The 117597-nt window shown below is 48.2% G+C and overlaps 5 protein-coding genes across 6 annotated transcripts; all 5 read right to left on the reverse strand.

Moving 5' to 3' along the window:
- Window positions 1-17977: 17977 nt before the first annotated feature.
- LOC148157545 (uncharacterized) lies at window positions 17978-21065 on the reverse strand. Its single transcript, XM_088008432.1, has 8 exons — window positions 20768-21065; window positions 20463-20683; window positions 19985-20233; window positions 19641-19904; window positions 19392-19526; window positions 19163-19210; window positions 18929-18976; window positions 17978-18592 (listed from the first exon to the last, which is right to left on the reverse strand). The coding sequence occupies exons 1-8, from the start codon at window positions 20994-20996 to the stop codon at window positions 17978-17980; spliced, it is 1809 nt and encodes a 602-aa protein (XP_087864558.1). The 5' UTR covers window positions 20997-21065.
- Window positions 21066-50275: 29210 nt separating this feature from the next.
- Window positions 50276-72739, reverse strand: LOC106910143 (noelin-like). The gene is made up of 6 exons (XM_014976720.2): window positions 72299-72739; window positions 69726-69875; window positions 58361-58516; window positions 56307-56526; window positions 52729-52835; window positions 50276-52323 (listed from the first exon to the last, which is right to left on the reverse strand). The coding sequence occupies exons 1-6, from the start codon at window positions 72365-72367 to the stop codon at window positions 51661-51663; spliced, it is 1365 nt and encodes a 454-aa protein (XP_014832206.1). The 5' UTR covers window positions 72368-72739; the 3' UTR covers window positions 50276-51660.
- A 5348-nt stretch (window positions 72740-78087) lies between these two features.
- On the reverse strand, window positions 78088-82953 carry pierce1 (piercer of microtubule wall 1). Of its 2 annotated transcripts, XM_014976719.2 has the most exons (4): window positions 82409-82953; window positions 79061-79157; window positions 78675-78753; window positions 78088-78552 (listed from the first exon to the last, which is right to left on the reverse strand). In XM_014976719.2, exons 2-4 carry the CDS (start codon window positions 79153-79155, stop codon window positions 78361-78363), a joined length of 366 nt encoding a protein of 121 aa, XP_014832205.2. In that variant the 5' UTR covers window positions 79156-79157; window positions 82409-82953; the 3' UTR covers window positions 78088-78360. The 2 variants fall into 2 exon arrangements, with proteins under 2 accessions (XP_014832205.2, XP_014832204.2); XM_014976718.2 differs by lacking the exon at window positions 82409-82953 and having other exon boundaries at window positions 79061-79203.
- Window positions 82954-84490: 1537 nt separating this feature from the next.
- Window positions 84491-107370, reverse strand: LOC106905800 (formin-binding protein 1-like). The gene is made up of 17 exons (XM_088008507.1): window positions 107070-107370; window positions 105441-105556; window positions 105313-105363; window positions 104595-104742; window positions 104390-104452; window positions 103318-103413; window positions 103212-103226; window positions 102991-103119; window positions 99171-99317; window positions 98916-99092; window positions 98529-98720; window positions 96193-96207; window positions 96002-96111; window positions 87281-87413; window positions 87028-87173; window positions 86812-86948; window positions 84491-85679 (listed from the first exon to the last, which is right to left on the reverse strand). The coding sequence occupies exons 1-17, from the start codon at window positions 107364-107366 to the stop codon at window positions 85510-85512; spliced, it is 2142 nt and encodes a 713-aa protein (XP_087864633.1). The 5' UTR covers window positions 107367-107370; the 3' UTR covers window positions 84491-85509.
- A 2173-nt stretch (window positions 107371-109543) lies between these two features.
- On the reverse strand, window positions 109544-113529 carry med27 (mediator complex subunit 27). The gene is made up of 8 exons (XM_014970798.2): window positions 113282-113529; window positions 112344-112488; window positions 112065-112195; window positions 110656-110749; window positions 110479-110586; window positions 110337-110378; window positions 110182-110259; window positions 109544-109728 (listed from the first exon to the last, which is right to left on the reverse strand). Exons 1-8 carry the CDS (start codon window positions 113482-113484, stop codon window positions 109594-109596), a joined length of 936 nt encoding a protein of 311 aa, XP_014826284.1. The 5' UTR covers window positions 113485-113529; the 3' UTR covers window positions 109544-109593.
- Window positions 113530-117597: the final 4068 nt, after the last annotated feature.

Here is a 117597-nt window from a genome sequence, read left to right on the forward strand (position 1 = left end):
GACTTTCAAATGGCACAAGTCCCGTTCCACCAAATGGCTGGACCCTTCCAGCGGATGGCTGAACCCCTACCGGGGACGGGGCAGAGGCCCAGACATTCGGCGGAGCCCCTGGGCGTCTCCTTATGTCTCGTGCCTCTGGTAAGGCAGGAATTTGGCAGCAGCACCTCCTGCTTCCGCATGTCCAGACCCGGACGATGATCCCAGACGTCTACATCACTTGCTATGAGGTCATAAGCGCTATGAGCCAAGGAAACCCGTATGGCTCGAGTAGTCTTGTGGTGGATCTGCTGCGGCGCCCCCCCAGCGACCGGGGTACGATTCCCACAAGCTGCTCAGGCCTTTTCTATCTTTTTGGCCGACCGCAGACATAAGGAGGCGCTTCGGACATAGGGAAGCCTCGACATCCGGACATCCTTTTCAATGGGGCCTCCTTATGTCTCGTGCATCTGGTAAGGCAGCAGCCATTTGGGAGCACCACCCCGTGATTCCGTAGGTCAAGGCCATGTGGCAGCACCACCTCCTGCTTCCGCACGTCCGGACGCTGATGATCCCCTATGTCTACATCACTTGCTATGAGGTCATAAGCGCTATGAGCCAAGGAAACCCACATGGCTCCTGTAGTTTAGCGGTTTAGCCGCCCGGTCTCCGCCCCAGAGACCAGGGTTCGCTTCCCGCTGGCTGCAGAAAGCCTCTTGTTTTTTTATTGTGTTTTAGTTTTTTTTTAATCTTTAGATGAGGTTACAAGTCCTATGAACGTGGTAGACAAACCTGCCTTGATAGCCAGGTGTACAGGAACACCGGCCCCCAGCTGGGAGACCCGGGTTCGATAACGGTCTTGGCTACCGAGGCTTTTGTTTTTGTTTTTTCGGGGGGGGGGGGGATTTAGCTCAAAATGTTGCCAATCACGTGGCTCCGATAGTTTAGGGGTTGATTTTGAGCTCCATTTCAATGATTGTGGTACAGCGAAGAGCGTAACTGCTCCTGTCCTCTTCTTTTTCCGTTCCTGACAGAAAGAGGCACCACGTGGTGCTGCTCAATGGCCGAAATAAGGCAGCACCACGTGGTGCTACTATGTGTCTAAATTACTTGCTACGACGTCATAAGCGCTATGAGCAAAAGGTCACCCGCATGGATCGAGGAGTCTTGTGGTTGAAGGTGCCACGCTTACAATGGATTGGGGCTGCGAAAGGGAGGGAGTATGTGAGAACGTCCGTCTCCGTAGCTCGCTCTGCTTCTCCTTCTCCCCCTCCCTTGTCTTGAGCCGCTAAAGTACAGGATCCACCGAGTCCACCCTTTTCCCGAACCGCTAAATTACAGGATGCAACGAGTGCCTGCGAGAAGCGAAGGGCGCCTTTGGCACCTCTTCCCTCCTGTTGGGGTCGAGAGAAAAATCATGCTCTGCTTCGGGTGATGCGACCGCAAGACTAACCGAGCCCAGAGCACCCGTGGAGGTTCGGGCGGGCGCCCGATAAACCCTAGCCCCGAAAAAGGGGCTCAGACATTCGGTGGAACCCCGGGACGTCTCCTCATGGATGGCTCGTGCCTCTGGTAAGGTAGCCATTTGGGATCATCACCCTATGATTCCGTATGTCCAGATCCGGTTCTACGGAACCGGGACCGCTCAAGGAGGTTCCGTACCCGGGGTTCCGTTACCGGGACCCCGCCTTACCCTGGCCAAAAAACCCCGTGGCTCTGGGACCTCCAGGGAGCTCAACCCTAACCCCACCCCTGATAACCCTAGGTCAAGTCCCCGTTCCACCAAACGGCTGGACCGTTCCAGCAAATGGCCGGAAGCCCTCCCCGGACCCCGGCAGGGGCTCAGACATTCGGTGGGAACCATGGGCGTCTCCTTATGGCCGGGCACTTTAAAATGGCACAAGTCCCGTTCCACCGAATGGCTGGACCCTTCCAGCAAATGGCTGGACCCTCCCCGGGATTCGGACACTCTCAGCCCCGCTACAAGTTGTCAAAAATACCCCTGCACGGTTCTCCGGAACCGGGGGCCGGTCCCAGGACCTCCGCCGGGCCGGCCCCTGTCCTGGAGGACCGGGGGGGGAATTATGGAGCTTCTTTACCCGGGATCGGGGCACCGGAACCCGGGCAGGGGCTCAGACATTCGGTGGAACCCCTGGACGTCTCCTTATGGCTGGGAGATTTAATATGGCACAAGACCCGTTCCACCAAATGGCTGAACCCTTCCAGCAAATGGCTGGACCCTCCCCGGGATTCGGACACTCTCAGCCCCGCTACAAGTTGTCAAAAATACCCCTGCACGGTTCTCCGGAACCGGGGGCCGGTCCCAGGACCTCCGCCGGGCCGTCCCCTGTCCTGGAGGACCGGGGGGGGGAGTTATGGAGCTTCTTTACCCGGGATCGGGGCACCGGAACCCGGGCAGGGGCTCAGACATTCGGTGGAACCCCTGGACGTCTCCTTATGGCTCGTGCCTCTGGTAAGGCAGCCATTTGGGATCATCACCCTATGATTCCGAATGTCAAAAGGCCCTCACACCCAAGACAGACCGCACCGCGGCTCGACAGGTCGAGGCCATTTGGCAGCATGACCTCGTGCTTCCGTATGACTCGCAGACATCCAGCAGCACCCCCTTCTGATCCCTCGTGGCGGGCCTATAGCTCCTCGACCGAAGGCTTCCGGATGGCAAAAGCGCTCCCCTTTTATTCCCGGGACCCTCCCCCACCGGCCCGAACGCCACCCGCCCCCGACCTGAGCTCCAAAACAGTTTTGAGGGGCCCGACACACTCCCAGACATAGGGCAGCACCAACCCATGTCGACTTATGGCAGGGCTCAGACATTCGGTGGGAACCCTGGGCATCTCCTTATGGCCAGGGACTTTAAAATGGCACAAGTCCCGTTCCACCGAATGGCTGAACCCTTCCAGCAAATGGCTGGACCCTCCCCGGGATTCGGACACTCTCAGCCCCGCTACAAGTTGTCAAAAATACCCCTGCACGGTTCTCCGGAACCGGGGGACGGTCCCAGGACCTCCGCCGGGCCGGCCCCCGTCCTGGAGGACCGGGGGGGGGAATTATGGAGCTTCTTTACCCGGGATCGGGGCACCGGAACCCGGGCAGGGGCTCAGACATTCGGTGGAACCCCTGGACGTCTCCTTATGGCTCGTGCCTCTGGTAAGGCAGCCATTTGGGATCATCACCCTATGATTCCGTAGGTCAAAAGGCCCTCACACCCAAGGCAGACCGCACCGCGGCTCGACAGGTCGAGGCCATTTGGCAGCATGACCTCGTGCTTCCGTATGACTCGCAGACATCCGGCAGCACCACCGTAGGGTCCCTCGTGGCAGGCCTACAGCTCCTCGACCGAAGGCTTCCGGATGGCAAAAGCGCTCCCCTTTTATTCCCGGGACCCTCCCCCACCGGCCCAAAGGCCACCCGCCCCCGACCTGAGCTCCAAAAGAGTTTGGAGGGGCCCAAAACACTCCCAGACATAGGGCAGCACCAACCCATGTCGACTTATGGCAGGGCTCAGACATTCGGTGGGAACAATGGGCATCTCCTTATGGCCAGGGACTTTAAAATGGCACAAGACCCGTTCCACCAAATGGCTGAACCCTTCCAGCAAATGGCTGGACCCTCCCCGGGATTCGGACACTCTCAGCCCCGCTACAAGTTGTCAAAAATACCCCTGCACGGTTCTCCGGAACCGGGGGACGGTCCCCGCACCTCCGCCGGGCCGGCCCCCGTCCTGGAACGCCGGGGGGGGGAGTTATGGAGCTTCTTTACCCGGGATCGGGGCACCGGAACCCGGGCAGGGGCTCAGACATTCGGTGGAACACCTGGACGTCTCCTTATGGCTGGGCACTTTGTAGAGAGGGCACAAGTCCCGTTCCACCGAATGGCTGAACCCTTCCAGCAAATGGCTGGAACCCGCCCCCAGCTCGGTGAACCCGGACCCGGGCAGAGGCTCAGACATTCGGTGGAACCCCTGGACGTCTCCTTATGGCTCGTGCCTCTGGTAAGGCAGCCATTTGGGATCATCACCCTATGATTCCGTAGGTCAAAAGGCCCTCACACCCAAGGCAGACCGCACCGCGGCTCGACAGGTCGAGGCCATTTGGCAGCATGACCTCGTGCTTCCGTATGACTCGCAGACATCCGGCAGCACCACCGTAGGGTCCCTCGTGGCAGGCCTACAGCTCCTCGACCGAAGGGTTCCTGATGGCAACAGCGATCCCCTTTTATTCCCGGGACCCTCCCCCACCGGCCCGAACGCAACCCGCCCCGGACCTGAGCTCCAAGAGATTTTTTCAGGGCCCGACACACTCCCAGACATAGGGCAGCACCGACCCATGTCGACTTATGGCGAACCGGTTCTACAGAACCGGGCCGCTCCAGGCGCCGACGGACCCCGGGCTTTCGTAACCGGGAACCCGCCCGACCTACGCTCCGAACCCCGCGTCTCTGGGACCTCCGGGGACCCCGAACCCGACCCTACCGTCCCTTGGGGTTCCCTGTAGTTCTCGCCGCGGTCTGTCTTCAGAGTAACGCCTCCCGCTGGGTCCCTACCTCGGGGGAACCGTCGCCCGACCGCCCGGAGGGCGGCCGGGCGGCGGGACGCCCGCCTGGGCCCCTCCTAGCCGCCCGTGACCTCTGGAGCTTGACCTTTCGGGCCTGCAGGCCCACGACATCCGGCAGCACCACCTTCGGCTCCCTTGTGGCGGCCCTATAGCTCCTCAACCAAAGGCTTCCGGATGGCAAAAGCGCTCCCCTTTTATTCCCGGGACACTCCCCCACCGGCCCATACGCCACCCGCCCCGGACCTGAGCTCCAAGAGATTTTTTCAGGGCCCAAAACACTTGCAGACATAGGGCAGCACCGACCCATGTCGACTTATGGCAAACCGGTTCTACAGAACCGGGCCGCTCCAGGCGCCGACGGACCCCGGGCTTTTGTAACCGGGAACCCGCCCGACCTACGCTCCGAACCCCGCGTCTCTGGGACCTCCGGGGACCCTGAACCCGACCCTACCATCCCTTGGGGTTCCCTGTAGTTCTCGCCGCGGTCTGTCTTCAGAGTAACGCCTCCCGCTGGGTCCCCACCAAAGGGGAACCGTCGCCCGACCGCCCGGAGGGCGGCCGGGCGGCGGGACGCCCGCCTGGGCCCCTCCTAGCCGCCCGTGACCTCTGGAGCTTGACCTTTCGGGCCTGCAGGCCCGCGACATCCGGCAGCACCACCTTCGGCTCCCTCGTGGCGGCCCTATAGCTCCTTAACCAAAGTCTTCCGGATGGCAAAAGCGCTCCCCTTTTATTCCCGGGACCCTCCCCCACCGGCCCAAAGGCCACCCGCCCCGGACCCGAGCTCCAAAAGATTTTTTCAGGGCCCGACACACTCCCAGACATAGGGCAGCACCGACCCATGTCGACTTATGGCTGCAACCGTCAACCCACGAGGTCACGGATCGACCCCCCAACCCGTGCTTCTTCAAATAACCAAATGTCACCCACACCTCCATCCCGTCGCCCGGTCAAAGGGCCGACGGAAACAAGTCAAGGCAGAGTTAAAAACAAAACTTCAGCTAGAGGAACTCGTACACAATTCCTGTGAAAATGAGAGCCGGACTGAAAGCGCTGTTGTACCCTGCCCCCGTCCCTCGCAGACATAGGGCAGCACCACACCATGTCGACTTATGGCTGAAACCACACACCCACGGGGTCACGGATCGACCCCAAACACGTATTTCTTCAAATAACCAAATGTCCCCATGTGGCTAAAGTGCTTCCTCAGGGCAAAGGTGACCCCCCCGCATCGCTTCCGACCCCCCCAGACCTCCATCCCGCATTTGGAAACGCTTTCCCCATTCGCCTGACTCCACGTGTCAGGAATGAGCCCAAACGGCATCACCCCCGAACTCAGAGAAACCCTCTCCACAGTGGAACACAAGGACCCTTCCAAAACCAATACAAGAGCTCCCCCGAGTGTGTCTGCGAGGACACTGCGGGTCCGCCCGAATGGCTAAAACTGATCCCCAAATCCCCATTCATGTGCTGCACCGTGGCCAGGGGGATCGTCATAGACTCTAGGCAGCAGAAACCGCCATGGCGCAGCATATTCAATGACAGGTTAGGCCATCGGGGATCCATTCCTCTAACCCTAACCCTAACCCTAACCCTAACCCTAACCCTAACCCTAACCCTAACCCTAACCCTAACCCTAACCCTAACCCTAACCCTAACCCTAACCCTAACCCTACTTAGAGGAACGGCCCCAAAACCAGCCATCCGGGAGCATTTCGGGCCCACTTTGAAAAATCGTAGCGGCCGAACCGGACCTCGTGGGACCGCGGGACCCGGGGCGCCCGAAAGAGCACGACCTGGAGAACTCCGTTCCAACTAGACCCGATTTTTAGCGAGCAAGGCGGCCGCGCGGCGGCCGCCCGAAAATCGCAAAGTAGCTCGAAAACACTTTGAACTTTTTCCGAGTGCTGCCTTATGGCGGCTCAAACGGCACTTGCGGGCAACAGACACCAGGTGGCGCAGGACGGTTGGGCGCATGGCTCCCTGCTGCACGGTGGCTAACGTCCCCGAACGGCAGGGATGCCTCCCGGTGGCGAATGCTGCCAAAAAGCGCGGGCACGCTCCCCGGTGTCACCCCCGACGCCATCTGGCAGCAGCACCTCATGCCTTCGAGTGTCTGTCGGCTCCCCCCGCACTCATAACCCCTCCTTTGCCCAGCCTGTCTTTATCTCGGTTCGCAAAGTGGTCCAATAGCCGCGCTCCCACCCGGGACGCCCGGGTTCGCGGCCCGCTTGCACCGGGAACCCTCTTTTGTCTTTTTGGGTGACATAAAGGATCGCTCACTCATGATCCCCAATGGCAACCATCCACCCTATTTCTATTAGTCTACAAAAAGACTTTTCGTATGGGGACTTTAAAATGGCACAAGACCCGTTCCGCCGAATGGCTGGACCCTTCCAGCAAATGGCTGGACCCTCCCCGGGATTCGGACACTCTCAGCCCCGCTACAACTTGTCAAAAATACCCCTGCACGGTTCTCCGGAACCGGGGTACGGTCCCAGGACCTCCGCTGGGCCGGAACTGGTCCTGGAGGACCAGGGGGGAGATATGGAGCTACTTTACCCGGGATCGGGGCACTGGATCCCGGGCGGGGGCTCAGACATTCGGTGGGACCCCTGGGCGTCTCCTTATGGCCAGGGACTTTCAAATGGCACAAGTCCCGTTCCACCAAATGGCTGGACCCTTCCAGCGGATGGCTGAACCCCTACCGGGGACGGGGCAGAGGCCCAGACATTCGGCGGAGCCCCTGGGCGTCTCCTTATGTCTCGTGCCTCTGGTAAGGCAGGAATTTGGCAGCAGCACCTCCTGCTTCCGCATGTCCAGACCCGGACGATGATCCCAGACGTCTACATCACTTGCTATGAGGTCATAAGCGCTATGAGCCAAGGAAACCCGTATGGCTCGAGTAGTCTTGTGGTGGATCTGCTGCGGCGCCCCCCCAGCGACCGGGGTACGATTCCCACAAGCTGCTCAGGCCTTTTCTATCTTTTTGGCCGACCGCAGACATAAGGAGGCGCTTCGGACATAGGGAAGCCTCGACATCCGGACATCCTTTTCAATGGGGCCTCCTTATGTCTCGTGCATCTGGTAAGGCAGCAGCCATTTGGGAGCACCACCCCGTGATTCCGTAGGTCAAGGCCATGTGGCAGCACCACCTCCTGCTTCCGCACGTCCGGACGCTGATGATCCCCTATGTCTACATCACTTGCTATGAGGTCATAAGCGCTATGAGCCAAGGAAACCCACATGGCTCCTGTAGTTTAGCGGTTTAGCCGCCCGGTCTCCGCCCCAGAGACCAGGGTTCGCTTCCCGCTGGCTGCAGAAAGCCTCTTGTTTTTTTATTGTGTTTTAGTTTTTTTTTAATCTTTAGATGAGGTTACAAGTCCTATGAACGTGGTAGACAAACCTGCCTTGATAGCCAGGTGTACAGGAACACCGGCCCCCAGCTGGGAGACCCGGGTTCGATAACGGTCTTGGCTACCGAGGCTTTTGTTTTTGTTTTTTCGGGGGGGGGGGGGATTTAGCTCAAAATGTTGCCAATCACGTGGCTCCGATAGTTTAGGGGTTGATTTTGAGCTCCATTTCAATGATTGTGGTACAGCGAAGAGCGTAACTGCTCCTGTCCTCTTCTTTTTCCGTTCCTGACAGAAAGAGGCACCACGTGGTGCTGCTCAATGGCCGAAATAAGGCAGCACCACGTGGTGCTACTATGTGTCTAAATTACTTGCTACGACGTCATAAGCGCTATGAGCAAAAGGTCACCCGCATGGATCGAGGAGTCTTGTGGTTGAAGGTGCCACGCTTACAATGGATTGGGGCTGCGAAAGGGAGGGAGTATGTGAGAACGTCCGTCTCCGTAGCTCGCTCTGCTTCTCCTTCTCCCCCTCCCTTGTCTTGAGCCGCTAAAGTACAGGATCCACCGAGTCCACCCTTTTCCCGAACCGCTAAATTACAGGATGCAACGAGTGCCTGCGAGAAGCGAAGGGCGCCTTTGGCACCTCTTCCCTCCTGTTGGGGTCGAGAGAAAAATCATGCTCTGCTTCGGGTGATGCGACCGCAAGACTAACCGAGCCCAGAGCACCCGTGGAGGTTCGGGCGGGCGCCCGATAAACCCTAGCCCCGAAAAAGGGGCTCAGACATTCGGTGGAACCCCGGGACGTCTCCTCATGGATGGCTCGTGCCTCTGGTAAGGTAGCCATTTGGGATCATCACCCTATGATTCCGTATGTCCAGATCCGGTTCTACGGAACCGGGACCGCTCAAGGAGGTTCCGTACCCGGGGTTCCGTTACCGGGACCCCGCCTTACCCTGGCCAAAAAACCCCGTGGCTCTGGGACCTCCAGGGAGCTCAACCCTAACCCCACCCCTGATAACCCTAGGTCAAGTCCCCGTTCCACCAAACGGCTGGACCGTTCCAGCAAATGGCCGGAAGCCCTCCCCGGACCCCGGCAGGGGCTCAGACATTCGGTGGGAACCATGGGCGTCTCCTTATGGCCGGGCACTTTAAAATGGCACAAGTCCCGTTCCACCGAATGGCTGGACCCTTCCAGCAAATGGCTGGACCCTCCCCGGGATTCGGACACTCTCAGCCCCGCTACAAGTTGTCAAAAATACCCCTGCACGGTTCTCCGGAACCGGGGGCCGGTCCCAGGACCTCCGCCGGGCCGGCCCCTGTCCTGGAGGACCGGGGGGGGAATTATGGAGCTTCTTTACCCGGGATCGGGGCACCGGAACCCGGGCAGGGGCTCAGACATTCGGTGGAACCCCTGGACGTCTCCTTATGGCTGGGAGATTTAATATGGCACAAGACCCGTTCCACCAAATGGCTGAACCCTTCCAGCAAATGGCTGGACCCTCCCCGGGATTCGGACACTCTCAGCCCCGCTACAAGTTGTCAAAAATACCCCTGCACGGTTCTCCGGAACCGGGGGCCGGTCCCAGGACCTCCGCCGGGCCGTCCCCTGTCCTGGAGGACCGGGGGGGGGAGTTATGGAGCTTCTTTACCCGGGATCGGGGCACCGGAACCCGGGCAGGGGCTCAGACATTCGGTGGAACCCCTGGACGTCTCCTTATGGCTCGTGCCTCTGGTAAGGCAGCCATTTGGGATCATCACCCTATGATTCCGAATGTCAAAAGGCCCTCACACCCAAGACAGACCGCACCGCGGCTCGACAGGTCGAGGCCATTTGGCAGCATGACCTCGTGCTTCCGTATGACTCGCAGACATCCAGCAGCACCCCCTTCTGATCCCTCGTGGCGGGCCTATAGCTCCTCGACCGAAGGCTTCCGGATGGCAAAAGCGCTCCCCTTTTATTCCCGGGACCCTCCCCCACCGGCCCGAACGCCACCCGCCCCCGACCTGAGCTCCAAAACAGTTTTGAGGGGCCCGACACACTCCCAGACATAGGGCAGCACCAACCCATGTCGACTTATGGCAGGGCTCAGACATTCGGTGGGAACCCTGGGCATCTCCTTATGGCCAGGGACTTTAAAATGGCACAAGTCCCGTTCCACCGAATGGCTGAACCCTTCCAGCAAATGGCTGGACCCTCCCCGGGATTCGGACACTCTCAGCCCCGCTACAAGTTGTCAAAAATACCCCTGCACGGTTCTCCGGAACCGGGGGACGGTCCCAGGACCTCCGCCGGGCCGGCCCCCGTCCTGGAGGACCGGGGGGGGGAATTATGGAGCTTCTTTACCCGGGATCGGGGCACCGGAACCCGGGCAGGGGCTCAGACATTCGGTGGAACCCCTGGACGTCTCCTTATGGCTCGTGCCTCTGGTAAGGCAGCCATTTGGGATCATCACCCTATGATTCCGTAGGTCAAAAGGCCCTCACACCCAAGGCAGACCGCACCGCGGCTCGACAGGTCGAGGCCATTTGGCAGCATGACCTCGTGCTTCCGTATGACTCGCAGACATCCGGCAGCACCACCGTAGGGTCCCTCGTGGCAGGCCTACAGCTCCTCGACCGAAGGGTTCCTGATGGCAACAGCGATCCCCTTTTATTCCCGGGACCCTCCCCCACCGGCCCGAACGCAACCCGCCCCGGACCTGAGCTCCAAGAGATTTTTTCAGGGCCCGACACACTCCCAGACATAGGGCAGCACCGACCCATGTCGACTTATGGCGAACCGGTTCTACAGAACCGGGCCGCTCCAGGCGCCGACGGACCCCGGGCTTTCGTAACCGGGAACCCGCCCGACCTACGCTCCGAACCCCGCGTCTCTGGGACCTCCGGGGACCCCGAACCCGACCCTACCGTCCCTTGGGGTTCCCTGTAGTTCTCGCCGCGGTCTGTCTTCAGAGTAACGCCTCCCGCTGGGTCCCTACCTCGGGGGAACCGTCGCCCGACCGCCCGGAGGGCGGCCGGGCGGCGGGACGCCCGCCTGGGCCCCTCCTAGCCGCCCGTGACCTCTGGAGCTTGACCTTTCGGGCCTGCAGGCCCACGACATCCGGCAGCACCACCTTCGGCTCCCTTGTGGCGGCCCTATAGCTCCTCAACCAAAGGCTTCCGGATGGCAAAAGCGCTCCCCTTTTATTCCCGGGACACTCCCCCACCGGCCCATACGCCACCCGCCCCGGACCTGAGCTCCAAGAGATTTTTTCAGGGCCCAAAACACTTGCAGACATAGGGCAGCACCGACCCATGTCGACTTATGGCAAACCGGTTCTACAGAACCGGGCCGCTCCAGGCGCCGACGGACCCCGGGCTTTTGTAACCGGGAACCCGCCCGACCTACGCTCCGAACCCCGCGTCTCTGGGACCTCCGGGGACCCTGAACCCGACCCTACCATCCCTTGGGGTTCCCTGTAGTTCTCGCCGCGGTCTGTCTTCAGAGTAACGCCTCCCGCTGGGTCCCCACCAAAGGGGAACCGTCGCCCGACCGCCCGGAGGGCGGCCGGGCGGCGGGACGCCCGCCTGGGCCCCTCCTAGCCGCCCGTGACCTCTGGAGCTTGACCTTTCGGGCCTGCAGGCCCGCGACATCCGGCAGCACCACCTTCGGCTCCCTCGTGGCGGCCCTATAGCTCCTTAACCAAAGTCTTCCGGATGGCAAAAGCGCTCCCCTTTTATTCCCGGGACCCTCCCCCACCGGCCCAAAGGCCACCCGCCCCGGACCCGAGCTCCAAAAGATTTTTTCAGGGCCCGACACACTCCCAGACATAGGGCAGCACCGACCCATGTCGACTTATGGCTGCAACCGTCAACCCACGAGGTCACGGATCGACCCCCCAACCCGTGCTTCTTCAAATAACCAAATGTCACCCACACCTCCATCCCGTCGCCCGGTCAAAGGGCCGACGGAAACAAGTCAAGGCAGAGTTAAAAACAAAACTTCAGCTAGAGGAACTCGTACACAATTCCTGTGAAAATGAGAGCCGGACTGAAAGCGCTGTTGTACCCTGCCCCCGTCCCTCGCAGACATAGGGCAGCACCACACCATGTCGACTTATGGCTGAAACCACACACCCACGGGGTCACGGATCGACCCCAAACACGTATTTCTTCAAATAACCAAATGTCCCCATGTGGCTAAAGTGCTTCCTCAGGGCAAAGGTGACCCCCCCGCATCGCTTCCGACCCCCCCAGACCTCCATCCCGCATTTGGAAACGCTTTCCCCATTCGCCTGACTCCACGTGTCAGGAATGAGCCCAAACGGCATCACCCCCGAACTCAGAGAAACCCTCTCCACAGTGGAACACAAGGACCCTTCCAAAACCAATACAAGAGCTCCCCCGAGTGTGTCTGCGAGGACACTGCGGGTCCGCCCGAATGGCTAAAACTGATCCCCAAATCCCCATTCATGTGCTGCACCGTGGCCAGGGGGATCGTCATAGACTCTAGGCAGCAGAAACCGCCATGGCGCAGCATATTCAATGACAGGTTAGGCCATCGGGGATCCATTCCTCTAACCCTATTTATGCCCGAGGTCCGAAAATCAGCCATCCGGGAGCATTTTGGGCCCACTTTGAAAAATCGTAGCGGCCGAACCGGACCTCGTGGGACCGCGGGACCCGGGGCGCCCGAAAGAGCCCGACCTCGAGTATTCCGTTCCAACTAGACCCGATTTTTAGCGAGCCAGGCGGCCGCGCGGCGGCCGTCCAAAAAACGCAAAGTAGCTCAAAAACACTTTGAAAATTTTCCGAGTGCTGCCTTATGGCGGCTCAAACGGCACTTACGGGCAACAGACACCAGGTGGCGCAGGACGGTTGGGCGCATGGCTCCCTGCTGCACGGTGGCTAACCTTCCCGAACGGCAGGGATGCCTCCCGGTGGCGAATGCTACCAAAAAGCGCGGGCACGCTCCCCGGTGTCACCCCCGACGCCATCTGGCAGCAGCACCTCATGCCTCAGAGTGTCTGTCGGTTCCCCCCGCACTCATAAACCCTCCTAAGCGCTACCGTATTTATCTCTGTTCGCAAAGTGGTCCAGTAGCCGCGCTCCCACCCGGGATGCCCGGGTTCGCGGCCCGCTTGCGCAGGGAACCCTTTATGTACACAATCTTGGAACGGCTCGATGGCTGACATAAGGCAGCACCACCTGGTGCTTTTGCATGTCTACATTACTTGCTATGAGGTCATAAGCGCTATGAGCAAAGACAACCCACATGGCTCCTGTAGTTTAGCGGTTCAGCCGCCCGCTCTCCGCCCCAGAGAGCCGGGTACGCTTCCCGCTGGCTGCAGAAGCCTTTTATTTTTTTTAATTTGTTTTAGCTCAAAATTTTGCCAATCATGTGGCTCCGATAGTTTAGGGGTTATTTTGGACCTCTCCGCATCAATGATTGTGGAACAGCGAAGAGCATAAGGGCTCCTGTCCTCTTCTTTTTCATTCCTGACACACAGTGGCACCACCTGCTGCTGCTCAATGGCGGAAATAAGGCAGCACCACCCGGTGCTGCTCCGTGTCTACATTACTTGCTATGAGGTCATAAGCACTATGAGCCAAGGAAACCCGTATGGCTCGAGTAGTCTTGTGGTTAATCTACTGCGGCGCCCCCCCCCAGCGAACTTGGTACGATTCCCACAAGCTGCTCAGGCCTTTTCTATCTTTTTGGCAGAAGACAGACATTAGGAGGCGCTTCGGACATAGGGAAGCCTCTAGACATCCGGACATCCTTTTCAATGGGGCCTTTGCCGTTCGGGACCCCCGTCTTCTCGAGGGCTTCACGGGGGCTCCCGGGCTCCGTTCGGAACGCCGCCGGGCTCGGCGCCTCCGGCGTGCCCCGGGGAATAAACGAAACCGGCCGGAACCTTCTCCGAAGCCCGCGTGGGTCGGGAGGCCCTGCGCCATAAAGGACCGTACACTCGTGATCCCCAATGGCAACGAGCCTATTTCCATTGTGGCTTCATAGGGGACTTTGTTGAAACGGCAAAGTCCCGTTCGTTCCGCGAAATGGCTGAAACGTTCCAGCGGATGGCTCAACCCCTACCCGGCTCGGAGCAGTGGACCCGGGCGGACGCTCAGCCGTTCTGTGGAGCCCCTGGACGTCTCCTTATGTCTCGTGCCTCTGGTAAGGCAGACATGTGGCAGCACCACCTGGTGCTGCCACATGTCCACATTACGTCCTATGAAGTCATAAGCACTATGAGCAAAGGAAACACGTATGGCTCCTGTAGCTTAGCGGTTTAGCTGCCCACTCTCCGGCCAGAGACCTGGGTTCGCTTCCCGCTGGCTGCAGAAAGCCTCTTGTTTTTTTATTTTGTTTTAGTTTTTTTTTTATCTTTAGATGAGGTTACAAGTCCTATGAACGTGGTAGACAAACCTGCCTTGATAGCCAGGTGTACAGGAACACCGGCCCCCAGCTGGGAGACCCGGGTTCGATAACGGTCTTGGCTACCAAGGCTTTTGTTTTTGTTTTTTCGGGGGGAGGGGGGAGATTTAGCTCAAAATGTTGCCAATCACGTGGCTCCGATAGTTTAGAGGTTAATTTTGAGCTCCATTTCAATGATTGTGGAACTGCAAAGAGCGAAACGGCTCCTGTCCTCTTCGTTTTCATTCATGACATACAGTGGCACCACCTGATGCTGCTCCATGGCTGGCATGGTGCAGCACCACCCGGTGCTGCTCCGTGTCTACATTACTTGCTATAAGGTCATAAGCACTATGAGCCAAGGAAACCCGTATGGCTCGAGTAGTCTTGTGGTTAATCTACTGCGGCGCCCCCCCCAGCGACCTTGGTACGATTCCCACAAGCTGCTCAGGCCTTTTCTATCTTTTTGGCAGAAGACAGACATTAGGAGGCGCTTCGGACATAGGGAAGCCTCTAGACATCCGGACATCCTTTTCAATGGGGCCTTTGCCGTTCGGGACCCCCGTATTCTCGAGGGCTTCACGGGGGCTCCCGGGCTCCGTTCGGAACGCCGCCGGGCTCGGCGCCTCCGGCGTGCCCCGAGGAATAAACGAAACCGGCCGGAACCTTCTCCGAAGCCCGCCTTGGCTCGGGAGGCCCTGCGCCATAAAGGACCGTGCACTCGTGATCCCCAATGGCAGTATACCTATTACAAGTGCGACACACTTAAGTGGACATGGCTCAAATAGTTTGGTGATTTATTTTTGCTCTTTTAGAAGCACAGATGCAAGCAGAACTGTTGTACAGCCGAGTAAAACGTGCATGGCTCCGGCAGTCGAATGGTTAAAGGTGCCCCCACTTGCAGTGAATGGCAGCCACGTGATCGTCTGGGTTCGAATCCCAGGACGACATGGGCGAAAACCGCTAAAGCACAGGAGGCACGTGTACGTATACGGCAAAAAGGGGAGTTATTGCTGCTGCAGGAAGCGGGCCTTGACATCACAAGACTAATCGAGCGACTGCTGGAACCACTTTTTGCATTTTAATACAAACACCTTGATTTTCGGGTTGCGGCCATCCCGCTGAAGCCAGTCCTGCTGCGGGATGGCCGCAATTTGGAAACCTTATCCTTGACAAAATCACCATTTGCCACTCATGGCTGTAGTGGTCGAGTGGTCTAAGGTTCCGCGCTTACAGTGTATGACAGCCACGTGATTGTCGGGGTTCAAATCCCAGGGCAGCGTGGGCAATGTGCTCAGAATAAAAACCGCTAATCTACATGAGTCACTCACAATGTAAGAAACCACGATCCTGCAGCGAGATCCCTTTCGTCCGTGCGAGATTCTGAGCATATTGTACAATGTGCCGAATCTAACTACAAGACTAACTGAGCCACTTTTTACAGATTTAAATGATAATAATAAAAATATCTGGCTTGCTTTTGACCTGACATTCCCCGGCAGCCAGTCATGCTGAGGAATGGCTGACATTCCCAGGCAGCAGATCATGCTGCAGGATGGTGGCCATTCCCCGGCAGCCAGTCATGCTGAGGAATGGCCGCCATCCTGCAGCACGACCAGCTGCTGAGGAATGGCTGACATTCCCAGGCAGCCGGTCGTGATGCACGATGGCGGCCATTACCCGGCAGCCAGTCATGCTGAGGAATGGCTGACATTCCCAGGCAGCCGATCATGCTGCAGGATGGTGGCCATTCCCCAGCAGCCAGTCATGCTGAGGAATGGCCGCCATCCTGCAGCACGACCAGCTGCTGAGGAATGGCTGACATTCCCAGGCAGCCGGTCGTGATGCACGATGGCGGCCATTACCCGGCAGCCAGTCATGCTGAGGAATGGCTGACATTCCCAGGCAGCCGATCATGCTGCAGGATGGTGGCCATTCCCCAGCAGCCAGTCATGCTGAGGAATGGCCGCCATCCTGCAGCACGACCAGCTGCTGAGGAATGGCTGACATTCCCCAGCAGACCGTCATGCTACCGGATGGCTTCGAGAGGTAACACAGGTAGGTGACTGCCATTCCCAGGCAGTCGGTCATGCTGCACGATGGCGGCCATTCCCCAGCAGCCAGTCATGCTGAGGAATGGCCGCCATCCTGCAGCACGACCAGCTGCTGAGGAATGGCTGACATTCCCCAGCAGACCGTCATGCTACCGGATGGCTTCGAGAGGTAACACAGGTAGGTGACTGCCATTCCCAGGCAGTCGGTCATGCTGCACGATGGCGGCCATTCCCCAGCAGCCAGTCATGCTGAGGAATGGCCGCCATCCTGCAGCACGACCAGCTGCTGAGGAATGGCTGACATTCCCCAGCAGACCGTCATGCTACCGGATGGCTTCGAGAGGTAACACAGGTAGGTGACTGCCATTCCCAGGCAGTCGGTCATGCTGCACGATGGCGGCCATTCCCCAGCAGCCAGTCATGCTGAGGAATGGCCGCCATCCTGCAGCACGACCAGCTGCTGAGGAATGGCTGACATTCCCCAGCAGACCGTCATGCTACCGGATGGCTTCGAGAGGTAACACAGGTAGGTGACTGCCATTCCCAGGCAGTCGGTCATGCTGCACGATGGCGGCCATTCCCCAGCAGCCAGTCATGCTGGGGAATGGCCGCCATCCTGCAGCACGATCAGCTGCTGAGGAATGGCTGACATTCCCCAGCAGCCAGTCATGCTGAGGAATGGCCGCCATCCTGCAGCACGACCAGCTGCTGAGGAATGGCTGACATTCCCAGGCAGCCGGTCGTGATGCACGATGGCGGACATTCCCAAGCAGCCAGTCATGCTGAGGAATGGCCGCCATCCTGCAGCACGACCAGCTGCTGAGGAATGGCTGACATTCCCAGGCAGCCGGTCGTGATGCACGATGGCGGCCATTACCCGGCAGCCAGTCATGCTGAGGAATGGCTGACATTCCCAGGCAGCCGATCATGCTGCAGGATGGTGGCCATTCCCCAGCAGCCAGTCATGCTGAGGAATGGCCGCCATCCTGCAGCACGATCAGCTGCTGAGGAATGGCTGACATTCCCCAGCAGACCGTCATGCTACCGGATGGCTTCGAGAGGTAACACAGGTAGGTGACTGCCATTCCCAGGCAGCCGGTCGTGATGCACGATGGCGGCCATTCCCCAGCAGCCAGTCATGCTGAGGAATGGCCGCCATCCTGCAGCAGCAAGTGATGTTTTGAAATGGCTGACATATTCAATAACAGAATAAAGAACAACAAAGTCCAATAAAACAACATGATGAACTTTATGAACACACAAACACAAACACACACTGAAAATGTATAAGCTATGTACAAAAAATAAATATAAAATGCTAACAAATCTACTATAAAACACACACTAAAACCCTAAAAGCTATTTACAATTGAACCAAATTAACTATTAAAAACACACACTGAAAATATATAAACTATGTACAAAAAATAAATATAAAATGCTAACAAATCTACTATAAAAGACACACTAAAACCCTAAAAACTATTTACAATTGAACCAAATTAAATATTAAAAACACACACTGAAAATATATAAACTATGTACAAAAAATAAATATAAAGTGCTAAAAAATCACACAAACACGCCAAACTATTTACATATGAAGAAGGGGGTGGGGGGGGGTCTAGTCCTTCTTACGACTGACGTTGCGGGAGCGCAACGTCAGCGGGACGGGGCTGGTCCTGCTCCTCCTGGTGGTGGTGGAGGTGGACAGGGGAAAGAAGGACCTTATGGACCGGAGCCTCCGTGTGGGTGCTCCGACCTCAGGTCGCTCGGCAGCGGAGGGGCCGGGTGGCCCGGCAGCGGAGGGGCCGGGTGGCCCGGCAGCGGAGGGGCCGGGTGGCCCGGCAGCGGAGGGGCCGGGTGGCCCGGCAGCGGAGGGGCCGGGTGGCCCGGCAGCGGAGGGGCCGGGTGGCTCGGCAGCGGAGGGGCCGGGTCGTTCCTCCTCCTCCTCCTCTCGGGCCTTGGCGGGGGGGTCTCGCTCCGGTGGGGGTGCGGCAGCAGGCTCGGGGAGTCTCTGAGGAGGGCTGGCCGGGACCTCCTGCACGTCGGAGGACTGGCTGCTTTCAGTCTCCGTGTCCGGCAGAGACGACGGGGTTGGCTCGGTAGAGTGAGAACTGTAAGAGCACTCTGTCACCTCCGTCGTCTCGGACGCGCAGGAGGTCTCGGGGGGGTCGCTCCCCAGGGAACGGGCAGTTCCGTCCGATGACTCGGACGCGGGGTGTTCACGTGTCATGCTCTGAAAGGTGAAGAGAAGGTTTCAAACGTGAGCAGATAAGACACAAGTAAGTAAGTTACAATGGGAAGTCGAGGAGAGATGAAAACCCACCCTCGTCCTCTTTTTAGGGGATGTGAAGTCCTCCTCCCCCTCCTGCTCCTCCACCGCTCTCTGAAATGAGAAAAACAACATTTAGTAGGGGGTGCGACGAGGAGGTAGCCATCCGGCAGCATCCGAGCGAGCTCCCGGATGGCGGGCCATCCGGGAGCTCTCTCGGATGCTGCCGGATGGCTTCTTCGAGGCAGGTAAGTAAGGCAGGTAAGTCAAGGAGAGAGAGAGGTGACAAAAAAACCACACCTTCTTGGTGACTTTTCGAGGAGCCGAGGCCTTGTCCCCCACCGCTCTCTGAAATGAGAAAAACAACATTGAGTGCGGGGTGCGACGAGGAGGTAGCCATCCGGCAGCATCCGAGAGAGGTCCCGGATGGCCCGCCATCCGGGAGCTCTCTCGGATGCTGCCGGATGGCTTCTTCGAGGCAGGTAAGTAAGGCAGGTAAGTCAAGGAGAGAGAGAGGTGACAAAAAAACCACACCTTCTTGGTGACTTTTCGAGGAGCCGAGGCCTTGTCCCCCACCGCTCTCTGAAATGAGAAAAACAACATTGAGTGCGGGGTGCGACGAGGAGGTAGCCATCCGGCAGCATCCGAGAGAGGTCCCGGATGCCATCCGGGAGCTCTCTCGGATGCTGCCGGATGGCTTCTTCGAGGCAGGTAAGTAAGGCAGGTAAGTCAAGGAGAGAGAGAGGTGACAAAAAAACCACACCTTCTCGCTGGTCTCGACCTCCTCCTCGTAATGGTCAAGAGCGATGACACGTTGGAATACGTGGTGGGCCTCCTCTCCCTCCTCCTCCTGACCCTGCTGCTCCTCCACTGCGGCTGCTGCTACCGCCACCGCTCCCTGAAACGGAAAAAGGACATTGATTAGGTCGTGCGAGATGGAAGGAGCCATCCGGCAGCAGCCGAGTAAACTGCCGGATGGCAGGCCGCAGGGGCCTGCCATCCGGCAGTTTACTCGGCTGCTGCCGGATGGCTCCTTCGAGGCAGGTAAGTGAGACAGGCAGGTAAGTCGAGGGGAAACGTGAAAACCCACCTTTTGGCCGGAGCGGGAATCCCTCCACCTGTGGCCCGGGTCCGTTAACTTATCAAAAGTGCCACGGATGCTGGCGAGCTGTGAGCAGTTGGGGTCCATGGCGTAATATTTTTCAGCTGTGCTGATGTCATGGCACATCACCGCGCTTATCACCCGCCTCTGGTCAGGCGGGAGGTGATCCCTCGCCTTTTGAAAAAAAGTCAAAGTTGTCAACATTTCCTTATTACGTGCCGTTATTAAATGCAAAACATCAGACGATCACTTACGTAGGTGGCTATGGAGGTCCTGATGTCTGTGACAGAGGGGGTGCCGGGCAAGCCCAGATCGGACCACGCCCTCTGCATGGGCAACAGGAGATTTTTGAAACTCCTGTTGCCCTCTGTGAAGATGACGAGGTCCGTGGGGGGCTGGAGCCTGGCACGGACGACTAGCCACCGCTCGAGCCAGCCGAACTCCTCCGGGGTCAGGAACACCTTCGCCGAGCCGAAGGCTCGGTTGGTCTTGTGTTCCTTCACCTGTTGGGAAGGAGAGAGAGAGAGAGAGAAGTGGGGGTTTGGTTCCTGCCTGCCATTTCAAAACATCACTCGGTGCTGCCGGATGGCACGCCATTCGGAAGCAGGACTGTCTGTTGCCGGATGGCACACCATTCGGAAGCAGGACTGTCTGTTGCCGGATGGCACACCATACGGAAGCAGGACTGTCTGCTGCCGGATGGCAGCAGACAGTCTGCATCCTTCCACTTACGTTAATGAGGAAGCCCTCATCTAGCTCCTCGTCCCGTGACGTCCTGGCCTCGGCGACCTCCAGAACGGTCATGTTCTGGAGGACGCCGATCCTGTGCCCATAGACACACGAGGTGTAGAGGGCGAGGAGCCCGAAGAACTTCCTCATCAGTTCCCCGGAGGAGTCCTTCTCCAGCTGGTCTGCAAAGAGGAGGAGGAGGAGGAAAAAAAATTCAAGGAAAACCATTCAAAGGACTGGAGACAGGAAGGACAAACAGACACACACACACACACACACACACACACGATGAAAAAATTCTCACTCACCGAGCACGCGAGGGATCTCCTCCCGGCACCTGGTCCGGCAAGCCCGGAGGTGTCGCTTGGGCACCAGGTGCCTCAGCTTGGCCCGTTTGACTTGTATTTGGCGGACCGCCACACGTCTCCCGAGCCTGGAGACGGTGGCGGACAGCGCCCTGTGGACCGCGACCAAGGTCCTCTTCGACACCCGGGAGGCTGACGGGGGAGTGTCCTTAAAGTAGGACACGAACTCCATTACGTTCACCAGATAAGCCTTAACTGTGGTGACCGCCTTCCCTTGCCTCCGCAGGATTTCCGGCCATCTGCTCCGAGGAGAAAAAAAAAGGTAAGTGGACACCAGAAAACATTCGTCGGCGTACGTCGGAGAGGGCCTTACTCGTAAATGCGCCGGACGTTGTTGAGGATTTCCCAGGTCGCGGTCCACCTCCCGCCACTTGCCAGGAAGGTTAGGAACTGGTGGATCCTGGCAACCTTTGATTTTTGGTTTTCCACCTGCTTCCTCCCGCCGGTGGAGCCCTTTAAATGGGCCCAATACAAGTCCATGTAGTGGACTGCATAAAAGAGATTTCAGAAGGTAAGATTTTGGCAAGCAGCAGGGACGGACGGATGGACAAACGAACGTGACTAACCGACTGCCGGCGGGAGGAAGCGGAAGGGAGCCAGGACTCCAACAGCCTTTCTTGCTTCCTGGTTGGGCGGGAGCTCCTCCTCATCGTCCTCCTCCAATGAGGACTCGGGGCAAACTGTGGGCGGGGGGACACCAGGCTGTCCCGCGGCGTTCTGCGTCAGCTGCTGAAGACGAGAATAAGAAAGAAAAAAAAATAATAAAGAAAATGAATTCAGTGATTGAAAAAAATGCATTTTTAGGTGCTGCCGTTTGCGAGCAGCAGGTCCTGCTGCGGGATGGCGAACATCCGGCAGCAGGACCTGCTGCTCGCTAATGGCAGACTCCCTGCCTGCCGTTTGCGAGCAGCAGGTCCTGCTGCGGGATGGCGAACATCCGGCAGCAGGACCTGCTGCTCGCTAATGGCAGACTCCCTGCCTGCCGTTTGCGAGCAGCAGGTCCTGCTGCGGGATGGCGAACATCCGGCAGCAGGACCTGCTGCTCGCTAATGGCAGACTCCCTGCCTGCCGTTTGCGAGCAGCAGGCCCTGCTGCGGGATGGTCAACATCCGGCAGCAGTACCTGATGCTCGCTAATGGCAGACTCCCTGCCTGCCGTTTGCGAGCAGCAGGCCCTGCTGCGGGATGGTGTACATCCCGCAGCAGGGCCTGCTGCTCGCAAATGGCAGACTCCCCGCCTGCCCGGCTTCCTGCAGCAGCGGGTCCTGCTGCGAAAGGGCAGCAGGAGACGATCTCGCAGCCGGAAGTCAGTCCTGCTGGAAAGGAAAACACAGGTAGGTCACGTAGGTCGTTGACTGTGGGAATGAATGTTAAATACCTGTTCCAGGTACGCTATCCTGCGTTTTTTCTTTGCCACAGTCCTGGCGCTGATCCGAATTTTTCGCTGGAGCTCCACTACCTGGGCCTGCAGCACATTACAATTGCCACAGGTGGCCGGCGGAGAGCTGCAGGAGGCCCCCTCCCTCCCGTCATCCTCCTCGGGGTCGAGGTCCAGGGAGGAGATGACTGGCGGGTGAGGGTTGGTTGCCCGCAGCTCACGGATCTGTTTTTCAGTTAAGTCCCTCTTCACCTTTTCTATGACTTTTGCGAGCTCACCCGCCTCCATCTCAGGATGGCCCGTCTCCGACAGGTGCGTGTCCAGTCGAGACCGGGCGTACCCGCATCCTGGGATGGGGCAGGTGAGCCCTCTGATGTTGACCCTTCTGGAGCCCAGGTTGATGAGGATCTTCCGCTCATCCAGGTTGCGGATGGAGTGGCGGGCTATTAGATGTTTCCCAAGATACCTGAATTTATAGAGGCAAAGAGGGCACTCTGCTAGCGACTTCGGTGGGGCCATTTTCAAATTCTCTGTGGATAGAAAATTAAATGAAGATAAATAAAACTACAAAATAAATGGTAAGTATCACATGCGGAAACGTATGGGAAAGGGGTGTTAGCTCCAGGCTAGCTAGCTAGCTAGCTAGCTAGCACACGTGGCGGCCATTGTGCAGCAGACAGTCCAGATGCAGGATGCCCAACAGCTTGCTGGGCATCCTGCAGCAGACTGTCGTGCTGCCAGATGGTGGATTTCCGGCAGCACCAGCAACCTGCTGCAGGAAATCCACCATCTGGGAGCAGACTGTCGTGCTGCCAGATGGTGGATTTCCTGCAGCACCAGCAACCTGCTGCAGGAAATCCACCATCTGGGAGCAGACTGTCGTGCTGCCAGATGGTGGATTTCCTGCAGCACCAGCAACCTGCTGCAGGAAATCCACCATCTGGGAGCAGACTGTCGTGCTGCCAGATGGTGGATTTCCGGCAGCACCAGCAACCTGCTGCAGGAAATCCACCATCTGGGAGCAGACTGTCGTGCTGCCAGATGGTGGATTTCCGGCAGCACCAGCAACCTGCTGCAGGAAATCCACCATCTGGGAGCAGACTGTCGTGCTGCCAGATGGTGGATTTCCTGCAGCACCAGCAACCTGCTGCAGGAAATCCACCATCTGGGAGCAGACTGTCGTGCTGCCAGATGGTGGATTTCCGGCAGCACCAGCAACCTGCTGCAGGAAATCCACCATCTGGGAGCAGACTGTCGTGCTGCCAGATGGTGGATTTCCTGCAGCACCAGCAACCTGCTGCAGGAAATCCACCATCTGGGAGCAGACTGTCGTGCTGCCAGATGGTGGATTTCCTGCAGCACCAGCAACCTGCTGCAGGAAATCCACCATCTGGGAGCAGACTGTCGTGCTGCCAGATGGTGGATTTCCGGCAGCACCAGCAACCTGCTGCAGGAAATCCACCATCTGGGAGCAGACTGTCGTGCTGCCAGATGGTGGATTTCCGGCAGCACCAGCAACCTGCTGCAGGAAATCCACCATCTGGGAGCAGACTGTCGTGCTGCCAGATGGTGGATTTCCTGCAGCACCAGCAACCTGCTGCAGGAAATCCACCATCTGGGAGCAGACTGTCGTGCTGCCAGATGGTGGATTTCCTGCAGCACCAGCAACCTGCTGCAGGAAATCCACCATCTGGGAGCAGACTGTCGTGCTGCAAAATGGTGGATTTCCTGCAGCACATGAAACCTGCTGCAGGAAATCCACCATCTGGGAGCAGACTGTCGTGCTGCCAGATGGTAGAAATACGGCAGCACATGCAACCTGCTGCAGGAAATCCACCATCTGGGAGCAGACTGTCGTGCTGCAAAATGGTGGATTTCCTGCAGCACATGAAACCTGCTGCAGGAAATCCACCATCTGGGAGCAGACTGTCGTGCTGCCAGATGGTGGATTTCCTGCAGCACCAGCAACCTGCTGCAGGAAATCCACCATCTGGGAGCAGACTGTCGTGCTGCAAAATGGTGGATTTCCTGCAGCACATGCAACCTGCTGCAGGAAATCCACCATCTGGGAGCAGACTGGTCCTGCAAGATGGTGGATTTCCTGCAGCACATGCAACCTGCTGCAGGAAATCCACCATCTGGGAGCAGACTGGTCCTGCAAGATGGTGGACGTACAGCAGCACATGAAACCTGCTTACAGAGCAGAAACACCTCTTTACTCCAGGATAGCTTGCTACCACCACCACCACCACGTGGCGAGCTAGCTAGCTAGCGCGAGCTAGCGCGAGCTAGCGCGAGCTAGCGCGAGCTAGCTAGCTAGCGCGAGCTAGCGCGAGCTAGCTCGCCACGTGGCGAGCTAGCTAGCTAGCTCGCGCGGGGGTGGTGGTGGGGGAGGTAGAAATCTGCCCTGGAACCTACACCTGGTTAAACACGGTTAAAAATTCGAAGGCTTTATGCTTTAAAAGGTACCTTAGCTTTACATGGTAATAAAGTTGCTTTTTAAACCCGTTTCTATTCTAACTATCCATTACATTTCACATTAAATAAAAACTTACCTTCAGTTTGCTGCCGCTTGCTGCTGTATCCTTCTCTGGCTGTCTCTGGCGAGCACTGAAATGAGCTGCAAATTGCTGCACAGTGGCCACCTGTAATCAATTAGCAGGTAACGCCTTGGGGAGGAGGAAGGGGCGGGACTTTGCCAGCAGCTGCTGCTCACGTGCTCTGTAGCAATTAACCACGTGAACACCACATGCTCACCACGTGAACATCACATGCTCACCTGGTGTAACAATTAACCAATTGGGAATAACGTGACCGGAGTGGTCGAGTGGTTAAGGCTACTGCAGCTCATGCCGGGAGACGTGGGTTCGAATCCAGCCTGGGAGAACACTTTTTTTTTTGCTGTTTTATTTCTTTCTTGCTTTCTTGCTTGCTTACCTGTTACTCTTATTTTTTTACTTACAACTGCAATCCTGTCTCTTATGTCTGCAGAACCGCAGTAACGTTGCACAGCATAGCTGAGCCGTTCCAGCAAACGGCTGGGGGGGCACACGGAGCTGGGCAGAAGCTCAGCAGCCATCCGGAGGAGCCCCCAGACGTCGCCGTATGGCGTGGGAATTTGTTGAAACCAAATGTAACAATTAACTCTGGCCACCTGCAATCAATTAACAGGTGACGCCATGGGGAGGGAGAAGTGGCGGGACTTTGCCAACTGCTCACGTGCTGTAACAATTAACTCTGGCCACCTGCAATAAATTAACACGTGACGCCGCCATGGGGAGGAAGAAGTGGCGGGACTTTGCCAACTGCTCACGTGCTGTAACAATTAACCGTCATTCTGCAGCAGAGGGCTCGTGCTTCCGGATGGCAAAGAGGATTCTCACCATTCTGCAGCAGAACTCTCGTGCTTCGGGATGGCAAACTGGATTCTCACCATTCTGCGCAAAGATAACACACATGGCTTCAGTGGTGCAGCGGTTAAAGGCACCGCAAAGTCATAAAATGGAAGCTCTGGGCTCTGGTTCGATTCCCGCCTGGGCACAGTAACCCTCTGTCTACTCCGCTAAACTACAGGATGCAAGTGTGCGTGGCGGTTGAGACCGCTGGAGCCTCCCTTTTTTAAAGGAAAAAAACGAATGTTTGGTGATTTATTTTTGCTCTTTTGGAAGCACGGATGCAAGCAGAACTGTTGTACAGCCGACTAAAACGCAAAGAAAACGTCCATGGCTCCGGCAGTCGAATGGTTAAAGGTGCCCCCACTTGCAGTGAATGGCAGCCACGTGATCGTATGGGTTCGAATCCCAGGACGATCACATCCTGAGGAATGGCTGACATTCCCAGGCAGCAGATCATGCTGCAGGATGGTGGCCATTCCCCGGCAGCCAGTCATGCTGGGGAATGGCTGACATTCCCAGGCAGACGATCATGCTGCAGGATGGTGGCCATTCCCCAGCAGCCAGTCATGCTAGGGAATGAATGGCAAGCAGCAACATCCTGCAGCATGACTCTAGTGCTTCGGGATGGCAAGCAGCAACATCCTGCAGCAGGACTCTAGTGCTTCGGGATGGCAAGCAGCAACATCCTGCAGCATGACTCTAGTGCTTGGGGATGGCAAGCAGCAACATCCTGCAGCATGACTCTAGTGCTTCGGGATGGCAAGCAGGAACATCCTGCAGCATGACTCTAGTGCTTCGGGATGGCAAGCAGGAACATCCTGCAGCATGACTCTAGTGCTTCGGGATGGCAAGCGGGAACATCCTGCAGCAGGACTCTAGTGCTTCGGGATGGCAAGCAGCAACATCCTGCAGCAGGACTCTAGTGCTTCGGGATGGCAAGCAGCAACATCCTGCAGCAGGACTCTAGTGCTTCGGGATGGCAAGCAGCAACATCCTGCAGCATGACTCTAGTGCTGCAGGATGGCCGCCATTTGGAAACCTCCTTGACACAATCACTATTTAACACTCATGGCTCTAGTGGTCGACTGGTTAAGGCTCTGCGCTTACAGTGTATAACAGCCACGTGATTGTCGGGGTTCAAATCCCAGGGCAGCGTGGGCAGTGCGCTCGGAATGAAAACCGCTAAACTACACGAGTCACTCACAATGTCAGAAACCACGATCCTGCAGCGACATCCCTTTGGTCCGTGCGAGATTCCGAGCATATTGTACAATGTGCCCGATCTAACCACAAGACTAACTGAGCCACTTTTTACAGATTTAAATGATAAGCCGTATGGAAGCACCACCTCGTGCTTCCGAGTGTCCGGAGGAGGGCTCGGTTTCACTCAATTCCAGCTTGGGTTGTCAATCACGTGGCTCCTTTAGCTTGGTGGAACAGCAAAGAGCGTGACCTCATTCGCCAGGCAGCCATTTATTCCACGTGTCTCCTGCAGTCTGGCGATTTAGTTTCTCGGTTCCCGGAAATGAGGAAGAAGAAGCAGGAGAAGGAAAAGGACGAGGAAGAGGAGAGGAGGAAGAGAAGCACTAAATTGTCGACCTCTGAATTACTTGCTACGAGGTGCCGACGGCTACGTGGGGAAAAAGGTTACCCGCGTGGCTCGAGTGCTCTCGTGGTTCGAGGTGCCCTGCTTACAGTGGATGGCGGCCACGTGTTTGTCCCCCGACGGACATCAGAGTCCAACGTCTGACCTCGTACCGCCAGGGAGCGGCGTTGGTACTGCTGCTGCTCTTGGCACGAACTGCCAAACGGCACCGCGGGTACTTCTTCTTCAGCCTCAACCTGTTGCTCTGAGCGGAGCGCAATTCGCCCCACGACTGTTCGGGGATCCCGGTGGGTGGATTGCGGCCGCGTGTTTGTCCCCCGACGGACATCAGAGTCCAACGTCTGACCTCGTACCGCCAGGGAGCGGCGTTGGTACTGCTGCTGCTCTTGGCACGAACTGCCAAACGGCACCGCGGGTACTTCTTCTTCAGCCTCAACCTGTTGCTCTGAGCGGAGCGCAATTCGCCCCACGACTGTTCGGGGATCCCGGTGGGTGGGTGGATTGCGGCCGCGTGGTTGGGGTTCGAATGCCAGGGTGGAATCGGCCAACCGCTCAAAGCACTCCGCCAAGCTACAGGATCCAGTTCGTGGTCGTGTACTGCGCTGAGGAGCTCCAGCTCCCGCTTCAGCTGGTGCCGGATGCGAGTAGCCCGTGAGATTGTTCGGGGACTCCGGCCTCGAGCGTGGCCGCCGCAAGACTGATTGAGCCAATGCCGCCGGAGCCGCTTTTCACGTTTGAAGACGAGCGGAACAAAGGGGAAACCTGAAACCGTCCGTATCCGCCACTTGTGCCGCCCCGTTTTCTCCTTCTCCCTCTCCCTTTTCCCGAGCCGCTAAAGTGCAGGATCCACCAAGTGACTGCGTCGAAGCGAAGGGCGCCGTTACCACTGCCATTTCTGTTGTGTACCAGAAAAAGCGACGCGGGTAATTCCTCGTACCGTGACTGACCCGTGGCTGCTCACGATCTGCTTCGGGTGATGCGACCGCAAGACTAACCGAGTCCACACCCTTTTCCCGAACCGCCAAAGTACAGGATGCAGCGAGTGCCCGCGAGAAGCAAAGGGCGCCTTTGGCACGTCTTCCCTCCTGTTGGGGTCGAGGGAAAGATCACGCTCTGCTTCGGGTGATGCGACCGCAAGACTAACCGAGCCCAGCCAGCGCACCCACGGAGGTTCGGGCGCGTTCGCTTGCTCGCCCGATAACCCCCGGGCAGAGGCTCGGACATCCGGAGGGACCCCCGGACGTGTCCTTGTGCCTCGTGCCTCTGGCAAGGCAGCCGTTAGGGAGCACCACCCCGTGCTTCCTTTTGTTGGGCCCACGGGTACTTCTTCTTCTTCATCAATTATGCTGTCGGGGTGGAATCGGCAGACCGCTCAAACTGCGCCGCCAAGCTACAGGATCCAGGTCGTAGTCGTCTTCCGCGCGCGCTGAGAAGCTCCAGCTCCTGCTTCAGCCGGTGCCGCAATTGGTTGGGGTCTCTGGCGTCGAGCCGCAAGACCAATCGAGCCGTCCGTCGGTCTCCGCCCTCGGGCCTGCTTCTCTTTCTCCCCCTCCCACTTCCCCAAACGCAAAAATTCATGATCCACCGAGTCCCCGCTTTTCCCGGACCGCTAAACCGCAGGATCCATCCACCCGGCGGCTGCAACAGCGAAGGGCGCCGTTGCCGCTGCCGTTTGTCTTGCGTACAGGATAAAGCGCAAGCACCGTTGGCACGTCTTCCCTCCTGTTGGGTCGAGGGATAGGTCACGCTCTGCTTCAGGTGGTGCGACCGCAAGACTAACCGAGTCACCTGCGGAGTTTCGGGCGGGTGGGAAGGTTCGCTCGCCCGAGAACCCCTGGGGAGCCCGAAACCCTAACCCCTGATGATAACCCTACCCCTAGTCCCCGTTCCGCCGAATGGCTGAAACCTTCCAGCAAATGGCTGGGACCCAGACCCGATGCTACCGGGCAGGGGCTCGGACATTCGGTGGGACCCCCGGACGTCTCCTTATGGCCCGTGCCTCTGGGAAGGCAGACATACGGCAGCACCACCTCGTGATGCCGCATGTCCGGCACTTGGATCATCCCCGATGTCTACGTCACTACTTGCTAGGAGGTCATAAGCCCCGTGCGCAAAAAGAACCCACGTGGCTTCGGCGGTGCAGCGGTTTAAGGTGCCCCCACTGGCAGTGAAGAGCTGCAACGTGGTGGCCTGGGTTCGAATCCCAGAGAGATGTAGCCCTCGGCCTACTCTGCTAAACTGATAAACTACAGGGTCCAATGTCGGGTTTCGTACCGTGATTGGTTCCTCCGCTCTGTCTGGCGGTGGGTGACGAAAACCGCCAAACTACAGGGATCCACGGGTGCGACGAAAGCACAACTGGCACACATGCTTCAGGAGGTGGTCGGAGCAGTCCGCCGGAGACTGGTCGTCAGAGATGGCGTAGGCGTACATGTCGCAAGACTGATCGAGCCAGCAAGCAACTGCCGCCGGAGCCAGATGATGGACGGACGCCATCCCGCAGCGGGAGTCGCTGCTGCGGGATGGCAGCCCCGTCTTCTACCCGGGATCGGAGCACCGAACCCGGGCAGAGGCTCAGAGGTTCTGCGGGACCCCCGGACGTCTCCTTATGGCTCTGGGAAGGCGGCCATTTGGGTGCACCACCCCATGATTCCGTATGTCAAAAGGCCCTCACACCCAAGGCAGACGGCGCACCGCGGCTCGACAGGTGGAGGCCATTTGGCAGCATGACCTCGTGCTTCCGTATGTCGAGGAGCCGTCGACATACGGAGGGCCCCTCGACCCTCCGTCTGTCCTCACTCACTGCTAATATCAGTCCATGAATGCTTTTCTTTTCTAATAACGGTGGAAAACATTCACAAATACTAACATCCGTCCCTACTAATGACGTATTTACCTCTTCGTCATCGTTTGGTGTACCATTTTGGCCTCTACCCCCCGCCCCCGCCCCAAAATGGTAGGTGGGTGGAGGCCATTTGGCAGCATGACCTCATGCTTCCGTATGTCAGGGTCCGGTTCTACGGAACCGGGACCGCTCAAGGAGGTTCCGTACCCGGGGTTCCGTTACCGGGACCCCGCCTTACCCTGGACAAAAAACCCCGTGGCTCTGGGACCTCCAGGGAGCTCAAGCCTAACCCCACCCCTGATAACCCTAGGTCAAGTCCCCGTTCCACCAAACGGCTGGACCCTTCCAGCAAATGGCTGGATCCCTACACGGGATCGGGGCGACGGAACCCGGGCAGGGGCTCGGACATTCGGTGGAACACCTGGACGTCTCCTTATGGCCGGGGACTTTCAAATGGCACAAGTCCCGTTCCGCCGAATGGCTGAAACCTTCCAGCAAATGGCTGGAAGCCGTCCCCGGACGCGGGCAGAGGCTCAGACATTCGGTGGAACACCTGGACGTCTCCTTATGGCTCGTGCCTCTGGGAAGGCGGCCATTTGGGATCATCACCCTATGATTCCGTATGTCAAAAGGCCCTCACACCCAAGACAGACCGCACCGCGGCTCGACAGGTCGAGGCCATTTGGCAGCATGACCTCGTGCTTCCGTATGACTCGCAGACATCCCGCAGCACCCCCTTCGGATCCCTCGTGGCGGGCCTATAGCTCCCCGACCGAAGGCTTCCGGATGGCAAAAGCGCTCCCCTTTTATTCCCGGGACACTCCCCCACCGGCCCAAAGGCCACCCGCCCCCGACCCGAGCTCCAAAAGAGTTTGGAGGGGCCCGACACACTCGCAGACATAGGGCAGCACCACCCCATGCCGACTTATGGCGAACCGCTTCGCCGGAACCACAAAGCACAAGCACAAAGTAGTCACCACCAAGCACAACTCCCCCCTTCCACCGAATGGCTGAACCGTTCCGGAGAATGGCTGGACCCCTACACGGGTTCGGTGCACCGAACCCGGGCAGAGGCTCAGCCTTTCGGTGGAACACCTGGACGTCTCCTTATGGCTCGTGCCTCTGGGAAGGCGGCCATTTGGGATCATCACCCTATGATTCCGTATGTCAAAAGGCCCTCACACCCAAGACAGACCGCACCGCGGCTCGACAGGTCGAGGCCATTTGGCAGCATGACTTCGTGCTTCCGTATGACTCGCAGACATCCCGCAGCACCCCCTTCGGATCCCTCGTGGCGGGCCTATAGCTCCCCGACCGAAGGCTTCCGGATGGCAAAAGCGCTCCCCTTTTATTCCCGGGACACTCCCCCACCGGCCCAAAGGCCACCCGCCCCCGACCCGAGCTCCAAAAGAGTTTGGAGGGGCCCGACACACTCGCAGACATAGGGCAGCACCACCCCATGCCGACTTATGGCGAACCGCTTCGCCGGAACCACAAAGCACAAGCACAAAGTAGTCACCACCAAGCACAACTCCCCCCTTCCACCGAATGGCTGAACCGTTCCGGAGAATGGCTGGACCCCTACACGGGTTCGGTGCACCGAACCCGGGCAGAGGCTCAGCCTTTCGGTGGGACCCCTGGACGTCTCCTTATGGCTCGTGCCTCTGGGAAGGCGGCCATTTGGGATCATCACCCTATGATTCCGTATGTCAAAAGGCCCTCACACCCAAGGCAGACCGCACCGCGGCTCGACAGGTCGAGGCCATTTGGCAGCATGACCTCGTGCTTCCGTATGACTCGAAGACATCCCGCAGCACCCCCTTCGGCTCCCTCGTGGCGGGCCTATAGCTCCCCGACCGAAGGCTTCCGGATGGCAAAAGCGCTCCCCTTTTATTCCCGGGACACTCCCCCACCGGCCCAAAGGCCACCCGCCCCCGACCCGAGCTCCAAAAGAGTTTGGAGGGGCCCGACACACTCGCAGACATAGGGCAGCACCACCCCATGCCGACTTATGGCGAACCGCTTCGCGGGAACCACAAAGCACAAGCACAAAGTAGTCACCACCAAGCACAACTCCCCCCTTCCACCGAATGGCTGAACCGTTCCGGCGAATGGCTGGACCCCTACCCGGGTTCGGTGCACCGAACCCGGGCAGGGGCTCAGACATTCGGTGGAACCCCTGGACGTCTCCTTATGGCTCGTGCCTCTGGTAAGGCAGCCATTTGGGATCATCACCCTATGATTCCGTATGTCAAAAGGCCCTCACACCCAAGGCAGACCGCACCGCGGCTCGACAGGTCGAGGCCATTTGGCAGCATGACCTCGTGCTTCCGTATGACTCGCAGACATCCGGCAGCACCACCGTAGGGTCCCTCGTGGCAGGCCTATAGCTCCTCGACCGAAGGGTTCCTGATGGCAACAGCGATCCCCCTTGCTTCCGGGGACCCTCCCCCACCTGCCCGAACGCCACCCGCCCCCGACCTAAGCTCCGACAGATTTTTTCAGGGCCCGACACACTTGCAGACATAGGGCAGCACCGCCCCATGTCGACTTATGGCGACCCGATTCTACAGAACCGGGCCGCTCGAGGTGCTGCCCGACCCTGGGCTTTCGTTACCCGGACCCCGCCCGACCTCCGCCCCGAACCCCGCGTCTCTGCGATCTCGGGGGACCGAGAACCCAACCCCACCCTCATTTGGGGTTCCCGAAAGTTCTCGCCACGCTCTGTCTTCAGAGTAACGCCTCCCGCTGGGTCCCCGCCAAAGGGGAACCGTCGCCCGACCGCCCGGAGGGCGGCCGGGCGGCGGGACGCCCGACTGGGACCCTCCTAGCCACCCGTGACCTCTGGAGCTTGACCTTTCGGGCCTGCAGGCCCACGACATCCGGCAGCACCCCCTTCGCCTCCCTCGTGGCGGGCCTATAGCTCCTCCACCAAAGGCTTCCGGATGGCAAAAGCGCTCCCCTTTTATTCCCGGGACACTCCCCCACCGGCCCATACGCCACCCGCCCCGGACCCGAGCTCCAAGAGATTTTTTCAGGGCCCGACACACTCGCAGACATAGGGCAGCACCACCCCATGCCGACTTATGGCGACCCGATTCTACAGAACCGGGCCGCTCCAGGCGCCTCCGGACCCCGGGCTTTCGTAACCGGGAACCCGCCCGACCTACGCTCCGAACCCCGCGTCTCTGGGACCTCCGGGGACCCCGAACCCGACCCTACCATCCCTTGGGGGGCCTGCAGGCCCACGACATCCGGCAGCACCACCTTCGGCTCCCTCGTGGCGGGCCTATAGCTCCTCGACCGAAGGCTTCCGGATGGCAAAAGCGCTCCCCTTTTATTCCAGGGACACTCCCCCGCCGGCCCAAAGGCCACCCGCCCCCGACCCGAGCTCCAAAAGAGTTTGGAGGGGCCCAAAACACTCCCAGACATAGGGCAGCACCACCCCATGCCGACTTATGGCGAACCGCTTCGCCGGGAAACCAAAAAGCACAACAAGCACAAAGTAGTCACCACCAAGCACAACTCCCCCTTCCGCCGAATGGCTGAACCGTTCCAGCAAATGACTGGACCCCTCTACCCGGGATCGGGGCGACGGAACCCGGGCAGAGGCTCAGACGTTCTGCGGGACCCCTGGACGTCTCCTTATGGCTCGTGCCTCTGGGAAGGCAGCCATTTGGGATCATCACCCTATGATTCCGTATGTCAAAAGGCCCTCACACCCAAGGCAGACCGCACCGCGGCTCGACAGGTGGAGGCCATTTGGCAGCATGACCTCGTGCTTCCGTATGACTCGAAGACATCCGGCAGCACCACCGTAGGGTCCCTCGTGGCGGGCCCATAGCTCTTCAACCAAAGGCTTCCGGATGGCAAAAGCGCACCCCTTTTATTCCCGGGACACTCCCCCACCGGCCCATACGCCACCCGCCCCGGACCTGAGCTCCAAGAGATTTTTTCAGGGCCCAAAACACTTGCAGACATAGGGCAGCACCGACCCATGTCGACTTATGGCGAACCGGTTCTACAGAACCGGGCCGCTCCAGGCGCCGACGGACCCCGGGCTTTTGTAACCGGGAACCCGCCCGACCTACGCTCCGAACCCCGCGTCTCTGGGACCTCCGGGGACCCCGAACCCGATCCTACGATCCCTTGGGGTTCCCTGTAGTTCTCGCCGCGCTCTGTCTTCAGAGTAACGCCTCCCGCTGGGTCCCTACCTCAGGGGAACCGTCGCCCGACCGCCCGGAGGGCGGCCGGGCGGCGGGACGCCCGCCTGGGCCCCTCCTAGCATCCCGTGACCTCTGGAGCTTGACCTTTCGGGCCTGCAGGCCCACGACATCCGGCAGCACACCCTTCGGCTCCCTCGTGGCGGGCCTATAGCTCCTCAACAAAAGGCTTCCGGATGGCAAAACCGCTCCCCTTTTATTCCCGGGAACCTCCCCCACCGGCCCAAAGGCCACCCGCCCCGGACCCGAGCTCCAAAAGAGTTTTGAGGGGCCCAAAACACTAGCAGACATAGGGCAGCACCGACCCATGCCGACTTATGGCGAACCGGTTCTACAGAACCGGGCCGCTCCAGGCGCCGACGGACCCCGGGCTTTCGTAACCGGGAACCCGCCCGACCTACGCTCCGAACCCCGCGTCTCTGGGACCTCCGGGGACCCCGAACCCGACCCTACGATCCCTTGGGGTTCCCTGTAGTTCTCGCCGCGCTCTGTCTTCAGAGTAACGCCTCCCGCTGGGTCCCTACCTCAGGGGAACCGTCGCCCGACCGCCCGGAGGGCGGCCGGGTGGCGGGACGCCCGCCTGGGCCCCTCCTAGCCACCCGTGACCTCTGGAGCTTGACCTTTCGGGCCTGCAGGCCCACGACATCCGGCAGCACACCCTTCGGCTCCCTCGTGGCGGGCCTATAGCTCCTCAACAAAAGGCTTCCGGATGGCAAAACCGCTCCCCTTTTATTCCCGGGAACCTCCCCCACCGGCCCAAAGGCCACCCGCCCCGGACCCGAGCTCCAAAAGAGTTTTGAGGGGCCCAAAACACTCGCAGACATAGGGCAGCACCGACCCATGTCGACTTATGGCGAACCGGTTCTACAGAACCGGGCCGCTCCAGGCGCCGACGGACCCCGGGCTTTCGTAACCGGGAACCCGCCCGACCTACGCTCCGAACCCCGCGTGTCTGGGACCTCCGGGGACCCCGAAACCGACCCTACGATCCCTTGGGGTTCCCTGTAGTTCTCGCCGCGCTCTGTCTTCAGAGTAACGCCTCCCGCTGGGTCCCTACCTCAGGGGAACCGTCGCCCGACCGCCCGGAGGGCGGCCGGGTGGCGGGACGCCCGCCTGGGCCCCTCCTAGCCACCCGTGACCTCTGGAGCTTGACCTTTCGGGCCTGCAGGCCCACGACATCCGGCAGCACACCCTTCGGCTCCCTCGTGGCGGGCCTATAGCTCCTCAACAAAAGGCTTCCGGATGGCAAAACCGCTCCCCTTTTATTCCCGGGAACCTCCCCCACCGGCCCAAAGGCCACCCGCCCCGGACCCGAGCTCCAAAAGAGTTTTGAGGGGCCCAAAACACTCGCAGACATAGGGCAGCACCAACCCATGTCGACTTATGGCTGCAACCATCCACCCACAAGGTCACTCGTACACAATTCCTGTGAAAATGAGAGCCGGACTGAAAGCGCTGTTGTACCCTGCCCCCGTCGCTCCCAGACATAGGGCAGCACCGACCCATGTCGACTTATGGCTGCAACCATCAACCCACGAGGTCACGGATCGACCCCCCAACCTGTGCTTCTTCAAATAACCAAATGTCAACGTATGGCCAAAGTGCTTCCTCAGGGCAAAGGTGACTCCCCCCAGTTCGCCTCCGACCCCCCCACACCTCCATCCCGTCGCCCGGTCAAAGGGCCGACGGAAACAAGTCAAGGCAGAGTTAAAAACAAAACTTCAGCTAGAGGAACTCGTACACAATTCCTGTGAAAATGAGAGCCAGACTGAAAGCGCTGTTGTACCCTGCCCCCGTCACTCGCAGACATAGGGCAGCACCACACCATGTCGACTTATGGCTGCAACCACCCACCCACGGGGTCACGGATCGACCCCAAACACGTATTTCTTCAAATAACCAAATGTCCCCATGTGGCTAAAGTGCTTCCTCAGGGCAAAGGTGACCCCCCCGCATCGCTTCCGACCCCCCCAGACCTCCATCCCGCCTTTGAAAACGCTTTCCCCATTCGCCTGACTCCGCATGTCCGGAATGAGCCCAAACGGCATCACCCCCGAACTCAGAGAAACCCTCTCCACAATGGAACACAAGGACCCTTCCAAAACCAATACAAGAGCTCCCCCAAGTGTGTCTGGGACGACACTGCGCATCCGCCCGAATGGCTCAGACTGATCCCCCGTTCCCCATTCAAATGCCGCAGAATGGCCAACATTTTCATTGCAGACCCTAGGCAGCATTTTCCGCCATGGCGTGGCATTTTCAATTATAACCTCCAGACATATGGGAGCCTCGGGCCTACCCCTAACCCTAACCCTAACCCTAACCCTATTTATGCCCGAGGTCCGAAAATCAGCCATCCGGGAGCATTTTGGGCCCACTTTGAAAAATCGTAGCGGCCGAACCGGACCTCGTGGGACCGCGGGACCCGGGGCGCCCGAAAGAGCCCGACCTCGAGTATTCCGTTCCAACAAGACCCGATTTTTAGCGAGCGAGGCGGCCGCGCGGCGGCCGGCCAAAAATCGCAAAGTAGCTCAAAAACACTTTGAAAATTTTCCGAGTGCTGCCTTATGGCGGCTCAAACGGCACTTACGGGCAACAGACACCAGGTGGCGCAGGACGGTTGGGCGCGTGGCTCCCTGCTGCACGGTGGCTAACCTTCCCGAACGGCAGGGACGCCTCCCGGTGGCGAATGCTGCCCAAACGCGCGGGGACGCTCCCCGGTGTCACCCCCGACGCCATCTGGCAGCAGCACCTCATGCCTTCGAGTGTCTGTCGGCTCCCCCCGCACTCATAAACCCTCCTAAGCGCTACCGTATTTATCTCTGTTCGCAAAGTGGTCCAGTAGCCGCGCTCCCACCCGGTACGCCCGGGTTCGCGGCCCGCTTGCGCAGGGAACCCTCTTTTGTCTTTTTGGCTGACATAAAGGATCGCTCACTCATGATCCCCAATGGCAACCATCCACCCTATTTCTATTAGTCTACAAAAAGACTTTTCGTATGGGGACTTTAAAATGGCACAAGACCCGTTCCACCGAATGGCTGGACCCTTCCAGCAAATGGCTGGACCCTCCCCGGGATTCGGACACTCTCAGCCCCGCTACAAGTTGTCAAAAATACCCCTGCACGGTTCTCCGGAACCGGGGTACGGTCCCAGGACCTCCGCTGGGCCGGAACTGGTCCTGGAGGACCAGGGGGGAGATATGGAGCTACTTTACCCGGGATCGGGGCACTGGATCCCGGGCGGGGGCTCAGACATTCGGTGGGACCCCTGGGCGTCTCCTTATGGCCAGGGACTTTCAAATGGCACAAGTCCCGTTCCACCAAATGGCTGGACCGTTCCAGCGGATGGCTGAACCCCTACCGGGGACGGGGCAGAGGCCCAGACATTCGGCAGAGCCCCTGGGCGTCTCCTTATGTCTCGTGCCTCTGGTAAGGCAGGAATTTGGCAGCAGCACCTCCTGCTTCTGCATGTCCAGACCCGGACGATGATCCCAGACGTCTACATTACTTGCTATGAGGTCATAAGCGCTATGAGCCAAGGAAACCCGTATGGCTCGAGTAGTCTTGTGGTGGATATGCTGCGGCGCCCCCCCAGCGACCGGGGTACGATTCCCACAAGCTGCTCAGGCCTTTTCTATCTTTTTGGCCGACCGCAGACATAAGGAGGCGCTTCGGACATAGGGAAGCCTCGACATCCGGACATCCTTTTCAATGGGGCCTCCTTATGTCTCGTGCATCTGGTAAGGCAGCAGCCATTTGGGAGCACCACCCCGTGATTCCGTAGGTCAAGGCCATGTGGCAGCACCACCTCCTGCTTCCGCACGTCCGGACGCTGATGATCCCCTATGTCTACATCACTTGCTATGAGGTCATAAGCGCTATGAGCCAAGGAAACCCACATGGCTCCTGTAGTTTAGCGGTTTAGCCGCCCGGTCTCCGCCCCAGAGACCAGGGTTCGCTTCCCGCTGGCTGCAGAAAGCCTCTTGTTTTTTTATTTTGTTTTAGTTTTTTTTTTATCTTTAGATGAGGTTACAAGTCCTATGAACGTGGTAGACAAACCTGCCTTGATAGCCAGGTGTACAGGAACACCGGCCCCCAGCTGGGAGACCCGGGTTCGATAACGGTCTTGGCTACCGAGGCTTTTGTTTTTGTTTTTTCGGGGGAGGGAGATTTAGCTCAAAATGTTGCCAATCACGTGGCTCCGATAGTTTAGGGGTTGATTTTGAGCTCCATTTCAATGATTGTGGTACAGCGAAGAGCGTAACTGCTCCTGTCCTCTTCTTTTTCCGTTCCTGACAGAAAGAGGCACCACGTGGTGCTGCTCAATGGCCGAAATAAGGCAGCACCACGTGGTGCTACTATGTGTCTAAATTACTTGCTACGACGTCATAAGCGCTATGAGCAAAAGGTCACCCGCATGGATCGAGGAGTCTTGTGGTTGAAGGTGCCACGCTTACAATGGATTGGGGCTGCGAAAGGGAGGGAGTATGTGAGAACGTCCGTCTCCGTAGCTCGCTCTGCTTCTCCTTCTCCCCCTCCCTTGTCTTGAGCCGCTAAAGTACAGGATCCACCGAGTCCACCCTTTTCCCGAACCGCTAAATTACAGGATGCAACGAGTGCCTGCGAGAAGCGAAGGGCGCCTTTGGCACCTCTTCCCTCCTGTTGGGGTCGAGAGAAAGATCATGCTCTGCTTCGGGTGATGCGACCGCAAGACTAACCGAGCCCAGAGCACCCGTGGAGGTTCGGGCGGGCGCCCGATAAACCCTAGCCCCGAAAAAGGGGCTCAGAAATTCGGTGGAACCCCGGGACGTCTCCTCATGGATGGCTCGTGCCTCTGGTAAGGTAGCCATTTGGGATCATCACCCTATGATTCCGTATGTCCAGATCCGGTTCTACGGAACCGGGACCGCTCAAGGAGGTTCCGTACCCGGGGTTCCGTTACCGGGACCCCGCCTTACCCTGGCCAAAAAACCCCGTGGCTCTGGGACCTCCAGGGAGCTCAACCCTAACCCCACCCCTGATAACCCTAGGTCAAGTCCCCGTTCCACCAAACGGCTGAACCCTTCCAGCAAATGGCTGGACCCTCCCCGGGATTCGGACACTCTCAGCCCCGCTACAAGTTGTCAAAAATACCCCTGCACGGTTCTCCGGAACCGGGGGCCGGTCCCCGCACCTCCGCCGGGCCGGCCCCTGTCCTGGAGGACCGGGGGGGGAGTTATGGAGCTTCTTTACCCGGGATCGGGGCACCGGAACCCGGGCAGAGGCTCAGACATTCGGTGGAACCCCTGGACGTCTCCTTATGGCTCGTGCCTCTGGTAAGGCAGCCATTTGGGATCATCACCCTATGATTCCGAATGTCAAAAGGCCCTCACACCCAAGACAGACCGCACCGCGGCTCGACAGGTCGAGGCCATTTGGCAGCATGACCTCGTGCTTCCGTATGACTCGCAGACATCCAGCAGCACCCCCTTCGGATCCCTCGTGGCGGGCCTATAGCTCCTCGACCGAAGGCTTCCGGATGGCAAAAGCGCTCCCCTTTTATTCCCGGGACCCTCCCCCGCCGGCCCGAACGCCACCCGCCCCCGACCTGAGCTCCAAAACAGTTTTGAGGGGCCCGACACACTCCCAGACATAGGGGAGCACCAACCCATGTCGACTTATGGCAGGGCTCAGACATTCGGTGGGAAACCTGGGCATCTCCTTATGGCCAGGGACTTTAAAATGGCACAAGTCCCGTTCCACCGAATGGCTGGACCCTTCCAGCAAATGGCTGGACCCTCCCCGGGATTCGGACACTCTCAGCCCCGCTACAACTTGTCAAAAATACCCCTGCACGGTTCTCCGGAACCGGGGGACGGTCCCCGCACCTCCGCCGGGCCGGCCCCCGTCCTGGAGGACCGGGGGGGGAGTTATGGAGCTTCTTTACCCGGGATCGGGGCACCGGAACCCGGGCAGAGGCTCAGACATTCGGTGGAACCCCTGGACGTCTCCTTATGGCTGGGAGATTTAATATGGCACAAGACCCGTTCCACCAAATGGCTGAACCCTTCCAGCAAATGGCTGGACCCTCCCCGGGATTCGGACACTCTCAGCCCCGCTACAAGTTGTCAAAAATACCCCTGCACGGTTCTCCGGAACCGGGGGCCGGTCCCAGGACCTCCGCCGGGCCGGCCCCTGTCCTGGAGGACCGGGGGGGGAATTATGGAGCTTCTTTACCCGGGATCGGGGCACCGGAACCCGGGCAGGGGCTCGGACATTCGGTGGAACCCCTGGACGTCTCCTTATGGCTCGTGCCTCTGGTAAGGCAGCCATTTGGGATCATCACCCTATGATTCCGAATGTCAAAAGGCCCTCACACCCAAGACAGACCGCACCGCGGCTCGACAGGTCGAGGCCATTTGGCAGCATGACCTCGTGCTTCCGTATGACTCGCAGACATCCAGCAGCACCCCCTTCGGATCCCTCGTGGCGGGCCTATAGCTCCTCGACCGAAGGCTTCCGGATGGCAAAAGCGCTCCCCTTTTATTCCCGGGACCCTCCCCCGCCGGCCCGAACGCCACCCGCCCCCGACCTGAGCTCCAAAACAGTTTTGAGGGGCCCGACACACTCCCAGACATAGGGGAGCACCAACCCATGTCGACTTATGGCAGGGCTCAGACATTCGGTGGGAAACCTGGGCATCTCCTTATGGCCAGGGACTTTAAAATGGCACAAGTCCCGTTCCACCGAATGGCTGGACCCTTCCAGCAAATGGCTGGACCCTCCCCGGGATTCGGACACTCTCAGCCCCGCTACAACTTGTCAAAAATACCCCTGCACGGTTCTCCGGAACCGGGGGACGGTCCCCGCACCTCCGCCGGGCCGGCCCCCGTCCTGGAACACCGGGGGGGGGAGTTATGGAGCTTCTTTACCCGGGATCGGGGCACCGGAACCCGGGCGGGGGCTCAGACATTCGGTGGAACACCTGGACGTCTCCTTATGGCTGGGCACTTTGTAGAGAGGGCACAAGTCCCGTTCCACCGAATGGCTGAACCCTTCCAGCAAATGGCTGGAACCCGCCCCCAGCTCGGTGAACCCGGACCCGGGCAGGGGCTCAGACATTCGGTGGAACCCCTGGACGTCTCCTTATGGCTCGTGCCTCTGGTAAGGCAGCCATTTGGGATCATCACCCTATGATTCCGTATGTCAAAAGGCCCTCACACCCAAGGCAGACCGCACCGCGGCTCGACAGGTCGAGGCCATTTGGCAGCATGACCTCGTGCTTCCGTATGACTCGCAGACATCCGGCAGCACCACCGTAGGGTCCCTCGTGGCAGGCCTACAGCTCCTCGACCGAAGGGTTCCTGATGGCAACAGCGATCCCCCTTGCTTCCGGGGACCCTCCCCCACCTGCCCGAACGCCACCCGCCCCCGACCTAAGCTCCGACAGATTTTTTCAGGGCCCGACACACTTGCAGACATAGGGCAGCACCGCCCCATGTCGACTTATGGCGACCCGATTCTACAGAACCGGGCCGCTCGAGGTGCTGCCCGACCCTGGGCTTTCGTTACCCGGACCCCGCCCGACCTACGCTCCGAACCCCGCGTCTCTGCGATCTCGGGGGACCGAGAACCCAACCCCACCCTCATTTGGGGTTCCCTGTACTTCTCGCCACGCTCTGTCTTCAGAGTAACGCCTCCCGCTGGGTCCCTACCTAAGGGGTACCGTCGCCCGACCGCCCGGAGGGCGGCCGGGCGGCGGGACGCCCGCCTGGGCCCCTCCTAGCCACCCGTGACCTCTGGAGCTTGACCTTTCGGGCCTGCAGGCCCGCGACATCCGGCAGCACTCCCTTGGGCTCCCTTGTGGCGGGCCCATAGCTCCTTAACCGAAGGCTTCCGGATGGCAAAAGCGCTCCCCTTTTATTCCCGGGACACTCCCCCACCGGCCCATACGCCACCCGCCCCGGACCTGAGCTCCAAGAGATTTTTTCAGGGCCCAAAACACTTGCAGACATAGGGCAGCACCGACCCATGTCGACTTATGGCGAACCGGTTCTACAGAACCGGGCCGCTCCAGGCGCCGACGGACCCCGGGCTTTTGTAACCGGGAACCCGCCCGACCTACGCTCCGAACCCCGCGTCTCTGGGACCTCCGGGGACCCCGAACCCGACCCTACGATCCCTTGGGGTTCCCTGTAGTTCTCGCCGCGCTCTGTCTTCAGAGTAACGCCTCCCGCTGGGTCCCTACCTCAGGGGAACCGTCGCCCGACCGCCCGGAGGGCGGCCGGGCGGCGGGACGCCCGCCTGGGCCCCTCCTAGCCGCCCGTGACCTCTGGAGCTTGACCTTTCGGGCCTGCAGGCCCACGACATCCGGCAGCACACCCTTCGGCTCCCTCGTGGCGGGCCTATAGCTCCTCAACAAAAGGCTTCCGGATGGCAAAACCGCTCCCCTTTTATTCCCGGGAACCTCCCCCACCGGCCCAAAGGCCACCCGCCCCGGACCCGAGCTCCAAAAGATTTTTTCAGGGCCCAAAACACTCCCAGACATAGGGCAGCACCGACCCATGTCGACTTATGGCTGCAACCATCAACCCACAAGGTCACGGATCGACCCCCCAACCCGTGCTTCTTCAAATAACCAAATGTCACCCACACCTCCATCCCGTCGCCCGGTCAAAGGGCCGACGGAAACAAGTCAAGGCAGAGTTAAAAACAAAACTTCAGCTAGAGGAACTCGTACACAATTCCTGTGAAAATGAGAGCCGGACTGAAAGCGCTGTTGTACCCTGCCCCCGTCCCTCGCAGACATAGGGCAGCACCACACCATGTCGACTTATGGCTGAAACCACCCACCCACGGGGTCACGGATCGACCCCAAACACGTATTTCTTCAAATAACCAAATGTCCCCATGTGGCTAAAGTGCTTCCTCAGGGCAAAGGTCACCCCCCCGCATCGCTTCCGACCCCCCCAGACCTCCATCCCGCATTTGGAAACGCTTTCCCCATTCGCCTGACTCCACGTGTCCGGAATGAGCCCAAACGGCCTCACCCCCGAACTCAGAGAAACCCTCTACACAGTGGAACACAAGGACCCTTCCAAAACCAATACAAGAGCTCCCCCAAGTGTGTCTGGGACGACACTGCGCATCCGCCCGAATGGCTCAGACTGATCCCCCGTTCCCCATTCAAATGCCGCAGAATGGCCAACATTTTCATCGCAGACCCTAGGCAGCATTTTCCGCCATGGCGTGGCATTTTCAATTATAACCTCCAGACACATGGGAGCCTCGGGCCTACCCCTATCCCTACCCTAACCCTAACCCCTAACGTTAAACCCCTAACGTTAAACCCCTAACGTTAAACCCCTAACGTTAAACCCCTAACGTTAAACCCCTAACGTTAAACCCCTAACGTTAAACCCCTAACGTTAAACCCCTAACGTTAAACCCCTAACGTTAAACCCCTAACGTTAAACCCCTAACGTTAAACCCCTAACGTTAAACCCCTAACGTTAAACCCCTAACGTTAAACCCCTAACGTTAAACCCCTAACGTTAAACCCCTAACGTTAAACCCCTAACGTTAAACCCCTAACGTTAAACCCCTAACGTTAAACCCCTAACGTTAAACCCCTAACGTTATGTTTTCCCCAGTTGGACTATTCCTTAAAAATATTTAAATGCATTTATAATATCACTATTTTTGCACTTGACTTGTTGAAATGTGTGAACTGATCATGTGAAAATTCAGTCTTATACTATGTGAAGATTTACAACACTAAAAAAGTTGAACTGCCATTTTATTAATTTAAGTTAAAGGGACCAAGTACAAATTTATGTGGAACTTGTCCTATAACTTCACATCCACATTTTTTGGAAATCAGCACCTGAGATAATTTTACTGCCACATGTTAGTGGCAAACAAAATACAGGTTACAGAAAAATATCTTATCTAAATTATACTCTGGTAGAAGTACATTTGCTATTTTTTTAAGATGTAAAAAAGTGTTTAATGTGATAACATCTTACAAAATGTAATTATTTTAATAATCATTTACTATGCTTCTTCAAATTATTTACCAATATGTGGATATAAGTACTTACTTAAACTTTGTTGAAGATGTTTAGAAATTACACATTTTACTACCTGTTTCTTGTTATCTCATCTACCCAGGTCTGATAATGTCATGTGTGTAAAAGTGAAACAGAAAAAAGTAACCATTCAATTTGAAAATAATTAAGAATTTTATTAAGAATAAAGTGCATTTAATAACAGCTCAACATAAGAAACCAAAGCCACAAAATAAATTCTTTGCAAAATAGAAAAATCTGAAGATGCACCTTTAGAAACCACTGCGTGATAGTTAAGAAAGTTCTACCCCAGTGATCTGACTAGCTGTTTAAGCTAAATAACTTTTTATAAAGGCGTTTCTACTTTTTGGTGCGTTCTAACACAAAGTTTAGAGGTGGTCTGAAATGGCCCGTAATGACATGTTGCTGTTTGCACAACAGAGAACATGCAGGTGTTACCAAGGCTAAGGATAAATTCATCGCTGTCTAATCCTTCCTGCATTTTCCCAAGGCAGGAACAATAGATGGGTTCATTTTCATACAGAAACATTTTACTAAAGAAAATGGGACCAAAGTATCAACTATCCATGTTTTTATTTAAAATTGCCTCAAACTGGTTCCCAAATCACACAGAGCTCTCCTGAACGCTGAAATGACCCAGTGCATCTATAAGCAGATTTTGATTATAAAAATAGCACGTTTCATACAATATTTTCTAAATCTTATATGAGCAGTTTCAATACCAAAACAGCTGTTACACAATATTTTCTGATTAGTTTTCTACTTTGGTTTTAATGAAGTAAAACATGTTCAGATGAATATATGAAGTACACTCAAGAATGTGATCTACTGAAAGCTTAATGATCAAACTAAATTTAATGAAATTGGGATCATTATAAGAAAAGTGTTCTGCTGATTAAGTTATACATTGATTAAACTGAGTAAATCTAACCTAAATTGAGGTCTATTTTTTAGAATCAGGATCAGTGTAATATTTTTAAAATGTGCTAAAGTTAAAGCTAGAATTAAAACTAGCATAATTAAACTATTTCCAATAATGTCCAGTTATGATAACTAAGAATTAGTTTAGTAGAAAATGTTAGGGTATTATTAATGTCAAAAAATGAGAATGAAATTAGATTGTGTGATGGTTTTAGTAGTTTACTCTTGTACAACTATAGCATGTTTCATAGATAAATCTACAAAAAAATTTACAGGGAATTTTTTCAGAGCACTACTCTGAAAAGAGATGGGTTACTGGGATTAAATGGGGGTGATTCTCAAAGGTTGAAGATCTAGAATCTGGGTTTGGAAGGTTTGGTGATGGCTGTCTCAGACTCTGCAGCCAAGGTTTATTTACATCTACCAAATGTGGAAAATTGATGTAGGTTACTACTGTAAGAATCAGTTCATCCAAGATGGATGTAGCTGATCTTATGATGAGTTGCAACCACACAAGTGGCAAGAAATGGACTTTGATGGTACCAATTACAGATTTGGCTTTGGCCAATATCTGGCTATTGTACTGTAAAGACCTCTTTGTGGCACACCAAGAAGCATGTCTTGCAGTTTTGCAGGGAAGTAGGAAAAATGTCTCAACTTAGCTTGATGATAACTGACTTAAAAGAGTGGGAATTGGACCTAGACATTTTACTCCAATGGATAAAGCACCAAGTGAAGGCATTGCTCCATGCCTCAGTCCATGGAACGGCTAATGCCCATATGCCAAAGGCAGGAAACTTGAAAAATGCAATGCAGAATAGAAGTGTCATGAATTGGATTGAGGTGCGGTGAGGAAGATGTCGTGGGACCAGGTTGATAGATGAAAAAAATTGATTTTAATGAAAAAGCTATCCATAATGGTTCCAAAACACAGGCAGCACAAATGAGCAGACAGTAAAGTTCTCACACTGGTAGCACTGGCTAATGAACATATGATACATGGACTGACTGGAACTACAACTTAGAAAAGGACACAACAAAGAACAAAGGTGGGTTTAAATAAAGAGAGGATAATCAGGGAATGAGACACACCTGGGAACAATGAAGGGGAAGACAGGACAACATGGAGACTCACTAGAGAAATGAAGCCAATATAAACAAAAAAATCCCAACAAAATGCACATCAGAACAAATTGAGTGCAGTTTTATTTGCAAGGTGCTCTGCTTACAGGCAGATTGCAATTGTTACAAAGCTGTTTACAGATTACTGTAACCATGATCCCATAAGGGGAAAAATAGTTTGAAGTACATTAAGACTGAATTAAATGTTTCAAGTGTCATAACATTCAAAAAATTAAATCAACTGTTTAGAAGAGCTGCAATGCAATTTACTTTGAGGGATTTCACTTTTTAGGGACCCATGTCTTCCCATACCTGTTAGTAGTACTTTGAATGGGCCACATTGCTGAAACACTGACAACTACTGTGTATCATTTTGTTTCTGAACTCAGAAATAATGCTAATGTGAACAGAAATTAAAGAAAGGTTTTGGATTTCATTAATTGTGAGAATGTTGTCTGCAATTTAAATTGAGTGTCCTCATATGTGGAAATAATTTCTCATATACATCATGTAAAACATATTTTATATTTGGGCTGATTGGGACCTAATGATTGCAAACATCAAAGGATTTAATAATACAAGAGCTCAGGTCTTAAGAGGTTGAGGCTGTTTAGCAGACCTTTAAGCTGAAGATTTCCTGAAATTAACATTCATTCCGTTTGCAGTTAGGAGTGGAGCTGTAAGATTGAAGACAGAATACCAGTTGGTGTGCATGTTGTGTGCGAGGTTATTCCTCATAGAAGACTGGACTGCATTTAAGACTCCTGAGTCCTAGAGTCACCTTTCCCACGTGCTGTTCCTATAGACGGAACCTGGGAAGGCTGATACGTACCGCGCCCCTGGTTTCAAAAACACGCTATCCGTTAACACCGCAAGGTGGAACTAGCATGCCCAGGAAGCAGAAGCGTTCTCCGTTGATTCTCTGCTGGTCTTGTGTGCATCAAGTACTGGAAGCCTGCTTGATGGGGAGCTGACTCAGCCTAACAGTTTTGCAGTTTTGGTTAATGCCCTAAGAGCACTGTTTTGCCACAGTGTCCTTAAGAAGGACACTGTGGCAAAACACACTGTGGCACACTATGCAACACTTTGCAAAGGAAGGAAAATCTGGTCCAGCTGCAACAAGCTGCTGCCTTACAGGTCTCCAGATACTTGCTGGGACTCAAACCATGATCCCTGAAATAAAATGAAAGCCATTCTAGTGCCATCATACACCGCAAGACCCCTAGAATGCTCAGTTTTAAGTGGTCCCAAGAAGGGTGCATGACCACATTAATGAAGTGAGAAGACTTACCCAAAGCTACCAGCAGGAGTCTGCTATGATCAAACTTGCAGCAGGCAGCAGTTCAACAATGCACACCCCATTCTGACTCATGGTGCCGACTTTCTCAATGTTTCCAAATTCATTCTAAGCCATCTAGTTTGACAGAGGGGCTCATTCTGATGACAATGGTATATAGTGTGTTAGGTGTTGCAGCAAAAACAGTTGAACTAGAAGCTAAAATATGAAGCCCAAGCATGCAATGCATTCTGGGTAATGTTGACAGACATTTTAAAGTCCATTTTAAAGATACATCGGTATCTGAAACAGAACAGAAACCCACCTGTATCTGTGCATCTGGGGTCTGGACTCACTCAGAGGAAGATTTTAAACATTTCACTCACAAACTGAACACACACAATCCATCCATAACACTCAAGTCTACCACCACAGTTAAAGCTGTAGGCTTTTTAGACATCACCACATACGAAGGCTCACAATTGAAAACCACACATAAATTAGAGTTAGTCTAATTTGAGCCCACTGACTACAAATGCTCTCCTCTATAAAATTAGTTATCACCCAAACACACCTAGGCAGGCCTAATTAAATCACAATTTCTGAGATTCCACTACATTTACTGAGCAGATTTCAGGGAGTCCTCTTCAAGGCCTTTCTTCTGAGGGAAAACTCCAGGATTTCCTGAGGAGATGCAGAGCTTCTTTCCTTGAGTCCAGACCCCCAGAGAGCTCTCCTATTCTCCCTCTTATTACATTTTCATCCTCTGTAGACCAGCTCATTTACAACATCAATCTCAATTTCACAAAGTTCCAATCAGACACTTCACTGTTACCAAATTACAGAATTACTGCAGTCTACAGAAAGAATAAAAACCTAAAAGACTATTTTGTCCAAGCCTGAGTTAAACCGTTAAAAGAACCCAGGGTCAAAGGTCAGGGTGAATTTTTCTAACAACTATCTGGGATTAAAAAGAAATTTAACAGTTTACAAAATTGATGAGTCTGGATACCCCAAAATCAAAACCCATGTTTAGATGAAAAACCTGCCAAACTGAATATGTGGGTGAAACGGGAAACAACATCTGACCCATTTCACCCAATGTAGCAGCTCCCAAGCACTTGAATTACTCAGCAAGTCTCAACAGGTGAATTTCAGCATTTTATTTATTTCATGAAGATCAGCAATGATCATCAGTCACCATAATTACCTCAGTGACTGTGAAAAATAAAACATAAAAATATTATAATACAAAACAAACTTACAATACAAAAAAAACAAAACATACCTCACCGCTTTCACTGGGGAACACCAAGTGTTGATTTCTTTGTGCGAAAAACATCTTGAGAGTTCAAGTCATTCATTGGCACAATGATTCCACTAGCTTTTATAGGGCCTAGCCTCATTAGCTACGGCAGGCCACGAGGTACATCAAAAAACCTCCCAAAACATTACAAAGTGCAAATACCATTAAAACATATAAATATGTATATATAAACCACCAACAATGCTAATCAAAACAGACATCCATAAACAAATGCAACATTCTTAATTTAGAATAATTTACTTTAATCTACAAATTTAAATAATTTAGACATTTTAAATATCTCACTATCCATTACACCCAATAGATAAAAGATTTTGAATCAAAAAGAGAGATACTTTTATTTCAAGATTTTATTGATCGTGGATGGATGAAATCTACTAGTTTTGTTCTTCAACACTGTCCCACCTGGCTCACAGCTCAGTGCAGGAGAGCTGAGTGAGTCTGGATCTCCAGGCTCAGATGTTGTAAGAATCCCCAACCTGAAACCTGATGGAAGGCTGATCCTCATCTTTAAAATGCTAACCAATGTTTTTCAAACTTAAAACATTTACATGTCTGTAACTACAAGCTTGTAAACTACCAAAGAAGCATATTCATAAACTTGAATGGGGCAGTTGCAACTAAATATGCCTAAAGGCATATTTCAAATATGTCAACACCTGCAGGAAAGCTGCTCTTCCTGCAACGTCCTTCAGTCCCTATGTGAAGAAAATATGCATGAATGCTTTGCAGAAAGATTTATCATCCTACAAGTGATTTTGTGCTGACCAAAGAATTTTAAATTTTGAGTGATTACCTGATTATATTTGTGTTCATCTACTTCTTAAAGTCTATGCACTCTGTTTACAGCTCCTTTTGCTCTGAACCTATTTCATAAGAAAACCCCCAGGTGGCATCTGCCTTGACATGACTTGTGTCTCTATGAGAAACAGAGTCCAACAGTGTTGAAAGGCATTGTGAAAAGGAAAGAATATGGAAATGGCTCCCAAAATGGCTGCGCCTCAACAGCTACCACTGCTCCTTGTCCACAATTCAGTTTTTAAACTTCCCTGGAAGATTAACTAGCCCTCTAGCAAAGCTATTCTGAACATTTTTGCGAACCGGTAGTGGGAATAATCTTCATCCATTTCGCTTGGTGGATCACTTGTTAGACCATGTGGAGCTTGTGAAGAATTTTGCAGTTCTTGGTTCAGTTCCAGTCATTTTTTGCAGTTTCTTCCCTTCTTTCTTAGTCATCTTTACCCTCATATCATTTTACAATAAATGCCACAAATTCCAGAAACTCCTCAGTCCACACATCTGCACAGTTCCCACTTTTATTTCCTTAATCTACACAAAAAAAGTGAAAATGTTCATGTTGATTCTTGACTTGTATTAATGCTTACACAAAATCTACACAAAACAATGGAATAAAGAGAGTCAAACAGCTAATCATGTGTATAATTAATTGATCCATTTGGATTTCTTTACATGGCTCCGAACATCAAAATAATCAAAATGATTTCACAATAAATGAATTAAATTTTCTGAATCTATTACAAAATCTGCTTGTATGTCAAAAAAGAGAAACACACCATATAATATTACCATCATTTAAATAAATGTGGGTTTTTGTTATTCAGCAAAAAAAGGGTTTATATTTCAGTAGAAATTATGTTTCACAAACTAAGCTGATATTAGCACAGAAAGTCATACGAAAAGTTACAGACTTTAAAGTTCTGCTTTTCCTACAAAAAGTTCTACCAATACTTTTTTGCAAAAGAGAACAATAGCTATTGCTGTTTGATATGTTACATTTAAAAAAATCATAAAATTCCATTTTGAATTGGCATCCTAAAGTTATACATTCTGAAAAAAATACAAACAATCCCAAAACAATACATATATTTTATTCAAAAACTTTGTTGTAATTTAGAAAGCAATCGACGTCAAGGTTAAAAGGAACTGTTTCGGAGGAGGGGTGGAGGAATCAGTCCGTTTCCTAAAATCTGTAACAATAAAATAACATTTTAACATCTAAAAGTTAACAGTACAGTACTGACTTTGTTCCATATTTTCAGTACCAAGAAAATGTCTGGACTTGGGGAATTACAAAAACCAGGAGTACATGGTTAGTTTCTTAAACTAGAAACACTCATTACGTTTTGGTTCCTTCAATTTTTTTTATAGCAATCTGAGAATAGAAATGTTTTTAACAGCTTGATTAATGATTTCCAGCCCAGCTTTAATGTTTATATGACTTATCAATGAAAAGATAAAGGTCTTTGTAAAATTCACAACATGCATCTTAATCCAATATTTAGTGTTGTGACAATTTTAAAAACTTATAAAATCAGAAATACTTTTGGAGTTTCATAGTTCTAAGAGTGCTGTCTCTTATTTGTTCACGATTGAAACGCCGACATCTTATTGTAGTGCCCCATGCTAAGAAACGCCTCTAAAACTCTGTGTAGTCCAGACAGGGGTTGATCGAGGAACAGTCCGTTTTCTGATTCTCTTCAGCCGTGATTAACAGTTTCAGTCAGTGATCCTGTTTGCCCTGGAAGCACATAAATTATCTGAATAATTGCTTTTGTCTTACAGGTGTCTTGGAGTCATACATTGTGAGAGGAAATGTATAGTCTTATGTGAGAATCATATTATATTAAACTGTGACACAGAGGAACAATGTCTAGTTACTGTATTATATGATAAAGGGTTACATTATACAGAACTTGGTGGCCGTTGTTCCAGGCATAAAGTGCTCTGTCTCTAGGATTGTAATCGAGCATGGACAAGTGGCTGTATTTGTTGGTCAGGGGAATGTCAATGTATTCGTAGGTGGAGGAGTTGGTAGAGAAGGCGTAGTACACCTTAGTTCCTCCTGAGTAGCCATTGGTGACATACAACGTTCCACAGATCATGAAGGCCTCACCGGCACTTCGCTTTGGGTGGTTGGTGGTCCAACTGCGGATGATTTGAAGAGTGTTTGGATTTAATTTGCTCAGCACAATGTTGCCAGCATTTTGATTGGTTGCATAAACAGCCCAGAGCCCACCCTCGTCCACCATGAGGTCGATATCAGAGTGCCCACCCCATGAGTAATGGTACATGTTGTTGTAACCAGCAAAATCAAGCTGTCGGGAGCGGCTGATGAGTGACGTGCTAAAGTCAAATTTGATTATGGTATGACTCTGGAACTTGTTATAGTAAATAGATCCATTATAAACAACTTGGCCAGTACCGGACCACGGATGAGGCAGGCGATGAGACGTGAAGTTATCGGTTGTCATGAAGTCATACATTGACTGGTATTCCCTGACAAAGCGGTTGTTGTGATAACCATCCATGTACCACACCTGTGGGCAGAAAAAGCAATTTAAACTGTTTAGTTTATCTTTAATAGCGTCATTAATTATTGACCAGGGACACCAATTCTGGGTTTGGTGAAGAATAGACTTCAACATGAGTAAAATGCTTTGGTAGGTTGGATAACTGTGTGAACTTCATTTTTTACTCTCACCATATTTACATTTATACCAACTTTATTCAGTGTCTTTCAGATTAGCAACAGGAGATGAAAGTAATACACTCGTCCAATGTATTGTGAACAATAAATTGGACATTAATTGTTCACAACTGGCCTTTGAGATGAAGCTCATTCAGAAATTCAACTCCACATTTCCAATGCTGAAAGATTCAAAGTAAGACAAAATGTCCTTTGTTGTTTTGGTGGTTTCTGTTCTGAAAGTTGTGACACTTACCCTGTTGTCTCCAACTGAAGCCAACGGGTCGGTCATCCACGAACCAAATCTGGACCCAGAAGTTTTCATTGTAATAGGTTCTGATATTCCTGTAAGTTTCCCACAAGCTGTAAAAATACAGAACTATATGAAGACATGGCACAATAAAATGTGGAAGAGATCAAATCAAGTAGAATGTTAACTTTAAAATGATTATATAGGTTTATTTAAATTAGAGGGCTTTTGATGCCACTCAATGAAATCAGTTGTGGTTTTACATTATTGCCTCATTTGCATGTTCACCGTTTCTTTGCAATTATCTTTTAACCTTTAGTCCTGGTCTGACATTCTGGTTAAGATTTAAAAGATCTTTTGATCCTTCAGCTTCCCCTCAAGGTATTGAACCTCTGTGTTATTCTTGACCAGGACATTTACGTCCCATGTCCTTTTTTCTTTTCCAGAATATTGTCAGAATTAGCAATATTCTGTCAGGAGTGATGCTGAAAAGGGAGTTAAGTTCTCCGTTTTTAAAGCCAGACTATACACTTCAAGGATGCTGTTTTCATCTAAGAATGACTTCAGTTGACAATGCACAATTTCTCCAAGATTTTGAAGAGAACAGAGAGCTTAGTGAGTGGCCTAAAATTATCACATATGGAGCAGTCTACACTATGCTTCTTGATCAGTGGTGTCATGACAGTATGATTAAAGCTGCAGGTACAATCCTAATCTCCAAACTGGTATTTAAAATCTCTAACACACACAATGCCAAGGTATTGAAGGTCTTAAAAAAGATGAAGTGGGACTGGATCGATGGGAGATCCAGAAGACTTCATATGTCATCCAAAAAAGATGAACTAACAGACTCAGCAGAACATGCATGTAGTAAAAATGGGAAGGTCAGTGGGTCCTAAGGTGGGCAACATTATTAAGAAAAAAACTCAAAGATTCACACACCTCAGTGGAGTCTTCAAGGCAGACTTTGGTTTGATTAACATTTTCAGATCTTGCATAACATGCAGAGAATACATGTCAGTCATTGAACCAAGCAAAGAATGAACCAAAGCTATTTGACCCCATTAGCTTAAACCATCTCACATAGCATCTACTATGTTTATGTTGTTGATAAAGATCTTTTATTTTGTTCTGCCCACATGACCAACATCCACTACAGTCACTGGGTTCTGTGTCTAAACTATGAGAGAATGGGTCAGAAATGTCTCCAGAAGACAGAAGTTATTTTTGTGGTCCCAAAATGACAATCTTAGAAGGGAACTGTATGGAAGAACTTTTCTGCCATAATTTGACAGCACACATTTTCACTTTGAAAGCAGGACTTCATGTCTTCTCAAAATGTGTAATGCTTATACTGAAAAATTCTGCTTTCTTTCAAGTACTCGCTGTGCTTCTCAAACATTTGTGCTTGTGCTGACACCTTGTCTCTGCTAGGCTCAATTCACTTGCAAACCTCTCGGCTCACTTACAAAACATGGATCCACAGAAGCAACTGTGTTACAATGTAGTCACGACATGATATCTATCATTATATGCATATATATGTAGCTATATCTCTATACATTATTATGTTAAGTTGTAACACGGTTAGTTCTGTGGATCCATTTTCTTTGTTTGGGTGAAAAAATCTCCTGGCCAAGATCAGTAGCTGTTAGCCATCAGTAGCTGTTAGCCATCAGTAGCTGTTAGCCATCAGTAGCTGTTAGCCATCAGTAGCTGTTAGCCATCAGTAGCTGTTAGCCATCAGTAGCTGTTAGCCATCAGTAGCTGTTAGCCATCAGTAGCTGTTAGCCATCAGTAGCTGTTAGCCATCAGTAGCTGTTAGCCATCAGTAGCTGTTAGCCATCAGTAGCTGTGCTGGCAGATGTTTATTGTAACAAGGAGTAGAGAGCTGAGGTTGAATTCCCTAAGCCCAAATGTTTGTGAATGAAAAGAAATTCATGGCAAAACTAAAGGGATAAAGTGAAAAGGGTAGATCTAAACTGAATATCTAAATATCCTTTCAGCTACATAAATTATTCAGTTTTAGTCATAAAAATATAGATATATAAATACTGATATGGTCACTGCCACAAAGCCACTCTTATGCAAGTCTCAGCCACATCCTGGAATTGTGTGAACTTATGGTCATCTAACGCTGAATGCCAACAGCTCTGCTGGTCATTATAAAGTCACACAACTTTTAAAAGATCTGAAGTGTGATCTGTAGTGTTGTACTAAAAACTGCCTAACCAGAGACCAAGACTTTGTAAGAGGTGAAATGAAGTCGAAAACCACAATTAATTGGGAAAGAATTTTCAGATCCTTACATTACGAGACATCCCACCTGCGCTAGCTCATTAGCCAGCTAATCTGTAAAAGGGCTCCAGACTGAAGCTATATTCACACAGCAGGTCTTAATGCTCAATTCAGATTTGTCTTTGCATACTTGTTCATGTTGCTAATTAACCTCATCATCCCCACAGCGTTGCTGTGACACAGCAGTGCTCTGTTTATCAAAATAATTATGGATGGAGAGTTTTACACCTTTTTCAGCAGGTTAGGGTCAGGATTCTGGGTAACACTTTATTTGAAGGGGGGGGAATAAGACTGTCATGACACTGTCATAAACATGTCATAACCCCCGTCATGAACATCAATAAGCCTTCATGAATATTTATGACTGTTGTCATAAAGTGTCATTCGGTAAATTATGACACTTTTAATACAAAGTTGACATTATTCAAAATGTCTTTGTTATGACAACTTGACATTAACCAAGAAATCATTACTGAAATAAATTTGTTATAAAAGTATTACTGATTGCACTTTAAAAATGAGGTAACTTTATGTTATTAAAGGTAAAGTTTAAACAGTAATGATTTCCTGGTTAATGTCAACTTTGTATTACAAGTGTCATAATTTACTGAATGAGGCTTTATGACAACAGTCATAACTATTCATGAAGGCTTATTGATGTTCATGACAGGTGTTATGACATGTTTATGACAGTGTCATGTCAGTCTTATTCACCCCCTTCAGATAAAGTGTTACCGGATTCTGTTACTGGGAGTCAACAGTATCGTCAAAAGATCACAGCACAAAGGAAGTTAATAAAAACTAATTGTTTTACAATCACTTGTAACATGATGTGCTTTACTGACAGAAATCTTTCATAAATATATAATCATAATTTTCAGTCAGTGTTAACATCCTGATTTACCACATCTGGCTTTTTCTGGCACAGCATTATGATGAATGTCTCACATCAATAGTTTTCAAAGCATCTGCCATCTGAAAGGACATGTGGTATTTTATTTATTTTTACTTTTATGTTATTAGATACACATATTGGAAGTGGCACAGGTTGGATTTTTTTGGGGCCACTCAAACTGCGGTGAAAATGTTGGATGTGGGTTATATGAACAAAAAAGGCAGATTTGGGTCACGTTTCCCTGCTGTGTGAATGTAACCCAATTAGTTGAACTACTGCCACAACATTTAGGGAAACTCACACCTACAGACCCACAACTTCTTTCCAAATAGTCTTGAGACCAAGTTTCACAACACTAGTGAACTGAGAGTGTTCCCGTTTGTCTACACACCAAGCCTCTGCATGCAGGCGCGCAGACGGTTCTCCAGGTCCATGACCCGGCTGTGGACCTCCTGGTAGTCCAGTCCTCCCAGTTGTTCCTGCAGTGATCCCAGCAGCTCCGTCACATTGGCTGCTTCCTCTTTAAACTGTCGGACCAGCAGAGCATCTGCCTTATAGGCTTCCAGAACCGGGATGAGAGGACGCAGCTCCTCCATCTTGGCTTTAATGGACTGAGACAGAAAAATGAAAGGAACTTTTAAAAGTATTTTCATAATTAATGAATTTGATCAAAGTTGCATAAGAACTCTGTGGCATTGGACCTATATGTACTTATGATATAGATCGGTTGATCAGCAGAAGGATCATCAGTCATGTCGCCTTCAGAGCGTAGGCACAAATATATTTTTTATATTAATAATTTTACAGTCAGGCTAATAAAATAATTTACAATTGTCTCTCTTCACTCCTGCGTGAAGCTTTGTGGCATCTGCTGTTGTCAGAGGTTTTATTTTTAGCTCACCGTCTCCATGTCTCACTGCATCAACCTGCTGCATTTTTACTTTCTGAAGGCTTAGTTTGTCATCGGCCTTGAAAGATGCAGCTAAATCTTAATTTTTCCTCTAATTGTGAACAAAACAGGAAGAAATAATTTTACTGAATTAGGTTTCCTGGCCGCCTGCAGCCTTCAGTCTGTTCCGTTGCCTCTGTGTGTTTAATAATAACTACATCGGCTCCCTGTAGCTCAGAGAACAGACTGTAAAATACTGTTAGTTTATAAATCACTGGACGGTTTAGCACCACAACACATTACAGATCTGCTGTTGTTGTATCAACCTTCCAGACCCCTCAGGTTCTGGTTCTGGTTCTGCTCTGCATCCAGAACCAGAACCAAACAAGGAGAAGCAGCATTCAGCTTCTATGCACCACAGATCTGGAACAAACTTCCAGAAAACTGTAAAACAGCTGAAACACTGAGTGTCTTTAAATCCAGACTAAAACCCTCCTGGTTAGTTTATTTGAAACATAATCAGTTATGAATTTAACGACGGCGTCGACTTAATGTGACGTTTTGATTGTTGCTTCTCTGCTGCATGACTTTGTGAAGCTCTTTGAAATGCCTGCTGCTGAAATGAGCTGTACAGATACAATTTGATTGATATATAAAAACATACATTTTAGGAAAATCCTATCCTGGTGCCCTTAATGCTCACCAGTAATTTGTCTTAGACTCGGCATATCTCTCTGAGAGCTGACGATCTTACTGTGAATAAATTGCTTTAATAATGGTAGTTAGTCATTTTTGAGCCATTTTCTCATAATTTATCGACTCACCTGTATTTAATCCTTATGGGACATTAACACACGTCTCATTCACTAACATTCATTTGGTAGAATAACTCGTTTTGTCACTGTGATAAAGTTGTAGCACACTGATTGACAACATGCTAGCTAATGCTCAAACAGTGAGATTAATCCAGGTAACCATGGCAACCAGTGGCCTCCATGGCTCTTTCCGCAGTAAAGTTGTTCGCATCTGCTGTGTTTACAAACCAATAGATTGATAAATACTTTACTTATCCCAAAGAGGGAAATTTACATATTCAATAGCAGCAACAGTCATACAGTGAATAGCAGAAACACTAAAATAAAATAGACACATACATAAAAACCACAAAGTACCATGCTACACATATATATGCACCACATACGGTGTCAGAGAGAATAAGACGAGCAGTTCCTCTGGGTTAAGGTTAGCATTAGCGTGTGCTGCTGCTGCTTCTCGGTTCGTCCCGGCTGAATCATCACGTCTGAATCAGATGATTGATTTAGAAGAGTCAGTGAAGTCCTGGTAAAAACCTTTGATTCACATCTAATCTTTACAAGTAAGAACAGGGAAAATCATGCAGTGAGCCAGAAGTTCAGATCAGCTTGATCTGTGATTGAATTTATCAAAATGTTAACATTTCATTTCATGATTCAAGCCATCAATTAATTGTTGTGATTTTGATTTCAAACTTAAGGCCTCTTCACTGGTTAGTCATTGACAAGCTGGTGTGTTGGTACCTTGTACTGCCTGGCAATGTTGCTCTCATGGCCCTCCTCAACTTGTTTGAATTTGTTTTCAAGACTTTTCAGCTGCACCTCCATCCTCTCAACAAACTGCATGTCCCTCTGCGTCCGTTGGTCCAGAACCTCAATGGACTGACTCATGTTTTGAACCTGCATAGAATCAAATCAATACATGGTCACCTGCATCATTCTCTGTATTTCACTGCAAATAGAACCCATCAGTGCAATCGCATGCAAAACTGCATTTTAATTCTAGTTTTATGATTAATGTCAATGTCTATGGTCTTAATTTCACCATTAATGCTTCTTTCCACTGTGTTGGCTTCGTTATTTGAGTTTTGTCTCCTTTAGCCGTCAGTAGCAATGACTCAGAATATCTGAGTAAAGTATTTGATATCCGAGTATCAAATACATTTTCTCTCAGCTTCTCATTATGGAAATAAGTCAGGAAAACTGCAGAAGATGATCTGTGTTTGGATGCACAGCTCTCTGTCTCTCGATTAGTCAAAGCAATTCAAGGTGCATTTTCTGACATCTGTGTACTGTTTTTATCCTTTAGGTCAGTGGAGCCCAAAGTGGGAACTGAAGGCCCGGCATCCTGCATGTTTTAGTTCTCCATGGTTTAACGTACCTGGATCCAGTGATGCTCATTAGTAGAACACTGACATGCTGAGGAGGAAGTTCCTACCACCAGGGAGAAGCTAAAACAAGCAGGATGCTGACCCTTCAGGACCCACTTTGGTCACCACTGTTTTAGGTCATTCTGTGTTATGGCAACCCAAAATGCATAATTCATAGGGACAGGGGAAGATGCAAGGATCCATCAGGGAAACGATGATGCATAAATACACACAGGGCAATCAAGAAAGTGACAAACAGCTGGAATCGGTGAGCAGAGAAGGATGACATACGAAGGTTAAATAGTCAAATACAAACAATAAAACTTAAGCTCCAAAATTAGTTGCCAGTTAAAAAAATAAGAAAAGTAAATGGATGGGCTAGAGAAAGATACACACCGTGATAATTCTGGATTAAGACTATGTATGTCATGGTTTCGTTCAGATGTCTGACTCACAAATGGTCTCAGCAGAATAATTAGATGTAAAAGGTTTATTGAAAAGAATGATTCTTGTTGGGTTCTTGATCCTGGACACTGGAGACATGGGACTGCAAGTTCACTGGGAAGGAGGGAGAAGTGAGTGGGAATGAGAGAACGTCGAGTCTTGAAGAGCGTAGATCTTACTGCTGCAGATGCCAAATGGACAGATTGCTGAGTGGAGGCTAGAGGCAGAGGACACGACGTCTCCTGGGGCCAGGATGGTGGAAACCAGGGCCGTGCAGAGGCCACTAAGGGGCAGGTGCTCAAAAAAAAGGGCCCATTTTACCGCATTCTAGGACAGAATATTAAAGCCACACAGATTTCAGAGTTCAATAAACAATGATAAATTACAAAATTGTAAGATATACAATCAAAGTTAAGGAAAATCTCTACGTAGATCATACAACTATGTATATGTAAGATATTTTATTAGTAATTTCTTTCTGCAGGTCTATTTTGTTATAGGAAAGTTTTGCAATATTTAAATCCACAATTTAGTAAGATATGTAAATCCGAGCTGGACCACCAGACATATTTAGTCTTTACAGAATTACACTATTAAAGATATAAACAATACAACCTTTTAGTGACTGTAATCTATAAAAAAGAGCTGCCTGGTTGCTGCAGTGGAGATGAAGATGGTCCATTCAGGAAAGCAGAGCTGCATCAAACTTTAACGTGGAACTGCAGAAAAAAGAAAAAAAAAAAAAAAGCAAATATTGAATTGTTAATGCATGTCACCATGAGAACAGCTGCTGAGTTTAGCTTAAAAATCTCACATTTTTCTCATTAAGTGAAAAAATTATTTGCAAAACAAACTTATTTGTGCATGTCATAAATATTTTCTTGCTATTCTAAGTTTTTGTTTGTGACTCAAAGTTTTGCTTGTGATTCTCACATGACGTCGTGGGCGGGGCCTAAAATCACAACAAAAGATTTCTGATGTGTGCAAATAAAAGTTTGTTTGGCAAATAACTTTTTTAATTCACGAGACAAAAATGAGTTATTTAATTTAAAAAAAGTTTTTTAAACAAAATAATTTGTTTTTTAAAAAGAAATCATTACAATTCCAAAAGTTTTGATTACAATTTTATTTTACTTAACTGAGGTTAGTTTATTTTTTCCCATTGAATAATTGGGGAAAAAATTAACTCCATACTCTGCGAACCCTAAACTTAAAGTCTGGTTGAGTTTTTTCTCCTTCATTAATGACTTTTATTACATACATTATATCTATCATGGTAGTTCAGGGCGAGTTATTTTTAATTCTAAATGAATACCCTTGTTGGACATTTATTTAAGTGCTATTCTCCTTCAAGATACATTTACCTAACACCAGAATAAATGAAATGTACATTATGCAGCAAAGGAAATTAGACATTTATCCATTATGGAGATGATCGGTTTTGGACGGGCGATGTGCCCCATTGCATAATCGATACCGAAGAATGACTGATATCATTAACGATACAGGGAAAAAGCTTTTCAGTTATCTAGCTTCTAGCAAAGTCGTTAGCTAGCAGCTAGCTGATAGCACAACAACAACAGCCTAATGTCTGTATGATAAAAATACTGAATGATAGATCAGAACAGTTTCTCCTCACCTGGCTGTCTCCTCCCCTCAGCAGTTCTTCAGAGAAAGGCAGACGCAGAGGCCTGTCAGTGTCTGTTGTATTTCATTACCTCTCTGCTTAAACCGCTGAAGCAGAAACGAGACTTCAACGTTTTCCGTCATCTGACAAGCAGCAAGTCTACTCCACTTTATTCACCAAAAACGTTTTTTTAATTCACCAAAAACTGATCTGTAATCTGAGGCAACTGCATCATGCATCACAGGCAAAAGGTCAAAGGTAACAAGGTGACCGGAGGGCTTATGTTGTACAAAAAAAAAGAAAAAAAAAAAGAAAAATTCGTACATGTTATGCGTCAGAAGAGGGCTTAGAAAATAATACCAAAAACAAAAAAAATTGACCAAAAGGGCACTTGGGGGCAAGGAGCAAAAGGGGCAGGTGCTCAAGCCCCCCCAGCCCCCCCCCTGCATGTGCCTGGTGGAAACGTTGCAGGTTTGAATAAAAGCGCGATGAGCCGTGCTGCTTCTTGGGTCATAGGTAGTTTGGTTGTACATCAGCTGAGAGTAGCATCTGAGGAGAGTGTCAAAAAGAAAAAAAACAATTGCTCCACTTCCAAGACACTCAAAAACATACCCTAATTTCAAACCAGTCAGAAAGATGAAAGAAAAAACACCAGAAACAGCAGAGCCGCTTCACAAAACCAGGACAGCAGATTAAAGCAGGAATTTCCAAATATCCTAGCTTAAAGCTGTAACAGTTACCATGGTGATTTATTCAGTGAAGCTAGCCTGCTCCAAACCAAGGTGACAGCTATGCTAATAGCTATGCTAACCACTAGGCTAACAGTTATACCACAGATGTTAAACTCCAGTCCTGAGGGCCGCTGCCCTGCAGCTTTTAGATGTTTCTCTGCTGAACCGCCTGAACAGAATCATCAGGTCATTAAGGCTCTGGAGACCTTGATCTACAGCAGGGGGAGGAAATGAAGCCGTTTCATTCCAGGGTTTTCACCTGTGGCACATCTAAAACCTGCAGGACAGCAGAGGACTGGAGTCTGACACCCCTGAGCTGTACTAACAGCCAGGTTTAGTTAAGCCTGCAGCCTCATCTGTTCAGTCAGAAACCAGTGAGTTTTGTCCCCGATTCTTTTTTTTTTCCTTTTGTTTTACCTCAAGGGCATTAAAATGCCACTGATTCATTTTGGTATGCAGTGAAATAGCATTATGATTTTAACATTATAACGTTAGAAAATGCGAAAATAAATTATAAAATGACTCATGGAGAATCTGTTACTGTTCGGCTGTTTCTGAAGACCGCTGCTCCAGTTTGACAGAAAGGCCTTTAGTTGACCATTACAGTGATGAGGGGATTAGAAAAATGGCTGATAAACAAATGTACTCTAGTTAATTCAAGCCATATAACGTCCTTTACAGATTTTACTGATTCATTTTACCTGAAATGATGTTTAAATGTAAATTAACTTTAGGGTTAGGGTATAATTAAATAAATGCATAATTTAGATCACACTCCATTTAAAACAAATACATATTTACATCAAAAACATTCTTTTTGTCTGTTTTACATTTTATAAGCTCTGTTATAATTTATCTTTTGATTTATGTTAAGCTGCCTTTGCAGAGGTAAACAAGAAAATGCCCCTTCAAAACAAAAGCATCACAACTCAAAAAGGAAGTTAACCATAGATAAAACAAATTAAAAACAATATGGGCTCACCACCTGTGGGGGGGGCTAAAGGGGTGCATTGTGTTATGGGCGGCAGCCGAGGGAGGGGACCCTGGTGGTCTGATCCTCGGCTGCAGAAGCTCTTGGGACGTGAAATGTCACCTCTCTGGTGGGGAAGGAGCTGGAGCGAGTGTGTGAGGCTGAGAGGTTCCGGCTAGAAACAGTCGGTCTCACCTCGACGCATTGGCTCTGGTTCTGGAACCAGTCTCCTTGAGAGGGGCTGGACGTACTTCCACTATGGAGTTGCCCACGGTGAGAGGGGCCGGGGAGGAGTGGGCATACTTATTGCCCCCCATCTCAGTGCCTGTATGTTGGGGTTTACCCCGGTGAATGAGAAAGTAAGCCTCCCTCCGCCTACGGGTGGGGGGACGGGTTCTGACTGTTGTCTGTGCTTACGGGCCGAACTGCAGTTCAGATTACCCACCCTTCTTGGAGTCCTTAGAGGGGGTACTGGAGAGTGCCCCTCCTGGGGACTCCCTGGTTCTGCTGGGGGACTTCAACGCTCACGTGGGCAATGACAGTGAGACCTGGAGGGGTGTGGTTGGGAGGAACGACCCCCCGATCTGAACTCGAGTGGTGTTCTGTTGTTGGACTTCTGTGCTCATCACGGATTGTCCATAACCAACACCACGTTCAGGCACAAGGGTGTCCATATGTGCACTTGGCACCAGGACACCCTAGGCCGCCGCAGTTCGATGATCGACTTTGTCATCGTTTCATTGGATCTGCGGCCGTATGTCTTGGACACTCGGGTGAAGAGAGGTGCGGAGCTGTCCACTGACCACCGCCTGGTGGTGAGTTGGCTCCGGTGGTGGGGGAGGAAGCCGGTCACACCTAGCAGGCCCAAACATGTAGTGAGGGTCTGCTGGGAACGTCTGGTGGAGTCCCCTGTGAGACGGAGCTTCAACTCCCATCTCCGGCAGAACTTCGAACACGTTCCGGGGGAGGTGGGGGACATTGAGTCTGAATGGACCATGTTCCGTGCCAGGATGAGACTTGGTGCCTCCAAATCTGAGGCCATGGTCTTGAGCCGGAAAAGGGTAGAATGCCTTCTCCGGGTCAGGGGGGTCATCCTGCCTCAAGTGGAGGAGCTTAAGTATCTGAGGATCTTGTTCTTGAATGAAGAAAGAAGGGAGCGGGAGATCGACAGGCGGATTGGCACAGTGACTGCCGTGAAGCGGGCGCTGTATCGGTCCGTTGTGGTGAAGAAAGAGCTGAGTCAAAAAGCGAAGCTCTCAATTTACTGGTCGATCTACTTTCCCACCCTCATCTATCGTCATGAGTTCTGGGTCATGACCGAAAGAATGAGGTCCCGGATACAAGCGGCTGAAATGGGTTTCCTCCACAGGGTGGCTGGGCTCTCCCTTAGAGAGAGAAGCTCGGTCATCCAGGAGGGACTCAGAGTAGAGCCGCTGCTCCTCCACGTCGAGAGGAGCCAGTTGAGGCTCAGGCATCTGGTCAGGATGCCTCCCTGGTGAGGAGTTCAGGTCCCACCAGGAGGAGGGGAAACCCAGGCCACGCTGGAGGGACGATGTCTCTCTCCTGGCCTGGGAACGGCTTGAGGTTCTCCCGGAGGAGCTGGGAGAAGTGGCTACGGAGAGGGAAGTCTTGGCCTCCCTTCTGAAACTGCTGCCCCCACAACCCGACCCTGGATAAGCGGAAGAAGATGGATGGACAGTTTATTAGTCATTTGCATATTATAGTTAACATTTTATCCACTTTTATTTTCCAGATACTGTATTAAATCTTGACCTGTCATGTTTATTTTGTATACATTTCTATGAGATGGAACAAAAAAGAGCAACATGAATGAATTTGCTGTCAGATTAACATAATATTGACTTAATTTATTAGATTAAAGTTGTTTATTTGAGCAAATGACAGATATAACATTTTTTAGTACAGAATGGTTGGGAAATATACATTTTGGGCTAATTATGCTTTAATCGATCTGCTATTGCAGCAGCAGTTTTCTTTATTATCATCGGCTTTAATTCCTCACAATCCTCAATAAAAGATGTTTGCTTGGTGTGAGGAACAGCATATGCAGATTATCCAGCATAGCATCAGTGAATCTGTGATTGATCTCTTTGGTCTCCTGGAAAAATCTGCTGAAGCTCCTGATACTCTGAAGTCTGGATGGACTCGGCTGCAACTACTGAGTCGGTTTGATCTGAACAGATGAAATCAGGATAACCTGACGGAGCTGAGCCTGGGTTTACCTCTGATCCCGATTCCTGAATCCTGGTTTGGTGAAACAAAGTTAAGTTGGGTTCAAAAGACCTCACATGGGTTTGATAAAAATGTCATTGTGACATACTGCATACACTACTACGTTCTAGTATTTTTTTGAAGTATGACTTATTTGAGTGTCAAGGTCGTCACAGTTTTAATGTAACAGCAGATATCACTAGCCAGCAATGAATGAGGTAATAGGTAATGAACCTTGGCTTGGAAAGCTTCATCTAGCCATCGCTGGCTAAACGTCCACAGAGAGTTCAGATAAGGTGTTCAAGTCCAGTCTTCCAGAGCTACTGTCCTGCACCCTTTAGATGCATCCTTCCTCCAACAGACCGGGTTCAAATGGCTGAATTCCCTCATCAGCAGCCATTCAGCTCTGAACAGACCTGGTAACTACACTTTCGTTTGATTCAGGTGTGTTGGAACAGGGAAGCATCTGAAAGTTGCAGGGTGGTAGCTCTAGAGGACTTTAGCACCCTGCACCAGAGAAACATGGGGCTAAGGTTTCACCACCTGTAAGGAGGGACTGACAGCCAACTGCTGATACACTGCAGCTGATCACTGATGAGCTGAGAACCAGCCCTATGGTGCCCTCTGGTGGATATCCAGATAAAATTAATATCCGATTCTGGGTGACTGAAGATCTTATGGAGACAGTCAGAAGGCTAATACAGTTCCACAAAATGGTGGAGGTCCAGAGGGAAGTTGGTCCCCAGGGTTGAAGTTAGCAGTGTGGAGGTGCGCAGCGCAGACAATTGTTCTTTATTTCAGGATGGAGGCGCAGTGGTGCAGAGTTTGACGGTGGACAGGCAGGTGGTTGTTCATATGGTTTGCAGGCAAGTGGTTCTCAGGAGGAGCAGCAAAGGACTAAGAGGCATGGGATGGAGAGAAAGGAGTCAGGAATCTTAGAAGCAAATGGATGAAGAGAAGCCATAGATGAGTGCTAAAAGAAGCTGCAGAGGTAAAACCTCACAAAGAGCTCAGAGAGAACCAGTTCCTGCCTTAAAGTGAGTCAGCTGTCTGTCACCAGGAAAAACTCCTGGTTGATCAGCAGGAAGCCACATCCTGCACAGAGGATGAAGCAAAAACCCTCCTGCCCTGAAAACTCAACACATTCATCATCACAGTGCCTTGCCCTGTAAACACTCTTTAATCAAGACAGAGCAGCCACTGTGATCTTGAAAAGGCAGTTTTCCCATACTCATATTTTGAATATGGTGAAAAATGTACTTTCCCCATTTGTTCCACGCTGTAGCTTTAAAACTTAAACCATTCAAGTGGATCTCTTGTAAAACAGCTGCATCTCTGTGACCCTTTGTTGTTGGGTTCACATTAAAATTCAGGTCTGACATTTTCAACTTAATCATCATGATTTTTTTCTTTATATTTATAATGCACTTAAAAAAAACAAAGTGCTGCACAGGTACACTATAGGGCAAAAATAAATAAATAAAAGATTAACAGAAAAGTCAATGAAGTCGGTAAACAAAGGTTGGCCTAATGATGGCGCTCTCTGGGATTATACGAATGTTTTGAAAGATGAGTTTTTAGAAGACAACATCAGACCTTACATGATGGAAGATTGTTCCTGGGGAACTGGGAGTGCAGTAGCTCCTGGGAACCATCAAAAGCTTTGGGTCTACAGAGCTTAGATTGACGCAGGACACATTGTTCTAAAAGTTCAGCAAGATAAAGAGGTGCCAGATCACTGAGCCTTTTAAAAAGTACAAATAAAATATTAAAAACAATTCTAAAAGAAACAGCAGCATGTGAATGGAATACAAAATCAGGTTGATGTGTTCATACCATCTTGTCTCAAAGACAAAAATCCCATTGCAGGATCATCTTAGACTGGTAGCCAATGGCGCTTTGAACAATTATGGACGGGCGGCAGCGCAGAGTTAAAATGGGACACATGCCTCAAAGCAGCCATCACAGGGTCGAGTCCCAGCCTGTTGACCTTTGCCACATGTCTTCCCACTCTCACAGCCCACTTTCCTGTCTGATCACTAGTAAATACAGACCACTACAGCCACAGAAAACCTAACAAAAAAAGAGTCATGGAAAGGAGTCTTGAGCGGGTCAGCGAGCGCTCATTCAGTTTCCATATAATCAAGGGCGTAGATCCCGTCTCATTATTGGGGGAACCGTAAACAGGAAAATTTCTTAAGACCAATTTGGGGGGGGTTGGCAAAGTTAGAGAAATATAATGTAAAATGTGGTTTAAAATGTTTTTAAACCACATTCAAGCTGCAGGACCAAAAATGGCTAGTAATGCACATCAAACGTGTTTCTCAGTAAGGAGCCTATTGAGAAATAAAACTAAAATTTAAATGTTGCTTCTATACGAGTTTTGTTCATTGTGACTGATCCAACTTCTGCTACAACTTTACAACATTTTAAGGTTCTAAATAAAAAAGCTTTAATGAATAACTGCTCTTAATAAAATTCCTCATAAACATTGATTTATTGAAATGGCTCCTAATACAAGTTATGGGCTATTTAAATTATAAGTTGCTTTATTTTTAAGCATTTTTTAATTATGGCATGTCCTGGGTGACTGAGAACAAATAAGTAGATAGATATTAATATCTGGGAAGTATCATAACACTGAAAGCACCAGGGTTTATATAGAAAAATATTCAGATTTTATTTTGTGCTTTTAAAGGCTCTACGTTGAAGACAGTGAGAAATAAAGGCAGTTTTCTGTTTTTGTCTGTTTTCAGCTCCCACTCTGAGCTGGTCCATCAGCCCCTCCCTCCCCCTCAAACTCTTCTAATTAACTAGAAGTTTAAGAGTTAAATATGAATGAGATGTTTGACAAAAAAGCTTAAGTCTATGCAGTGTAGCAGTTTTGCTAATGAGGTAGCTCATCAAGATTCAGCCAAAGCCTAAACTGCAGTCTGATTCTTATTGTTAATGCGTTTCTTCTTATTGAGCAGTGAAAGTAAGTAAAAGGTGCTACATGTCTTTTGCTTTAAGTATTTACTTACTGGAGGGTTTTTATTTCTGCTGCAGAGCTAGCTGCAGAGCTAACAGCTAACAGCTAGCAGCTAACAGCTAGCAGCTAACAGCTAACAGCTAGCAGCTAACAGCTAGCAGCTAGCTCCAGCGGCTCTAACGGAGCCGGTACTGTTCAGCCCTGCTGTTGCTCCTCCTTCAGGTTGGACTGAACCATTGTTCTAACAATAGTGGGGGGACCTAAATTTTTTTTTTTTTTTTCTGAGATAAATGGCAGATTTATTTCGCTCTTTGTTTCTTTTGCCTTTTCATATTGATGTTATTTAAATGCAAACGTTTCTTCAATGATTTTCTCTTTTGGGGGACAATTCTTGACTTTTCCAAATCCCCGGGGGGTGGGGGGATTTATGCACTATGCATATAATGATGCAGTTTAATACACATTCATGTTCTATACCAGGGGTCCCCAAACTTTTTCCTTGCGAGGGCCACATAACTGTTCCCTTTTCTGGTCGGGGGCCGGTCTTAGTTATTCGAGAAAGAAACCTTAGAAAACTTTTGTTGACGGGGGGGGCTGGATTACTGCCGACGACATATTCGTGTTTGTAGATAGATTTTTACCCAGAATGCAAATGGAAAAAAACCGTGAGCGAAACGGTGACTGGTACTGACTAGTATATATTCCATTGAGGGAAACTAAGTTTCACATCTGCTCAAGAGCCCCCCTGGTGGTTGAAGAAAAATCCACATATATATGAAAAACAACACTGAATGCTCTCTGGTATTGCTCAGGGGGCCGGACCAAATGAGGAGGCGGGCCGTAGCTTGGGGACCCCTGTTCTATACAGAAAAGAAAAACAGCATAAAAACTGAGATTAATTGCATCAAACAAATTATAGTTCCATCATCAGCAGCACCATAGATTTTTGTCTAACTTGTGTATCTTTCCACTTGTCCTTCTAATTAAACCGGTTGCTTGGAGAGCCTTCAGTAAATCCACCAAGTGCAGTGACTGAATTTATTTGAATTTCCATATTGAAGGGGATTCTGTGATTTGGGTTTTAATGCTTTTAGTCTCAAATATGCAATATTACATCATGGAAGACAGCAATTTATTCATCACATGGGAAACTCAAGTATCCTGTAGCATCCATAAAGGTCATGCATACAAATGATCAAGTGATCAAAATCTAAGTGTATGATGACCACAGTGCAAAAAGTGTCCTTGTCAGTGCAGACATACAGGTAAGTGACTCCATGGGAACAAACACACTGAATCCTGTCATATGGAATAGAAGGGCCATTATTAGCAGCTGTCATGAGGTGGCGGTTTGTGGTGATGAAGATTTAATTAACAGCCCAGGCAGTCCAGTTCAGGCGGCATGGCAGAAAACTTAGCAGCAGTTAAATACCGGTAGCAACTGAAAACTAAAGACTGAAGACGAGAGCTGAGTCGGCACAGGACTTCTCAGTACAACTGTGTCCAACAACTGACATACAACAACAACGACTTACAAATGACAAGGATCTGACAAGAGACAGAGACAACAGGTGGACTTCAATACACAGGGAGTAATTAGGGGAACTAGACACAGCTGGGAACAGGATCACAATAAACACAGAAAACTCAAATCCTAACAGCAGCAAGCTAATAATCCAACATCTGTTACTGACAGCAATGCTGCGAGCAGCTGATTTTAGTAATAACAGTAATGTAAGGAAGCTTCATTTTCAGTGGTTTTACCTTCTCCAGCAGTTGTCTGAGTTGTTTGGTTCGAGCGTCTCTGGAGCACACCGTCTGCTGTGGAGCCACCACCGTGCAAACACATCTTCCTTCAGAGTCCTGAGCCGAGCTGTACACCTGCCATCCCTCCTCGGGGGGCGAAGGACCCGCCTGAACAAAACAACCAGCAGCAGGGAATTCTGCCTCAGTCTGATAATTTCCCTTTTTCATTCAAATTCAGACTGAAACTGAACCAAAATAAATTAGTACTACAAAAATGTATTGGCACTTTCAACAACGGATAAAATCATTAATACATTAAGGGAGCGTAAGTTGGAAACTGGTACATGAGACTAAACTGTTGAGTTGAATAAACTGAAAACAGCTTTTGTAAAGCAGGAGGATGTGACATGTCTGCAGTGGGATTTCTTCCAACAACCCACTGGCAGATGATCTCAGAGGGAAGCCAGAAAAGTTTAGAACGGAAAAGAAGAACCGACAGATCGACAGGGGTGCTGTGGTGGCGCGGGGGTGGGGCGCGGCCCACATGGGGAGGCCTTGGTCCTCTGGCAGCTGTCACAGGTTTGAGTCCCAGCCTGGTGGACTTTGCCTCGAGTCTTCCCTCTCTCAGGACTTTCCTGTCCTCGTACTTTCAAATAAAGGCCATTAGAGCCAATTTGTTTTTGTTTTTTTAAAGATGGTAACATTGAGATTGGAGCAGCGAAACCAGCAGAAATCCAACAAACTGGAAACAGGTCATCACACGATCAATGCCAAGGTTCAGAGGTAGACAGAACCTCCTGAGCTACCAAGGTATTTTACCAAGAACAGGTCTAGTCTTTCACCATTGTATTTTTTAATATTATGTTACGTATAACACATTTGTTAAAAATAATTCTCTAGTTTGTTTTTTTACAGTCTAAAAGAAGAACACAAGACAACGACACAGATTTTGGACTGAATCCAGGAAAGACATGAAACTGGTCCGGAGCCGTTTCATTAGGCAACGTTTACTCAGCAAGACCCAAATCAGCTTTACTGCCCAAATTCAACCCAGATCCAATTTGAACGGCTGATTTGATTCTTTTCACCCCAATAAAATCCGATCAGTTCCCCTTCCACATGAGGAACTAAACTGTCTGGACGTTCTCAAACGTCTGCAGGATGAACGTCGCATTTTATCCGACATGCATCAAAATTCTGCAGCAGAAGAATCCAGACAGAATCTAAACGTCTGAAAATGATAATAATGAAGTGATGAAAGCAGTACGAGACAGTGAATGCATCACATCCCAACCACACCAGTTCTGGTTGGACTCCACATCCAAACAGAACCGTTCAGAAGCTGCAGCCAAAGCTGCGCTAAAGGGTGTAACTGTTAGCTGTTAGCTTTCTATCAGCTTCCTTCGTCTGCTGACCGCGTCGCTCTCAACAACTTTTAAATCCATCCAGAGACGGCGGCCATCTTTACTGCCCTAAACAGAGCGATGCTGGGCGGCGCTGATCACGCTGCCAATATAACTGAAATTTTATATGAAAACATGCCAAGTGTGAGTCCTAATAGGTGAGCCTCAGAATATCATCAACATCCACAGAATTATATTTTCATTTGAAATTATTTATTGAACCAGGAAAATGTCCAGAAGTTTCTGGACTCTCTGGGTCTAAAGTGGGAGCCACGTTTAGGTTCGACCCTGTGGGACAAAATGAGAAAAATATCTTCCAAATCCCTCTTCTAGAAATGTGCTGCCCTCTGCTGGCTGGATTGTTTAACTGAGTGAAATGGATCAGAGAACATGTTTGATCAGAAGAATCAATAATCAAATAAAATTATCTCTAACAGAGAGATATCTTAAAGAACCAATGAAATAAAGACATTTTCTGGATTAGGCCTAAGTGCCGTTCAGCTTCTGGGTTTTTATTTTTCTTTACTTGTCCTGGCCATCATCATTGGTTCCTCTTATTTTGGATCTTTTTTTTGTTTTTTTTGTTTTACAGATGAAGCAGCTCACAGTTGGCTGGAGAACGGACGGACGTGTTAGAGAAGTGTTAAAACTCGCACTGTGAGGAGAATTTGTTCCATCTCACTTGGATAAAATTAGAAACTGAAGATTTACTGTTTTGCATTTTGATCCAATAAAATGTAGGTTTTGGTGGCAGATTAATTTTCAGTCTGATCAGTTAGAGTTTAAATGTTTCAGCTTTTCTTTACAACCTGCTTTTTATTTCTTGAGTAATGGAGGAATGCCAGTGTTTCTCAATAATTAGATTTTCAGTTTTTATCCGTTTAATTATTAAGAATTGGACCAAAACTTAATTTTATTAACATATTTCTAACTCAGACTGTTTTGGGTTCCTGATTTTTCAGGTTCCATTAAATGGGATAATAGCTAGAAAAAAATATGCAATATAAAAAAAAATGTTGATTTTGTCTGATTATTTGGTCCAATTTTCAGATATTGAAAAATTTAAATATTCTGTGTATTTTCTCTGAGAACAATTTCATGTTGAGAAAATCTGGGAGATAAAAAACCAGAGAACAAATCAAACGGCAGAACATGAAGAAAATCATCTGAGTTCTGAATTTCTGTTACCAGAGTGAAGCGAGAGCCGATCAGCAGCAGCTGCAGAAAAACATTCAGCAGATTCTCCTCAGACTCCATCACTGCCTCCCAAAAACATCCAGCGCCGACGATCAGCACCGATCCGCCCAGAGATCCGGCTCTACGCTCACCAGTTCACCCAGTATCCTTAGATGATGCAACGGCTAAAAGCAGCCGAGAGAAACCAGAACCCCCAGCTCAGAGAGGGGGAGGGGCTAACAGACAAATCTGAGGAAGAGGAGGAAGAGGAGGAAGATGAGCTGTTTGGTTCTTTCAGTATTTTCCTCTTAAATGTGAATTTTTGAACCTTTTCACTGATATTCAGAATTAAAATAATAAAATCCATAAACCAAATAAAGATGGAAAGTTTAGTGATCAACTGGCTTTAACTGATTATCTCCAGATTATTGATTATTTACACCAAAGGTGTCAAAAGTCAGTCCTGGAGGCATCCTGCATGTTTTATTCTCTCCCTGGTTTTACACACCTGCATCAAATGATGGATCATTAGAGGCCTAAGAGGAACACTGACCTGCTGAGGAGGTTGTTGCTGCCACTAGGGACAGAACTAAAACATTCAGGATGCCGGGCCTCCAGGACCCACTTAGGACCCCCCTGATTTAGACCACCAGTGTCAAACTCCAGTCCTGCAGCCTTCAGATGTTTCTCTGCTGAACCACCTGAACAGAATCATCAGGTCATTAAGGCTCTGGAGACCTTGATCCACAGCAGGAGGAGGAAATGAAGTGTTTTTACCTGTGGCTCATCTAAAACCTGGAGTTTGACTCCCTGATTTAGACAAAACTATCAGGAAGTTAAAATCCTTCATCTGATCCAAACTAGAGATCAGATTCTGCTGTTCAGCTTCCCTGATAATCCAGATTATAATCTCACACAGAAAACCTCAATAATCAGATCCATCAGAGACCTGACCGGTTCTGATCGGTCCAGAGGTTCCTACCAGAATAGTCTGGTACCACAGTGCTGGTTCTGCTGGTAGAATGAGAGGGACCTTCAGTCCCAGTTGGTTCTATTCAGTGCATTTCTATAGCACCGAGTCAGAACTAATGCTGCCTCCAGAATCTTCAACGTCCTGAACTTGTTCAGCACTTTATCAAGTCCAGAGGAGTCCAAAGCTCTTCACAGGCTCATGGTGTTGAGCTACCGGACGGTCGCCACGGCCACCATGGGGCAGTTCTAAAAAATTATTTTCAATCCAATCATGCAGATATTAAAATTTATCCCAGTTATCAATCACAACATAAAGATTCATTAATTATTCAAAATAGATTTAAAAAGTTTTTATCTAAGGAAACAGCAGCCTCACTCCTGACCAGCAGGGGGCGACAGTGGACAGGAAAAACTCCACTTTAACAGGAAGAAACCAGAACCAGGATCAGGACCGACGGGTGGTTTGAGAAAACTGAGCAGATGAACTGATGATTATTTTTGGTGTTCATAAAAGTAACAAGTTAAAATCAGGAGAGGGAAAATGATGAGGTGATGGCAGCATCATGCCGGTTCAGCTGGAAGAAAAGTTTGAATCCTGGATATTTTCAGTGATCTGGGACTTTCTAGATTAGGATGACCGCCCACTGGCCCCCCTATCGGCCCTCCTGACACCCACCAGCAGGCCAGGTGGCTGAAGCGCCTTGCCCAAGGACACAATGGAACCAGCAGCACAGCAACTGCAGGCGAACTCCTCCCACCGCCGTTGACTTCCTGTCCGCTCCAATCATTCTCACTTCCAGTTCAGACTTTCTCCCATCCACTCAGATCGTCTCTGGTAGATTTTCTACCAGCCAATCAGGGAACAGAAAGAGACGATGCTAATGATGGTGCAGTTATTTGGCGGTGCTTTACAATCAGGCAGTGAAGGAAGACATTCACTCCGTGTCTGATCGATTCTTCTCTCTTTACAGTGGAAGATGGTGGCTTACAGTGCAGACACCTTCCAGTTAGCTCCTTAGCATCGAGCTACGGGACTACAAACGTCACAATCTAAAACATCAACATGCCTTCAGGAAGTAATTTGTTCTATGCTTTGCTTCATACAAGCGGTCTGGGCTTCCTGTTGAGAAACAGAGTCTGGTTTCTCTAATGAAGACGGATAATCTCGGTAGCCATCTTGTTAGTCGTTGCTTCCACCCTCAGAGCTGCTTGGTCTGTTTCAGGATTCAGCTTTAAATAGGTCCAAAGTGAATAAACCCAGCAGCCAGTTCATGACAGGATGAGGATCTCTGATTGGAAATAATATTTTATATTATTTTGCTGCTGAGAAACACTTGAACTGTTTCAAACAAACGTTTTCACTGCAGCTTCTGCTGACTTCAGAACAAACTGAGCTAAAAATCCGGCAGCAGATGAAGAGGAGCAGAATCGCCTTTAAATAAATCATGTTCCTCTACGGGTTGTCATGGAAACAACATCTCCATCTGCAGCAGGCGCAGCATGGGAGTGTGCGTCAGATGGTTGTCAGCAAGATTCACACACACACTGAGTGTGTTGGACAGAGACCAACATTTCAGCCAGAGAAGAAGAAACAAGCTGTTCCCCAGAAAATGAAACTAAAATTAGTTCATATCAGGTTTTTTATGACCAACTGGTGAAAAACAGCTGAAGGCTCCATTACAAACATTTTATCCTGGAACGGTGAACAGCATGAAAAAGCCTAAGTGAATCTGAAATCAATGTTTTCATCTTTGTCATTAGTTCTGTTTTCTAGAGAATCTGAACTAATTCCTGCTTTAAAGCTCCAGGTGAAAACTAGATGTTTGTGTTTCATAATGCTAGATTCCAGATTTCTGAAATAACATTTGAATGTCATTACATAAAACATTTTTTCTTGTTTTTATTTTCTGGCGTCTCCTGTTCACATGCTTCAATGTAAAACATATTTTGATAACTTTCGACACCCCCAGACTCTGCTGAGTGATTCTGAAGTCTGCAGGTGAAATGCTGTAGGTAGAGTTCACTCAGATACAACCCCTGGCAAAAAGTATGGAATCACCAGTGTTGGATGAGCAGTCATTCAGACATTTCATGCTGTAAAACAAACTCGGATCAAAAACATGACACAATATTAAGGTCATTCCAAAGTGCAACTTGTTGGCTTTCAGGAACACTCAAAGAAATGAAGAGAAAACATTGTGGAAGTCAGTGAATGATACTTTTATTGACCAAACACAGGGAAATAAATATGGAATCACTCAATTCTGAGGAAAAAAGTATGGAATCATGAAAAAGACATAAACAAAAGACCATTCAAAATACATCACTAGTATTTAGTTGCACCATCTTTGGCTTTTATAACAGCTTTTAGTCTCTGAGGCATGGACTTGATGAGGGACAAACTGTATTTGGTGCCTACTCTCTTTGATAGCAGTTGCCAGATCAGCTTTGCAGGTTGGAGCCTTCTTGTGGAACATTTTTTTCAATCTCCACCACAGGTTTTCTATTGGGTTGAGATCTGGACTATTTGCAGGCCATGACATCGACTGAATGTGTCTTTCTTCAAGGAATGCCTTCACTGTTTTTGCCCTATGGCACGATGCATTGTCATCTTGGAAAATCATTTCATCATCTCCAAACATCTGTTCAATTGAAGGGATGAGAAAACTGTCCAAAATGTCAATGTAAACTTGTGCATTGATAGAAGAATTAACCACAGTCATCTCCCCAGTGCCTTTGCCTGACATGCAGCCCCATATCATCAAGGACTGTGGAAATTTGGTTGTTTTCTTCAGGCAGGCCTCTTCATAAATCTCACTGGAACGGCACCAAACAAAAGTTCCAGCATCATCACCTTGTCCAATGCAGATTCTTGACTCATCACTGAAGACAACTTTCATCCAGTCATCCACAGTCCATGATTGCCTCTCCTTAGCCCATCGGAATCTTGTTCTTTTATGGTTAGGTGTCAATGCTGGTTTTCATTTAGCTTTCCTGTATTGAAATCCCACCTCCTTTAGGCGATTTCTTACGGTTCGGTCACATACATTGACTCCAGCTTCCTCCCATTTATGCTTCATCTGTTTAGTTGTACTTTTTTGGTTTTCAAGACAAATGACCTTTAGTTGTTTGTCTTGACGCTTTAATGTCTTTCTTGGTCTACCAGTACGCTTGGCTTTAACAACCATTCCATGCTGTTTGTGTTTGGACCATATCTTGGATACAGCTGACTGTGAACAGCCCACATCTTTAGCAACCATGCGTGAAGGGTTACCTTCTTCAAGAAGTTTCACAATCCTCTCTTTTGTTTCAAGGGACATTTCTCTTGTTGGAGTCATGGTTCTCGCCACTCCACTTCGTCCAGCAGCCCTCCAAGGTGTCATGACTGCAGGTGTTTTGAACTGCACACTAACGGGCACATCTAATCTGGGGCAGGTGTCCATTTAGGGAAAGGAAATAGACTGGGTGTGTCCTTTTTTCTACCTCCAATTTGAGTGATTCCATACTTTTTTCCTCAGAATTGAGTGATTCCATATTTATTTCCCTGTGTTTGGTCAATAAAAGTATCATTCACTGACTTCCACAATGTTTTCTCTTCATTTCTTTGAGTGTTCCTGAAAGCCAACAAGTTGCACTTTGGAATGACCTTAATATTGTATCATGTTTTTGATCCGAGTTTGTTTTACAGCATGAAATGTCTGAATGACTGCTCATCCAACACTGGTGATTCCATACTTTTTGCCAGGGGTTGTACAACATGGCATTGATCCAAAAATGGCTGACTTGATGTTGGGTAGGAACCGAGGCTGCAAGACACTTTTGTAGATTTTGCTAAGATACAGATGTTTAACAAATGATCGTCTTTCAAAGAATGGCTTGGGGCAAAATTTTTAAAAGGGGTGCTGTGAAGGAATTAGGCCACGCCCACCAAATATTGGACTGCATTCGGTTGGGGGTGGACGACGATCCATACTAATGAGTTTGGTGCAGGTCAGCTGAAACATGGTAGTTAGAGCCAAACATATGACAATGGCGTTGATGAGAACAGGCGTTTCAGCGCATCTGTTTTTTCAGAATGTAACAGTACAACTGAAGTACTCAGAAGACACAGCAGATGGCAGCACAACAAGCTGTCCCCTAACAACCATTGAACAAATTACTGTTTCATATTTCAATAAGTGCCGACCACACCCTCCACTGAAAACTCTTGGCAGTTTAAAGAAAGTGAGACCAATTTGTTATCTGTCATCTGACAAAAGATCACCTTGATTAGATCAAGGGAGTCCGAGATGCAGCTATCCAATAAAAAATGGTCACTTCCTGTTCTGAGGGGGCGGGGCTTAGATGACGTCAGACTATGATGACATTGGATCGTCAGGGATCCCATCATGATCACTCATGTCAAGTTTGGTGCCAATTGACTTTTTTATGTGAAAGTTATGTTTTGTTTGCTTTGGCGAGTAGTCAAGTTCACCGCTGTGCCACGCCCCCTGAACATGTACGAAAAGCCTTTTTTTAAATGACTTTCAAAGCCCTGCCTGCATCCTGACCAAAAATGAAGCAGATAAATCAAAATCCCTAGGAGGAGTTTTTTGAAATTCAAGGTGTAAACGTGAAAAAATGCCAAAATTTTCCCTTTGACTCAAAATGGCCGCCTCCCCATGCATTATAGGGGGTACCTCAAAGGGACTTTTTTTCTTGATTTGAGGGGATCTCTTGAGTTTCAGACCTCTACGACCTAAGATTTGTCCCATCTCACGCTGTGGAGCAGTTTGGCCACGCCCACTTGTGATTTAACTGAAATATGAACATTTCTGGCACAGAAAAAGTTTGGTTAAAGTATGTATTTAATATGTTAAGGCTTCCAGAAATTATAAGAGATCATGTGATGAAGGCTTTTGCAGCGCTTTCGTTACACAACATGAGAAAAGCATAAATTATTCAGGCTTGAAGGGTTAAACAGATTTTAAAAATGGATAAATGAAGTAAGCATCAGGATGACACAGTTTCACCTGAGTTAGTCAGTAGAGCTTAAACAATGCCGCCATCTGCTGGTTGAGGTGGAGTATTACACACAAACAAAACTTTCAGAGAGCAGGGAGTCATTTATTGCTGGACGCTCTGCATTGGTGTCCGTAGAGATACACATGCTGCAGCTGGTATCTCTTGTTCTGGGTTTCCATGGGATGCATGACCCAGCTCCGGTCCACTGCCGTGTTAAAGCCCTGATCGCGATGCATCCCGAACCGCAGGTAGTGTTCTGAGAAGTGGTGAGACATCACTTTGAAACCAGTCTGAAACAGGAAGAAGTGGGTTAAAGCCAACCCTCCATCTGTCCTTATAGATCTATAAATTAAAAAATTTATATTTAATTTATAAATATAAATCATCTAATGAAATGCTAAACTCGTCTTACCTGCATCTCATGAACTGATGGTTTCTTGCTGCCGTATGTTTGGTTCCAGGTCCGATATAAGGGATGAGTCTTCCTCACCCTGACAACCAAACATCATCTTCATCAGGATGAAGGTAGGAGGGAGCATTTACTGACTGACCCCAGCTCTAATTGGCACCGTACCCAAAGTACAAGCTGAGCCAACAGGAGAGCAGTCTGCCCTTAACGTGGGCTCACAGTACTACTACTAGTACTACTACTACTACTAGTACTACTACTACTACTACTACTAGTAGTACTACTACTACTACTAGTACTGCCTGTGTGAGAAGCCAGTCTCAGGACAGCAGCAGGTTTGGATCATTTAGGATCGGCTGACTGTTATTAATTTGTTATTAATTATTTACCTGAAAGTGTTGAAATATTCAGGGTTGTTGAATCTCTCCGGCAGATCTGGATCGGTGCGGTAAAAGTCACAAGTCTGATTCTTCTGATCCTCCATGTCTGATTGCAGAGAGAGTTCAGTTAGCAACAACACAGCTGTTACCATGGAGACAGGCCCCGCCCCCTTCTGCTGGGATTTCCTTATAAGGTGGGAAGAATTTCTGTTTGTATCTTCATTCAGAAATTACACAGCAGATGCTAAAAAATGTGGGTCAGAACCACCAGAACCTTCAGAACCAAGATGCATAAAGGCCATCCACCCCGTTTGAGGGTCATGAGACAAAGATATGGAGAGAGAGAGATGATGCTACATTTGAAAAATACAAAGACTAATGGAATTAAAATGTCCTTTTTAAAAGAAACTATGAATGTTGTGACTTTATGAACCAAAAAATGTTACAATAATTCATCAGTTTTCTCCTCTAGTCTAAGAAAACATTTGTTTAAAAATCATGACAAGAACCAAGCAGCTTTCTATTCCATTCCCACAAAAAAATTCAGATATTAATTTCATAAATATGCATGAAATTAATGTTGCAACATCACAAAAGCCCAATCTTTATACCAGTATGTTAATATCTTAAGATTTGAAGTTCCTCTTGTGTATTTGTAGCATTTTGTTTTACTTTCCTCAGTTATTTTGTGACTATTCTTTTTCATTTATTCTTTTTTCTGCTCAGTTTATCATATCAAACTTTACTAATGTGTTGTCATACTACTTTCTTTGAATTTACTATAAAGATGAGAAATTTTGTTATTTTCATAAATCCGCCTCTTAACTCAAAACATCACATGTAAAACTAACAAGGAATAATAGGAGCACAGATCAAACACCGTTAGACAGGAAGTACGTCATTATATTACGTACTTCCGTCCCTTATAATACGGAATCGTCCCGTATTTTACTGTTAAATGTTGTGTTCCATATTGAACCGATACGGGACGCGATTTGTTCTGAATTTCTATAAATGTTGTTGAAGAAGATTTCAAGTTATAATATTTCTTAAGAAATAAACTCTTTTGCTCAATCTCCTTCGATCCCAGGTTCTCCCGGCGGGGCGCGCGTAGCCACACAAAAACAACGAGTGACGTCACAGAATTGCAGTTTAATCCAATAGAAGACAACACATAAAATTACAACAGAAACTGCAGAACAACAGAGACATACGTTCATTTACCTGAGACAAAGAGGATAGAAAAAAAGGCAAAGACGCGTCTTTGGAGAAGCAAAATAAGGCAGCAATCTGATTTGTTACTCCTGTGTACAAACTTTTATAGTAAAGGTGTGTTTTTCCTCTTTAATATATTCAAATAAGGCGCATCTCTGCCTGACCAACTGGGAGCTGTCATGGACCTTCTTACAAGTTAGAACCTCCTTATAATTTGCTTCCACGATCAAAAGCCATTTTGTCCCCTTTGTTTAACAAAAGGAGAGCAGAGCTTGTCCTGAACTCCTGTGGTTTTAAGGCCATCTGGGCAAAGAGAAACAGAGAAATATATTTCACAGATCGCTGTGAAATCTGGAATCTCTCCTGCTTTTCTCCCTGCTCAGATTCCTCAGGAAGAAACTTAAATTCTGTAATTAGTTCCAGCAAAGGTTACCTCCACAAACCTAACTTTGTTCTTCTGCGTTCAGCACCTCAAAAGATTGAGTCCTGACGTAAACCAAAAGTAATACATAAAATCAACAGAACAGAACAGAACGGGGTAAAATTCCTTTTTCTAACCTATCAAATATAATATTCAATCCTAAGTATAACAATTGACACAGTCATTTTCCAAAAACCCTTTCACCATAAACCTGAGCAATTTTCTAATACTAAACAAAATATTTTCACTCACACATTTTTCCATTTGATTCCAATATAGTAACAGATAATACTATTTCAAAATACATTCATCACTGACTAAATTAGTAATTCTAAAACTACAATTAAACTATTTTCAGTCAGAGCATGCTATTAATAACTAAGAAAAATGTCTTACAAATTAAATGTCAGTGGTTTTAAACATTCTATGCTTTATTCAGTTTTACACCGTCCCAGATGTTAGTTTTGATCAGTACTTGAGTAGTTTACCACATACTTTTTACACTTTCTGTTTGTGTTTAAGTATGCTACTCTGATTGGACTACAGTTCTGGGTACCCTAACCAACCTCTATGAATGAATGATTGTTCTATGGATCACTTAGACAAAAAGCATCGCCATAGAAAAATGTCCATCACTGCAACAGACGTTCCACCACGTCAGAGTAGGGCGTCCCTTATTCTGATTTCTGAAAGGTGGCAACCCTACATTATATTCAAGTTCATGTGATCCGGTTTTCCATTGCATATATTTAAGAATGTATTAAATATAATAACAACAACAATTGTTATTATTATTATTATTATTTATGATTATAAGCAAAAACAAAAAACAACAACAAATAGACCCTGATGACATCCAAGAGTTTTTTCTGATTCTAGTCTGTCCATTTGTATGCAGGGTGATTAATGGTTCATCAATCAATAATCCAGATTAATTTGGTAAAATAATCCAAAGCTAAGTTTAGTTTAATAAATGTCCTACTGCAAGGCTGCGGTGATGGTGCAGAAAACCTGACCTAAACAAGGTCATAAATAAACTAATTCACATTCACATTTCAGGTTTATACTGTTATCCAAAAAATTAAACATTCATCAATAAAATAATTACTATATTTCATAAAGCATTTCTCAGTAATCATTCAAATTAATTTAAAGTTAAAGATGAAATTAAAGTGCACTTTCAAGCTGTATCAAAGTTAAATTGACATTAAAGTCAAATATTTAAACAAACAATTAATTGCTTTGCTGCGTAAATTCAAATAAGTGAACCAATTCAAGAATCCTATAAATCAGGGTTCCCCAAAGTGGGTCCTGGAGGCATCCTGCATGTTTTATTCTCTCCCTGGTTTAACGCACCTGGATCAAATGATGGATCATCAGAGGCCTAAGAGGAACATTGACAAGCTGAAAAGGTTGTTACTACCAGGGAGAGAACTAAAACGTGCAGGATGCCGGGCCTCCAGGACCCACTTTGGGCCCCCCTGCTGTAGGCCGTCTACACGATAAATTAAAAAGTAACCAAAAGTATCCTCTACAAAAATGAAAAGTTTTTGTTTAACACTGAGGGTATTTATTCGGCCACAAGATGAACAACAGAAGAATGACCTTTTAATCTACAAGAGCATTTTTTATATAGCTAAAATAGGGATTTTAAATGGGCGTTCTGCCTCCACATTTCTGCAAAAAAAAAAAAAAAAAAGTACATGAAATAAACAACTCACCGTCGAGTGGTTGCCAGAAACAACAAAATATAATTGTTCGGTTTTGTTATTTCGGCCCGATTCAGAAATATTCTTTAGCAATTTTAGAAATGCGCCAAACACAAGCAGCTAGCCGCAGAGACAGCAATGGAGGAAGTTCACCTGGCTGCAGCAAACAGGAAGGGGCGGGACGGATCGCCGTCAGTCTCATACCTTATTTAGAAATGGACTCTTAGTGACACTCCAGTCCTATCTAATAAGTAAAGAGACGAGCAGATGAATCGTACTATTCCTGAATGAAGTTCTTCCGAAGTGAAGTTGAGCTATTTCCTATATTATCCTCGGCCTTCCGTTTTTATTTTCTTTTTAAATCTGTGATATATCTTCATCTTTAAGAAGGATTTTCACTCTCAGCATCTATTTGAACTTCCCTCTCTTTTATTTACTTCAGCGCAGCTCAGTTTTTAACAAATTTTGCAGCTTTCGGTGCACTTCTAAATCTGCTTAGTCGCATCTTTCTGGGGTTGCTACTGCCTCTAGTGGCGTGGGGGTGGTAACACAACTAATATGATTACATTACTAAATCATTATTTATTATTTACTATTAATTTCGGCATTACTGGCAAAAGATAAAAGATAAATTATCTTATAAAACTTTTTTTTTATTTTCTTAAGGATGTAGAGCTAATTACATGACAAACAATACTTTTATACATTATAAATAATATCTATAATATCTCCATCAATTATAGGAGGAACAAAGGAAATGAGATATGAAAATCATGATCAACTATAATAAAAAGACCATTCGCAGTGAATACGTAAGAAATTTAATCGAGCAAAAGTCAATAACAAACAAATGAATTAGGTACAGAAGAAAAACAACCCAGGTTGTTAAACAGATACAAGAAAAAATTCACAGTTTTGTTTTTACAATGCCATGTATATTATTCTGAGAGTCTTTTTCTTGGTAGTCTTATATATAGGAAAAAATAAGATTAAATAATTTAATCTATCAATGTGGAAATTTTCCTTCGACTCAAACGATAAATCATATTCATGAATCACATTATCAACAATTTGTGAATACAGTAAAAACACTTAGCACGCTGAAGGTAAATGTTATCATTTAGTTTGGTTAAGAATAATTATTGCACCATCAATAAATGTCTAATAAATGTTCTTATTACCAGAGGAAAACAGCAACACCTTCATGAGCTCAGAGGGTCAAACTGATGAATAAAGAGGATGGATGGACGCTCTCTGCTGAAATATTCCTGCCATCTTTCATGTTCTTTCAGCAAACAGTTGAGACAGAGATGGTTTTGGTTTCACCACCATTTACCTGCTGTTATACCTGACATTTAATATCCTTCAAATATTGTCTGTTAGTCTGAAGCTCATGTGACCAAACCAAAAAAAAAGATGAAAAGTTAAAACTCTTGTTAAAATGTTTAGTTTTAACATTTTAACTCAACAACCTCTACCTAACTAGAGGTTACACACAACCTCAAGTCGGGTAACCCCCAGGTCTTCTTAAAAGGTAGAGTCTCTGAGAACAGTTCTTAAAGACACAGTCAGTGTTTTCAGCAAAGTTGAGCTGACTGTCCAGGAACGACTCGAGGTATTTAAAATTTACCACAGTTTCAGCAGGTTGGCCATCAAGTGAAACTGGAACCACTTCCAGTTCTTGTTTATCTCATTTAATTAGCTCTACTTCTTTAAGAAAATGAAAAGGTATGTTCTTTTGTGGGGGAATTTATATTTTACTGTTCCAGTAATGCCAGAATTAATAATAAGTAATAAAGATGTTGTGGTATTCTGATTTAGTAATGTAATTAGATTAGTTGTGTTGCTGCATGAAAATAAAGATAATAAGGAACAAATAATAATTAAACTAGAGTCACTGAATCAAAACCAAAACCCAAAACAACCGAAGATCCTAACAGAAAAAGGAGAGTAGAGTCTGCCAGTAAACCAAAGACACAAAAAACAGAGAAACCACGACAAACTTATGAAAATATAATAATAACCACTCTTTAATTTTAATCTCTGCAGGAACCTTGCACAGCTTTTCCTACTTAAGACAGCAAACACAAGAGTTCAGCTCAGAGTGGACTTTATTTTGAAAGTTGTACATACAGGAAGTTACAAATGGCGTGCTCATAAGACTAATAAAAAAAACAATCGGTTAATAACTTGTCAGTTTGATAATTATTAAATCAAAACATTCACATTTCACACTTAATATATTCAATAATCATTGACTAAAGGGCGGAGCCTATGTGCCCCGCCCCCTCTCCATGGGCGTGGTTAATATTTGTGTTGGTGGGGTTCATATTTACAGAAGAAACTGAATGTTTTGAATTCACACCTGCTGTGACGTCAGCACAGCAATGACATCACAGCATGAAAGCTTGCTTCATTTCCTGTTAAAATCACATCCTGTTTTTTCTGGTTTCTCCTCCAGATTCTTCACAAGCAGCACATTTCACACAGTTAATCAGAGGTCAATGAAAATCAGTCCTGAAGGCTGACTGGTCAGTCAGAGGCTTCTGTTCATCGTAAGTTAATCATCTGAACACTGATTGGGTGAAATATCCAAAGAGTAATTCTGTCCAATCAGAAGCTGCCACTTCCTGTTGCAAGATGTCCTGACAGGCTGACAGATGAGCTAAACGAGACGACTGGTCTGTGCAAATCCTGCCAGACAAAGAGACAGACATGTTGGAGTGAGACAGACATGTTGGAGTGAGACAGACATGTTGGAGTGAGACAGACATGTTGGAGTGAGACAGACATGTTGGAGTGAGACAGACATGAGACAGGAAGTGACGAGTTTTCTGACCTTCAGGAAACTCGTCACTTCTGGTGGGATCCAAACTGTACAACCTTCGTTGTTGTTTCATGAAACCATTTAAGCTTCAGGCTCCATATAAAGGAACTCTGCATTTTAAACCGGGTTTACCTTGGCAACAGGAACCGGGCCGTTCCTAGAACCAATGCCGGTTTGGACCAGGACAAAGATCTTCCTGGGAAATTAATCATTTAATATGTTTGCTAGCTCCTCTGACTGAGTTGACCTTTAACCTTTGACCTCCAGCATGAAGAACCGTCCCAGGTCACTCGGTACCTTTGGCGCTGCCGTCCAGAAACACCTTGATGTAGGACGTGGGGACGTATCCCTCCTCCTCCAGGTTCCTGCGGACTCTGGTCCAGCCGTCTCCTTTGTCCTCCTCCACCACAGACAGCAGCTCTCCCTCCACCATCGACAGCGTTCCTTCGTTCTGACCTGCAGGACGAGTCAGAACAAACTAGAACCACCTGACGGAGGGCAGGGCCCATCAAAAGCTTCCTGTATGGTTATCTTAGGGTGAAACTCAATCAAATCATGATGGTGATGATGATGGTGATGATGATGATGATGGTGATGACGATGATGCTGATGCTGATTGAAAATTAGAGGTTGCATTTACTGGTGTGAATATTCAGAACACTGTGGTGAGTCGGTCAGAACTCCAAAGAACGCAGAGTCGTACGCTAGGTGATTCAACTCGTACTTGCCGTTTATTTAGGTAATCGTGTGTGGTTCTAGAAAATAAACAACAGTACAGAGTCAGTGTCTGAATAAACTGACTGAAGTAACATCAGACACATTGCATAACTGCACTATCAATGATTATAAACATCACATTTCTACATATACACGACGCAATATCCACTGTGTATAACTCTTTTAAGTGTGCACGTGAACAGAGCATGCTCTTAATTAAGGGTAAAACTAAAATACTCTGCTAAATAAACAATATTATTAATATTTACCATCACTTTACTTGTATTTCCACGCACACACATCAAGGAAGGTAACAATAAACGGCAAACGGCAAGTTAAATAAACAAATGCGAACATAAACTATACTCCTTTACACTCTACCCCTTTTTTCTCTCTTTCTTCGTCTGCATGCTGCAGCTGCTCTAAGCCCCGCCCCTTAAAGGCTCAGCATGGCAGTTTGTTATACAGTCTTTTCCACAGTGATCATGATAGATGATGATGATGATGATGATGGTGATGATGGTGGTGATGATGACGATGATGCTGATGGTGATCATGATAGATGATGGTGATCATGATAGATGATGATGATGATGGTGATGATGGTGGTGATGATGGTGGTGATGATGATGATAGATGATGATGATCATGATAGATGATGATGATGGTGGTGATGATGACGATGATGGTGATGGTGATCATGATAGATGATGGTGATGATGATGCTGATGGTGATGATGGTGGTGATGATGATGATCACCACCATCAGCATCATCGTGCTTAATGATGACGGTGATAGATGATGATGATGATGATGATGATGATGATGATGATGATGATAGCGACAACCCGGTCCAAACTGAGGCGGTACCTTGGAACGGGTACAGAGACTTGCAGGTTCCGATACTCGGTAGCGGTTCTTCATCATCGAAGTCATCGTCAAACTCGGAGCTGCGCGACTTGAAGGTGATTTCGGCTGCCTGGTCCTCGGTGTAGCTGCCGTCGGGGCTGAAAGGAGAGCACAGTTCAGCCTGGGCCGGTCCAGAACCGAGGCAGAGCGGGTCTGTGGATAATCGGTTCTGATCACCTCTCTCTGCTGGCAGGACTGCGGTTGTTCAGCTGCTTGAGGCTGCTGCTTCCTGGCGTTGTTGCCTGAGAGTTTAACCCGCAACCTCCGCTCTGCCTCCTGCCGCCATGATCAGACAGACCACCGTCCGCCTCTGAGAGCCACACCTGGACCCAGAAACACGGCAGAACCCGGTTAGTACCAGAGTAAATTCAGAGAACCGAAGGAATATATTCAGAGTAATCTTGCGGTCCTCTCTCTCTGCTCCGCCCACCTGGTTCCTCCTCAGCTCCTCCTCCAGTCTCTGGAGGTTCAGCTTCACTTCCTCCAATCGAGGCTCCAAACTTCTGGCGTCGCCCATCTGAGGACTTCGTTCATAAACCTCCCTCATCTTCAGCAGAGCATCTCTAAAACACAGAACAGTCCAAGCAGTCTAGCAGAACCAGAACCTTCCCCAATACAAGCTGTAGTAGTGATAGCAATTAAGAAAGTGATAACTAGTCTTAGTTATCTAAGTATGACTAAGTATGACTAGTTATACTAGTTGAGATCTAGTCGACTTGCTGCTCTGGCTTTTCATGTTGAGTCGACGGGTCGCAGTTACATGACAAAATGATAAGGAACTATGTGAGTTTGTCAGCTACACAGCAAATTCAAGTGTTTGATTTCCAGTGTAAGTGTTGTATGTTAATTCAACAACATGAGTGTTAGTTTCCCTAAAGAGTTCCAAAGAGTTAAATAAAAAGCAGTCCAGTCCAAACAGCTCATCCCACACTTGTAACATATTTGTGACATCACACCAGGGGAGGAGGGTGAAGGACGCAGCAGGCCCCTGGCCTGGACGTACAGGGGCCCAGATGGGAGGCAGAACATGCCTTCAGGGACCCATTTTTTTATCACATAAAAAAAAAGAACTGAAAAAGCAGAGACCTGTTGAAAACAAGTTACCATACCCCAGTAGATTATATAGCAGGGTGCCCCATTATTGACTCATCGTTGCTAAAAACTTACCAGACTGACTGATTTTAGTGACATAGTGGGTGTAAAATATTGAATAAAATGTTGTGCCACATGATTGGCTTTATTTTCACTCTTATATTTAATTTTATGATACTCAAAACTACAAATGAATCGTCCTTATTGTCTCCAGGTGCATTCTGGGTAAAACTTGTCACCAACGTCGTCATCAGTCACTTGGCAACAAAATGCAAACTAGCTACAGCATTTCTACGGACAAGTTAACATGTTTTGAATTTGTGTTGTTTCATCGTTAGTGACCAGTAGCCTGATGTTTCTGTTATTCTCTTGGTTTGTTGTACTTCATGTCAGATGGACTTCAAAATGACAGAGTCGCTCTTTGTGGTGATGAAACTTGTTAGCTCCGCTGTTGCAGGCATGTCTATGCTGTAAGGTTAAATAGGGTATATGCCACGAGAGGTGGTGACGTATTTCCGTTTGAATTTATTCCACATAGATTGGTTCCGGGTCCTGCTTGCTCCTATAGTTCTTGGCCGAAGCTGCAAGATCTGTACCATGAAAAAGACGCAAAACTTAAAATATCTGTGAGCTGCTGGTTCAACAACTGAGTTTTGTGGTGTGCCGTTGTTTCCAGTAATTAGTCGGTACCATCCAGTGCTTAGTTTTTTCATTTTCCAGCTGATATCAAGGCGACAGCGGGCTGTAGCCAAAACTTAGCCACTACAGCTAACACGCGGTTTGTAGCTGCCTGCTATTTCAAAGCTTGAGGATATTGAAGATCCAGCGTCAGAAATGGGAAGATGGGGGATTTAAAGAGAGTTGTACGTGGTTCGTTTAGTGGAATAATTTGTTGGAGGAAAATAATGCCGGAGGAAATCCACTGCAACGGGAACAGGCTGAGGACAGAGGCAGCGGTTCGGCACAAGGTAAGTCAATACGTGTGTTGATGCGTTTATATTATATGGAGTATGAAATTATTTTTAGGCAACTCCTTAGTTTTTGTTTATGTGACAATTATATAAAATACATTTAACATGCAGTCGGAGCGATACCGAGCACGGTAATTTAAAAACAGCCGAGAGCAGCAATGCTCCAAACCACACAAGAAGTCAGTCAGATTAAGGTCCAAAACCTTCGCTTTACAGCCGTTTAAGTGGCACCGACCCACATAAAAAACCCACAGAACAAATGGTGCAAATCACGTCTTTCCCGAATCCCGAATATATGATTATCTACTTTTGCTGTTTCATCATTATTATCCACGTTAGAGTGATTTTTTTCCACTTGGCTGCTATAATCTGTTCTTGCATTAGACAAAGTAATTTCTCTTTTTTTCCCTCTGAGATTCTGCTTAGAAAATGAGGTTATGAAGTTACATCCTCCTGCTGCTTTTTGTTTTTAAAATGGTTAACAGTTACTGTGGGCACATCCAGCAAGGACCAAGTGAAAAACTCCATCTCTAACACAGAGTGACCTGCGCACCGGAAGCAGGCTATGTGGATAAAAATGCGGAAGTGCTAAAACGGAAGTCCGTGGCATATACCCCATTATCATGAGCTTTATTATTTGGGCCCGGTCTTGTTGCGGTCTTGACGCCGTCTTGTTCCGCTGCTACGTCACATGTTTGCCTGAGGAGCGGAGGCAGCAGAATGGCGTCTTGTCTGGAGCTTTTTATAACAAGGCAAGTTCCATGTTAATGTGTCCCCCACAAAGTGTGGTCACATTTGTTAGATTAAATTGTGAGTTTAGTTTAGGATTTGACCTTGTTTTGAAATTTTGGAGCAATGTCACGCAATAACACAAATGCGCCGCTAGATGGCAGAAGCGAGCCCTTACGGGACTGACCGTGCGACATTTCGGTGTCGAGGAAGTTCCCCTCCATTCGGATGAGAGCTACCAGCATAGACATAATATAGAATAGACCCTCATGGACCGCTCTCGCCTATTGTCGCTGACGAGATTTAGGGCGGTGTTCTGTCAGATAGCCCTACGCTGTCAGGATAGCATACATGCAGTCAGTACGCATACCCGCGCATGCGCATTAAGAAGTCCGACCGTCAGTGGAGTTGTCAGTTCAGCATACGCAGCAAGTTATGACGAAAATAAGTCATTAAATTGTCTATAATATGATATAATATGATAACTACATAGATATAGATGCGTTGTCGTGGTTTCAAAGTATATTTAAAGCAGGTCTGGTTGCCGCTGCAGTCAACTACAACACACCGTGTAAAAACTCATTAATCTACTTAACCCCTAAGTCAGAATGCCATACAACTGTTCATAACAAAGTGTATAATGATCTACGTCATGATTCTATGTTGCTGATTAAATAAAATCATATGGTAATGACAGCTTATACATGTCTGAGCTAAGCGTAGGACTATCTGACAACGTATGCTGATCTGACAGAACAGCGGCCATCTTGGAGCGGTCCACCACTCCACTCAGCGTTATGTGTTTAGCAGCACAATGACGTATCAGCGCATTTAATCGATCATAACACACTTTTCTGTTACTGCCACCATCCTGCAACTTTCAGATGCATCCCTGCTTCAACACACCTGAATCAAATGACTGGCTCGTTATCAGGCCTTTGTAGAGCTGATCCCGGTCTGTTGGAGTAAGGATACTTCTAAAACTTGCAGGATGGTGGCTCTCGAGGACTGGACTTGGCCACAACCATATTCAAACATCTATCAAAGCTACATTTATAAACAATTGTATTATTTAAGTATGTTTTTAATACATAGTTCATCATATTTAAATATGCTTAGTGGCTATAACAATAGAATAGGAATGGAATATTCTGATATCGATGTATGAAGAGCATATTACAAAGCACACAGCCGTTCATAATTTATTTAATACATTATTTAGTAATATCAATACATATTTTATATAACTATACAAACACTAATAAATAATGATTAATACTGAATAATATATATTGGATAAATGTTTATATGTATGTATGTATATGTCATGTTTCTGGCCCGTCTGCCTGCTATGTTTGTCCCCGCAGTTCCCACCTCTCATCAAGCTCATCTGGTTCACCTGCATGCTGAGTGCAATCAGGCTCATGTTTCCCACCTGTGCACAGCAGTTATATTCAGCTCTCAGGCAGGCAGACGGTGCCAGATTTTTGAAAGCCTCAGAGTGAGTAGATATCCAGCATTTCTTCCTGACCTGACCCCTTTCTGAACACTTTTCTGCCCCTCGGATTTGCCTGCCTTGTCTAGCCCACGTCGGATTCTCCACTGGCTTCTGTTTTCTGGACACGACCCTGTTTCTGTCCTCTGACCTCTGTCTCCTGCCTCGCCCTTTGGATTTTGTCTGCTAGAAGTTGCCTGAACGTGCTGGACCCTTTTTCTGTGCCCTGACCACCGCTCTCTGCCTGACCCTCTGACTAGTTTTACTCTGTCCTGCCTGCTCCTAGCTCCGTCCCTCCCTGGAGCTGCCACTGGTTGCCAGCCTTTGTGCTACCTGGACCACTCATCCTCCACAAACGCTAAGTAGAGGTTCCTGTTCCTTTGCTGGTGGCTGCCTGTCCCTTACCCCGAACTTCAATAAAGAACTTATTATTTTGTACTTTGTGTCTGACTGAAATTTCGGGTCCTCAGTTCTGATCATTACAGTATATAGATAATCATATATATGTTTTCCAGCCGAGGATTTCTAGCTTCAGAGATTCAGCAGCTGAGATTGAGTCCACAATTCGATGTGAGCTGGTGGAAATGTTGTCATTTGCTTGGCTCAGATTCTACCAAAAAATCAGAACTACAAACTCGTATAACCTGCAGCCCTAACTCCTGTCACTGATGTGAATTTGGTCGCTACAACCCATAGATAATCAGATAAACAGATGGTGATTCCCAGGTACGCCAATAATCAAGTGCCAAAAATGTGATACACACTTTTTTTCACATCAGCAAGCAATTCCTTCCTGATGTTTAACATATAATAGGGAAAAAGACTGATTTCAACATCCTTAGTGATTCTAACTCTGCCAAACACACAAATGCTCGTTTTAGTAATTTGCGCAAATGCACCATTCATTAATGAAAGTTAGTCGTTTATTTTATATTTGGTGAGTTGGAACCATGTCTCATTTATTTTTGTCAAAAAAGGTTTTTTATGAATATAGTTTTTGTTTGATTTGTATTTCATTTCTCATAATCACTGTAGAAAACTTGCCGTTTTAGACCCCTTGTAGCTCAATGTTGCCCTGAGGCAACAAACCCAAATCCGGTTCCGGGAGATGTCAGGGTCTGATTTTATGATTGATATGTAATTAGGAACCAACAAGCTCCCAAAGAATGCAGGAAAATACATTATGTATCTGAAAAAAATATATATATATATTGTGTGGGCAAAAAAATCCTGTAAAGCACATATGTGCAACCTCAGTTAAAATTGGTCTTATAGGTGTTCCTGTGTCATCCTGAAGTCAGAAAAGTACCTGGTAAGGTATTGTTTATGTAATCTGAAAGATTTGTTAAATGTCAAATGTCAGCAATTTTGATTGAGGCAGCACATATGTGGTTTACAGAATGTTTTACCAACATAAAATGTTTTAATTTATTTTCAGATACATGATTTCCTTTAGTGTTATGACAACAGATCCAATATCTGTTTCATTCCCTAGACCTTTCAAAATAAAACTAAATTGTACAATAAAAATGCCTAAACAAATATCAATCGTCCTAACTAAATTTTATAAAATACAAACAAACCATCTTACAAATAACTTAAATATTTCCTATTTATGGCTCTAACATTTAGCAAATCAATTAACACAAAGTTTTACATTTTTAAAGCCGCAGGAGAGAAACATGAATCAAACATAAACCGGAGGTCCGCTTTTATTTTGAAAAGCCTGCCAGGGGTCCAATCAGAAACTGAAATTTTAAGATAACTTCCGTTGCAATCAAACTCTGTCAGAGAGTTTGATAGTACGTGTAAGAGAGTTTGTAGGTTTTGGCCTATGGGGCCTCTCATAAATAAGCTCTCGGTTAGCTGCTCAGAGGATTTTCTCAGATGGTACGTGAAGAATGTGTATGTTTTATATAGCCGTCTGTAATGTGCAGTAATTTACAAGTCCTGATATAGTAATAAGTTGATGTTGTGTTATAGAAGAACTAGTAGAAGTGTGAATGTATGGTCATAATTTTTCAAAGTTGTATAATGACTTTATTATTATAACCTGGAATAAATTCGGATGAGAGCTACCAGCACAGCAACACCGTCTCCTGTGGCTCACTCGTTGTTTTCCTGTTAAAACAGGTTATTTGCATCTGCTTGCCTGTCCCTCCACCTGGGACCTGCAACATTAAAATGATCATGTTTTTGACTATTTTTTTATGGAGGTATTATTTTTTCATTTACGCAAGAGTATCGATTCATATAGATAGTTCGCTTAACGTACGTTTATTTGTTTGGATATCACGGTATATCAGGGCTGTGTAATATCGATTTTGCGATATATATCAATATTTTCTTTCCTAGAAAGAAATCGATATTCATCCACAAGTATCATAACATCCAACTGTCACCTTGCTCACTCACTGCTTGGTTCGCCAGGAGAGTGATTAGGTCATCAGGCTTAGAGTGATTCCTTAAGATGTTAAGTGTCAAGATTAAAAAGGTATCAAACTATTCAGAGCAGGTGCTTGGTGCACTTTATTTATTTTACAAATGCATGTAAGCTACAGTTTGTACTGTTTCAATTAAAAGAAACATGTTTTCTCACCACTTCTTTGATTCATTTTGTCCAGCTGTTGACTTTAAGTCTGTGTCCATGTCCAACCAGAGCCAGGTATTGTGTAGTTGGTGCTTTTAATAAGTTTTCAGTTAAATTAATTCAATCCAACTCTATAACAGTCACAAAATGTCACCAAAATCACTATGTCCCTCTAAAATCTTTCAGAAAATCGCAAAAGTGTATTGAATTGTACCATTTGCTGAATATCGCAATATATATCGTATTGTGAGATTATTGTATCACTACAGCCCTACGGTATATATGACTATTTATTATCTTAACCAAACATTAAAAAATGTCAGGAAAACCTGGAGGCCATTTGAGTTAACATTATTTAGCTGCAGTGTCATTTTCTTTAAGTTTTTGGCTGTAGACTGCAAAACGGGGGAGTGGCTGTGCTGGACTGTTGGCTTGATCTATGACACAGGTGTCAAACTCCAGTCCTGGAGGACCACTGTCCTGCAACATTTAGATGTGCCGCTGCTGCACCACACCTGAATACAATAATTAGGTGATTAGCAGGACTCTGGAGAACTTATCTACACAATGAGGAGGCAGTTGAGCCATTTGACTCTGGTGTTTTGTACCTGTGGCACATCTAAAATCTGCCAAAATGTTTTTTCTTTGTTAGTGTGTCATGTTGGTGACTGAAGCCTGTTATGATGACTCCAACACATTTCTTCAGACAAGTTGGCACGACTTTTAATGCTGTCCAAAAATTTTTCTATAAGCTGACTAATTTCTTTATTAATTATTTAATGACTTTTTTATGCTTTATCTTGTAAACTGGGTGGGCAGAGTAATTTGAATGAATATGATGGTGACACACACAGGTGAGTCTGATTAGTTCACACTTTTTAAAATATTTATTTATTATCCTAATGTTTCTGCTATATTTCCTGTTTTTCCTTCCAGGCTGGAAGTCTTCCTCCTTCATGTTGGCGAAAACAAAAGCGGCACCAAAGACACTTCACCATCAGTGATCACAAGACCATCCATGGTCGCTTCCAATGAACTTTCAAAGCTTCACCTTCAGTGTAAAGTACCATGAATGTATGACCTTTGTTGTATATTGCTGTCAGTGATGTTTGATGTTTTGAAATAAAAGTAGATTATATACTGCAACTGGTGCTGGTGTTTTTGTAGATTCAAGTGGCATCTAATGTCTCTTAAAATGAATTTGGGGATTATTGATGGTCAGTAGTTTCTGAAAAAAAAAGGTTTTAATTGCTCTAGTGGCTTTTATTTGGTAGTAAATTGACAAAAAAGTAGTTAATGAGAGAAGGGGAAGACCGGGAAGCGAACCCACGACAGCCATATTGAAAACTAAAGCCTCCAATGTGGGTTGTGCTTAACCCCTGCTCCACCACAGCATATCCTGCCAGTAGTATTTTAAAACTCAGATTTCTATGTTAATATATACTTTACACCATTCTGTGTTAGATTAACACATTTATAGTGTTAAGTTTTGACAAAATACACTAGTGTTGAGTAAGTCAACACTGATGTGTGTTTAATTTCACCACTGTGAGTGTTGATTCAACTATATCACAAATAACACTATCAAAAGTGTAACTTCTACACCATCCAAAGCGGACCGATACAGACACTTTCAAAGTGTTGAATTTAACTCTTGTAGGAGTTGATGGAACACTTCTAAATCTGCTGTGTGGTGTGAAACGTATAAAAATATAAAATAATTTACCAGTAAAAGTTCTGCAGACTCCAGTCAAGGTTTCCAGAATAAATGACTTTATATTTAATAAATTACTTCATGAAAATATAAAATAACTGAACGCCAGCCAAGGCTTCCAGAATGAGGCGTGTCATGGCAGAGCGGCTCTAGACCTCGGCGGTCCCGGTTCCTTGCAGGATGCCCCCCACCGTTTATCAGCTGGTTTCTGCTCATAAAATCGTTTCTATGGCGTCACAGCGACTAGTCGACTCGACTTTTATCAGGTTGGCCTCGACTGTTGTTGAACCGCCAGTTTTACCCAGAGTTGAAACTCAGACCAACAATTAATGTTTCAGTGAAACAGAAGCTTCAGTTTTATTGAATATTGTGTTCATATAATTATTTGCCTTTTACCAAAGACTTTACTCTGAGTCATTTCTTGGATGGCTACTTTTTATTTTTACTTGAGAAAAATATATTGAAATAGTACATCTCTGACTGGAGTACTATGAATTAGTAAGTCCCGTTTGTACCTATGTTGCCTCCTGGAGTCATGTGACCGAGACGCTGTGTGTTACCTTTGCTCTCTCTCTCTCTGGATCTCCTGGTTGATGCTGTTTATTCGGCCCAGAAGCTTCTTGCGTCTCTGCTCAGGAGGAAGCTGGCTGCCGTCAGTTACACTGGAGCCCTGAGCGGAGCAGGAGCATCCATTAGGAAATGCAGCAGAGCTTTGAAACAGCAGGATTTAATTGACCAGTGACACACTGACCAGCTTTAGGGACAGCTGTCCAATCAGGAGAGCATGAAAGAAGCAAAACAAATGAGTTAAACGCTCTGATTTAGCAGAAACATCACAGCTCAGAGAGCGGACAAGCTCTCCGAGTTTCCATATATACATACAAACAGCTATCAGCCTGACACAATGCAGGACATCATTAACGGACTGTTGGGCAGGCTGGTCATAGCCCAGTACTCCCAGTACTCCCAGTGACCAGTGGGGTTTTAAACCTGAGGTTCAGTTCAGTAAAGATGCTTCTCTGGGGGAGAGACATGATCAAAACCCGGGAGGGACAAAACTCTCAGGAACAGGTGAGGGTCAGTGGCGGAGCCAGAAGGGGGGCCGGGGGGGCCAGTGTCCCCCCTGTCATCTGATTGGTCCCCCCTGATGATTGACATGTAACAGCACCAGGTCGTTCCTGTACATTATTCAGAATCATTCTAAGCCAACCTGATGTCTAAAGAAGAAAAACAATAATAAATATATGAAAAGAAAATGTATAAAACTTTATACAAGTCCATGTGATGACATATATAAATAGATTTATACCAGCCTCCTTTATACTTGTACTCATAAAAACAAGCTGACATTGATCTCCTGGATGTTCCAGTTGTGATGCGCTGTGGTGCAACTCAAAGGCTAAAGCCCTTCATACCTGGTGATGGTAGAACACCACGAAGTTATTTACTGATAATCCGCAAAAAAAAGAAAGAAAAGAAACCGAAGAGGGCCGACAATGTTGGGAGCAGAGGTGGCGCTAGAGTTTTTTCGTTATCCGTCAAAGAAAAAAATCATTTTATTTCCAATTTGTAGTCAAACAAAACATTTAGTATTTCTCTTGAAATCAGGTAACATTTCACGAAATGACGTGATTAGAAGAGGCAGAACTCTGATCGTTTCCTGATCCCGCATCACTTCCTTCGGCCTGCGGGAGAAAAACCCAGCAGGAGCGGATCAGCTGCTGGTCGCTCCAGAGCCTCTGGTCCGTTAAAGCGTCCAGATCAGAGATGATTCTCTGACAGAGATTGTTGTTAGTATGATTAATAATGAGCTCCGCGATGTTCTCTGTGCGTAAAGTTGAAACTGCTGCGCACCAAGTGTCAGCTTGATCACAGTCTGGACAGAACCAGCGGACTGCTCTGTTCTTATCAAGACCAGGGTGAGGAGGGAATCTGACATATTAACTCAGTCAAGTTTTTACTGGTTTTGTTTTAAAAACACCATTAATGTAAGCAGTGTAACTATATACTTTATATTTGGAGCATTTATTGTCCAGCGCACTGCGCTGGTTTCTGCCCGACGGATCTGCACTTTAATTTCTTTCCTCCCTCAGCAGTCAGCTGCTGTTCCTTAAACTACAATAAGTAGATCAACACAACTAGATCACACATTCTCTTTAGGTTTTCTCTGTGTGCTGCAAACTCATTAAATGTAAACTCATTAGAAGCCCGAGCCTTCATCAGGCAAATAATTCTGGTCCGACCAGAACTATTTTTACCTGTCAAATTACATGTCAAAACATATTAACAGACTATTTAGCCCCATTAATATGCGGTTTAATTAATATTCACCTAATTGAATCCAGATCCCATCACACATAAAGCAGATAAATGCATCTAACTTTTTCTCCGTAGTGACACAAACCACTGACTGAGGCTCCAATAATTTACAACAAATGAAATTAAGCGACTCCACTTAAATTACCATTAATTCACCCGCTGCGGTCTGAATGCACAGCTTCACAAATTCTTCCTGGTCGCATCTGCAGAGAAATCTGCGCCGGTTCATCAGTCAGTTGGATCTGTCTGAACTAAACTGAACAATTGAACTCTGTGAGATTGTTTTTTTACTCTGTGCGCGGTTCAGGTGTGTTTTTGCCAGGATTTTTTATTTTTTTTTGCATGGTTTCGCTTCTCCAAAACGGACAGATGTTTCGTCCGCCGCTCTCCTGGGTGCGGGACGGTAACATCTTCACCTCCATTTGTTAAAACCACCGTGAAGTTTAATTCTTCACAGCGGCGGAGCCGCGTCCACATTGGTTGTGCAGCGGACTGCGCATGGATCTAATTAACTTCTGCACCTTTATTTATTTCCTCAAAATAAACTGCTGGCTCCTCAGTTTAGACAATAAATGGATTAAAACAACGTTGCATCTTCTAGTTTTCTCTGTTCTGCACTGGAGGCTGGAGTTAAAGGCGCCATTTCAACTAAAGGTTTGCAATGAGCTTCCTGACCAAGATGTCCGGTCATCACTCTTCAACACGCTGCCAGCTCCGGTCAGGAGGACGTGTCTGTGTGTGTCTGTGTGGGGGTGTGTGTGTGTGTACCCCTCTCTTCAGGCTTCGGAGACACTGCTTCCTGGTTCTGGACCCAGAGCTCATGAGGTCACTAAGCCGTTGTGTGATTGGCTCTCTGGACCCTGTGGGCGGGGACTGGGAGGAGTTAATTGCCTCTCCAGGTGAAGGTGAGGTCGGGGGCGGGGGTGGTGGTTGCCTTGGCGACGATAGGAGATGCAGCAGCTGCAGTGAGACACAAAAGCTTCAGTTCAGGCAAGCAGGTGGGCCCCCCCACAGGGTGCCCCCCCCCACAGGATGGCTCCCAAGGGAACATGTTTAACCCTTTCATTCTCATGTTTTGGTAGAAACCTTCAGGATCTCCCAGAGGAACCGACCAGGTCCAAAGGTGTGTGTGTGTGTGTGTGGGCGGGGGGTCACCTTGTTTTTCCGTAGGAATGGCCACAACTTCCTGCTGTGTTTTCGCCCCTCAGCCCGGTTGTCAAGGTAACTGGATTCAGAGATGCTCCGCCTCATGTTGGCGCTGTAATCTTCAAATTCAACATCGCCTGGAGGGTCGAAGCCGGATTTATACACCTCCACCACATGACCGGTGTCCTGCACACACACACACACACACAGATGATGATCCATGGCTCAGCTGCAGCTCTAAAAGCCTCCAGCTGTGGGCCTCACCTTCCTGGGCTGGATGCTTTCAGCGGCGTCCATCATGGCGTCCAGACAGCGGCTCGCCGCAGGAAGGACCTTCCGCTCCGACTCCGCCGCCGAACGCATCGCCTCGGCGATCCGCTCGATGCGACGCTCCTCCATGTCCTGAATGCGCTGCAACGACCAGACAGAGTCAATCTATGAGCAGAAGATCTATCAAACACTGAATCTATTACACACAGATCTATAGACCTGAGAGGGTAGAATCTATTACGATAGATCTGCTAAATTCAGTCAGAAACAAAGTGACACATCTAATAACTTTCTGTGTTGTTTGAGACTTTTATGGCAACAACGCTCTGCAGGTCAGAGGTCATCTGCAGGTCAGAGGTCATCTGCAGGTCAGAGATTTAGAAATCTCAAATGACAGACAATAGAGCTCCTAACCCACCCTGTTCCTTAGGACCATACGATTTTTATAGTTTTATTCTTGCTCTTTTACCTCCACACAAGACATGTTTAATCAAATGTTCATACCTTTTAAAAATATCAAGTGGAATTGTAATAGGAAGCATCATAAACTCATTTTTATAACGTTAATCTTACCCCATAGTGTTAGTTTTATCTTCTCCCACTTTTCAAAGTTTGTTTTAATTTTTGAGAGCACCGGATAAAAACTTAGTGAAGGTAACGCTTCCAACTCCCTACTGAGCCTAATCCCAAGATACTTCATGCCTTCAGGTACCCATTTGATTTTAAAACCTTTGACCATGTGCCAATGACATAAAGAGGATAATGGATGGCTTCAGATTTAGCCCAATTTATTGGCTACCCTGAAACCGTCGAATCCATCTGTCCATTAGGTGCAGATGGACAGGTGTTATATGTCGTTTGCATATAAAAGCAGGTTTTGTCCTTATTTATCTAAATGTTCGCTGCCAAAGTTTCAGTAAACATGATGAATAACGACCCTGATGGTCCCACGTGATAAAAAGGATGAGATGCCACTAGTTATGACAGCAGCCTTTGGTTCCTTATTCAGTATTTTGACCCATTTAATAAAAAATGGTCTAAATCCAAAATTGGACAGAGCTGAGAAGAGAAAGCTCCATCCCACTTTATGTAACGTTTGTCTGCATCGAAGCAGGCGGCGGCGACTGGCTCAGCCACGTCAGGTTAACAGTTTTCTAATGTTATCAGAAGGGGAGCAGGTTTTCATAAAGCCTGTCTGATTCTGATAACACTAAGAAGGACTTGCTGTAAGCGCACAGCCAGAACCTTGGTTAATATTTTACAGCCTACATTTAATAAACTAACTGGTCTATAATCTGCCGGGTCCCTATTGGTTTTTGGAATCAAGGATATCAGAGCTTCATTAAAAGTAGGAGGCAGCTGTCCTCTCTCAAAAATCTCTTGATAGACTTTTTGTAACACTGGAAGAATATCTATATGCTCCTTGCAGTATTCTGATGGAAAACCATCACAACCGGGGGATTTCCCCACCTTCATCCCTGAAATTGCCTTCCTCATCTCCTCTTCAGTAATTGGTGCTTCCAACCACTCTGCATGCTGCTGGGTTAGTCCCTAACCCCTGTGGTTTGTCTCGTTAAACACTGAGGACGTATCTAATGTTTGTCTTTGCTGAGGTTACTAAAGTATCTCCTTGTTTAATGGCAGTGATCGTGCTCAAAAACCCGTTTTTAACTTGTCTTGCTATTAATTTGCCCGTTTTCTCTCCTCCCTCATAGAATGAAGTTTTTAACCTAAACAGAGAATATTCTACTTTTTTGTTATAAATTTAATTTAACTGAAACTTAAGCCCACAAATATCTTGATAAAGTAAATCATCATAACACCTAGCCAAATTGTTTTCTTTAAGTTTGATTTCTCTTTCCAATTTACAAATTTTACATAAACTCTGTTTTTTCTTCCATATGACCCCTCAGGAAGGCCTTACAGGCAGACTCAACATGCTCTGTACTGCCAGCATTGATTTAAAAGCGTATCTCAGCTGTTCTTTAAAGGGTTTGTCCTGTAAGATCAAGACATTCATTCTCCATCTCAAGCCTTTTCTATTTCAGTCCTAATGGTAGCTGCTTGGTCAGTGAGTGCAATAGTTTTAATATCACAGCTCCGCACATTATTATTTTAAAATTAAAAACAGATCGATCCTAGAATAGGATTTATGACAATGAGAATAAAATGTGTACTCTCTTTTAGACGGATTGATTAACCTCCAAACATCGACTAGACCCAAATCTTCCTTTAACATATGAACTGCATCCCTTCCTTTAGAGCCAAGAGGACATTTTCATGTGCTTTTATCAAGATTAGGATCCATAGCTTCATTCAAATCCCCTGCTAATATTGTTTGTCCTTCCATATCTCCCAATTCACTATTTATCTTATAAAAGTTTATTTTATAAAAGTTAGGCTCCTCCTTATTGGCTGCATATATGCAGCAGAGTTTGACCTTTACCCCTTCCATCGATGCTTCAACACAAACTATTCTTCCCTCTGTATCTTTAGCTGGTTTTATCAATGATAACTGAATATTTATCTTAATAAGAATAATTACACCGAGCATTTGAGTGAGAGCTATGAAAAATACGTCCTACCCAACCGTCTTAAACTTGGACTCTTCCCCCTCATTTCGGTGAGTTTCTTGGAGAAATATTATATCGGCTTGATTTGTCTTTAAATAAGACAATATTTTGCGCCTTTTGGATGGATTTCCACATCCAAGATGTGAATTTTATATACTTCCTAGTCATTACAGATTATAGATTGATACACGTTTTAACCCTGTAACAAAACCCTTTGAGCAGATACATCTATCCCCCTGCCCCCTGATCCCCAACCTACTCTGAGTCACCCATCCAAAATGAAAACTATTTACATTCCCGTCATGAAAACGAAAAAAAAAACTACATGAAAAATAAAAAACAACTTAAAACCTACTCTATTGGTGCTGTCTGCAGCAGCTGAAGAGAAAAAAGGGATAACCAGGATAAAAAACCTTATGAGGTCCGTGGACTCTGCAAAGACAAGAAAATTCTTCTGATTCTGAATCTTAGAAGAACCGGCATCGGGGCTCGGTTCGGGTCGGGTAACGGTGCGAAGGCCCGGTGGGCTCGTTCAATCTCAAACTCGGCGTCATCACGAACTCCAAGCCCCTCGGTTAGCATCTTCTGAACACAGCTCAAGTGTCCCATCAGTACCGATAGCCTCTTTCAACCCAATAACTCACATTATCCCTCTTACTGTGATTTTCGAGAACCTGTGTGCGGTCCAACATGGCTTCCATTAGCTGGCTGTCCTCCAAGCGGGCGATGCGTGTTTCAGCCTCTGTTAGCCTTTCTTGCATTGCAGCCACCGCTGTATTCAATTCCGACGTCGTCTGCTTTATTGTGGAGACATCAGCAGCTACGCTTTATAGCATGTTGCTCATTTTAACCTCTTCCGAGAACAAACTCGTCAGATTAGGAGGAGGAGGTGTTTCTCCCGTTCTTCCTCATGTGGAGGGCTGCTGCGGTCGACACTCGGCCTGTTTCATTGGGGCCATTGCAGGATTAAAGTACTTTTTTTTTTTTTAGAAAAAGGAGTCCATAAGCCTTCACTGCTACCTCACTTAGGGAGAACAATACCAAATAAGAGCCCCTTGTATATGTACAGTCATCTAATTGCATGTTGGGACGGAGAGCCTCAGCCAGCTGCCATCTTGTTCGCCCGCCCATGTGACCCCCTCATTGAGTCACTTTTAATAAAACCTTCTCTTAAGAAATGGTGCAGGAGTTAAATGCAGCTGGTTTCCTCTTACTCTAATGTTCACGCCCCAGTCCCTCACCTGGTATATAACTGGAACCAGTGTGCGGTAGTGCTGGTGCTGGTCCTGGTTGAACTGGTTCAGACTGGTCACATACTCCTTCCTGGACTCCTCAGCAGCTTGTTGCTTCTGCTGAGCCGCTTGTCGAGCCTGAAGTCAGAAAACACCAACTTCAGCTTTTGAAACATTAATTTCATTTCAGAAATACGACTAATGTAGATCGGAGAGGAAGATGGCCCGACCTTCAGAGAGCAGCGCTGAGGCAAAACACACAGAGAGACATCAGGTCAGGAAAGGAGAAACTAAACTGACTGCTCTGAACTGGAGCAGGTAAAGTGTGAGTAAAACCTTTTCTCCATCCGCCTTGTTGTCCAGGTCGATCCTGTCTGAGACGTGCTGAGCGCGCTCCGCCTCCTTGCAGTCTCGCTCAAACCGACGCTTACTCTGAAAAACACCCAAAACGTGGAAACGGCTTCAACCTTTCAGACGTGGGAACCGTTTCCCTGATGTGTGGCTGTAAAAGCTACCATAACAAAAACACCCACCAACATGGCCGCCATACAGCCAGCATGTTACTGAGGGTCTCCAATGGGTCCCAATGATATGCTAACGCTCTGCAGCATATGAGCCACTAGGGGGCGTGCTCTCCACATGAGGAGCAAAGACCTCATGTGCAACTGATCTCCCCAAAGCTTCGCCTGGCGAATCACCTGCTGACACTCTGGAACCTGCAGCAGCTTTGCTGGGCCAGACGCTGCAGAGCATCAACAGTTAACGCTGTGACGCCTAACCCTACATTATGATGTCACCAGGAGACTGGGAACCATCCAATCACTGAACAGAAGCTTAGACCAATCAGTGTGTGGATGAGCCAAAACTTTCTTCAGTTGAACAGAAATAGAGCTGAAGTTATTATCTTTGGAGCTAAAGAGGAACAATCTAGAGTCACATATCTAGAGTCAGTTACTGTTCTTCCAGCTTCCAGAAAACTGCAAAACAGCCGAAACCCTGAGTTCCTTTCAGGCTAAAACCAGCTGGTTGGAGTTGCTATGGAAACATAATCAATGAAACATTGATCAATAATATGATGTGTAACAACAACCAAATGTAAAGCTTCAGTTGCATAGAGCCACGCCTCTGCGTGGCTACAGCGGCGTGGGAGGAGCTACAGCGGCGTGGGAGGAGCTACAGCGGCGTGGGAGGAGCTACAGCGGCGTGGTGTGTTTTATTTTGCTTCACATCTACAGCAGACACAGGGAGAGCTGCAGCTCATCCAGCTCTATCTCTCTGTTGCTATGGTTACGCAAAAAAAAAACCCTGACGTGAGCCAATCTAGATTATATATATCTATAAATATCAAAAAGCAAGATGGAGTCAAACTGTGAAAACTGAATGAACTGATGGGTCAAAGATCACTTACAGACTCAAGCTGCTTCCAGGAGCTTTCTATGTGTTGCTGAGCACGGCGGCCATCTTGGAAATGCTGAAACGAGAAAAATGTGTTGGAATGAGAAACGCCTACAGGGTTCCTCTGGCCATGAATGGGCCCCTGCTCCATGATCAGAGAGGCTCCTGTTGACCTCCGACCTCTCCTGGTGTGGCCCCTGGACCCCAGCCTGGCTCACCGTCTTCCTCTCGGCCTTCAGCTCCTGCGTGTAGCGCGTCAGGTCGCAGGCGATCTGCGTGTGCAGGCAGTCGGCCAGATCTTCTCTCTGAGCCGCCATGTCGTTCAGCTGCTGCAGCGTCGCCGCAAACGCCACACACCAGGTGAACCTGAACGAGCCAATCAGAGCACAGAGTCCACTTCTGAATGACCTCTGACCTCCACAGCCCAGCAGGGTACCTATGTCTAACATGACAGCGCCGACATCAATGTGAGAACATCATCCAACATTCATCCATCCATCCATCCATCAAACATCCATCCAACATTCATCCATCCATCCATCCATCAAACATCCATCCAACATTCATCCATCCATCCATCCATCAAACATCCATCCATCCATCCATCCATCAAACATCCATCCATCCATCCATCTTCCATCCATCTAACATCCATCCAACATTCATCCATCCATCCATCCATCCAACATCCATCCATCCATCCATCTTCCATCCATCTAACATCCATCCAACATTCATCCATCCATCCATCCATCAAACATCCATCCAACATTCATCCATCCATCCATCCAACATTCATCCATCCATCCATCCATCAAACATCCATCCAACATTCATCCATCCATCCATCCATCAAACATCCATCCATCCATCCATCCATCAAACATCCATCCACCCATCCATCCATCATCCATCATGTTAGGGTTAGCCACTGACCTGCTGTCGTCTTCTCTGCTCCTCTTCAGGTGGAACTTCTTGGACAGGCTCCTGCAGATGGACGGGGACAGCAATGGGTCGGTGAAGACGCTGAGGGCCCGGTGAATGTGGCGTGCAGGTGAACCTACCTGATCTGCTTGGCGTAGCTCAGCTCGATGTCGGCCCGCTCCTTGACGAACTTGGTGTATCGCTCCAAGAAGTCGATCCCCCAGTTGGTGTGTTTCTCCAGGTTATCAAACTGGTCCTAGAACAGCAGAAGAACAATGGTTACTGGTTCACCTGCCGTCTCACAGCTCAACGCTGCCGCAGTCATCTGACGCCATCCAGGTGAGCAGCCAGTCCTCCTAACCCTGGAGCGCCTGCTGCCCCAATGGCCTGGATGGATGGCTGTGTGTGGGGACCCACTGGTCCTCACAGGACCGAAGGCTAATCCCCAGGAGCACCAGTAGGGGGTCAGAGGTTTGGGCTGGGGTACGAATCCCCACAAAGATAACCTGAAAAATGAAAAACACGTGTGTGTGTGTGTGTGTGTGTGTGTGTGTGTGTGTGTGTGTGTGTGTGTGTGTGTGTGTGTGTGGGCCTGCCGGTGCAACTATATAACTAGTCTGCCTTCCTTCAGTCTCATGATGACCTTTAACCCCAACCCTTCAGTATCTGGCTGCCTTCCTCAAGGTTCGGTCTCCATGATGAGCTTCTCGGTGTCTCTCTGCTTCACCTGTAGATTCGGTATCAGCTGATCTATAGGTGTATTGATCTATAGGCCTGTAGATCTGAATGCAGCTGGTTTTGGTTCCAGTCTGCAGGACCGGATCTATATGCTCTATTCTATGCTGTAAATACAAAAGACAAACAGACCTGACATTGAAGTTAAATTCTTTTGACTAACACAAAAAACATTAAAATGGAGGAAATTTGTTGCCATCCATCCTCTGATGTCATCAAGTCAGTCCAGAGTGCAACCATTTTGTTTTAAAGGGAAGTAGATTTGATAGTCATCCACATATAATTGAAGCTGCGCAGGAAGCTTTCAGAGTCAGAACGCAGCAGGGAACCTGAGGGTAACCCAAACCCCCCCGATCCCCTAAACCCCATCATTATTATAAAGGCTGTGCAAGTCAGCACCATCAGAAATATTTTTGCTTTTGTGGTTTTCTCAACCCTTTGATAGCGATGCTAACGCTCTCTCGGTAAGTCAGAGGATTTCCACAGTTTGTTCTTTCTCGTTTGATCTGAATCTTTGGGGTCAGCAGAACCAGAACCGCCGGTTCATGTAGGCAGCAGATCAACGTTTTACTTTCTAGTATCAGGGAACTGCAGAAGCTTTGCTGTAATCTGGTTGGCGCGGCGCTCAAATGGTGACATTAACTTTTAAATCATGTTCCTCTGATTTGATCTCCTTCCAGCAGCAGGAGGGGAACAGCGCCTCCACCTGGCGGGGAGGAGGAGCAACAGGAACAGGTGTGTTCAGCTTCAGTTGCTGATGGTCAGCCTCTGAGCCCAGAGCAGCAAACAGCCGCTGCTGCCCGGGGTTTTGTCTTGCAGGCTCCCTGCTGGCATGGAAACTGCAGTCAGGTGCAGGACAGAGCTTCCAGATTATTGATTATTGATCAGGAGATATTTAATCCCCTAAGCCCGCAGCGCTCCGCATCCTCCATGATGCTGCAGAGCCAGACGCTGTCGTCACCCGCCGTGTTGCTATGGCAGACAGAGGCGCGAGGGCCGCTGCCACGCGCTCAGGTGAGGACATGCACACCTACCCACAGCTCGGTGCCCCAGTTGCAGCTCATGGTTCCGATCTGCAGCAGCTCCGCCTCCCGGTACCGAACCTCGTTCAGCGCGACCTGCTGCTGCTGCTGCCGGCTGCGGCGCGCATCCTCCGGACGGAGCGGACCGTCTCCCCGCGCGGCTGTCCGTGGACCCGTCTCGCTGTCCGTGGACCCGTCTCGGTCTCGCGCGCGTCCTCTCAGTGGACTCTTTGTCGTCACAGAGGGATGCTGAGGCTCGGTGTGGACAAATTCACTTGTTTCAGTGTGGCGCATGCGCAGTGACGTCATTGGTGGGGCGAACCACATGAGACTCCCATGCATATCTACTCAGCTGAGTTCTGTGCAGTTCACGTCAAAGGTCTCCAGGGGTCAAGGGTCAACACCAGTCATTCATTCCAAGTCATCAGTCAGAAACAAGAAACCCGCAGAGTTATTTCCTCATCCTGACCAGCAGGGGGCGAAAAGGGGAGGGGAAAAAATCAACCCTTTAACAAGGAGAAACCTCCAGCAGAACCGGAACCAGAACCGGGTTCATTTATCAGCAGCTAGACCGACTGGAGAAAAACACAGAATACTGATCCAGGAGCTACTAGTCTAATGTTAATAAACTAAACCATTAGTTTATTAACATTAATAAACTATAGCAGCTATTAAACTTTAACTAACTCACATTTCAGGGTTTTTACATTTTATTGCTGATTAATATTTCAGTTTTTCATGTTTTCATTCTCTGTCAGTGGAGAATCATAACAGCTTTAAAATGATAATCTGATTTATTGATTTGATCTGAATCTGAGCTGCTATGGGCTGCTGCACTCACTGGTGCTGACATGTTTACCCATAATCCTTTGCTGTCTGATCATCTTTAAAAACCTTTGAGGTGGTTTGGATTGATCATTCTCTAAATTCTCCAAGCTTCTGCCACAGACAGATCGCTCTGTGAACTTTGACATATTTCCAGTATGGAAGAAAATATACATTAAAATGTTCTAATAATCAATTTATCAGTCTGCGATTAGAGACATGATTTTTACCCATAAAACCATCTGTTTTATGCAGCTAAACGTTAATTTGGTATAAAGTGGAGCTAATAACAAAGATCAAGTTCAGGACAAACATACGGCATATATAAAAAATAATAAAATGTCTGATGCTACATTTGAATAAAAAGACTAATGGAACTAAAATGTCCTTCTTAAAAGAAATTATGAATGTTGTGACTTTATTAACCAAAAATATTACAATAATTCATCAGTTTTCTCCTCTAGTCTAAGAAAATATTTGTTTAAAAATCATGACAAGAGTTAAATTATAATATATTTAATTCTAAGTTTATTCACAAATACTGTTGTCTAAAAATCACCTCCAAGTGAAATAATTTGATTTTACAGAGTGCTTAAACGTTGCAACATCACAAAAGTCAAATCTTTATACCAACATGTTAATATCTTGATTTAGGATTTGAAATTTCTTGAATTTGTGACATTTTGTTTTACTTTCCTGTCAGTTTGTGATTATTCTTTTTATTTCTTATTTTTTCTGCTCAGTTTACCAAATCAAACTTTATGTGCCTTGTCATATTTTCCTTGAATTAAAGATGAAAAAAACAAAACATTGGCATGAATCCGCCTTTTAACTCAAAACGTCACATGCAGCAATGAATTGTGGGTAATGCACTTCGCCAAAGTCTGTAAAAATGGACCCAAAATGGGCGGGGCGAAGGGCGGATGTGGAGGACGCGCATCAACGAGGAGGGACGAGGGAGGGAGGGAACCGGGACCAGGACCAACAATCTGTTGGATTCTGTTTTTCCACAGTAACACGAACCACCAGCAGAGGGCAGCACCGTTTCCTCATTGTGGCGTTACATCGTCGCCCAAGTAAAAAAGAAGATAATGCAGAAATGTGTACTCTGAAGCAGAACAAAAGGAAACTTGACAGAAGGGGACGCTGTTCTCCAAGAATCCTCCTCAACGTGAGAAAATAGTTTAGAACATTTTTCATTCGTGGAGCTTAAGAATCATCCCAGGTTCATTTAGTCCAGTTGCCAAACTTCCTCAACCGCAGCTTCATGCGATTCTGATGAAACAAAATTATTGACATCGTCTCAAAAATGAGCTCTTCATGCCCAGGAAGTGATGGGGTGGCAGCGTTTGGTCCATCTAGATCTGAATTCTGGATTTACTGACGTAGAAACGTTTCATTCCCACGTCTGATGTTCCTGATTATCTGCTGGACTCTAAAGGCTTCAGGTCTGAATCTCTGAGATTCATGTTTTCATGTGTAGAATGGTTTCTGAGTTAAACCTGAAACAGTTCTTCCTTCCCACTGTGACCACATGCATGCTGAGGAGGAACCAGCATCGGGTTCTGCTGGTTTGGTCCGAAACTGAAGACAACGACTGGAAGAACCTCGGCAGCGTCCGTCTGTCCTGAAGCCATCACAGCAAAATAACCACACGCAACTGAAAAAACTTCAAACTTTATTTACAAACAGGAAACAAAAATCCAACTGTTTACAGACGGCAGGTGTCATGGAACGCCTCCAGGGTCCTAAAGTCCCTCCATGTTGGAGGCAGACCATCCTGCAGGAACCGGCCACAGCGCTGACACGAAGACTGGAACAGCTTGATGTAGCTGCGGAGCCACGTCTGTGGACAGAGGTGGGACAGGTGAGACAAGGTGGGACAGGTGGGACAGGTGAGACAAGGTGGGACAGGTGAGACAATGTGAGACAAGGTGGGACAGGTGAGACAATGTGAGACGATGTGGGACAAGGTGGGACAGGTGAGACAAGGTGGGACAGGTGAGACAATGTGAGACAAGGTGAGACAATGTGAGACAAGGTGGGACAGGTGAGACAAGGTGAGACGATGTGGGACAGGTGAGACAAGGTGAGACAAGGTGGGACAGGTGAGACAATGTGAGACAAGGTGGGACAGGTGAGACAAGGTGCGACAGGTGGGACAAGGTGCGACAGGTGAGACAAGGTGAGACAGGTGAGACAAGGTGCGACAGGTGAGACAAGGTGAGACAATGTGGGACAGGTGAGACAAGGTGAGACAGAGAAACTAGTATAGAGGCAGCAGATAAAAGCGACTCGCCATGAAGGAGCGGACGACTACGTCGGGCATCTGGGGCAGCTGGTAGTGCAGCAGGGCTGTTGTAGCATGGTCAGTTACCTAGCAACCACACAACCAATCAGAAAGCTGAACACTCAAAGTACCTGAACAGAAACATAGAGGAAGGTCAGTCTTACTTTCTGGAAAACCAGGTACTGAGACTTGGTCCAAATGTCCAGCTGGGACAAAGACACAAGCATTAGCATGGAGACATTCAGCAAAGACATAGATGGGAACCTGCCCGGGTTACCATGGAGACACTGCCCAGGTGAGCCTCACCTTTCCATCCTCACTGTAGACGTTCTCATTAAAACCTCTGACGACGGTTCTATCGATGAACAGAGAACGCATCACAACGATCGCCTTCAGCACCTTCCCAAGGGTCACCTGAGAACGAGAGAGCTGAGATGGAGACGCCTCCACCCGTTACCTGGGCTGTAATCGGTTCTGACGTACCAGCAGCACAGCTGACGTCCCGTTGGGTCTGAAAAGCTCGATGGTCATATCCGGAAACATCCTACCGACCCGGGAAATGACATCATCCACATACCTGCACAGGGAGAAGGGAAAGGTCTGTCGCAGGTGCAGCTACAGGTGCAGCTAAAGGTGCAGCTACAGGTGCAGCTAAAGGTGCAGCTACAGGTGCAGCTACGGGTGCAGCTACGGGTGCAGCTAAAGGTGCAGCTACAGGTGCAGCTACGGGTGCAACTACGGGTGCAACTACGGGTGCAGCTAAAGGTGCAGCTACAGGTGCAGCTACGGGTGCAGCTAAAGGTGCAGCTACAGGTGCAACTACGGGTGCAGCTAAAGGTGCAGCTACAGGTGCAGCTACGGGTGCAGCTAAAGGTGCAGCTACGGGTGCAGCTACGGGTGCAGCTAAAGGTGCAGCTACGGGTGCAGCTAAAGGTGCAGCTACGGGTGCAGCTACGGGTGCAACTAAAGGTGCAGCTAAAGGTGCAGCTACGGGTGCAGCTACAGGTGCAGCTAAAGGTGCAGCTAAAGGTGCAGCTACAGGTGCAGCTAAAGGTGCAGCTACAGGTGCAGCTACGGGTGCAGCTACGGGTGCAGCTAAAGGTGCAGCTACAGGTGCAGCTACGGGTGCAACTACGGGTGCAGCTAAAGGTGCAGCTACAGGTGCAGCTACGGGTGCAGCTAAAGGTGCAGCTACAGGTGCAACTACGGGTGCAGCTAAAGGTGCAGCTAAAGGTGCAGCTACGGGTGCAGCTACGGGTGCAGCTAAAGGTGCAGCTACGGGTGCAGCTACGGGTGCAGCTAAAGGTGCAGCTACGGGTGCAGCTAAAGGTGCAGCTACAGGTGCAGCTACGGGTGCAGCTACGGGTGCAGCTAAAGGTGCAGCTACAGGTGCAGCTACGGGTGCAACTACGGGTGCAGCTAAAGGTGCAGCTACAGGTGCAGCTACGGGTGCAGCTAAAGGTGCAGCTACAGGTGCAACTACGGGTGCAGCTAAAGGTGCAGCTAAAGGTGCAGCTACGGGTGCAGCTACGGGTGCAGCTAAAGGTGCAGCTAAAGGTGCAGCTACAGGTGCAGCTAAAGGTGCAGCTACAGGTGCAACTAAAGGTGCAGCTACAGGTGCAACTACGGGTGCAGCTAAAGGTGCAGCTACGGGTGCAGCTACGGGTGCAGCTAAAGGTGCAGCTACAGGTGCAGCTAAAGGTGCAGCTACGGGTGCAGCTACGGGTGCAGCTAAAGGTGCAGCTAAAGGTGCAGCTACAGGTGCAGCTACGGGTGCAACTAAAGGTGCAGCTACAGGTGCAACTACAGGTGCAGCTAAAGGTGCAGCTACGGGTGCAGCTAAAGGTGCAGCTACAGGTGCAGCTAAAGGTGACCCCGTCAGTAGGACTCACTGGGGTGGCAGCACCAGCGTACTGGGCTGGACTTTGGGTCGTCTCTTGGCTGACGCTCCCATCTGATTGGCCGATCGCTTCAGCGACTGCTGGTTCAGCAGACTGGAGGCCAAACCGGCGTGGTACTGCAGCTGAAACCAGAACCAGAACCAACATGTATGGTGCTGCTTGTTGTCATGGTTACAGGATGTTAACAGGCTCAGGTAGGAGCCGGGACATTAAGTGTAGATGAGATGCTGTTGCCATGGCAGCAGCATCAGGCCAGCCGGCAGGCCTCACCTTGTTGGACCACTTGTAGGCCTGCAGCAGCTGAGAGTAGAGAGGAGTTTTGTCCTGAACCGGGTCCAAACTCAGCAGCCCGCTGTTATGGAGCGGATGGGACTCTGAGGGACGGCCCACCAGGCCGCTGAGACGCTCCAGCTCACTGCGGGACACAAGGTGCACTGGTTACCTAGCAACCAGGGAACCGGGCCCACTGGTCCCAGTAACTGGCCCCAGGCACCAACACATGACTTCCTGTCACTGCTTTAGCTAACCCATTAGCCATCTGTTAGCCACGTGGTTTCAGGCTTCATCTGGGTCCAGCAGGGTTAGGGTCTGGATTGGGTCGTCCCCTAAATTGAATTTTCTGGATAAATCCTAAAGCGCTAATTTTCAGTTGAATAAAGTTTTAGCAATTCTTCAAATTGGACATTTATACCCATGCTCTTATTTTGAAGGAGCACACCAGTTGTATTTCCTCACATCCAATTTTTTCCTAATGCATTTAATTCAAACAAACATAAAATAGAGTGGAGAGAAAAATACAAACATAATATCTAACGAGGTTATGGAACATAATGCTTTAAACTTTACCTTAAGAACTTTATATAAATATTAATTGAAGATCAAATCTAGAACTAAGGCTTTTGTTTCAGGTGTTTGGAGGTGAAACCAGATGTGGTTTGTTTCGAAGTGAGAACGGACCGTTGAATCGCTTTGGATCTGAAACCAGAACCAGAACCTCTGACCCAACAGACGCTCCGGGTTCTTCTGCCTGCTTTAAATGTCTTTAGCAGGAGAAATGTATGGTTTTAAGTTTGTTTTGTTTTCGGGAACAGAGACAAATCTGATCTTATTTCTTCTTTTGTACAGTCCATGAGAATATTTTCCCTCCTAACTGGATTACTGGAATATTAATGGATGTAAACGCGGCTTCGGTCCGGAGCGGCTCTTACTTCAGGTCCCGGTTGACGGCCTGCAGGGTGTCCTGGAACTCGGAGATGAACCGCTTCTCGCGGCCCTCCAGAGTCTCGCGGTTCTTCATGCCGTCCTTCAGCGACTCGAAGACGCGGCTGACGCTGGAGCGGAGCGCCTGGATGCCGCTGATGGCGTGAGAGAAGGCGTCCAGGTTCACCCCCACGGAGATCGGCTCCGACATGTTGCTGCTGCCGCCAGAGGCTCGGCTTCTTCTGCTGCTTCTGGGACTCCGTGGCGCTGCATCATAACGCACACGACTGCCGCCATCTGGTAGGGAGGAGGAACTCCACTCAAAAGAAACGTTTTTTTTTTCCTAAAATGCGGTTTGTAGACAATTCAGGACCTGAAAACTGTGAAAAATGATTGTGTAAGAATTTAAGATTTTTTATTATTTTAAATCTAGTCGCTGTTAATTAGTTGTTTCCATGTTGTTCTCCTGACAGACTGAAATGTTCTCTACAGTTTCCTCAGCAGATTTATTAATATTTCTCTGTAGTTAAAATTCTGCTGTGAACTAATGTGAGCTGAGATGACGTGCTTCTTCATTATTTTCTCTGAATTTTGTAGTTTTCTGTGTTGTGGTCTCGTTTCAACCAGGATGTTTGTGTTGCTGATTGTGGAACCGTTTCTGGCTGTAAAGCCATTAATGATGAGCTTCAACTTAATATCAATAATCTGTTGAGAAAACAAGAATGTTGGGTAATTTTCACATAATGTGAGTTAAAAAAGAAATGAAAGTAAAATTTTAGTTTGAATAAAGACTTAAGACTTTTCTGATTTCCTTTGTTTCTGAAATCATTTGAAGCATCAGATATTCGTTGAGTTTCATTTTAACGGGACAGTTTTGGTCTCAAACAGCCGAAACGCTTCAGCTCACATGCAAACGTAGCAGGAAGTGAAGCTGAATTCATGGAAACAAACAGATTCTCTGATTCAGGCAACATGCTGCCCAACAGCACTGTAAAAACTCAAAATTCAACATAATAAAGGGAGAGAGTTTGAGTTCAAAATTGCCTTTATTTCACACTCCTAGTGTCAAACAACAAAAACAAACATTAATCCAAAATCAGAAAGGGAAAACTAAAGATGCTTCATCCAACAAACAAAACATCATTGAGAGAGCGCGAGAGAGAGAGAGAGAGAGAGAGAGAGGGTTAGCCTTTGGGGTTGGTAGATTATAGAGTCAGAGGCGTTGGGGCGATCGGGGCGATCAGAGCAGCAGGAGGATTAGAGCTACAAAGTGAGGATGAGGAGGATTAAAGAGGAGGAAGAGGACAGAAGGAGATAAAGGGACAGCAGGAGGAGTTCGTACCTGAGAGGAACCGACAGGTGAGTCGATCTGAGATCAGTTACTGAAGGAAAACCCTAACCTTTCAGAATTGGACCTTTTACTTTAACTAGACTGATGGTCCGAGGTCAGGGAGTCAAAATGTTCTGGACCCAGGAGTCCATCAGACCGTTGGTTCTGTTTGACGGCAGGTCGGAAAGACGGGTTCTGTTGCTCAATTCATCTAGTTTATTTGTTCAGCAACGGGGCAGGTCAAAGGTCATGATATCCAAAAGACAGTCATAGAAACACAGTCAACAACTGGAGCGTTACACATCAGATTATTGATCAATGTTTCTCATTGATTATGTTTCCATAGCAACCCCATCCAGCTGGGTTTAGCTTGAAAGGAGCTCAGGGTTTCAGCAGTTTTTCAGTTTTCTGTAAGTTTGTTCCAGATCTGTGGAACATAGAAGCTGAAAGCTGCTTCTCCATGTTTGGTTCTGGTTCTGATGCAGAGCAGAACCAGAACCAGCAGGTTGATCCAGCAGCAGCAGATCTTTAATCCGCTCAGTAATTTATAAACTACGAAATAGAACCAGTTGGTGTAGAACCGGGTGGTGTAAAACCGGGTGGTGTAAAACTTTGTGGTGTAGAACCGGGTGGTGTAGAACTTTGTGATGTAGAACCGGGTGGTGTAAAACCGGGTGGTGTAAAACTTTGTGGTGTAGAACCGGGTGGTGTAGAACCGGGTGGTGTAGATCCGGGTGATGTAGAACCGGGTGGTGTAAAACCGGGTGGTGTAAAACTTTGTGGTGTAGAACCGGGTGGTGTAGATCCGGGTGATGTAGAACCGGGTGGTGTAAAACTTTGTGGTGTAGAACCGGGTGGTGTAGAACCGGGTGGTGTAGATCCGGGTGGTGTAAAACTTTATGGTGTAGAACCGGGTGATGTAGAACCGGGTGGTGTAGAACTGGGTGATGTATGACTGAGTGGTGTAGAACCGGGTGGTGTAGATCCGGGTGATGTAGAACCAGGCGGTGTAGAACCGGGTGGTGTAGATCCGGGTGGTGTAAAACCGGGTTATGTAGAACCGGGTTGTGTAGATCCGGGTGGTGTAAAACTTTGTGGTGTAGAACCGGGTGATGTAGAACCGGGTGGTGTAGAACTGGGTGATGTATGACTGAGTGGTGCGGAACCGGGTGGTGCGGAACCGGGTGGTGTGGAACCGGGTGGTGTGGAACCGGGTGATGTGGAACCAGGCGGTGTAGATCCGGGTGGTGTGAAACCGGGTGGTGTAGAACCGGTTGATGTAGATCCGGGTGGTGTAAAACCGGGTTATGTAGAACCGGGTGGTGTAGATCTGGGTGGTGTAGATCTGGGTGGTGTAAAACCAGGTGGTGTAGAACCGGTTGGTGTAGAACAGGGTGGTGTAAAACTTTGTGGTGTAGAAACGGGTGATGTAGAACCAGGTGGTGTAGATCTGGGTGGTGTAGATCCGGGTGGTGTAAAACTTTGTGGTGTAGAACCGGGTGGTGTAAAACTTTGTGGTGTAGATCTGGGTGGTGTAAAACCAGGTGACGTAAAACCGGTTGGTGTAAAACTTTGTGGTGTAGAACCGGGTGGTGTAGAACCTGTTGGTGTAGATCCAGGTGGTGTAAAACCAGGTGACGTAAAACCGGTTGGTGTAAAACTTTGTGGTGTAGAACCGGGTGATGTAGAACCAGGTGGTATAGATCTGGGTGGTGTAAAACCAGGTGGTGTAGAACCGGTTGGTGTAGAACAGGGTGGTGTAAAACTTTGTGGTGTAGAAACGGGTGATGTAGAACCAGGTGGTGTAGATCTGGGTGGTGTAGATCCGGGTGGTGTAAAACTTTGTGGTGTAGAACCGGGTGGTGTAAAACTTTGTGGTGTAGATCTGGGTGGTGTAAAACCAGGTGACGTAAAACCGGTTGGTGTAAAACTTTGTGGTGTAGAACCGGGTGGTGTAGAACCTGTTGGTGTAGATCCAGGTGGTGTAAAACCAGGTGACGTAAAACCGGTTGGTGTAAAACTTTGTGGTGTAGAACCGGGTGATGTAGAACCAGGTGGTATAGATCTGGGTGGTGTAAAACCAGGTGGTGTAGAACCGGTTGGTGTAGAACAGGGTGGTGTAAAACTTTGTGGTGTAGAAACGGGTGATGTAGAACCAGGTGGTGTAGATCTGGGTGGTGTAGATCCGGGTGGTGTAAAACTTTGTGGTGTAGAACCGGGTGGTGTAAAACTTTGTGGTGTAGATCTGGGTGGTGTAAAACCAGGTCACGTAAAACCGGTTGGTGTAAAACTTTGTGGTGTAGAACCGGGTGGTGTAGAACCTGTTGGTGTAGATCCAGGTGGTGTAAAACCAGGTGACGTAAAACCGGTTGGTGTAAAACTTTGTGGTGTAGAACCGGGTGATGTAGAACCAGGTGGTATAGATCTGGGTGGTGTAAAACCAGGTGGTGTAGAACCGGTTGGTGTAGATCTGGGTGGTGTAAAACCAGGTGGTGTAGAACCGGTTGGTGTAGATCCGGGTGGTGTAAAACTGGGTGTTGTAAAACTGGGTGGTGCGGAACCGGGTGATGTAGAACCGGGTGGTGTAGAACCGGTTGGTGTAGATCCGGGTGGTGTAAAACCGGGTGGTGTAAAACTGGGTGTTGCGGAACTGGGTGATGTAGAACCGGTTGGTGTAGAACCGGGTGATGTAGAACCGGGTGATGTAGAACCGGGTGGTGTAGAACTGGGTGGTGTAGATCGGTTAGTGTCGAACCGGGTGATGTAGAACCGGGTGTTGTAGAACTGGGTGGTGTAGATCCGTTGGTGTCGAACCGGGTGATGTAGAACCGGGTGGTGTAGAACCAGGTGGTGCAGAACTTGGTGATGTAGAACTGGTTGGTGTAGTTCCGGGTGGTGTAAAACCGGGTGGCGTAGAACCAGGTGGCGTAGAACAAGGTGGTGTAGAACTGGGTGACGTATGACTGGGTGGTGTAGAACCGGGTGATGTATAAC

The sequence above is a fragment of the Poecilia mexicana genome, unplaced genomic scaffold (genome assembly GCF_051168715.1).
Source record: "Poecilia mexicana isolate PSO_F unplaced genomic scaffold, ASM5116871v1 scaffold_9, whole genome shotgun sequence".
Classification (NCBI taxonomy): Eukaryota; Metazoa; Chordata; class Actinopteri; order Cyprinodontiformes; family Poeciliidae; genus Poecilia; species Poecilia mexicana.

Bases quoted from the DNA above. Each gene is read 5' to 3' on its own strand.
- pierce1 (XM_014976718.2), bottom strand. From the start codon at position 79,203: ATGGTAACAGCTGTGTTGTTGCTAACTGAACTCTCTCTGCAATCAGAC. The intron at 78,754-79,060 runs GTAAATAATTAA...TTTGGTTGTCAG, and splicing joins GAATATTTCAACACTTTCAG to GGTGAGGAAGACTCATCCCT. The intron at 78,553-78,674 runs GTAAGACGAGTT...TTCCTGTTTCAG, and splicing joins CATCAGTTCATGAGATGCAG to ACTGGTTTCAAAGTGATGTC.
- LOC106905800 (XM_088008507.1), bottom strand. From the start codon at position 107,366: ATGACGTCACTGCGCATGCGCCACACTGAAACAAGTGAATTTGTCCAC. The intron at 105,364-105,440 runs GTAGGTTCACCT...GTCCATCTGCAG, and splicing joins AGCTACGCCAAGCAGATCAG to GAGCCTGTCCAAGAAGTTCC. The intron at 85,680-86,811 runs GTACCGCCTCAG...CTCGTCCTGCAG, and splicing joins GTCTCTGTACCCGTTCCAAG to GTCAGAACGAAGGAACGCTG.
- LOC148157545 (XM_088008432.1), bottom strand. From the start codon at position 20,996: ATGGAGTTCGTGTCCTACTTTAAGGACACTCCCCCGTCAGCCTCCCGG. The intron at 19,527-19,640 runs GTAAACTGCCGG...TTTCCGTTTCAG, and splicing joins AGCCATCCGGCAGCAGCCGA to GGAGCGGTGGCGGTAGCAGC. The intron at 19,211-19,391 runs GTGTGGTTTTTT...TTCTCATTTCAG, and splicing joins AGGTCGAGACCAGCGAGAAG to AGAGCGGTGGGGGACAAGGC.
- LOC106910143 (XM_014976720.2), bottom strand. From the start codon at position 72,367: ATGGAGTCTGAGGAGAATCTGCTGAATGTTTTTCTGCAGCTGCTGCTG. The intron at 69,876-72,298 runs GTAACAGAAATT...TGTTTTGTTCAG, and splicing joins TCGGCTCTCGCTTCACTCTG to GCGGGTCCTTCGCCCCCCGA. The intron at 56,527-58,360 runs GTACCAACACAC...TTTCTGTCTCAG, and splicing joins ACATTGCCAGGCAGTACAAG to TCCATTAAAGCCAAGATGGA.
- med27 (XM_014970798.2), bottom strand. From the start codon at position 113,484: ATGTCGGAGCCGATCTCCGTGGGGGTGAACCTGGACGCCTTCTCTCAC. The intron at 110,379-110,478 runs GTGAGGCTCACC...TCTTTGTCCCAG, and splicing joins TCTACAGTGAGGATGGAAAG to CTGGACATTTGGACCAAGTC. The intron at 110,260-110,336 runs GTAAGACTGACC...TGTGGTTGCTAG, and splicing joins AGTACCTGGTTTTCCAGAAA to GTAACTGACCATGCTACAAC.